The 133,482-nt window shown below is 41.4% G+C and overlaps 6 protein-coding genes and 1 pseudogene across 7 annotated transcripts in view; 3 read left to right on the top strand and 4 right to left on the bottom strand.

Moving 5' to 3' along the window:
- LOC139477762 (lysosomal proton-coupled steroid conjugate and bile acid symporter SLC46A3-like) overlaps positions 1 to 5,123 on the top strand; it is a 13,680-nt gene extending 8,557 nt beyond the window's left edge. For both annotated transcript variants that reach the window (XM_071260174.1, XM_071260172.1), the window contains exons 2-3: positions 2,043 to 2,073; positions 3,219 to 5,123. In XM_071260174.1, the coding sequence (XP_071116275.1) occupies positions 3,275 to 4,747 (1,473 nt within the window). In that variant the 5' untranslated portion in view covers positions 2,043 to 2,073; positions 3,219 to 3,274 and the 3' untranslated portion in view covers positions 4,748 to 5,123. The remainder of the gene's footprint in view (positions 1 to 2,042; positions 2,074 to 3,218) is intronic.
- Positions 5,124 to 11,970: 6,847 nt separating this feature from the next.
- On the top strand, positions 11,971 to 31,744 carry LOC139477764 (transmembrane emp24 domain-containing protein 5-like). Its single transcript, XM_071260176.1, has 4 exons — positions 11,971 to 12,215; positions 29,388 to 29,505; positions 30,699 to 30,844; positions 31,489 to 31,744. The coding sequence occupies exons 1-4, from the start codon at positions 11,991 to 11,993 to the stop codon at positions 31,720 to 31,722; spliced, it is 723 nt and encodes a 240-aa protein (XP_071116277.1). The 5' UTR covers positions 11,971 to 11,990; the 3' UTR covers positions 31,723 to 31,744.
- A 2,431-nt stretch (positions 31,745 to 34,175) lies between these two features.
- Positions 34,176 to 35,938, bottom strand: LOC139477715 (uncharacterized). Its single transcript, XM_071260111.1, is given in 5 exon segments — positions 34,176 to 34,217; positions 34,471 to 34,661; positions 34,802 to 35,457; positions 35,842 to 35,872; positions 35,875 to 35,938. Coding segments are annotated over 5 exon segments (984 nt in total).
- A 2,302-nt stretch (positions 35,939 to 38,240) lies between these two features.
- Positions 38,241 to 39,997, bottom strand: LOC139477714 (uncharacterized; annotated as a pseudogene).
- A 911-nt stretch (positions 39,998 to 40,908) lies between these two features.
- Positions 40,909 to 92,186, top strand: LOC139477734 (ATP-dependent DNA/RNA helicase DHX36-like). The gene is made up of 27 exons (XM_071260131.1): positions 40,909 to 41,022; positions 43,508 to 43,698; positions 45,075 to 45,205; positions 47,356 to 47,731; positions 48,907 to 49,052; positions 49,826 to 49,900; positions 55,789 to 55,884; positions 59,556 to 59,638; positions 60,985 to 61,059; positions 62,122 to 62,288; positions 62,672 to 62,753; positions 65,476 to 65,589; positions 65,967 to 66,069; positions 69,353 to 69,440; positions 70,542 to 70,662; positions 72,088 to 72,231; positions 72,788 to 72,905; positions 73,199 to 73,297; positions 74,148 to 74,321; positions 75,442 to 75,528; positions 76,237 to 76,314; positions 83,431 to 83,530; positions 85,513 to 85,609; positions 87,052 to 87,175; positions 87,569 to 87,643; positions 89,338 to 89,415; positions 90,383 to 92,186. The coding sequence occupies exons 1-27, from the start codon at positions 40,976 to 40,978 to the stop codon at positions 90,590 to 90,592; spliced, it is 3,279 nt and encodes a 1,092-aa protein (XP_071116232.1). The 5' UTR covers positions 40,909 to 40,975; the 3' UTR covers positions 90,593 to 92,186.
- A 15,613-nt stretch (positions 92,187 to 107,799) lies between these two features.
- LOC139477768 (2-phosphoxylose phosphatase 1-like) lies at positions 107,800 to 122,583 on the bottom strand. Its single transcript, XM_071260182.1, has 3 exons — positions 122,238 to 122,583; positions 114,637 to 114,843; positions 107,800 to 109,476 (listed from the first exon to the last, which is right to left on the bottom strand). Exons 1-3 carry the CDS (start codon positions 122,296 to 122,298, stop codon positions 108,293 to 108,295), a joined length of 1,452 nt encoding a protein of 483 aa, XP_071116283.1. The 5' UTR covers positions 122,299 to 122,583; the 3' UTR covers positions 107,800 to 108,292.
- Positions 122,584 to 128,171: 5,588 nt separating this feature from the next.
- On the bottom strand, positions 128,172 to 129,328 carry LOC139477731 (cyclin-T2-like). The gene is made up of 2 exons (XM_071260129.1): positions 129,292 to 129,328; positions 128,172 to 128,515 (listed from the first exon to the last, which is right to left on the bottom strand). Exons 1-2 carry the CDS (start codon positions 129,326 to 129,328, stop codon positions 128,172 to 128,174), a joined length of 381 nt encoding a protein of 126 aa, XP_071116230.1.
- Positions 129,329 to 133,482: the final 4,154 nt, after the last annotated feature.

The following is a 133,482-nucleotide window of genomic DNA, read 5'->3' as shown; positions in this document are numbered from 1 at the left end:
TGATTCGGGGCGGTCGGGTAGCCTAGTGGTTAAAGCGTTCGTTCGTCACGCCGAAGACCCGGGTTCGATTCTCGACATGGGTACTATGTGTGAAGCCCATTTCTGGTGTCCCCCGCCGTGATATTGCTGGAATGTTGCTAAAACCGGCGTAAAACCATACTCACTCACTCACTCCCAAACCTGATTCAGGCGCATCTGTTGAGATCATTTGTGTCAAAACACAAAAACTCCGTTGGGCTATTTAGTTATGTGATGATCGTGTGCAAGATATAATAGCAGACTTGGGCACCCGATATGCACACGGAATATCGATCGTCCTCGTTTGTTTTATTTTTCTCCCAAAGAACCGGAATTACCTTTCGACACATGGAATCCAAATTTGGCACGATTTTCATATCCCTTCAAATGACTACATCAAAGAAGAAGGAACAGTTTCGAAGAATTTCAATTCCATGTAAGTATCAACGTTGAAACATAGTGTCATAGGAGGGATACACATAATGTCATAGAAAGGGTACATATAATGTCATAATGTAACTTCAACTTACGACTTTATAAATCCACATACTGTTCAGGCTGTCAAGGTCTCACCTTCCACGTAAGGTTGTTTGTTTGTTTGTTGTCTAACGCCGCACTCAGCAATATTCCAGCTATATGACGGCGGTCCGTAAATAATCGAGTCTGGACCAGACAATCCAGTGATTGCCATCCTGAGCATTGATCCACGCAATTAGGATCGATGACATGCATCAACCAAGTCAGCGAGTCTGACCACCCGATCCCGTTAGTCGCCTCTTACGACAAGCATAGTCGCCTTTTACGGCAAGTATGGGTTGCTGAAGACCTGTTCACGGGTCTCCCACGTTAGGGACCTACCATTTGTATTTTTGTGGCAGAGAAATTCTTTACTTTTCAAGAGGAGGAAATATAATTGTCATATTTTTTTCAAGCGCTTTTACTGGGACAAAGGTTGTTAGTTAAACTCCCACCCGCATATTTGCTACGGATATTTCCAAATTACAATCAAACCATTCAGATACGATGTTAATTATCATTACGGTCTTTAAATAAGTATTTCCTCTTTAAGGATGAAACAGGGATAGAGGAAGACCCTGTACCGGATCCCTTACCTGTGTCTGTCACCATGACAACTTCCTCCAGTGAAAATCCTGTACAGGATCCCTTGCCCGTGTCTGTCACCATGACAACTACCTCCAGTGAAAACCCTGTTCCGGATCCCGTACCTGTGATTGTCACCATGACAACTACCTCCACTGAAGACCCTGTACCGGATCCCTTACCCGTGTCTGTCACCATGACAACTACCTCCTACGAAGACCCTGTACCGGATCCCTTACCTGTGTCTGTCACCATGGCAACTACATACCTCCAGTGAAGAGAAAGAGACAACGAAACATTTCCCACTTTGTTTCGCGAGGATTCTGCACTCTAAGGCTTTTAATTTGATACTGACTCTTGTTCGTGTGAAAGTAAGGGGCGCGAATAGCCCAGTCGTCTGAAGTGCCGCATTTCGCTGTGCAGAGTTGCGTCCCTTTGCTCGTCGGTTCGATTCCCAGATTTGTCCTGATCATGTATCAAGGGTTTGTCAGCACCAAACCCGAGCCCGTGCATCACCCCCCTACATCCAGCTGACACGCCGCGTTGTCCATTAAATTCTGTTCAAAGGGCAATAAACCAAACCAACTCAACCACTAAATTTATTTCTGAATTATGTATGAGCGCGCTTTATATACGCAGTCACCGGCAATTGTTCAGGGTGTCAATATTCAAACAGGCAGCACCTGTTTTGATAAAACCCCATGATATTAACGGTCCCGTGATAAAATTATTTCACGAAATCAAACTGAAGCTATTTTGCATTATAGGGTTGGCTATATGGTGTTTGTATCAGGGAAATATGTTGATATTAGATTAATATCATAGCACATGGTTCGCAATTGTATCATCGTAAATGGTCTGATTAACCATACTGCATTTTATCGCAAGCTGTTTCCTGAAATGTTCGCATGTTCTGTTTCTAGCTTGAAACTGGAAAACATCGGATGCTGTCAGGTAAGTCACATTATTTCCTGGTTAAGTCTGCCCAGGGACCCGGCACGTAGTTGGTCCATAACACGCCATGCTTGTCTCTAGAGACGACAGGTCCCTGCACAGGGTTGGTCCATAACACGCCATGCTTGTCTCTAGAGACGACAGATCCCTGCACAGGGTTGGTCCATAACACGCCATGCTTTTCTCTAGAGGACGACAGGTCCCTGTACAGGGTTGGTCCATAACACGCCATGCTTTTCTCTAGAGACGACAGGTCCCTGCACAGGATTGGTCCATGACATGCCATGCTTGTCTCTAGAGACGACAGGTCCCTGCACAGGGTTGGTCCATAACACTCCATGCTTGCTGCAAAATAGAAGCATGAAATGTTTTGTGGAGCACGATATCCCTAATGCATATGCCTGTTTGTGGAAAAAGACAATGCTTATCTAATGAGACGACAATCCTCGCCACAGATTTGGTCTTCAACGCTCCATGTTTGCACAGGGTTGGTCCATAATACGTCATGCTTGCTGGAAAAAGACGATGGTGATCTGGATTCGATTCCTTGTCTAGTTAGAAGTTAATTTGGGATAACACTTTTTTAGTAAAGTACAGATGTTCGTACTTTTTTGGGTTGAATCCCGTCCGGAATTCGAACCCACACCGCCAAAGTGAGGCACCGCCATAGTCAGCCATCTAACCCACTCAGCCATCGAGGCTTCCACAAAATGAAAGCCCGACAACTGGTTGTCTAGATCACGTACTTTGTGTAACCCTCTGACAACTGCAAACAGGCACGGCTCCCATGGCCGAAAGCTACACACGATGCAATTTAGAAAGTGGTCAAATGTATCAAATGTTAAATTTGGAAAAAAACTTTCTTAGTAAAGTACAGATGCTCGTACTTTTTGTGTGTTCATAGGCTTCGGGAATGGTAGCCGTGGCAGTTAACAGGTGTCTAGGGATACAGGATAGTTACACACTGAATTTCCTCTCCAAGGATGACGATAAACAACATTCATTGCAAATTGGAATATTGCTGAGTGCGGCGTTAAACAACAAACAAACAAACAAACAAACAAATTATACCTTGTATTATTGATTTTCAAACGATTTAGTCACGGGGTCACTTTCAATCTAATTTGCTTTTCAATTTCTTTCAGATATCGGTCTGCGTTACATGCTCAAAACATTACCAGTGTAAACTGCCTTTTTTAAAATGGACAGGAAGGAGAATTCCCCTCTTCTTCCAGAAAAACACGAGAACCGGAAGGTCAGATCCGTTCCTTTCCTCTGGTGCGCAACAGCATGCGCAGTGATCACTTTCCTCGTAGCCCTGGCCAATGCGTCGTCCACGCCGATCCTCAGCCAGTATGTCCACGCCCAAATCCTCAACGGCTACAACACAAGCACGTCCAACGACGGAAGCTCCGCCTGCGGGGTCAACACGACATCTACGACAGATGACCCTTTAGTGAGGGTGCAACAAGAGACGTCCGACTTCCTCCTTCTCCTCGCCGTCGTCAACAACGTCCCTGCGATCTTCATCAACGTCATACTGGGTTCTAGCTCCGACTACCTCGGCAGGAAGATGTTGTTCTTCATCCCTTGCTTCGGTTACTTTCTCCGATACGTTTTCTGTGTGGTTATCATGGCTTTAGAGCTGGATATCCAATATTTTTACGTAGCGTATTTTCTCGACGGCCTCGGGGGGTCAATGTGTGCCTTCCTTGTGGCGAGTTTCGCGTACACGGCTGACATCACGTCTAATGGACGGGAGAGGATCCTGGCAACGTCTGCCGTGGAGGTATGCCTGGCGTTAGCTGCCTGCACTGGCATGCTAGTTACGGGGTTCTTTATACCGTTAGTTGGATATCTAAATCTGAACATCATGATGACATGTACGATGTTCCTTGCCTGCATCATAATAATGTTCCTCCCTGAAACAATGGAGAGAGGACCTAACAAGCCGTGGTCTCCTCTGAAGCATTTCAAAAACGTTTTTGGATTCTACATCTTCAAGAGGGGAAACAGAAGAGGGGCTTACAGCTTAATGCTTTCAATATTTCTTTTCGGAATTTTAAGCGTCCTTGGTCGAATGGGCGTTGAAACGTTATACGCTTTAGATCGACCTTTTTGTTGGGATTCTGTTCAGGTTGGTTATTTCGGTGCGCTCAGAAGTGGGCTAACAAGTGTAGGATCTTTGTTAGCCATCAAATTCCTCCAAAGACACGTTCGTGATCAAACTATTGCTTTGGTTGGCACAGTAGACGCTGCCTTAGCATGTATTTTGGAAGGTTTAGCTACAACCGGATGGATGCTGTATCTAGTTCCGGTGGTCGGCGTGGTGAGTGTGACAACGATACCCATCATCCGGGGCAGTATGTCTCGTATGACGTCACCAACAGAACAAGGCGCCATCTTTGCCGGAATAGGAGTTGTTGAGACTGTCATGAACTTGATAGCGCAGGTTGTGTACACCTCTGTGTATTCAGCGACTGTTGGTTCAGTGAAGGGGGCGGTGTTCTTCCTTATGGCGGGGTTAAGTGGGGTTACAGCGGTTTTAATTATTATTTGGATGACCATTACGCCCCGCTTCGAGCACCTGTACACACTTCATGTCTCTCCGGCTGAATCGGCTTCGCAGTCGAATGAAAATAACGCCCATGCTGATAAAAACACAAAAATATAACTGTGAGTTAATATAAGACAGTGAGTATTTTAACAAATACTGTTTTTGGATTTATGACTGTATTTTAAAATCTGTCATGTAAATTATAATTGATTTATATATTTAAAAATTCCAACAACTCCACTGCATCTGCCAACTTTCACGAAACGATTCACTATATGGCTGAGATGGCAATGTCCAAATGGATAATGTGGTAGTTTGTTGGGGCGAAGTTCGTAAACGTTTCTCGGTTTTGTGAAACGCATGTGCACCGGTGAAACTATAGTGCTTGCGAATCTAGGATACGAACTCCTTGTCGGATCCAGGAACGTTTAAGGGAGGTAACTGTGCAAAGAGACATATGTGCCGATCACTGCCCTCATTCATTCTGAACATGTACAGCTAAAAATCATCGTTTTTGGGGGGGTCATTTAGTGAACAGAAGACGGTTTTAGGAATACAGATGTGGACACTATCTCTTGTCCAATGAGAAACCGCTATTTGGTGACATGGAGGACAGTTTTCTTCTCGTAAATGTAACGCGGACAGTTTGAATGGTTGCTTTCTTTTAAATTCTTGTGCAATACGATAATTTAGTACAGATGAGGAAGACACGCACTGAAACAAACCTTATGACAGAGTGGCCCTATGTACTGTCACACATCGTCTGTCGATTATTCAGCACCCGTGAAGCTCCGGGGTAGAATAGGTCTTCAGCAACCAATGCTTGTAAAAGGCGACTATGCTTGTCGTAAGAGGCGACTAACGGGATCGGGTGGTCATGTTCGCTGATTTAAGTGATGCAAACTTTCGTAGATCGATGCTCATGATATCAATCACTGGATTGTCTGGTCCAGACTCGATTATTTACAGACCGCCGTCATACAGCTGGAATATCGCTGAGTGCGGCGTTAAACAACAAACAAAAGGGATCCACTTCTAGTTTGAAAATTCATGTGAATCCCCATTTGCCAGATACAGTAAACTACGGTTATAACGAACACGCTTATAACGAACTGACGGATATAACGCACTAACTTTTTAGTCCCGACTATTTGCTGTAGTTATGCTGTATATATGCTTATAACGAACTACGGTTATAACGAACTAAAAAAAGTAGTCCCTTTGAGTTCGTTATAACCGTAGTTTACTGTAAGTTGTTTTAGTCTCTGTATAGAGTTAAAAAACCAATACATCTGTATTACCGAGTCAACACACTGTCTTTACAGGGTACAATTTGAGCTAATAACCGAAACAGTGTTATGCATTTTTATTGTACACCAGTGAAGATCCGGGTCAGAATAGGTCTTCAGCAGCCTCTGCTTGTGGTAAGAGGCGACTAACGGGATGGGGTGGTCATGCTCGCTGACCTGCTTGATGCGTGTCGTATCCCAATTGCGTAGATCGATGATCAAGATGTCTGGTCCAGACTTGATTATTTACAGACCGCCCTCATACAGCTGGAATATCGCCGTGTGTGGCGTTAAACAACAAACAAACAAACAGTTTTATACAATGAATCCATTTTACCCAAGTCGGATTCGTCACACGTATCGTCGGATAATAGGTTTTCGGACATCATACGTTTTCGGACGGTCATGTTTATCGCGATTACTCGTTCTATAACGGGGGATGTAGCATTACGGAGACATTGTAAATAATCAGATGAGGGCTCTTAAGAGACAGTTGTCTTTATAAGCGAATGAGATGTTTTACAGTTATTCATGTGATTAGAGTGAAAACTGCGAATGTTTCTTAAGCGTCCGAAAACCCATAACACGGGGATAAATTTTGTATGACGTCACTGTGATTACCATGACATTTTAATGATTTACCATTATGTATTATTAATTTATTGCTTATATATCTTTCTGTTTAGATGATGTTATGCCACCCACCAAGAAAATCTTGTTTCTATTAAAAGTTTTAAAATTGTTAACTTGTTGAACGAGAACAACATTATCAGAGGAACATTATCAGAGGGGCGCAACTGTCATCATGAGTGAGTGAGTGAGTGAGTTGGGTTTTACGCCGCTTTTAACAGTATTCCAGTCATATCGCGGCGTGTCAGCTTAATGTGGGAGGAAAGCCCGAAGTGATGCAGGTATCAGACGTTTACCACTTCGATGAAACCCACGAGCACGAGTATGGTGCTGACAAACCTAGAAACATAATCGGGGCGAACCGGGATTCGAACCCACAATCATAGGTTTCTGGCTTGGGAAAGGACGCAACTCTGCACAGCGAATCGCGGCGCCTTAGACGACTGGGCCACCAGTGCCCCCCAACTGTCATCAATATTCGACTCGGCGCGGCCTCTAACTAATTTGGGTCATACCAAGCAGTGGTTCAGACCACCAGCAACGGTGGCTATGCCGACATACTCCACCAGGCCACACAGCCACCCGATACTCGTCCTTCCGATAGACATGGAACACCGGGACTTGCTAGCACCCGGAATCCCCACGGAGAGAACCTCTGGAAAATTCATACTTATAAAAACAAAGTCATGAGAAACATGAAATTAATTTTTTTAAAGAATTCGCACACTGTGTAAATCTGCGGGTTTTTTTACGTTTGTACACACAGACAATTCATATCAATATCAGCGAATAAGGAACCCAAGCCCCGCCCACCCTATCACCAGCCAATCAACAAACAGTGGTCGGCTACTGGGCGTGGCCTGAAAATGTTTCGAGTGAGTCAGTTTGGTTTTACGCCGCTTTTAGCAATATTCCAGCAATATCACGGCGGGGGACACCAGAAATGGGCTTCACGCATTGTACCCATGTCGGGATTCGAACCCGGGTCTTCGGCGTGACGAGCGAACGCTTTAACCACTAGGCTACCCGACCGCCCGAAAATGTTTCGATATGTGCTTGGTAGGCCAATCAAAAGCCATGGAATGCAACGCTTGCAACATATTTAAATGGCGTTGTTTATATTTCACCATAACTACGCAAACATTTTCTATCGATATGACCAGTTTTCTTTCTCTAATATTATAGGCGAAACAGTGTTGCCCTGTTAAACTCTCTTGGTTTCCTGGGTTAAGGAGCGCCCACAGGGTACAACTACAGTAAACTACGGTAATAACGAATTCGAGGGGACCATTAATTTTAGTTCGTAATAACCGTAGTTCGTTATAAGCATACATACAGAATATATACAACAAATGGTCGGGACTAAAAATAAGTTCGCTATATCCGTCAGTTCGTTATAAGCGTGTTCGTTAAAACGTAGTTCACTGAAGTTGTATACAATTTCTTGCATGCAACACATTGCATCGTGTGAACAGGCCAAGTCGGGCCAACTTAGACGAATGCAACTTATTGGACGTGAGTTCTACGAAATAGAACGTGCTCTATTATCATGCGACAAGTCGTACGCAAGCAGCCAATCAAAACGCTGTGTAGAGCAAGCGCACCATTCCAGGAGAACCAGGCAATCTGTCTATTTAGGTTTATCGTCCCTTATGCACGTCTTTTACAGAACTAGCACACGTTGCTGATACTAACGCGGCTTTCTTATCTAGCTTTCACATGTCGGTATAGTGTTAGTAACTTGCACTGCAGAGTTGCGTCCCTCAAACACCTGACAGGATCCGAATCCCAGAATCCTCAAGTGTGTTTTCACCAAAGCGGTTAACGTCTTAGACCTGCATCACTTCGGGCTTTCTTCCCATAGTAAGCTGACGCGCTATGGTATGACTGAAATACTGTTTAAAGCGGCATTTGAAAAAAAGTGGTCTGAAATCATCATGAATGATTGTCATTTGATGGATGATTTCCCGATGCGGTTTTATCCCAGAAACACTGCTGATGGTTTGGTTGAGTTGCAAGCAGTGTAGTCATTGGTCAGTTTGACCAAGCTTCATCAAGATGGGTTTACTGTTCCATATCTATGTAGTTCTGTATATCATTGATTTTGAAAGGGGGTCGGTGGCCTGAAGGTAAAAGCGTTCGTTCGTCAAGCCTAAGACCCAGGTTCGATTCCATTTCTGGTGTCGCCCTCCGTGATATTGATGAAGATTGCTAAATGCGGCGTAAAACCAAATTCACTCACTCACTGATTTTGAACAATTTTTCATACATGATAATCTGCTTTTTTATTCAATGACTGTCATTCCCAAAGAATCCTGCATCATGTAATTTCACAGCTGAGACGATCCAATTCCAGGGAGGTAACTCTGCCAACCCTGCTGTCCCCGCCACACACCTGTGTTAACAGAATTAAACAGAACTTTATTCATCTGAAGCCGAGGACCTCGGAATGTGATGTTGTTGGTTTGTTGTTTAACGCCGCACTCAGCAATATTCCAGCTATATGACGGCGGTCTGTAAATAATCGTGTCTGGACCAGACCATCCAATGATTGATTTCATGAGCATCGATCCGAGCAATTGGGATGGATGACACGCATAAACCAAGTCAGCGAGCCTGACCAACCGATCCCTTTAGTCGCCTTTTACGACAAGCATAATCGCCTTTTACGGCAAGCATTGGTTGCTGAAGACCAATTCTACCCCGGATCTTTACGGGTCTCGGAATATGAGATTCAAAATACAATGACATTGAATTGGCAGACATTGTTTAGTCTGAGGCTTTTAATAGTGTTCATAACAATATCTGCAGATTTACATAATTCTTTAAAGTACTGACAGCTTGAGATAATTAAATAAAATCACGGTGAATCTGTTATGCATCAGGCCTATTCGTTTACGGTATTTTTATAATTTGCGTTGATAATTGAATACGGAAATTTGAAATTTAGCGATATTCGTCTGCAACATCATCAACATTCACAGTTCTGATCACGCAAGCCAAGCATTCGTTATCACTCGGATCTTTCCGTCATCTATTTTTGGCTTGTCTCGGAATGATACGAATGACAACGAATGCATCGATACAGTGATCTAACGCAACGCCCCAGGACATTGGCGCTCTACAACATAAATCACAATGTATTTTCTTTGGGCCAGAGGGGGTCATAGGACCATAAACTATTTTGAAACACGCTTAACGCTCACATGCTGAGGTCATGTCTGTTTAGGCATACCTGCCACAAAGGCGAACGTATTATGTCTCACTTTCGTACCTCTGTGTGGTATTTAGTAGCTGTGGTATTCAGTAGATGTGGTATTTAGCAGCGGTGGTGTTTAGTAGCTATATAAATGAAGAAAGAAGTAAATTTTGGATTTGAACTTATACTTCTCTTGCGACGTATCGTTTCAGCTGTACCGTTATCGGTCTTAATTGTGTTATAAACCGTTTTGGAATATTTAGTATCTGTGGTCATTAACTTTTAACATCCATAATTATATACATTTATTATTTTTAGCGAGTTGTTTTTGTTCATGAGTATTTATGTGTGTATTAAATATTATTTTTTATGATGTTTATCAGCGTTGAATTTAGTTAACGTCAAGGTATAGGGGTGACTGCTGAAGCTATCTTAACCACTGGCAGTAATTTGTTTAACGTCGCAATATATGACAGCGGCTTGTGAGAAATCCAGTCTTGATGAGACAAACCAGTGATTGGTATGAAGAGCAATGGTCCACAATAAACGCAATAAACCGAGAGCATGATCCCCCGATCAACTGAATCACCTCTCCTCATCGGCATACTGGATGTCTAACCCGGATTTCTCGCGAGGCAGCGTATTAGAATGATAGATGCCATTAACTTGCTACAGTTCAGATATCAAAGGTCTTCTTCTACATGGGGCGTTCGGGTAGCCTAGTGGTTAAAGCGTTCGCTCGTCACGCCGAAGACCCGGGTTCGATTCCCCACATGGGTACAATCATCTTCCCGAGGCAAGAGAGTTAACTGACTTAAAAGTCCAGTTTCCACCCATGCCGAACTAGGCTGGAATTTCTGGGCTCGATCGTAGCGCCACCAGTGGCTATTACCCCTTATGTCCTTTCTATGCCTCTCCCAAGGACCAATCAGATTCCAACTCTCGTATCACTTGCGTTTGCTTCACACAAAATGGTGGCGCCAAGTCAGGACGATCTGATCGATAATCAAGATCTATATTGTGATAAAACGGGTCTTACATCGCGAAATGCATCAAATCACGTGAGCGCCTTGATTAAAAACATGAAAAGATTTAGAATAATATCTGTTGACAACGAGTTGGCGGTGCACATGCTTTGAAAATACTGCAGTCGATCGAAATCTGCACGACAGTTTACGAACGGGATTTCGATTTCGGTGCGCGATTTTGATTGGACTATGCATAGACTCGTTAGTCCAGCCAAAATGTAACTCCATAATACCAGCCTAGTTCGGCAAGGTTGGAATCTTGACTTTTATAGTCAGTTAACGCCTTTGCCTCGGGAAGATGGGGGTACAATGTGTGGAGCCCATTTCTGGTGTCCCCCGCCATTATATTCTGGAATATTGCTAAAAGCGGCGTAAAACAACATAAACTCACTCTTCCTCTATATACCAAGCCAACGTCCAGTAAGTGCACTCCGAAAATATATGTATGTGCCTTTGTCCTCACAGTTTAGTCATGCAGCATCCGTAACACATCCCAATGATTCCATCCTACCGGGTACCCACTTACTGACCAGGACATACAGTTTAAGACGACGGGGTGTCGTACAAGCCGGTGGACTCACGAACTGACCCCTTTGGAGGAAACACTGCGCATATAGGCTTGCATGTATATGCAGCCCATGAGGCGCCTTGTCGTCACGACAACAGAGGTTTTACGGTGGTCAAAGACAGGCAGGCGTAGTCTGGTTACCATGGCATTTGCGTGGGAAGAGGGCAAAAAATATTTAATAGATATCATTTACGGTTCCACCATGTGTCATGGCAAAGCAGAAGTTCTGCCGTCTTCATGGCACTCATGTGCACAGTACAGCAAAACACTGATTAGTACTTTATAATACTTCTACACACCACACGTGTATAACAATGCATGCCACTGCACAATACTTCCAAACACCACACAGGAATACGAAAACGATGAACATATTGCTAATTCACAGAAAAAATACATCGATCTGAAACTCATGCAAATAATTTCCAATGAACCGACAACAAAACTTATATGATAAATCACGAACGCCCAACGCTCAAGGCGACATTCCGAACAGGACAATTAACAGTTTAACAACCGTTATCTTAGCCAATCTACAACAACCTGTCTCCCCTTGAACACACATGGAAGCGCCCATTTTTATCGACCGCTGTGTTGACATGAAATGTGACAACAGAGGACGGGCATATACAGTGGGTGAGTGAAAATGGCGGCCCGTTACTGTGTTCACTTTCTATCCACGCTTGTTATCACGAACAGATTGTTCCTGGTTTCTACTGAAACTGTACTCGGAGAAAAAGTGGACGATGAGTTTGACTTCGATGGCTTGCCAGGTGTTCAACACGAGTTTAAATTTGAAATTGCTGCTGGAAGAGAGGAGTGTTTTTTTCAACGGGCTGCGAAGGGAGCCAAACTCCACGTGTCTTATGAGGTAAGTTGACATATGGTGGGTCTCATTACCACGTGGTGATTGTTTACAATGACAGGAACTCTTCGTTTAATGATAGTGTTTATCTTTCCACGAACAAACTGTAATATGTTCCCAGAGTTGACGTTGAGGCATGATGTATTGAATATTTCTGTATTTTGTTTTTATGGAAAGTATTTATCTTAAACGGTTTAGCGATTAAACAAACGTTTTGGTATTCATATCCATGGACATTCTGTATCCTTTGATATCAGAAATGACGAATGCCTGCGTCCCAGTGTTTAATGACCCTATTAACTTTGTTTCGAGAGTGAAAAATGTTGTCCTTTTAAAGCAGGATGGTTGTAATTTATTTGACGCAAAGTACATTAAACTGAGGAAAATAAATCACGGAACGGATATAAATAGAAGCATGTGTTTGGAAGACCACTATGTTCACCGACTATCACAAAATGTAATTAGATTATGAATGAATATTCTTTAACGCCGCAGTCAGCAATACTCCATATATTGCAGTTATATCAGGCAGCCTGTTATTCGAGTTTCAAGTTATCTGTCCTCAGCATTGTATTTTATTGTTGTATTTCATTGTTGTTTATCGCCGCAATCAGCAATATTCCAGGTGTATGACGGCGGTCTGTAAATCGTCGAGTGTAACCAGTGATTGATATCATGAGCATCGATCCGCGCCCTCTAGGCTCGACGGCATGCAATCGGCCAAGTCGCAGACCCTGACCAACTGATGAAATGTATACGCTACAGAGTGCTGGGGAACGCGTGCTACTTTATTATATGTTTGTTTGTTTGTTGTTTGACGCCGTACAGCTATATGACGGCGATCTGTATATAATCGAGTCTGGACCAAAAAATCCAATGAGCATCGATCCACGCAATTGGGAAACAATGACATGCATCAACCAAGTCAGCGAGCCTGACAACCCGATCCCGTGACAAGCGCTGTCGCGTTTTATGTCAAGCATGGGTTGCTGAAGACCTATTCTATCCCGGATCTTCACGGGTCCTACTTTATTATAGGGCGGCATGATATAACTGGAATCTTGTTGACTGCGGCCTTAAGCCCCAAGCACATAAACTCGGACAAACCCACAAACGTCGACTGTGAAACACACGGCGATGAAGTGTTTCAGATTTAGTAGCCGCGAGACATCACTGTCCCAAAATGATTATTTTTATTCGTCATAAAACAACAGTTATCATTGATACCGTAGTGTTCACAAATAATATACCCCTAGAAGCGTTCAAGTTGAAGTCGCCAAATATTTAGGAACGCCACACACTTTTTTGTCACTCATAGCTTCATGTGCACGTCTTATCAGTTCTGACCAACATCTATTATAACACAATTTAAACAATAAAATCAAGTTAAATGTGGGGATTCCGGGATGGAAATTGTTTTTTCTCCACAGCAACATGTGTTGGTCATAAGAGGATCTTAATGGATCGGGTGGTCAGACTTGGTCAACGGACCCCGACGGCGTGAATTGTAGCTCAACAGCTACCTGAACATCACGCACGCACGCACGCACGCACGCACTTGTAATTAGCTAAATATGAAAACCTGTAATATGAAACTACAAATCAAAGACCTTTATCAACGTCATTCGTAATTGGCTGCGATGGTCCCAGAATGACCGATGGAGAATACCAATTGCCTACTGTTGTCTCATCGGAGAAAATAGGGCTTATTGTCAACTATCACATCTCTCCATGGCAACGTGTCTATGTTTATATTATGCCAGTATTGATGAGTGAGCGGCCGAAGACAGGTGCGTGTGTCATGATGGAGGGGCTATGACGTTGGGACGAACAAAAACGTTTTGGATACATGAATGTTATTGTTCAAAGACCCACTACAGTAGACTACGGTTATAACGAACACGCTTATAATGAACTGACCGATATAACGAACTTATCTTTTAGTCCCGACCTTTTGTTGTATATATTTTATATATCTGCTTATAACGAACTACGGTTATAACGAACTAAAATAAGTGGTCCCTTTGAGTTCGTTATAACCGTAGTTTACTGCATATTGTTTGTTATTGTTTAACGCCGCAGTATTCCAACTATATGACGGTGGTTTAAATAATTTAGTCTTGACCAGACAATCCAGTGATTGACATCATGAATACCGATCCATACAATTGGGATATGATGACATGCATCAACCATGTCAGCCTGACCACCCGATACCGTCAGACGCCTCTTACGACAAGCCAAGTTGCCTTTAACGGCAAGCTTGGGTTGCTGAAGACCTGTTCTACCCCGGATGTTCACGGGTATGACCCAGTATAGAATAGATGGCTGCCTAGTAGATACAGGGTCTGACCGGAGAGCGGAAAGTAGGTGGTACTTTTTTGGGTTGAGTCCCGTTAAAAGACTTTGTGTGCTGGCGATTAGGTACCTCACCCTGGCAGGTGTGGGTTCGAATCCCGGACGGGACTCAACCCAAAAAGTACTAGAATATGTACTTTACTAAGAAAGTGTTATCCCAAATATAACATTAGTTACATATGGTACTTGTTACCCTGCCTGGCGAAGTGAGCCAAAATAAATGTGTGGTGGTGAGGATGGGGGTGGTGGTAGTGGTTGGTATGGGATAACATTTTATTACGTGACCATCGTCGTGATCTCATTTTAGTGATACAGTTGGCATGTGTTCCGTTGAATAAATATGGTGTATATCACAAATTTCCCAGAAGTCATATACACTCAGTTTCACCAGAGTGAGATTTGGATTTGCGTTGACAATCAGTCCTAAAGACTTCAGGGAATATTATTCATAACCCAGGCCACAGAAACCATACATTGTCTATGATAAAAGAGTTATGTTTATTACAAATGTAATATGAAACTTCACTTACGCACATTGCCTGATGAACCCTCATTTAGAAGTTGTTCCACACTGAATGATACAAAAGTACTAACAGATTTCAACACGCATGGATTCTGCGTCTAGCGTTAGGAACTGAAAGGGAAGTGCGAAATTATGAACAGTGTGAGTCTAGACTGACGTCGATTTATGCGACATCTCAGCTGTAACACGGCGTCATGAACGTGAGTCTAGACTGACGTCGATATGTGCAATATCTCAGCTGTAACACGGCGTCATGAACGTGAGTCTAGACTATGACGTCGATTTATGCAATATCTTAGCTGTAACACGGCGTCATGAACGTTAGTCTAGACTGACCTCGATATGTGCAACATACCAGCTGTAACACGGCGTCATTAACGTGAGTCTAGACTGACTTCGATATGTGCAATATCTCAGCTGTATCTTTGTATATTGCCCAGTCACTGAGAGCCGAGAATGAAAATCCATTGATTGGGGGAGACTATTCACTTGGGTGGAATTTCGACACACAGGTCCGACATCCCACATTGGCCACGACAACGTTTTCTTGATGGAACCATTGCGAAATTACTGGAATATTTCTAAAAGCGGTGTAAAACCCATCTCACTTAAACTATTATGGCTGGTGTCGGTGCGTCGCATGCAATGATACGGCGCCGGGGTTCAATTCGACCCAACCTTTGACATTTGGAGAAGAAAGCTCTGATCGCTTCGCTATATGTCACCGTGTGATCACGAGACATCGTGGCCCCCAGAAGATTAAAAGACACCTTTATAGGTTTCATATGCACAAGGGCTGCATTTAAACGTCTTCCCGTCACTCGTTATAGACGATAGTCATGAGCCTGGAACACCTAACTGTCATGAAGACTCACCGATGTGAGGCGCTTTAAAGAGGCACCTGCGTTTGACAAATAATCGCCATCTTGTTTGATTGGCGTCTGAGTCAATAGGAAGTGAACTAGTCAAATCCTTCTTGGCGAACAAACTTCAAATCTTTCCAACAATTGTGAACATGGCCTTGTTGCGTAAGAATTATTTACTGAACACAAATGTCTTTCGTGCCAGAACTAAATATTCGGGACCTCACGCATTCATGAACGGCATCTGAACCCAATGCTGAATATCATAATAATTTATTGAATTGGATTGCGTTTTGAAAGAGTTATGGAATATTCAGTCGTATATATATTTTGTTTGTTTATGTCCGCCTTGAGGAAAATGTCTCGCTTTTCTATTAAATGTTGATGATGTAAATTCAAAGCACACATTACGTTTGCTTTTATATCGTAGATACAACGGTATATTGTAAACGTTTCTTGAATATAGGTGTCAGTTTTACTCGCTTCCCCTTAAACATGTTCATCACATGGCTTGTTCTGTTGTCTGCTCTGTTCCATGTCCTGTTGTCTGCTCTGATGGCTTGTCCTGTTGTCTGCTCTGATGGCTTGTCCCGTTGTCTGCTGTGATGGCTTGTTCTGTTGTCTGCTCTATTCCATGTCCTGTTGTCTGTTCTGGTGGCTTGTCCTGTTGTCTGTTCTGATGGCTTGTCCTGTTGTCTGCTCTGATGGCTTGTCCCGTTGTCTGCTCTGATGGCTTGTTCTGTTGTCTGCTCTGATGGCTTGTCCTGTTGTCATCTCGCTTCGTCAGACCTATGTTTACATGGTATGAACTGGTCAACCAATCTTGTAGTTGTTGCTAATCTTTAAAGATCCGCCAAATGAATATACACTGCAGTCCCAGGAAGCTGAAGTAATTTCATGAGCATTTCGGGAAAGCCGAACATCTAAATATATGTCCCTTTCATACATCTGTACATCGTTAATGGGAATTGAAACTACGCTGATAGGAACGAACAAGGAAACAAGGAAAAATATAGGGAATTAAGCTTTACTGTAAGTACATTTGAAATAGCGCATACACATTCAATACATGTCAGAATCAAAAGTTGAGATGTGTTTGCGTACATTGTTTCCAACGCGTATTTGGTAGGCTGGGAACCCATGATAGCATATCATTTTACTGTGTCTAAAACTAAGTGTTCCCGTATTTATTTCCGTCAGTATACTCTCGGTATGATCAAGAAGTTGATTAACAAGAAGTCAGTGTTAATTTAATTATACCCCCGACAAAATGTCGGGGGTATATAGTCATACCAAGGTTCCGTCGGTCCGTCCGTCTGTCTGTCCGTCCGAAAACTTTGTCCGCGCGATTTCTCTTAAACTATTCAGTGGATTCATCTCAAACTTAGTACAAATAATCTGTGTCATATGGAGGGGTGCAGTCAAAAGAAAAAAATTGTTTTTATAAAATTTCCCTCTTTTTTTAATGAATTTTTCAAACCCTAAAGGCTTACCCTATCCTAGCTATTTAATTTGTGACTACTGACACACTAGGCCGGTCGGGGGTATTAGTGGACCAGATTTATTTAAAATGGTTCATATGTTTATCAGACCCGTCTCAACTAAACTCAGTACAGTTTGAATCATTACAGAGCACAATAATGTGCTTCTTAAGAATCATACTGGAATAGATAATTCTTAATTTCTTTATTCCGCGAGAAAACACGCATGTGTTTGTCCAGATGCGTCTCCTGTCCCCATGTGGGTTTATGAGTACAGGTGGTCATATTGACATTCCCGACCCTGCGGCAGACGTTGCCACCACACGAGGGCAGTTGCTGTGTTATTTGTTTGTGAACACCTTGATAGCGTGTTGTTTACGATGCACACTTCTCCACTGTCTGCAGATGTGTAGGGTTAGGTCTGATATACAGCAACTATGTCGAACGAAACCGTCATCCAGTGGACTGTGACACTAAAATCCAGAGTGGTGGGGTGGGGCTTGTGGGAATATGGTGTGTGCGTCCGTGTGTGTGTGTGTGTGTGTGTGTGTGGGGGGGGGGGGGGGGGGGTACTTGTAAATCAGATATCGATATTTATTTGTACAAATGACATCATGTCCCTCTGACTGAAGACATGCTAGGTTGACGTTTTGTTTGTTTGTTTGTTGTTTAACGTCGCACTCAATATCCCAGCTATATGACGGTGTCTATAAATAGTCGCCTCTTACGGCAAGTATGGGTTCCTGAAGCCCTATCCTAAGCCAGATATTCACGGGTATTAGAATCAAAATGAGTCCCATACAGTTAACCCTTGTTAGTCCTGACACCTACATACCGTTTGCTAGGAACGTCTACGTGTATGTTTGAGATATTAGTCTTTATCTATAATTATTTCTTGAATTGTTTTTTATTAATCCGAAATAATTTGGAGGGAACATTGCCGGTATAATGGGGTCTCTCGCTGCAAACTAACAGTTTCTCGTGTGCGTGTCTTGTGTTTTACGTGACATGTTCGAAAAGAAAACAATAACCACCATTCTAATAGCACACTGTATGTGTTAATATGATATTCACAAAAGAAACGGTTGTTGCAGCCATGTTGAGCGGGGATTACATCGACCTATCGACCCGTGAAGATTCGGGGTAGGATAGGTCTTCATGCTTTCCGAACAAGGCGACTATGCTTGTCGTAAGAGGCGACTATCGGGATCGGGTGGTCAGACTCACTGACTTGGTTGATGCATGTCATCGTATCCCAATTGTATGGATCGGTGCTCATGGTGTCAATCACTTGATTGTGTGGTCCAGACTCGATTTTTATTAAAAATAATACCTAAGGTTTTAAATGCAACGTATCTGATAAGTGTCATATATGTGAGACTTATTAATATGTATACAAGCATTCACTTGTTGTTAGAAATAAACTTTTTATACATGTGTTCATGCGTCCCAGAAAGCTGATGATGTACAGAATGATGTATACTACTCAAAAGAAGTTAAGGATCACCTGATTCTTTCGTATTACAATAGTTAATCTCTCTTGCCACGACAGATTAACATTACCAATATGAAATAATCGGGCGATCCTTAACTTCTTTTGATTAGTATATTTCATAATAGCTCTCGAGATCTCGGTTCATCATCCGCAGGAAGTTACCATGACAATATTTATGCCGAACTCCGACTTAATACCCTAGTACATGTTGTGAAAGAATCGGATGGCGTCTGAGACAGTCTACCAGATTGGTAGGGTCTTTCACGGGAAGGTGCAATTTAGCGACATCCCCCTGGCAGCCATTACTGCTGCATTCATTCCCCCCTAACAGTCTAACAAGACATGGGTTTGATCCACGAAACTCGACAGCACTGCCTGTTATAATCCTGGCCTCGCCAAGGCCCAGTTCAAATATTTACCCACTTGTTTTGGTGAAGTGGGAACGATGCTTGGATAAAGCTGCAGCAATGCTGTCAGTCTGGAGACAAGGTCAAGGCCACATTCCAACGTCGTATCACGGAACTTGTCAACTCATGTCACTCTGGATAAAGCATTCGCTTTCATGTTCAGCGAAGGATGCAATACATGGGAAGTATTAATATCTTGTAATCATGCAAGGTTGAATTGGCAGTTTTGCAGCCGCAGAAAAACGATCAACTGATCAATCGCATGTACTTGAACACATTGTTTGTGAATTTGTTTCAACAGCAAACATACCAAGGTGAAATATTAGATAATGCAAATGTTCTTACACCGAGACTCAAATTGATATTTTTTTAATGAAAAAGTTAAAATTTTAAATTGAAATTATGTTATAACGATGAAAACAATATGACATTTCTACTGTTTCAAAGAGGACCTAGTCTATCTCAGTATGTTTGAGTAAACACCGCTTTACTTGTGTGCTGACTCATAGTGCGATGTAGATAATTCTGCAACCAATGCTTGTCGTATGTGGCGACTAACGGGATCGGGTAGTCAGGCTCGCAGACTTGGTTGATGCATGTCATCGTATCTCAAGTGCGTAGATTGATGCTCATGATGTCAATCACTGGATTGTCTGGTCCAGGCTCAGTTATTTACAGACCGCCGTCATACAGCTGGAATATTGCTGAGTTCGGCGTTAAACAACAAACAAACAGAGACAACAAATGGCATTGAGTTTGTCGAGACCTTGAGAAGCTCGAGTGCATTTTTTATGCTGAATAAAAGGTTCCAATCCCACTCTGATACTCATCATGAAATATAATACAGTCAACTACGGTTATAACGAAAACGCTTATAACGAACTTACGGATATAACGAACTTACTTTTTTGGTCCCGACTATTTGCTGTAGTTATGCTGTATATATGCTTATAACGAACTACGGTTATAATGAACTAAAATTAGTAGTCCCTTCGAGTTCGTTATAACCGTACTTTACTGTAGATGTTTGTTAATGGATGAACTGGGGAGAGTGGAGTAGGAAAATACATAATAATGTTACTTAAGTTCGTGACATGCAAAAAAGTCATCTTCGTGAGGCAAGGGCATTAACTGACTATAAACCTCTATGGTCAGTTAATGCCCTTGCCTCGAGAAGATGGCAAAGAAGTTTTACAGTGATGTTCTCCCGTCCCGTTGTGTTGCCTCGTGTGTCCTAAGGATGCAGGTTCGAGTGAGGGATTTAGTGCAGTTTTAAGCCATTCTCTCTATGCAAGGTCGCGACAGTTGCTCGATTACTCAATGTCAAGGCCGTAATGGTAGATAACTGTCAGTTCGCACACAAACACTGGGGTGGAGATAGGAGAAGTTATAAATGTCATTTCCGTTGTGATTTCCCGATATGTAATAGGCTGTCAAATGTGTTGATTTGACCTTCTGGTGACCTTTGAACAAAGGTTACACCGTCGAATAGCTATTAAAGTGGGTGATTAATGATAAAAACGGGGTTTGCCAAATGATTCCGTCAGCAGATGTTCACCGACCCTGATGATGAAAATAATTTACCGCAAATGGTGATGAGTTATTTTTATATACAAGGAAGTTCAAATTACTTTCTCCTCCATACTGAGTTGTCCAGTGTGTTATAGCCATTCTATGATAGTGTAGTGCTGTGAGCATCCACTTGTTTAATGAACTTTGGCGCTTTATAAACAGACAAAGTAGTAGTAGTAGTAGTAGTAGTAGTAGTAGTTGGTTTGGTTGGTTGGTTTGTTGTTTAACGCCGCACTCAGCAATATTCCAGCTATATGACGGCGGTCTGTAAATAATCGAGTCTGGACCAGACAATCCAGTGATAAATGTCATGAGCATCGATCCGCGCAATTGGGATCGATGACATGCATCAACCAAGTCAGCGAGTCTGACCACCCGATCCCGTTAGTCACCTTTTACGACAAGCATAGTCACCTTTTACGGATAGCATGGGTTGCTGAAGACCGATTCTACACGGTAGTGAGTGAGTGAGTGAGTGAGTATGGTTTTACGCCGCTTTTAGCAATATTCCAGCAATATCACGGCGGGGGACACCAGAAATGGGCTCCACACATTGTACCCATGTCGGGAATCGAACCCGGGTCTTCGGCGTGACGAGCGAACGCTTTAACCACTAGGCTACCCGACCGCCCCCTACCCGGTAGTAGTAGTAGTAGTAGTAGTAGTAGTAGTAGTAGTAGTAGTAGTAGTAGTAGTATAGATCCTGGGGTCCTGAGGGTCACGGGTGTTCCAGCACAGGAGTGCCTCCCATAACAGATCAATAGTGTAAGGATCCGCTTATCGTAACATACAATTTCCCGATTATGACCCTTGGTCTCTTAGTACCGTAACGGGGCGGTAGGGAACCCTAGTGGTTAAAGCGTTCGCTAGTCACGCAGAACGCCCCGGGTTCGATTCCCACATGGGTACAATGTGTGAAGCCCATTTCTGATGTCCCACGTCGTGATATATATGATGCATATTGCTAAAAGCGGCGTAAAACCTCACTCACTCACTCGGCATACTGGGGACCTTTTTAACCCGGATTTCTCGCGAGGCGGTGTATTCACTAAGTAGCATAATCATGGGTTCACCAAAGTGAAAAAAAACCATCACCAGACTGCGTCACTTTGGGCTTACTTATCACATTGAATGTTGCCATTAGACAGATGAGTGGAGTGTTGGTTTTGTGTAATGAGAACACAGGGCTGCTGAGAATTCAAATGTGACGTAATTAGGTCAGGTGTTGCTTCAGGTCCTCTAGCCTTTTAATATGACTCGATGAGTATCTTTAAGCTGACACGCAGTGATGTTACTGACATACCGTTCAAAGCGGCGTAAAACACAACTCTGTCGCTTGATTCAACTCATTGCTTCCTGTTTTCGTCTTCCCCTCGGTGGGGGCGGTCGGGTGGCCTGGTGGGTAAAGCGTTCGCCCGTCACGCCGAAGACCCGGGTTTGATTCCCGACATGGGTACAATGTGTGAAGCCCATTTCTGGTGTCCCTCGCCGTGATATTGCTGGAATATTGCTAAAAGCGGCGTAAAACCATACTCACTCACTCCTCTCGTTCGACCCAACCAATGGTATGCAGCACTGAGTTACGAGAAAGGTCAGCCTAACATTAACTGCATGGTGGACAATTAGGTGGTGTGTGATATTTGAGTAACGAGGCTATTATCTAGGAAGTAGAAGGTCGCTATAGTCCGTATTATAACATGTGCTGTTGGCAAGATGTCATGAATAATACATTAGTTGTTGAATAATATTGTGAGAGATCGATGACGATTGTATATATAATAAAAATAAATATTAATCAAAGGTAATGTTTGTTAAACGTAAAAAGAATTAATCAAAGGTAATGTTTGTTAAACGTAAAATTTCCAAAGTTAATTTTCTTTGAAATATTTGTATTTTTAAATGTTCATGTGGAGAAATATTTCTCTTGCTTGTTCAGTTTCGATTAGATATTTCTTGGACCGTAAAGCTAGGTTAATTCAACGCTATACACGGGCAATCGCGTCCATTTACGCGCCACTAATTGTGATGTCACAGAATTTCTGTTAACAAATTTGACCAAACTCAAAACATCGATCTCCCGATTCCTACCAGTGCGTAACACTGATTTGAACCATTCTTCATAAAGACAGGTTTCCGTATGCATTTGCGTTGCGTCGCTTTTAATACACATTGATGCGGAATTTTGGTATCGTTCTCTAATGAATCTGTTTGCATTAGCCGTCATGTGTTCAAATGGATGAAAAATATGTAAACAGTAAAGTACGGTTATAACGATCTCGAAGGGACTACTAATTTTAGTTCGTTATAACCGTAGTTCGTTATAAGCATATATACAGCATAACTACAGCAAATAGTCGGGACCAAAAAAGTAAGTTCGTTATATCCGTAAGTTCGTTATAAGCGTGTTCGTTATAACCGTAGTTTACTGTACCTTGCAATCGGATCTTTTGTCTATAGTGTGCTGCTTCAGTTCATTGACCCCGTGGAGATTAAGGTTGAGAATAGGTAATAAGTAAATAGAATGTCAAGCAAAACTAGATTTGTAAACACACATAAGGAGATTATAGGAACAGGAGATATTGAATACACTGCTGGAGGCGGGTCCGGTCGCCCAACCCGTGTAACGTGATACATCCCGTGAAGAAGCTGAGATGTAATGGGGTTTAACGCCGCGTTCATGATTATTTCACTTATAACGCGACGTGAGCTTGCACGTTGTGTGGGTGGCGGTATGTACCAGTCCAGACAAATGCCGGTTTTATTGTGCTGGCCCACTGAGATACCATGCCCAACTTAGACAATTTTTACTTACTCCAATCCCAATTGCGTGGATCGATGCTCATGATGTCAATCACTGGATTGCCCGGTCCAGACTCGATTCTTTACAGACCGCTGTCATATAGCTGGAATATTGCTAAGTGCGGCGTTAAACAACAAACAAACAAACTTACTCCAAGCCAACCATTCCTTGTTTTATCCCTTGCTTTAATTCCGAGCGGGGACAGGGAATCGAACCCCGATCTTCAGCACTCCGGGCAGACTCTCTATCCACAAGACCACCGCGGAGGCTGTCCAAAAAGGGGCCTGCATGGGGTGTTTACGTCTCTGTAGGCAGGAAGGTTGTGTACATAGGAGCCCGGTCCCGTCTATGTGTCACTTGTACAGGGGACACATCCGGGTTACAATAGGTCTTCACCAACCCATGCTTGCCGTAAGAGGCAACTATGCTTGTCGTAAGAGGCGACTATGCTTGTCGTAAGAGGCGACTATGCTTGTCGTAAGAGGCGACTAACGGGATCGGGTGGTCAAGACTCGCTGACTTGGTTGATGCATGTCATCGTATCCCAATTGCGTAGATCAATGCTTATGATGTCAATCACTGGATTGTCTGGTCCAGACTCGATTATTTTCCGACCGCCGTTACAGAGCTGGAATATTGATGAATGCGGCGTTAAACAACAAACACACGAAAAGGGGACACAGAAAATATCATTTTTTATTCTAGTATCCGTCGTTCCAGGGGTCTGAGACACTGCAATTCGTTGTGAGGAGTTGTTCCCCTTAGTCATGCCCGGATCATGTGGTACTATTAAAATTAAGCGGAACGCTTTTTTCGGCCCCACAAGACGCTTTCCTCTACGATGTCGATAGCTTTCAGCTGTGCATTACGCAAAGTCGTCTCATTATCAAGTGTATCAAAGTGTCAAACGTCATAGAGAGTATCCAGGGTTAGAATAGCACCTGGCATCCCATTGTTGGTCGCAAGGGGCGACTAAATTGTGTCCGTCTGTCAGGTTTTGTGACTTAGCTGTCATCATGCACGGTGCTTGTCGTAAGAGGCGACCAACGGGATCGGGTGATCAGTCTAGCTGTCTTGGTTGATGCATGTCATCGTAACCCAATTGCGTAGATTTATGTTCAAGATGTCAATGACTGGAATACCTGGTCCATACCCTCTTATTGATAGACTGTCGTCCTATAGCTGAAATATTGCTGCGTGCAGCGCTAAACAACACTCACTCACTGTAGTGTGATATGCTGACGTGTTTGTAAGACACGTCAGTGTTCGAAATTTGGGTGGGAAGTGACTTTGGGGTAAACTATCTGAATAAATGATGTTTTAGTTACATTGCACTTTCTGAATGAACCAGATTGAACGGTTAATAGCACACTGAATGCAATTACCATGACTTGGCAAATGAATTTAACATTTCATCACCGTTGAAACAACAGGCGCGCGGGTCCTAATTTTCAACGCGAGAGTGATGACAGCTTTTGCACAGACATGTCGACAGCTGTCTCAGTTCAACATGTACCGCGCTATTGACTAAATCCCACAAACCAAATTAAATACACACATGCAGACATTGACTGCGAATGCATACTGTTTTAATTATTTATTGATAAACAATTAAATTAATTTAGCTTTATTTGGCTATTTTAGTTTCAGGTCTATTTTTATCACTTATGCCGATCCGGAAATCAGATCCTGATTGCGGACGAAAAATTTAAATTATAGCACAGTAAACTACGGTTATAACGAACACGCTTATAGCGAACTGACGGATATAACGAACTTACTTTTTTGGTCCCGACTATTTGCTGTAGTTATGCTGTATATATGCTTATAACGAACTACGGTTGTAACGAAGTACACTTAGTAGTCCCTTTGAGTTCGTTATAACCGGACTTTACTGTATTATGTTTTCTCTCCAGATTGTGACTATTCACATTGGCATCTCTTAAGTTTGTTAAGCATTAAGATAAAAGGGATGCATGGATAATGGACCGTAATCTTTTTATAATTTATAGCTTCACCGGTACGTCTAGTGTGTGCTTTTGGTGCCAAGTAATCCTCTGTAATCAAATATTTAACATTCCTGTCATATTTCACAAAAAATGCCAAAAGGAATTTAAAATAGGAAATTCTTTCAAAAATAGACACACAATAAGTGTTAATTTATATTTTAATCTTTATTTCGATCACCGACCATTGATTTTGAAAAACCATAAACCAAACGCTTTATTACACTACCGGGCAAAAGAAAGCATACACTTGAAAATTGAATTTGACCAAACGACATCAAAACGTTTCTATGCTGGAAACAATTACAGAAGCATTGCCAACTTTAGGTAAATAACACCACTATGATACCCGTTTCAAATTCATCATCATCGAGTTGCCATTTCTTGTTTGTTTCATTTCTAGCCGCAGTCAAACATGGGGGTATACTCTCTTTTGCCCGGCAGTGTATATGATTCACCGCCTACCCGTGCGCACAGAAGGCTATTTACTCCATTAAACACAAATCTTTTACGTCTCTGAGGCTCGCTGACTTGGTTGATGCATGTCATCGTATCTCAATTGCGTGGATCGACGCTCATGATATCAATCACTGAATTGTCTGGTCCAGACTCGATTATTTACAGACCGCCGGCATATAGCTGGAATATGGCAGAGTGCGGCGTTAAACAACAAACAAACAAACAGAGAGGCATATAGAAGTTGGAGTACTAAGTAAGGATGAGATATGTGGATGAACAATTGTAATAAAGAAGTTACTTATCAACATATCTTATCCTTGCTTAAACATCTTTTACAGACCGTAATAGTAAGAGAGAAAAAAAGATACCACAATGTTTTCCAAACGTATTTAATTCATAAATTCACTAGGCTGATGTTTAAGCAATACAATGAATACATGTTAATCAAGATCGAATTCGTGCCATATTGTAAATTAATATGTAAATATGATAGTTGGTCAAGAAGTTCACAATATCGCGAGAACTTCAGTCTGAAAAAAGTGCACATATTTTAGGTGAAATAACATTACGTAACAAGACTGTTTCCTAGACAGCTTAATCTCAGCTCAACGCCCGAGGAGATATTTTTGGATGACATTTCAGCTTTGGAGAAAATACGGCTGTCATATACGTCAGATAAAAGCGATTATATGCACTACTTCTCATTTGGACATACTGCGTGGATGACAAAGATAAATGATGCAAATTACTGTACTGATGTTGGCTGACGGATGACACAGACGCACGCTACAGACTAGCATCTGAATCCAAAACTAATGACAAGTCTCGATACGCCAGATGTTCAAATGCACCTGTCTCGCAAACGGTATCGACCACACGCTATAAACCGACTACTCTGTACATTGATTTCGCGATTGTTGTCAACCACGCTGCATTTAATAGACATTTGACATGTAATTACTAATAGTTGCGAAATAATTAAACTTTAGAGTATATTTATCAATAGAGTTTGGCACCACCTTATTGTGCTGGAATCGTCCATTGTGGAAGAAGGGGGGTGTTTTCTTAATTGACATTTGTGGGCAGTATCGGAGTGTTTGTTACTGCGATTTACATTGCCACGTACATGATAGCCCGATCCGTCTTGTTGATTGTCCACATGTCACACTTTGCAACAAATATCACATGAATGGAGGATTATGCTTTGCGGGTCAAATATTTATTCATCCATCGTCAATCACGGTCTGCAAAGGCAGTCGTGTGCAACATCAGGATATTTTAATTTTAAAATGGGGCCTTGGTTGCTCAATCGTCACCATTTTCAACGAATGATGAATTCAAACCTGTTCTTTTAAGAATTATTTTATACATGTACTTTTCCTTTGAAAAAATGCGTTAAGCTAGGAAGAGATACTTAAATATGTGTAGTTTCAACCAATCGCATCATGTTTTATAATACGCTGACTCAGTGTACATACCGTATTCGACGTAATAAGCGCCCCACTCTAATAAGCGCCCACGGCGATATTTGCTAATACATGTATATTGGCAAGTGAACAATCCCAATTAGCACCCCTTCCGATTGATCAATATACACAAGACTTATTTATTAGTGTATAATACGCACTCGTGTGTTATATGCACCCTTAATTAAGGGCAATTAAATTCTAGAAAAATATATCTGTCGTATATAAACAGTCAGGCCGTGAGCATAAACCACGAAATATATCTTTCAACTCTGTTTTTTCCACCAAAATAATATTCAAATAAGAGCCCCCTATTTCTAATTTGAGAGCATCCTGGGCGCTTATTACGTCGAATACGGTATTAACATATGTGTTATGCTTAAGGTGAGTGAGTGCGCGAGTGTGGATTGAAGAAAAGTTACAGAAAAAATGTTACGGGAATCAAGTCTTTGGAAAAATGTTACATGAAATAATAATTTTAATTTTAATATTACAATATGTGTAACATTATCACACATTGTGAATGCATGGATGTTTATTTATATATTGTTGAGAGAAAGTATTCTTTCAATTTGTAATTAATCTTAAGGTTAATATGGGGATATGTGATGGGTTTGTGTGTTCGTTTCTTGTTTAACGCCGCCCTCAGCAATACTCCAGCTATATGACAGAGGTCAGTAAATAATCGAGTCTGGACCAGACAATCCAGTGACTGACACCCTGAGCATCGATTACGCAACTGGGAAACGATGACATGCATCACCTAAGTCAGTGAGCCTGACCACCCGATCCTGTTAGTTGCCTCTTACAACAAGCATAGTTGCATTTTATGTCAAGAATGGGTTGCTGACGACCTATTCTACCCCGGATCTTCACGGATCTATGATGGGACAATGTGGTCACAAGGGATAAAAATTACTTTAATTTACGTTATACTCAACTCAGGGTACATGTGACGCTATGTGACTTTTAGAACAATGTGGTGTCTATGGCATGACCACAAGGCCACGTTTGCCAGTGATTCGCGAACAAGGGTGGGGGAAAATATCAACCTTGTTGGCCACCACCATTCCACCATGGGCTAAGAAACAAAATGCAACCGTCGCCATTGTCCTAGCATAAAGTGCCTCCGGCAATCCTGCCAAAAATGGTTGTTGAGGAAGTTTGTCCGTCTTCAAAAACATTTTAAGAATCAGTGTCTGGACTTCGCTGAAGAAAATATGTAATTTGGGCAAGAGTTGGATGGATGGAAAATCAGACTCCTCTAGCAACTTTGGACTTTGAATTAAACACAGTGAATTATGCTGTGTAAATTTTGTGAATCCAATAAATGGTCATAGATGAGTTTGTAACTTTTTTTTTCCTGTAACTTATTTTCGTACCCAAATCTGTAACTCTTTTCCGGTAACATTTCTTCCGGCCATCCGAGTTTGAACCCGCTTTGAACAATATTTCAGTTATATTACAGCGTGTGGAGTTAAGCCCGGCTCTAACAACTTTGGAGAAAAACCTCGAGCACTTGCATGGTGGTAACAAACCAAGCCTGACAATCAAGTTAATTCTGGAACTGGAACCAACAAATATTGGATCCTTAAAAAAGCTTGCTCGCCTAAGGGACACAACTCTGTGGGAATTACGACGCCATAGACGACTGGGCCACTCGTTTCCCCTGCTGAAGATAATGTTGCTCCTTGTACATATATCCTGGTTGGCAAATATTTAACGGGCTACTATTTGTTTGTTTGCAGGTTTTACGAGGAGGAGATAGGAATATCGACTTTTTCTTGAAGGATCCCTATTTTAACGTAGTGGATGCGTATTATATGAAGACAGACGGAGCTGTAGAAAAAGATATAATTGAACCAGGTAATATATCTACGCATGTTACTGTATAATTGAACCAGGTAATATATCTACGCATGTTACTGTACATTAGAACCAAGTATATAATGTACGTATTTTACAGTATGATAGAATCAGGTAAGATCTATACGTATTTAATTTAAAAATAGAGCCAGCTGAAATATTTACGTATGTTACAGTATAATTGGACCAGGTAATATATCTACGTACATGTATTTGACTGTATAATTGGACCAGGTAATATATCTTCGTACATGTATTTGACTGTATAATTGGACCAGGTAATATATCTACGTACATGTATTTGACTGTATAATTGGACCAGGTAATATATCTACGTACATGTATTTGACTGTATAATTGGACCAGGTAATATATCTATGTATGTTACTATATAATTTTACAAAGGATTATATCTGCGTATTTTATTGCTTAATAGAGCCAGATAAAATGGCTACTTACATTGTACATGTTGAATAAGCAGATATGAGTGAGTCAGTTGGATTTTACACCTCTTGTAGCAATATTTCCGTTACACCATGGTCGGGACACCAGAAAAAGAAAGCTTATAGTGCACTCTTGTGGAAATAGAACCCGCGTCTTCAGCGAATCTCAGAGGACCTCGCGATATGGAATGTTAATATGGAGACACGGCTATATTCTCCAATTTTTATTTTGACATGATATGGAGCTATTGCAGTGATTATAATTCAGATTCGAGTAGGTCATTCTTTTAGTTTTGGAATTGTAGAATCAGCTAATTTATATTTTGTAACTAAGTTGACCCGGCATGTGTGTCATTGTATGTGATTCTCGTTAAAAGATGGTACTTGTTGTTACCCTGTCTGGCGCTCGGCATCAAGGGGCTGAAACAGGGAGTGGTCGGCTCGGAGTCAGTATACTGTGTCTGAGTGAGGTATTCATGTTAAACTGCGGCATGGTATCTCAGTGTGGTAGCACTATAAATCGGCATCAGTCCGGACTAGTACAAGCAGCCACACACACACACGTGCATGCACGTCGCTATATAAGTGCAATAATCTTGGACGCGACGTAAAACCCAATTTCACCTCACCTGTATGCGATTCTGCAGTTAGTTGAGCCTTTTACGGACGCTTCGATGACCTTTCATAAACCACTTGTCTCGGGTGCAGTGTCTTCTGATTTATCTGACCTCTTTGTCTTTTGTCTTCCAGGAATCTATCAAGTATGTTTTGACAACACACAGAGTCGATTCGGCTCTAAATTAGTATTTTTCTATCTTGTGACGTTTGTCATGGAACAATGGTCCAAGTACGTCATGGAAGTGACGGAGATACAAGGACTTGCATCCAATTTTTCGGTATGTACGGTAAAGGTGCCCGACTTTCAATATCCCAACCATGATACCACGACTTTTAACTTGATGGCACTTATGTAAAATTTATCCGACCTGGTTCAATCCTATTGCAGTGGGATTTATTTTATCCCAAATCTGTTTTCTTTTTAGATTCGATAACGACATTGAAATAATTCATGAATTAATTCAATTAGAGTTTTATGCAAATCCATTCATGAAATACAAATGTAATATATTATGGCTACTTAGTGAATTCCCCGTGATGATCCGGATTAGAATTGGTCTTCATCAACCCATGCTTGTCGAAAAGGGCGACTAACGGGATCGGGTGGTCAGTCTCGATGCATGTCATCTTATCCCAATTGCGTGGATCGATGCTCATGATGCAATGACTGGATTGTCTCGTCCAGGGCCCACTTGCACAAAGCGATCTTAGCCCTAAGACTATTGTAAGCCTATGTTAAAGTATGGGAGCTACGATCATCTTTGCGCTAAGATCGCTTTGTGCAAGTGGGTCCTGAATGGATTATTTACAGATCGCCGCCATTTAGCTGGAATATTGCTGAGTGTGGCGTTAAACAACAAACAAACAAGACCACATACAATATACATCTGTTATATGATATACGTGTATCTGATATACCCAGGCCTCGCTGTCGGATGTGGAGATCTCACTGAATGAAGTCAAGAAGCACCAGATGTCGAGCCGGCTCAACGTCATCCGAGACTGGTACCTCATCATGGGCAACAACCGCTACGTCGGCTACTGGTCCGTGGCGCAGTGTGCTGTCGTCGTTGTTGCTGCAGCGTGTCAAGTTTACTTTCTCAGACGCCTCTTTACAGTTCCCGTCGTCACATCCTCATCTAAACCTCGTGCCTAAATAAATCATGCTTTTTTTTATATAAAAACTGAGAAATAGTTGGTTGGTTGCCTTATTGCTTCAGAAAGATCTTTGAAACATTCGTCACCACTCGCCCTTTTCCGTAACCTTCAAGAAGCGGCTTGTGCCATTCGTCACCACTCGCCCCTTTCCGTAACCTGCAGGGAAGACTCGTCCCCTATCGATGAATGTTACGAGTATGTTCGAAAATACCACAAACCAATCAGACTGCGCGTTTGACTTCAAGTACTTCGGTCAAAGAATCCATCAGTAATTAGTTTTTACTTTACATATGCCTTGCATCTAAAAATATACCCAACATACAGTTAAATGTGTTCAAACATGCTGTATAATACCGTAGTTCACGATGTGTTTTAAATAGCATCTGGGAAATATATATATGGGAAATATATACGTGAATCAATACGCAACGAGTTGACAATTCTTTTCGCTATGCTCGTTTGCGCTCAGACGGAACCCAGTTGTAAACAAATGCCACGAGAGGGGCACGAGTCGCTATTCGGCTTGTCCCGGAATGACACGTGTTGGTCACGAATGGGAAGGAGTGGTCACGAATGTTGTTTTTCTCCAACTGACACGATTGGTATCGAACACGTGTCTTTCCGGGACAGTTCAAGTGGCATTCGTTACCAACTCGTGTCATTTCGAGACAAGCAGTATTGCGGCTCCGTATGAATTATATAGAGGCGCGAAAAGCAAAAGTCTCCATTCATCTTATTCCTGACCAGACAATCCAGTGATTGACATGAGCATTGATCTATGCAATCAACCAAGTCACCGGGCCTGACCACCCGTTACTTTTAGTCGGCTGACCCGTGAAGATCCGGGGTAGAATAGGTCTTCACCAACCCATGCTTGTCGTAAGAGGCGACGGACGGGATCGGGTGGTCAGACTCGCTGACTTGGTTGATGCATGTCCTCCTATCCCAATTGAATAGCTAGATGCTCATGATGTCAGTCGCTGGATTGTCTGGTCCAGATTCGATTATTTACAGACCGCCGTCATATAGCTGGATTACTGTGCGGCGTTAAACAACAACAACAACAACAACAACAACAACACACAAAAAAACTGCTGAAACGTTGGTACAAGATTCTGTATGTTTCTGCAGGTGGTGAGGCCACGGGTGGCCAAGTCGTCTGAGGCGCCGCCTTTCATGTGCAGAGTTGCGTCCCTTGAGCACGCCAGAAACCTATGATTGTGGGTTAGCCCAGGTTATGTTTCTATGTTTGTCAGCACCATACCCGTGCTCGTGGGTTTCACCGAAGTGGTAAACGTCTGACACCTGCATCACTTCGGGCTTTCCTCACACATAAGCTGACACGCCGTGATGTAACTGGAATACTGTTTAAATCGGCGTTAAACCCAACTCACTCACTCACTCCTCCGGGTGGTCGCAAGTACTGAGTCAAGTTAAAGGATACAAAGAAAGCGAGGATGATCTTGTATGGGTAGCGACTACTATTGTCATGGAACAATTACAGACAATGCCTTAAGATAATCGATATTGGTGTCTATATTCCAATATGAGTATGACACTCTCGTCAGCAAATCCATACATGATACGATGTTTAAGAATTGCTATTTTTCACAGAAAGTGAGGTAGAATATTTTTAAGAGTGATATGCCTGCACGCTTGTGTACGGCTGCTGTTCTTGTCCCTCTGTGTCGGTTTTATAAATCAAATACATGTAGTTTTACTCCGCAGTCATCAATAGTCCGTCAAAATCGAGGTGGTCTGAAAATATTGAATCTTGGTCAGGCAATCCAGTGGCATATCCCTATGAGTGAGTGAGTGGTATTTTACGCGGCTTTTAACAGTATTCCTGTTATATCACGGCGTGTCAGCTAAATGTGGGAGAAAAGCCCCAAATGATGCAGGACTCATACGTTTACCACTTCGGTGAAACCCCTGAACACGGGTATGGTGCTGACAAACCTAGAAACATGATCGGGGCGAACTGGGATTCGAACCCACAATCCTAGTTTCTGGTGTGCCTAAGGGACGCAACTCTGCACAGCAAATAGCGGCGCCTTAGACGACTGGGCAACCCTATAAAACGTTGATCATTATATAATACCTGCCATGAGTGATTGAGTGAGTGAGTATGGTTTTACGCCGCTTTTAGCAATATTCCAGCAATATCACGGCGGGGGACACCAGAAATGGGCCCCATACCGCCCCATACCTACCATGAAATGCAAAGACATGTCATGGTTTGAACAAATTCCACCAACAAATATAAGGTGCAGTAGCGACAGTTTAATTCAGTCTTGACAAAGATAATACATTGAAACGAAAAGCACTTAATGTACACTTTATAACAAATTTGAATAGACATACAAGAATTCTTTCTATAATACGAAAGTTTTGTTTCATTTCCTCATGATGACAAAGGTCATCCGGAATGAGGCAGTGATGGTTTCGCGTTCATCTTGGTCTGAGGAAGAAGCCAGCGAATCTATGGAGAACCTGAAATATAACATGCTTACATTTTATTAACGTCCAGCCATGGCAGCGGTAGATGCAGCCTTATTATTATCGACCACGTCTGCACGTAAAACATACATACTGTTCCAAAATAGGTTTGCCATTTTCGTCGAAAAAGAGATGTCTTAGGCAGTACAAATGGGCCTGTAGTAAAATAACCATTAAAAAGTTTAATTGTGAATTATGAAGGGGTAAAGGCAAGTGTTTCATTTTGTATGTGAAAATATTAACTTACCGAGGAAATTCGTTTCCGAAGAGATTTACTTTTCTGACACTTCACTCCAAGGGTTGTCTGTTCATCCGAGTGTTCATTGATATCACCGGTGTCAGGTGCTGGGCGGCCAAACAGGCAGTACATAATATTTACAGGCTTCACACCAAGGTCACGGCCGTCTGTGGGGTTGCTGGTGTAGCAATGATCTTGAACTAAAATGAAATAATGATTAAACCTTAAAATTCAACTTAAACCTCTTTAACAGTGTAACATTATTTCGACTTTATTAATAAAAGAAAGAATAGCTATCTGTCTGTGTCTATTTGGGAAACTTTCAAATTATTGGACATACCATTTAACTCGAAGTCCGGATCTTCAATGCAATAGCGTGAGATCGGCCATGGAGATACGATGTCAAATAGATCAACGTTCGTGTCCTTGTTGTTAATTAAAGCCTCCGAGCTGACCTCCTGGATATTGGTGGTCAACAGATTCTCAAGCTGAATTTTATCAATCCATTCCTTTACCTTCTCTCTGCATCCAACTCGCTCCACCTCAACAACAACTTTCTCCTTCCTCGAATCTTTATGTCTCCTAGTAAGATTCTTCCTTCCCAATTTTGACCTTCCAGTTTTGTCTGCGTCTTTCTCCAGAGCCAGTTTGTATCCATCTCCCAGCTGCCACCTCTTTCCTGCATCTCTTATATTATTACCCTTCTTCGCTACTTTCGGTCCATTCTTTCCGGGACCATCCGCCATTGTACTCCTCTTTCTATCCTCCGTCACCATCCTTTCTTTCCTCTTAATGCTCTCCTCATATCTCCTCGCTCTCTCTATCTCCTTCCTGTATCTACTTCCTTTTGTCTTCTGCTCTCTTCCCTTTTTCATCAGTCTCTCAGACTCTCCGCTTCCGCCTCCAACTTTTCTTGACTTGCAAAGTTTGGAATCATTCATCCATTCCGGCAATGGCTCAAAATCGTCAGGTGGTATATAGAATATACGTGGCATCCTTAAAAGAAGACATGGTTTAAATAATAAGAGGACTAAAGGGAAAATGGGACATTCGTGCTTTCAAATTCACATTTGATGGCATCTAAGTAAAATGAACGCATTAAGTATAATGTAACTTGCTTTGTCCGTTATGTACATGTTAACTTCAACTTGTAATGGCGCGGTTTAATACATAGCCTTATGGTTAATGCGTTGGCTCGTCACGCCGAAGACCCGGGTTCGATTCCCCAAATAGGTACACTGCGTGAAGTCCATTTTAGTTATGCATTAACTATTTCTAAAAACTTTACTCATTCACTAAGCAATAAAAAATGAAAACGTATTCTCTTGTGTGAATATTAGAAAATATCGATAAGAAAATAAACATATATGAAGTACTTACTTTGCTGAAGACGGTTATACAGTTTCTAGTTCAAACAAAACAGATAACTGGTGGATCTTGTCGTTTTATAGTCACAACTACTTTTCAAAGTCTGCATAGATCTGCATGAACAGAACAATAGGCCCACTCACCTAGCAACCACATCCCATCATGCTTACGTTGTGTTCTTGTGACGTCATTCGGATTGTGACGACAAAGACACTCTGACGTCATGAGCAGGACTAGGCTCGGCAATCTGCCAACAGAGGGCGCTGGCAACGCCAGTGACTTTTTTCCAGACTTGTGTTTATGACGAAACATAGTAGTAACGAAGGGGAGGTTGATTACTATGTTTATATATCCGGAATGAAACTTAAAACAAACAATATGTCCGAATTCCTTCTTATTGTTGTCAGTGTTATTATATTCGACACCAGACAGAAAACAGTTTTATTCTTTGATCTGGGGCGGTGGGGTAGCCGAGTGGCGAACGTACTGGCCAACTAATATGCCATGACGCTGTTTAACACGCATAACCCACTCAGGCACAGTATATTGTCTCGGGGCTGACAAGTCCTTGAATATTCCTTTATGCCGAGCGCCCGGCAGGGTAATAACAAGTGCCATCTTTTAACGCCTTTTGGTATGACGCGACCGGGGGCTCGGAGCACCGACATTCAGCTCTATCCACCAGACTATGGAGGTGGCCTTATTACAAAATCATAATAAGTGGTGCTTAACTTTTTTCCATATGTATATGTTGTTAAGATGCCTGCAACCTCCTTAAAATCAGATCTTAGTACGATGTGTAACGGTAGCGACCATTGTGATCTGATTTTAATGAAATCGAGATGTCTTGTCAAAGATTTACCGTTTTGGGTACCAGTGGAATCAGCGATGGTGCATCTATGACAAATATAAGATCTTATAAATCAAATACATGTAGTTTTACATCGCAGTCATCAATAGTCCATCAAACTCAAGGTGGTCTGTAAATATTGAATCTTGGTCAGGCAATCCAGTAGAGCACGAGTACGAGTAAAGATTAATACCGTCGCCACACAAACAACGAGCAGACACATAACAACCACTCATTTTAGTCTGCTTTTACAACCAATGCAGACCGAAGACCTTTCTGAATCCGAATGCCCACATGGTTCAATTGATGTATTGTAGAAATACTATAATAATAATGAGTTCATTTGTATGGCGCCAAACTTCATACCGGCTCGTGTGCTCATGGCGCCTACATTATTACCCCAGTCAATGGATCAGTGAGCACTCGACTTTCATTCTCAGCTCCCTGGGAGTATACAACCCAAGCTGCATGTGAGGCGTTAGAAGGTTACCATCTCATCCTACCGGGTACCCACTCACTGCTGGGTGAATAGAGGCACATTTCGAACAAAGTCACTTGCCGAAGGCGACACAACATGTGGTACATGTGCTTCAGTGTGGGGCAGGACCGAAGCCCTAGAAACTCTCAGGAGTCAAGCTGCGGTCACCCATCCATCTACTCTCCGAGACAAACGTTGTTAACTTCACCTGATTAGTGATTAGTGAGCTGTGGCCTGTGCACAGGATCACGCGCCACCACTACTCCACATTTTATAGGGACATTTTTTTTTAATCTTTCCACGATACATAAACATGATTCTCCTGATGTGTCAAAATATATGACATATCAGATTCACATATCCCTATGAGTGAGTGAGTGGTATTTTACGCCGCTTTTAACAGTATTCCTGTTATATCACGGCGCGTGTCAGCTAAATGTGGGAGGAAAGCCCCAAGTGATGCAGGACTCATACGTTTACCACTTCGGTGAAACCCCTGAACACGGGTATGGTGCTGACAAACCTAGAAACATGATCGGGGCGAACTGGGATTCGAACCCACAATCCTAGTTTCTTGTGTGCCTAACGGACGCAACTCTGCACAGCAAATCGCGGCGCCTTAGACGACTGGGCCACCTTATGAAACGTTGATCAGTATATAATACCTGCCATGAGTGAGTGAGTATGGTTTTACGCCGCTTTTAGCAATATTCCAGCAATATCACGGCGGGGGACACCAGAAATGGGCTTCCCAAATTGTACCCATGTCGGGAATCGAACCCGGGTCTTCGGCATGACGAGCGAACGCTTTAACCACTAGGCTACCCGACCGCCCCATACCTGCCATGAAATGCAAAGACATGTCATGGTTTGAACAAATTCCACCGACAAATATAAGGTGCAGTAGCGACAGTTTAATTCAGTCTGGACAAAGATAATACATTGCAATGACAATCACTTTATGTACACTTTATAAAAAATGTTGAATAGACATACAAGAATTCTTTCTATAATACAAAAGTTTTGTTTCATTTCCTCATGATGACAAGGGTCATCCGGGATGGGGCAGTGATGGTTTCGCGTTCATCTTGGTCTGAGGAAGAAGCCAGCAAATCTATGGAGAACCTGAAATACAACATGCTTACATTTTATTAACGTCCAGCCATGGCAGCGGTAGATGCAGCCATATTATTATCGACCACGTCTGCACGTAGAACATACATACTGTTCCAAAATAAGTTTGCTATATTCGTCGAAAACGAGATGTCTTAGGCAGTACAAATGGGCCTGTAGTACAATAACCCTTAAAAAGTTTAATTATGAATTATGAAGGGGTAAAGGCAAGTGTTTCATTTTGTATGTGAAAATATTAACTTACCGAGGAAATTCGTTTCCGAAGAGATTTACTTTTCTGACACTTCACTCCGAGGGTTGTCTGTTCATCCGAGTGTTCATTGATATCACCGGTGTCAGGTGCTGGGCGGCCAAACAGGCAGTACATAATATTTACAGGCTTCACACCAAGGTCACGGCCGTCTGTGGGGTTGCTGGTGTAGCAATGATCTTGAACTAAAATGAAATAATGATTAAACCTTAAAATTCAACTTAAACCTCTTTAATAGTGTAACATTATTTCGACTTTATTAATAAAAGAAAGAATAGCTATCTGTCTGTGTCTATTTGGGAAACTTTCAAATTATTGGACATACCATTTAACTTGAAGTCCGGATCTTCAATGCAATAGCGTGAGATCGGCCATGGAGATACGATGTCAAATAGATCAACGTTCGTGTCCTTGTTGTTAATTAAAGCCTCCGAGCTGACCTCCTGGATATTGGTGGTCAACAGATTCTCAAGCTGAATGTTATCAATCCATTCCTTCACCTTCTCTCTGCCTCCAACTCGCTCCACCTCAACAACAACTCTTTCCTTCCTCGAATCTTTATGTCTCCTGGTAAGATTCTTCCTTCCCAATTTTGATGTTCCAGTTTTGTCTGCGTCTTTCTCCAGAGCCAGTTTGTATCCATCTCCCAGCTGCCACCTCCTTCCTGCATCTCTTATATTATTACCCTTCTTCGCTACTTTCGGTCCATTCTTTCCGGAACCATCCGCCATTGTACGCCTCTTTCTATCCTCCGTCACCATCCTTTCTTTCCTCTTTATGCTCTCCTCATATCTCCTCGCTCTCTCTATCTCCTTCCTGTATCTACTTCCTTTTGTCTTCTGCTCTCTTCTCTTTTTCATCAGTCTCTCAGACTCTCCGCTTCCGCCTCCAACTTTTCTTGACTTGCAAAGTTTGGAATCATTCATCCATTCCGGCAATGGCTCAAAATCGTCAGGTGGTATATAGAATATACGTGGCATCCTTAAAAGAAGACATGGTTTAAATAATAAGAGGACTAGAAGGAAAATGGGACATTCGTGCTTTCACATTCACATTTGATGGCATCTAAGTAAAATGAACGCATTAAGTATAATGTAACTTGCTTTGTCCGTTATGTTAACTTCAACTTGTAATGGCGCGGTTTAATACATAGCCTTATGGTTAATGCGTTCGCTCGTCACGCCGAAGACCCGGGTTCGATTCCCCACATAGGTACACTGCGTGAAGTCCATTTTAGTTATGCATTAACTATTTCTAAAAACTTTACTCATTCACTAAGCAATAAAAAATGAAAACGTATTCTCTTGTGTGAATATTAGAAAATATCGATAAGAAAATAAACACATATGAAGTACTTACTTTGCTAAAGATGGTGATACAGTTTCTAGTTCAAACAAAACAGATAACTGGTGGATCTTGTCGTTTTATAGTCACTACTACTTTTCAAAGTCTGCATAGATCTGCATGCACAGAACAATAGGCCCACTCACCTAGCAACCACATCCCATCATGCTTACGTTGTGTTCTTGTGACGTCATTCGGATTGTGACGACAAAGACACTCTGACGTCATGAGCAAGACTAGGCTCGGCAATCTGCCAACAGAGGGCGCTGGCAACGCCAGTGACTTTTTTCCAGACTTGTGTTTATGACGAAACATAGTAGTAACGAAGGGGAGGTTGATTACTATGTTTATATATCCGGAATGAAACTTAAAACAAACAATATGTCCGAATTCCTTCTTATTGTTGTCAGTGTTATTATATTCGACACCAGACAGAAAACAATTTTATTCTCTGATCTGGGGCGTAGGGGTAGCCTAGTGGCTAAAGCGTTCGCTCGTCACGCCGAAGAAGCTTTCCAACATGGGTACAACGCGTGAAGCCCATTTTTGGTGTCCCCCGCCGTGATATTGCTGGAATTTTGCTAAAAGCGGCGTAAAACCATACTCACTCACCCATATGCTTAGATCAGACGTAACAAACTGTATGTTTTTAATATATTATTGGACAGAATGAAGGCACAAGAGCATAATATTTCATCATATATGACAGTAAATACAAATTAATGCAAGAAGAATGATTGATGGTGAATTAAGTTTAGTGATGTATACAAGAATGTCTCCATGTTCTTTCCGTGTTTAGAAACTGCGTGCTAATAACATGGGCCTCTGATAGAAAACCTTTTTAATATACGAAATGTTGAGAGGTCTCCATGAAAGCATAAAAAATAACTAGATGCATCGTACCAACTTCTTTTGAAGTCGATTTTGAAAAACAAGTAATTCGCCGTATAGTTAAATTTTCGTTTCGTTTACAACAGACTCCGCAATTTCATACATTATATGTCGCTTCCGGTGTTGGTTTCAACACCTAACAACGCTACATGTGATTCTAAGTGATGCTACTGACATTATACTTTTGTGAATCTGATATATGATCAGACGGCTGCTCTTTGCAGCTGACGCCTCAAACTTAACGAGGTATTATTTTCAAGTTCATTACCGATTTAAAATAAGACCGCTGTCATTAGGCGAGTGGTGCTGTTTGACCGTGGAGTGGTGTTTTTATTTGACGATTCACTGGTCAGACACAGTCGCTCTATTGGGCTCATTGTGTCTGTGGGATGAGATGGGGTTTCTGGATTCGATAACAGATTCACAGACACATCACAATCAATTACAATATTAATATCTATCTTGAGTTTAAATGCTGGTGTTATGTTGCAAGAAAACAGTAATCAGCATCTGCAATGGTATCCGTCGTGTCTTTTCCAAACAGATACATTCAATTACAGAACCGAGGATTTCTCAAGTAGAATCTGTACTCAATACAAACATATTGTTTCAAACATCGTTAGAAACTAACAGTTTTCGTCCATGAGTCCTTATAATGATCACATATAGCAAAACCCTTAAAAAGGGCAAATTTCTGCTAGTCCTTATGATACCTTAACCATTGGACAGTTTGGCAAGGACTTCAGGACTAGTGCCAATTTCTAACACTGATATTTAAAAAAACATATTTAATATTTTCGTGGCGGAAAAACCCAGGAGAGTTCTTTTCATGCTGAATAGCCATTGTCGTCACTTCTGATTTTAATAAGGTGTGTTTTCAGTGAACTGGGCCATCATACTCTAAAATGACAGGACGTCGACTGTTCTGAAGCACTGTTTTGTAAACATTAGCCGATAACCCCCAAGCTCACTGGGTTCTGCTGGCCTTATTTCGCGAGAGAATTTTCCAGTGACCACAACGCGGATGTAGGCTTATCATGTGACCAGACTTTTCTCTAACAAACTCACTTACTCTGAAATTGGAACAGACGGGCCTAATGCAAGCCGAAGTGTGAAGATTCCGGGGTACAATAGGTCTTCAGCAACCCATGCTTGCCGTAAAAGGTGACTATGCTTGTCGTAAAAGGCGACTAACGGGATTGGGTGGTCAGGCTCACTGACTTGGTTGATGCATGTCATCGATCCCAATTGCGCGGATCGATGCTCAGGATATTAATCTCTGGATTGTCTGGTCCAGATTCGATTATTTACAGACCGCCGTCATATAGCTGGAATATTGCTGAGTGCGGCGTTAAACAACAAACAAACCAAAAAACCTAATGCAAGCCTTTTGGTGCGCTTTACATATTGTTTTGAATAATTATATAGACATACTACTACAACCGTGACACTGAGGTATATCACAGTATAGCTTTACACATCAAAGTGACTGTATCGCTAGCTTTCCATGGGGCTTTGATATCAACACATGGAGGACAAATACGCAAATGAAAATAATTTTTCACGTTTTAAAATGTTTTCTGAATAAAAGTAATGTTTTTCTAAATGTGTAGACTCGTACAAACTTAAACAGATGAAAAACACATGACTTCATAAGATGTGATGATACAATAGGTACAAGGCAGGCTGCAAGGAACTCTGGGTAGGAGAGTGATTGGCTTCATACAACCGAGGCACGTTTATATTGTAATCTTGGCTTTGATAAACACTGGCTTCTAATCTAATCGAGCTGATAATTATTTTTTTGTAACTCATCTGCTTGCTGCAATTTGCCTCTAATAAAAAACATGACTGAAGCCAGTGTGCCTAACGCAGACCTTGTGTTGTCGGCTTCACTGTGCGGAGCTAATTTGTTTTGGTTTGAGAATTGAATAGGTCATGTGACATCACTCTCGGAAATTATTTCATGCATGATTTAAGAACACACTGAACCGTCGACGTACTGTCCTTTTGAAAACAAAAGAAGTTTTAGTTATTTCTGGGTAGATTTCTTGGCTCTAATCCTGACTCAGTCAGGGTGTTTACATGGTTTCAAACTTGTATCATTCTTATAGCTGTCGTCAAGAACACCAAAAAGGTTTACACTTACACGATCATGATATAAAGCCAACAATATTGTCATGTTTCTCCTGAGAGGGGGGGCACGGGTGTCCCAGTCGTCTAAGGAGCCGCGATTCGCTTTGCAGAGTTGCGTCCCTTGGGCACGCCAGAAAGCTATGATTGTGGGTTCGAATCCCGATTCGCCCCGATTATGTTTTAGGTTTGTCAGCACCATACCCATGCTCGTGGGTTTCACCGAAGTGGTAAACGTCTGTGACCTGCACCAGTCCGGGCTTTCCTCCCACATTAAGCTGACACACCGTAATATAACTGGAATAATGTTAAAAGCGGCGTAAAACCCAAATCACTCACTCACTCACTCTCCTGAGAGGCAACTATACTTGTCGTAAGAGGCAACGAACGGGAAAGGGTGGTCAAACTCGCTGACTTGGTTGTTGCATGTCATTGTATCCCAAATGCTCATAATATCAATCACTGGATTGTCTGGTCCAGACTCAGTTATTTACAGACCGACGTCATACAGCTAGAATATTGCTGTGTGCAGTGTTAAACAACAACAAACAAACAAAGTGTCGTTCAAATGTTCTTTACTGCTGATATTTTCTTTCAGATTCCTGTCAACTGCAGATATGTATGGTCGGGGAAGGGGACAGAGAAGTGACTCCTGGGGAGGACGCTCAGGCAGAGGGGGTCGAAGTTATGGAGGCAGGAGGCACGAAGATGATGGGGACAGGCATGGCAGGAGGGACCGAGGTCACCAGAGACATGGCGGCAGAGGCTGGAGGGACAGCAATGTGGATGGTAACCATGGTAATTTGTCAATACTGTAACAGCCCGACCGCCTCCGTGGTCTTGTGGTAGAGCCTCTGCCCGGAGAGCGGAAGGTCCGGGGTTCAATCCCCGGCCGCGTCATACCAAAAGACGTTAAAGATGGTACTTGTTGTTACCCTATCTGGCACTCAAAATTAAGGGGCTAGAATAAGGACTGGTAGTACAAGCAGCCACACACACACACACACACACACACACACACACGTGCATGCACACCACTATATAAGTGCAATAATCTTGGACCCCATTTCACCTCACCTCACTGTAACAGCCCTCAAGGCTCGGTGACTGGGGTGAATACGAGTCATTATATCCCAATGCCTTGGGGATCTTTGCTCTTAATATCAATCACCGGTTTGTCAGGTCCAGACTGGATTATTTACATCCGCTTGTCATACTGATGGAATATTGCTGAGCGCAGCGTTGAACATCAAATATAAGATAGCTATGTGATAAATTGCAAAGAACAATGAAGAATGAAGCCTGGTTTATATCACAGTAAAATTGTTCTGTGATGACGTCATTTCTGGAGATTTGAACATGTGCTCGCAATTTGATGATGTCGTAAAGTGGACAGCATTATTTTTGAGAGGGAAGTGTCTTGTGTCTAGTTGTTCCGCATAGATGTTGCTAGGCAACGCAGATAAAACGCAATGGCCAAACGATAGCATCATAAAATGGGCGAGAAATTACTATCGGTATTGGGAGAAAAGGTACAGATAATCTCCAATTGACAATTGCGAGAATATCTGGGAAGTACCAAACTTAACTCCCTTTTCATAAAATGGACTTGTCTGACATTGCCAAGATTGAATTGTATTTTGGGAGTCATCGTTATTTAAATACGGGTAAATATCTTTTTTAAATATCATACATTTTTGTAACATCCTTGAAGAGGCTGTACATAATGTTGATTTCTCATATATATCATGCGCCCGTCATGGTTTATTCTCCATGTAGTTGTTTATTGTACGATAAACATCTCCCACTCATCTTTTTTTTCTTTAATAAACAAACTACAGGCGGAATAAATCGCTTCTGGTCAATTAGTCCCAGGAAGATTTGGAATAATTTGAAAGAACTTACTCAGTTAACATATACCCTTGTGGGGAGCTGGGTTATAATTGCTACTCTGCAACCTGTGCTGGTTGTAAGTGTCTACGTAATGGATCGGAGGGTCAGATGACTTGGATGATGGTTGTTGCTCACAATATCGACCACTGGATTGTCTGGTCCAGGCTCAATTATTTACTGACTGTACAATAAAGATGCACAGTTAACAAGAGTCAAGTATGACGCTACATACCAATATTTCCCTGATGATGCTTATGACTCTGTACATACAGGCAGCAATGATGGTGATAGTCGCGGTGACGGCGGCCGTGGTCGGCCCCCTCCTGGTCTTCGAGGTCGAGACATTGGAATGTGGTACGCAAGACGGAGCAAGGACAAGAAGGAGAGGCAGGACAGAGAACAGGTGGGTGGCGCTGGTGTCAGTAGCAGGTGGGTGGCGCTGGTGTCAGTAGCAGGTGGGTGGTGCTGGTGTCAGTAGTAGGTGGGTGGTGCTGGTGTCAGTAGCAGGTGGGTGGTGCTGGTGTCAGTAGCAGGTGGGTGGTGCTAGTGTCAGTAGCAGGTGGGTGGTTCTAGTGTCAGTAGTAGGTGGGTGGTGCTGGTGTCAGTAGGTGGGTGATGCTATTGTCAGTAGCAGGTGGGTGGCGCTGGTGTCAGTAGCAGGTGGGTGGCGCTGGTGTCAGTAGTAGGTGGGTGGCGCTGGTGTCAGTAGTAGGTGGGTGGTGCTGGTGTCAGTAGTAGGTGGGTGGTGCTGGTGTCAGTAGCAGGTGGGTGGCGCTGGTGTCAGTAGCAGGTGGGTGGTGCTAGTCATTGTAGCAGGTGGGTGGCGCTAGTCATTGTAGCAGATGGGTGGCGCTGGTGTCAGTAGCAGGTGGGTGGTGCTTGTGGTTGTAGCAGGTTGGTGGTGCTAGTGTCAGTAGTAGGTGGGTGGCGCTGGTGTCAGTAGCAGGTGGGTGGTGCTGGTGTCAGTAGCAGGTGGGTGGCGCTGGTGTCAGTAGCAGGTGGGTGGTGCTGGTGTCAGTAGTAGGTGGGTGGCGCTGGTGTCAGTAGTAGGTGGGTGGTGCTGGTGTCAGTAGCAGGTGGGTGGCGCTGGTGTCAGTAGTAGGTGGGTGGCGCTGGTGTCAGTAGTAGGTCGGTGGTGCTAGTCATTGTAGCAGGTGGGTGGCGCTAGTCATTGTAGCAGGTGGGTGGCGCTGGTGTCAGTAGCAGGTGGGTGGTGCTAGTGTCAGTAGTAGGTGGGTGGTGCTGGTGACAGTAGTAGGTGGGTGGTGCTAGTGTCAGTAGTAGGTGGGTGGTGCTAGTGACAGTAGTAGGTGGGTGGTGCTTGTGACAGTAGCAGGTGGGTGGTGCTTGTGACAGTAGCAGGTTGGTGGTGCTGGTGACAGTAGCAGGTGGGTGGTGCTGGTGTCAGTAGCAGAGGGGTGGTGCTGGTGTCAGTAGCAGGTGGGTAGTGCTAGTGACAGTAGCAGGTAGATGGTGCTAGTGTCAGTAGCAGGTGGGTGGTGCTAGTGTCAGTAGTAGGTGGGTGGTGCTAGTGTCAGTAGTAGGTGGGTGGTGCTGGTGTCAGTAGCAGGTGGGTGGTGCTGGTGTCAGTAGTAGGTGGGTGGTGCTAGTGTCAGTAGCAGGTGGTTGGTGCTGGTGACAGTAGTAGGTGGGTGGCGCTGGTGACAGTAGTAGGTGGGTGGTGCTGGTGTCAGTAGTAGGTGGGTGGTGCTAGTGTCAGTAGTAGGTGGGTGGTGCTAGTGTCAGTAGCAGGTGGGTGGTGCTAGTGACAGTAGTAGGTGGGTGGTGCTAGTGTCAGTAGTAGGTGGGTGGTGCTAGTGTCAGTAGTAGGTGGGTGGTGCTAGTGTCAGTAGTAGGTGGGTGGTGCTGGTGACAGTAGCAGGTGGGTGGTGCTAGTGTCAGTAGTGTCAGTAGCAGGTGGGTGGTGCTGGTGTCAGTAGTAGGTGGGTGGTGCTGGAGTCAGTAGTAGGTGGGTGGCGCTGGTGTCAGTAGCAGGTGGGTGGTGCTAGTGTCAGTAGGAGGTGGGTGGTGCTGGTGTCAGTAGTAGGTGGGTGGTGCTGGTGTCAGTAGCAGGTGGGTGGCGCTGGTGTCAGTAGTAGGTGGGTGGTGCTGGTGTCAGTAGTAGGTGGGTGGTGCTGGTGTCAGTAGCAGGTGGGTGGTGCTAGTGACAGTAGCAGGTGGGTGGTGCTAGTGTCAGTAGTAGGTGGGTGGTGCTGGTGTCAGTAGTAGGTGGGTGGCGCTGGAGTCAGTAGTAGGTGGGTGGTGCTGGTGTCAGTAGTAGGTGGGTGGTGCTGGTGTCAGTAGCAGGTGGGTGGTGCTAGTGACAGTAGCAGGTGGGTAGTGCTAATGTCAGTAGCAGGTAGGTGATAACACCAGCTTGTTGTTGGGCCTAGTGACAACTTTTTATTTTGTTACATCAAATTAATATATTGTATATCAATGCATATTTACCATGTTTACATTTTATATTTTCATACATGCATCTTTGAATACAGTTTGCACATTTACATGTTTATTCATGTACTATACTGAACTAAATATGACTGCTTTCAGAGGCCAACAGTGGCCATGGACTCAAGCAGAGAAAATCACATTCGTGACCTCCTTGACAAAATCAACTCTTCAGAACCACGTGTAGACATGTTCGACAACCAACACGCAGGGCCAGCTTCACAATCCGACTCGCTTGACAACAAAGCCTGGGCATCCAGCGCTCCTCCAGACATGTTCGACAACCCGTACGGCGAGGCCAGCAGTCGGCCGCAGACTGCAGGGAAAGGAGCGAGTGCGTTCCCCAAAACTAGAGACTTGAGAGACGACAAGGAGGAAGAAGACACAGAAGAGGAAGTGCCGTCCATGTCGGCCATTATAGAATATTCAAAGGCAGAGGATGAATACCCGCTGGCAGAGAGTTCCGTGGATTTTGAAGGTTCGTCTTGTCATGATTTTGGTACTAGAATCGAAAAATTCATTTGGCACATTGCTATACTTTGGGCCATGCATTGGTGAGTAAGTGAGTTGGGTTTAAAGCCGCTTTTAACAGTATTCCAGTTATATCACAGCGTGTCAGCTTAATGTGGGAGGAAAAGTAGAAGTGATGCAGGTCTCAGACGTTTGCCACTTTGGTGAAAGCCACGAGCACGGGTATGGTGCAGACAATTCTAGAAACAAAATGAGGGAGAACCCACGTTCATGCCCATATATGTATCATGAGGCTATGTATTGATACTTATTAAGCCTCAAAGTGAGATTGACCAATCAGAGAGCAGAACTACTGACCCCACATGACCCTGTATACCGGTAATTTTTGTTTCATTTTTGCATATTAACGTAATAAATGGTGCGCAGCAGATTTACTCCATGTGTGCACCCTGGGTTTACATTAATACAAATAATGTTGAAGTCAGTTCTTATAAATGAGGGCGGTCGGGTAGCCTAGTGGTTAAAGCGTTTGCTCGTCACGCTGAAGACCCGGGTTCGATTCCCGACATGGGTACAACGTGTGAAGCCCATTTCTGGTGTCCCCCGCCATGATATTGCTGGAATATTGCTTAAAGCGGTGTAAAAGCATACTCACGCACTCACTCTTATAAATGAATATGTGAAAAATAACTTCACAGACCTCTTATTTTACCATTAACACTCAAAATACTGTGGAGAACAATACGAAATCAGTGATATTAATCAGTTCAATAATGCAATAGAAGCCCCACCTATTCTTTTCGCAGCCAACCAGGAAAGTAGTCTGCTAGTGGGCGTGGCCTATTTGCTTGGTTAGCTAACAAAATGCCTTGGAAACACTTGCAATCTATTCATTGGTCGACCCGTGAAGATTCTGGGTAGAATAGGTCTTCAGCAATCCATGCTTGCCGTAAAAGGTGACTATGCTTGTCGTAAAAGGCAACTAACGGGATCGGGTGGTTAGGCTCGCTGACTTGGTTGATGCATGTCATCGATCCCAATGGCGTGGATCGATGCTCATGACATTAATCACTGGATTGTCTGGTTCAGACTCGATTATTTACAGACCGCCGTCATATAGCTGGAATATTGCTGAGTGCGGCGTAAAACAACAAACCAACTATTCATTGGTCATTGTTCTAGGTGCCAAGTATGCCGATGAGCCGTGGGATCAGTTGGGTCATCTGAGTGACAGTCTCCTGAAGGAGTACAACGAGAAACAGCTGCAGCCTGACTTCCGGAAGATGATGGCGTTCAGGGAGAAGCTGCCATCATTTGAAATGAGGGAGGTGAGAGCTTTCAAACTAAACTCTGTGCACAGTCAATGCTAATGAGAGCTCTAAGCTAAACTCTATCTATATCATTGATACATAGGTGCACACAATACTTGAATCGGCGATGTGAGATCGCGCTAAACAATAAATAGAGACCTCCTCTGTGGTCTAGTTGAAGTGCGTTCGCCCGGAGAGCGGAAGGTCCGGGGTTCGATACCCGGACGTGTCATACCAAAAGACGTTACTTGATTGTACTTGTTGTTACCCTGTCTGCTGCTCAACATTAAGGGGCTAAAACAAGGACTGGTCGGCTCGGAGTCAGTATACTGTGTCTTAATGTGGTAATCATGTTAAACTGCAGTATGGTATCGGAGCTAGCACTAAAAATCGGCATCAATCCTGACTGGTACAATCAGACACACACACACACACACACACACACACACACACACACACACACATGTACATGCATGTCACTATATCAGTGCAAAAATCTTGGGACACGACATTAAAGCCAATTTCACCTCACCTACAAATAGAACAGGAACTCAAAGAGTTACCTCCCATAGTGGCAGAAGTAGCATAGCGCCACATGTAAGCATGGCAGAACATAAAACATGGTGGCTGAGGCACGCCAACTAACTGTCACATTTAATAACCATCCCTTCATTTAAGACTACTTTTTGTTGTTTGTTTTGTTAAAGTTTTTGAGATGACAATAAATAAATGTATGAAGAAAAGGTGTGTTTATGTGTCAATGTCAAAAAGACGTTGTGATTGCATTTCAGAAACTGATGGATGACATAAACAACAACCAGGTTGTTGTGATCAGCGGTGAAACTGGCTGTGGTAAAACAACACAGGTAGGTTGTTTGTTGTTATCATTAGCTATGATGCAACCACTGACATAAAATCTGTGGTGATTTTTCACGTTTTCAATAGGTCCGCAGCAACTTATGCTGGTCGTAGAGGCGACTAAAATGTCAAAGAAACTAACATTTTAGTCCCCTTGTCCTTATAATGATAATATACAGCAAAACCTTAAAAAATGACAAGTTTCTACTTGTCCTTATGATACCTTAACTATTGGGCAGTTTGGCAAGGACTACAGGACTAGTGCCAATTTCTAACCCTGCTAAACAGATGGGGGCGGTCGGGTAGCCTAGTGGTCAAAGCTTTCGCTCGTCCCGCCGAAGACCCGGGTTCGATTCCCGACATGGGTACATTATGTGAAGCCCATTTCTGGTGTCCCCCGCCGTGATGGAATATTGCTAAAAGCGGTGTGTCGTCCCCCCGATGATGTGGGACATGTTCATACTATCAATCACTAGTTTATCTGCTCCAGATTTGCCTGTTACAGGGCATTGTCATATAGCTAGAATATTGAGTGTGGCGTAAGAACACAAGACAAAGAACTACATTCACTATATTCCTCCATTTCATAAGAGGCGATTGGGTTGTCAGGCTCGCTGACTTGGTTGATGCATGTCATCGTATCCCAACTGTATAGATCTCATGATGTCAGTCTCTGGATTGTCTGGTCCAGACTATTATTTACAGACAGACGTCATACAAACAAAAATCATGTTGGTTGGTTTTTTGGTTTTTGGTTTAACGCCGTACTCAGTAATATTCCAGCTATATGATGGCGGTCTGTAAATAATCAAGTCTGGACCAGACAATCCAGTGATTAATATCATGAGCATGAATCCACACAATTGGGGTCGATGACATGCATCAACCAAGTCTGACCACCCGATCCCGTTTGTCGCCTCTTTTACGGCAAGCATGGGTTGCTTAAGACCTATTCTACGCCGGATCTTCATGGGTCCAAAAATCATGTAGGTAGGGGTGTCCAAAAAGGGAATTAGGTGGACTTTGTGTGAGTGATGTCTATCGTAATATGACTGTAATAACGTTAAATGTGTATCAAACATGTATGAAGACATAGAACATCCGAATGTGTTTGTGACTTGTACAGCTGTGTGTTATCTGTTGTAATATGACTGTAATAACGTTCAATGTGTATCAAACATGTATGAAGACATAGAACATCCGAATGTGTTTGTGACTTGTACAGCTGTGTGTTATCTGTTGTAATATGACTGTAATAACGTTAAATGTGTATCAAACATGTATGAAGACATAGAACATCCGAATGTGTTTGTGACTTGTACAGCTGTGTGTTGTCTGTTGTAATATGACTGTAATAACGTTAAATGTGTATCAAACATGTATGAAGACATAGAACATCAGAATGTGTTTGTGACTTGTACAGCTGTGTGTTATCTGTTGTAATATGACTGTAATAACGTTAAATGTGTATCAAACATGTATGAAGACATTGATCATCAGAATGTGTTTGTGACTTGTACAAGGGTGTGTTGTCTGTTGTAATATGACTGTAATAACATTAAATGTGTATCAAACATGTATGAAGACATTGAACATCAGAATGTGTTTGTGACTTGTACAGCTGTGTGTTGTCTATTGTAATATGACTCTAATAACATTAAATGTGTATCAAACATCTATGAAGACATTGAACATCCGAATATGTGTTTGTGACTTGTACAGCTGTGTGTTGTCTGTTGTAATATGACTGTAATAACGTTAAATGTGTATCAAACATGTATGAAGACATTGAACATCAGAATGTGTTTGTGACTTGTACAGCTGTGTGTTGTCTATTGTAATATGACTGTAATAACGTTAAATGTGTATCAAACATCTATGAAGACATTGAACATCAGAATGTGTTTGTGACTTGTACAGCTGTGTGTTGTCTGTTGTAATATGACTGTAATAACATTAAATGTGTATCAAACATCTATGAAGACATTGAACATGAGAATGTGTTTGTGACTTGTACAGCTGTGTGTTGTCTATTGTAATATGACTGTAATAACATTAAATGTGTATCAAACATGTATGAAGACATTGAACATCAGAATGTGTTTGCCACTTGTACAGCTGTGTGTTATCTATTGTAATATGACTGTAATAACGTTAAATGTGTATCAAACATCTATGAAGACATGGAACATCAGAATGTGTTTGCCACTTGTACAGCTGTGTGTTGTCTGTTGTAATATGACTGTAATAACATTAAATGTGTATCAAACATCTATGAAGACATTGAACATCAGAATGTGTTTGCCACTTGTACAGCTGTGTGTTATCTATTGTAATATGACTGTAATAACGTTAAATGTGTATCAAACATGTATGAAGACATTGAACATCAGAATGTGTTTGTGACTTGTACAGCTGTGTGTTGTCTATTGTAATATGACTGTAATACGATAAATGTGTATCAAACATGTATGAAGACATTGAACATCCGAATGTGTTTGTGACTTGTACAGCTGTGTGTTGTCTGTTGTAATATGACTGTAATAACGTTAAATGTGTATCAAACATGTATGAAGACATTGAACATCCGAATGTGTTTGTGACTTGTACAGCTGTGTGTTATCTCTTGTAATATGACTGTAATAACGTTAAATGTGTATCAAACATGTATGAAGACATTGAACATCAGAATGTGTTTGTGACTTGTACAGCTGTGTGTTGTCTGTTGTAATATGACTGTAATGACGTTAAATATGTATCAAACATGTATGAAGACATTGAACATCAGAATATGTTTGTGACTTGTACAACTGTGTGTTGTCTGTTGTAATATGACTGTAATGACGTTAAATGTGTATCAAACATGTATGAAGACATTGAACATCAGAATATGTTTGTGACTTGTACAGCTGTGTGTTATCTATTGTAATATGACTGTAATAACGTTAAATGTGTATCAAACATCTATGAAGACATTGAACATCAGAATGTGTTTGTGACTTGAACAGCTGTGTGTTGTCTGTTGTAATATGACTGTAATAACGTTAATGTGTATCAAACATCTATGAAGGCATAGAACATCAGAATGTGTTTGTGACTTGTACAGCTGTGTGTTGTCTGTTGTAATATGACTATAATAACGTTAAATGTGTATCAAACATGTATGAAGACATTGAACATCCGAATGTGTTTGTGACTTGTACAGCTGTGTGTTATCTCTTGTAATATGACTGTAATAACGTTAAATGTGTATCAAACATGTATGAAGACATTGAACATCAGAATGTGTTTGTGACTTGTACAGCTGTGTGTTATCTATTGTAATATGACTGTAATAACGTTAAATGTGTATCAAACATATATGAAGACATTGAACATCTGAATGTGTTTGTGACTTGTACAGCTGTGTGTTGTCTGTTGTAATATGACTGTAATAACATTAAATGTGTATCAAAAATGTATGAAGACATTGAACATCCGAATGTGTTTGTGACTTGTACAGCTGTGTGTTGTCTGTTGTAATATGACTGTAATAACGTTAAATGTGTACAAAACATGTATGAAGACATTGAACATCAGAATGTGTTTGTGACTTGTACAGCTGTGTTTTATCTCTTGTAATATGACTGTAATAACGTTAAATGTGTATCAAACATGTATGAAGACATTGAACATCAGAATGTGTTTGTGACTTGTACAGCTGTGTGTTGTCTGTTGTAATATGACTGTAATAACGTTAAATGTGTATCAAACATGTATGAAGACATTGAACATCAGAATGTGTTTGTGACTTGTACAGCTGTGTGTTGTCTGTTGTAATATGACTGTAATACGATAAATGTATATCAAACATGTATGAAGACATTGAACATCAGAATGTGTTTGTGACTTGTACAGCTGTGTGTTGTCTGTTGTAATATGACTGTAATAACGTTAAATGTGTATCAAACATGTATGAAGACATTGAACATCAGAATGTGTTTGTGACTTGTACAGCTGTGTGTTGTCTGTTGTAATATGACTGTAATGACGTTAAATGTATATCAAACATCTATGAAGACATTGAACATCAGAATGTGTTTGTGACTTGTACAGCTGTGTGTTATCTGTTGTAATATGACTGTAATGACGTTAAATGTGTATCAAACATCTATGAAGACATTGAACATCAGAATGTGTTTGTGACTTGTACAGCTGTGTGTTGTCTGTTGTAATATGACTGTAATGACGTTAAATGTATATCAAACATCTATGAAGGCATAGAACATCTGAATGTGTTTGTGACTTGTACAGCTGTGTGTTGTCTATTGTAATATGACTGTAATAACGTTAAATGTGTATCAAACATGTATGAAGACATTGAACATCAGAATGTGTTTGCCACTTGTACAGCTGTGTGTTGTCTGTTGTAATATGACTGTAATAACGTTAAATGTGTATCAAACATGTATGAAGACATTGAACATGAGAATGTGTTTGTGACTTGTACAGCTGTGTGTTGTCTGTTGTAATATGACTGTAATAACGTTAAATGTGTATCAAACATGTATGAAGACATTGAACATCCGAATGTGTTTGTGACTTGTACAGCTGTGTGTTGCCTGTTGTAATATGACTGTAATAACGTTAAATGTGTATCAAACATGTATGAAGACATTGAACATCAGAATGTGTTTGTGACTTGTACAGCTGTGTGTTGTCTGTTGTAATATGACTGTAATAACATTAAATGTGTATCAAACATCTATGAAGACATTGAACATGAGAATGTGTTTGTGACTTGTATAGTTGTGTGTTGTCTATTGTAATATGACTGTAATACGATAAATGTGTATCAAACATCTATGAAGACATTGAACATCAGAATGTGTTTGTGACTTGTACAGCTGTGTGTTGTCTGTTGTAATATGACTGTAATAACGTTAAATGTGTGTCAAACATCTATGAAGACATTGAACATCAGAATGTGTTTGTGATTTGTACAGCTGTGTGTTGTCTGTTGTAATATGACTGTAATAACGTTAAATGTGTATCAAACATCTATGAAGACATTGAACATGAGAATGTGTTTGTGACTTGTACAGCTGTGTGTTGTCTGTTGTAATATGACTGTAATAACGTTAAATGTGTATCAAACATGTATGAAGACATTGAACATCAGAATGTGTTTGTGACTTGTACAGCTGTGTGTTGTCTGTTGTAATATGACTGTAATAACATTAAATGTGTATCAAACATGTATGAAGACATTGAACATGAGAATGTGTTTGTGACTTGTACAGCTGTGTGTTGTCTGTTGTAATATGACTGTAATAATGTTAAATGTGTATCAAACATGTATGAAGACATTGAACATCAGAATGTGTTCGTGACTTGTACTGCTGTGTGTTGTCTGTTGTAATATGACTGTAATAACGTTAAATGTGTATCAAACATGTATGAAGACATTGAACATCAGAATGTGTTTGTGACTTGTACAGCTGTGTGTTGTCTGTTGTAATATGACTGTAATAACATTAAATGTGTATCAAACATCTATGAAGACATTGAACATCAGAATGTGTTTGTGACTTGTACAGCTGTGTGTTGTCTGTTGTAATATGACTGTAATAACGTTAAATGTGTATCAAACATGTATGAAGACATAGAACATCAGAATGTGTTTGTGACTTGTACAGCTGTGTGTTGTCTATTGTAATATGACTGTAATAACGTTAAATGTGTATCAAACATGTATGAAGACATTGAACATCCGAATGTGTTTGTGACTTGTACAGCTGTGTGTTGTAGAATGTGTTTGTGACTTGTACAGCTGTGTGTTGTAGAATGTGTTTGTGACTTGTACAGCTGTGTGATGTAGAATGTGTTTGTGACTTGTACAGCTGTGTGTTGTCAGGTCCCCCAGTTTATCCTGGACGACTACATCCAGAATGGGATCGGGTCTCAGTGCCGAGTCATCTGTACACAACCCAGGAGGATCAGTGCAATATCCGTGAGTCACACGTCAACATAGTCACACGTTAACATAGTCACACGTTAACATAGTCACACTTTAACATAGTCACACGTTAACATAGTCACACTTTAACATAGTCACACATTAACATAGTCACACGTTAACATTGTCACACTTTAACATAGTCACACGTTAACATAGTCACACATTAACATAGTCACGCGTTAACATAGTCACACGTAAGCATAGTCATGCCTTAACAGTCACACGTTAACATAGTCACAAGTTAACAAAGTCACACTTTAACATAGTCACATGTTGACATAGTCGCGCGTTAACATAGTCACACGTTAACATAGTCACACGTTAACATAGTCACACTTTAACATAGTCACACGTAAACATAGTCACACGTTAACATAGTCACACGTAAGCATAGTCATGCCTTAACATAGTCATGCCTTAAGATAGTCATGCCTTAACATAGTCACACGTTAACATAGTCACACGTTAACATAGTCACTTGTTAACATAGTCACACGTTAACATTGTTACTTGTTAACATAGTCACACGTTAACATAGTCACACGTAAGCATAGTCATGCCTTAACATAGTCACACATTAACATAGTCACACGTTAACATAGTCACACGTTAACATTATCACACGTTAACATTATCACATGTTAACATTGTCATTTGTTAACATAGTCACACGTTAACTTTATCACACGTTAACATAGTCACACGTTTACATAGTCACACGTTAACATAATCACATGTTAACATAGTCACACGTTAACATGGTCACATGTGATCATAGTCTCACATCACTTTGACATAGTCACATGTCATGTTAGTCAGCCGATCACTGTCACACACCACATGTTTACATAGTCTCACGTTAACATAGTCACACGTTAATGTTCTCACACGTAAGCATAGTCACACGTTAACATGGTGACACATTAACATAGTCACATGTGATTGTAGTCACATGTTATGTCCTTACAAACTAACTTGTCACTTATCATTAACATTGTCTCATATGAAGATTAGTATATAATTTGAAGTTTTCTGCTATATTCATTGGCCAAGAAGTGTACACGCTATGGTTATGACTTGAGTTTCTGAAAACAAAATGGGAAATACCTGGAATTGTTAATAACAAAGCCAATCAAATGTCTCAGTTTTTTGGAACCTCCTAATGTTATTGTAGCTGATTTGTTGAATCTGCTTTTGTCTCTTGATTATTTAATATAAGAATGTTGTATTGTTTATTTCATGATAAAACATTTTTCTATCAAGACATCATTTCTGGAGATTTGAACATGCACTTGCAACTTGATGACGTCATATATTGGAAGACGTTATGTTGGAGAGGGAGATGTCTAGTGAGTTATTCCCCACAGATGTAGCTGTGCAACGCAGATAAGCGCTGTGCCCCTCATGGTTTATTTTCCCTGCAGTGTTTTATTGTATGTTAAACAATGCCCACTTGTCGTTTATTTCTTAAATAAAACAATCATAGACTTTATATGAGGTTGATACCTTTTTTTAGTGACCCGAAAACAGCTATATCAAGAAATAAAGAAATGTACTCACATGATAAGACACACGTGATTAATTCCTTACATAAACAAAGTCATGTGATAATACAGTGCATAATAACAGTCACGTGATAATACAGTACACAATTACAGTCATGTGATAATACAGTACACAATTACAGTCATGTGATAATACAGTGCACAATAACAGTCACGTGATAATACAGTGCACAATAATTCACGTGATAATACAGTACACAATAACAGTCATATGATATCACAGTACACAATAACAGTCACGTGATAATACAGTACACAATAAGTCACGTGATAATACAGTAGACAATAACAGTCACGTGATAATACAGTACACAATAACAATCACGTGATAACACAGTACACAATAACAGTCACATGATAGTACAGTGCACAATAACAGTCACGTGATAATACAGTGCACAATAACAGTCACTTGATAATACAGTACACAATAACAGTCACGTGATAATACAGTGCACAATAACAGTCACTTGATAATACAGTACACAATAACAGTCACGTGATAATACAGTGCACAATAACAGTCAAGTGATAATACAGTTCACAATAACAGTCACGTGATAATACAGTACACAATAACAGTCACGTGATAATACAGTACACAATAACAGTCACGTGATAATACAGTACACAACAACAGTCATGTGATAATACAGTACACAGTAACAGTCACGTGATAATACAGTTCACAATAAGAGTCACGTGATAGTACAGTTCACAATAAGAGTCACTTGATAATACAGTGCACAATAACAGTCACGTGATACTACAGTGCACAATAACAGTCACGTGATACTACAGTGCACAATAACAGTCACGTGATAATACAGTGCAGAATAACAGTCACGTGATAATACAGTACACAATAAGAGTCACGTGATAGTACAGTGCACAATAACAGTCACATGACAATACAGTGCACAATAACAGTCACGTGATACTACAGTGCACAATAACAGTCACGTGATACTACAGTGCACAATAACAGTCACGTGATTATACAGTGCACAATAACAGTCATGTGATAATACAGTACACAGTAACAGTCACGTGATAATACAGTGCACAATAACAGTCACGTGATAATACAGTTCACAATAAGAGTCACGTGATAGTACAGTGCACAATAACAGTCACATGACAATACAGTGCACAATAACAGTCACGTGATACTACAGTGCACAATAACAGTCACGTGATACTACAGTGCACAATAAGTCTGGGATAATACAGTACAGAATAACAGTCACATGATAATACAGTACACAATAACAGTCACGTGATAATAGCCACAATAAAAAGGTTGCATGATAACAAAGTCATACAATAACACATTTGCACAATAACACAGACACATAATAATAATATTGTCAATCCAGAGCTCTAGATAAGCTTTTCATTATTTTGGGTTTGATTTTTATTGGGTATTCAAATTTTTTACCCACATGATTCTTTACATTTGGAATTTTAACTTGTCATGATCATTTAACCAAATGAATAGTAGTTTACATGAATGTTATTGTCTGTAAATGAATTTCGTGATCGGCTGACAGTTGTTCTAGGTGCCGAGGTATGCATGTGGTCAGCTTGAGCTGGCTTGCCGTGCACGGAGCATTTAATTGACCTAGCTGCTAAACGTAACCATCGAGATGTTGTGGGTGTTCGGGTGAATTTTTTTATTTTGGAAGCTGGGAACATGGTTCAAGCACATTTCCACATAGGATCGAAGAAGGAGAAATGCAAAGTGTGGGATAGGATAAGGATATGAATATACAATTTTTACTAAAATTTCCAATAACATAGTTTGACAACAGTCACAATATCACCATGATACTGGCAATTTCTGAAGACTTAGGGGTCAGATATTGGCTGATGAGCAGGTCGGATATTCGCTGATAAGCAGGCCAGATATTGGCCGAGGAGCAGGTCAGATATTGGACGAGGAGCAGGTCAGATATTGGCCGATGGGGTCTAGATAATTCCCTGAAGTGGTAAATAAGTTCTTTAACATTAATAATTTCTTTACTCTCTTTGTCCTGAACTTAAGTATTTCCATTATTTCGATGTAACCCTGACAACCATTATTATCTTTTCCAGGTGGCAGAGAGAGTGGCGGCGGAGCGGTGTGAGAGGTGTGGGGGGACAGACAGCAGTGTGGGGTACCAGATACGTCTTGAATAGTAAGTTACACTCAACAATTACTTCCTAAACACTATACATGAGATCTGCTCTTTGAAGTTTATTCATGCTTGAAGAGTTGATGACATGCACGATTATAAATAGAAAGTTGTGGTACATTGGAATCTGTCGAATCCGGACTACTTTGGAGCCACACATGCATTCCACTTTAGGCAGAAGTCCAGATTAGTGAGGTCAAGGCAGGAGATGAGAAACGGTTGCCAAAAGTATTTATTTTCGTAGTTAATTCAGAACCTTAACATGGTAAGTGTAGTTTAGTTTTATTGGATTCTGGTGTATGGAAATACTGTAAATTATGGTGATGACGAACTCAAAGGAACCACTAATTTTAGTTTGTTATAACCGTAGTACGTTATTGGCACATATACAGCATATGGCTGGGTCCAAAATAACAATTTTGTACTTATCCTGCCTTACTCTTAAATGCAAACACTGCTTACCTTACGACAACAAGAAGTCAGCGCAACGGTGATGGTCTTGGGTGAAGAAATAAAGATGTTGATACCAAGTCCCACTTTTATACGGACCACTTACCACCACAGAGTGTTTGAAATCAACACCCGAACAAAATGCCTCTCCTGAATGTGACTTCGACATAGTGAGTGAGTGAGTGAGTGAGTATGGTTTTACGCCGCTTTTAGCAATATTCCAGTAATATCACGGCGGGGGACACCAGAAATAGGCTTCACACATTGTACCCATGTCGGGAATCGAACCCGGGTCTTCGGCGTGACGAGCGAACGCTTTAACCACAAGGCTACCCAACCGCCCCGACTTCGACATAGACCATACAAAGTTTTAGTTAAAAAAACTGTTTCCCAAAGTAGTAGGAGGAGGGAAGTCCTTACACAAAAAGACGTCCTGGTTGTGTTGAGTACTGGTGCTATTGCCATTTGCTTCAGTCATGAAAGAAGACTGATTGGACACCTATTTTTAGGACTGCTTCATTCCAACAGGAATTCAAACTGTGGTGTTATTGTGATCGGGTTCAGGGTATTTATGATAATAGGATGGAAATACAGTCCCTTAGATGATCAAGGATGGGAATGGTGATGATGATGGTGATAAATAGGGTGTGTGAGTGAGTATGGTTTTACGAGGCTTTTAGCAATATTTCAGCAAAATCCCGGCAGGGGGACACCGGAAAATGGGCTTTACACATTGTACCCATGTGGTAAATTGAACCAAATCGCCCGATAAATAAGATGATGATGATGATGATGATGATGATGATGATGATGATGGTGGTGATGGTGGTGATTACGATTATGACGATGGTAGTCATGATTGATGGTGATGATTATGAAGATGATGTCTTATTTTACAGCAAGTTACCACGATTGAATGGCTCCATTCTCTACTGCACAACTGGGATTGTCCTCAAGTTTCTTGAATCTGATCCGTGAGTATATAGTGATTTGACACACTATTTTTGGTTCATCTAACATTTTGTTTAACATGTTCAATTCAATTTGGAATTGCACTGGTCTCTTAAGCAAAGTTGTCAATGTACATTATGGGTATCTTTAAGATATGCGATGTGATAAATTGCAAAGAACAATGAAGAATGAAACATGGTTTATTTCACGATAAAACATTTTTCTATCATGACGTCATTTCTGTAGATCGAACATGCCCTCGCAACTTGATGATGTGTTTTGGACGACTTTATTTTTGAGAGGGGAGTGTCTAGCTAGTTGTTCCCCATAGATGTAGCTAGGCAATTCAGATAGACGCATCCCAAAGAAGGGGAGATATGACAATCGGTATTGGTAGAAAAGATACAGGTAATCAATAAGGATTGTGAGAATATGCAGGAAATACCCACCTGTGCATAAAATAGACTCGTCCGACATTTCCAAGGTAGGATTCTATTGAGGGAGTCTTCATTTTTTAATATGGGTAAATATTTTTCAAACAATTAAATTTTTTTGTCATCTCTAGAGAGGCTGTCTATAAGACTAAAAAACATAATAGTCTTGGTTCTCAGGTACCACCATAAAGTGATAAAGTCTGCTGCACGTTTTGTTTTTATTTCCATTTTCAAAATAATATTAAAATCCTTATACTTAAACACAATGCACAAAATAAATGGAAAATGGAAACAAAAACAAAACATGCAATGAACTTTATGATGATGTGGGCAGTGCCTGAAAACCAAGACTATTATATTTTAAGCCTAATGGTTTTATCTTCCTGCAGTGTTTTATTGGACAATAAACAACTCCCACTCGTCGTTTATTTCTAAAACAATTGCACTTCACATGACGCAAATAATGAACACCCATTGAAATAGAGCCTTCAAAAGTACACATGTATATTTCTGTTTAATACCGGCACAGGGACAGTATTCTGACCTTGGATCTCCAGCTGGTTATCCCACCATGTGTAAGACCATGTTTCAGGTCCAAAGTAAACATAAAAGTGTATGTTTCATAAAGCTTGTTCTTTCTCTTGTCTCCAGGCTGCTACAGAGAGCGACCCACATTGTCCTAGATGAGATCCATGAGCGTGACCTTCAGTCTGACTTCCTCATGATCATTCTCAAGGACATTCTACCTCGCCGACCTTTACTCAAGGTCATACTGATGAGTGCCACGCTAAATGCAGCGATGTTCTCCAAATATTTCAGTGAGTATTACTTGATAATACGATAATATCCTTCACAGAATTTGAATGACACAGTGTTGTTGCCGATGAATAACTCCTTCAAAAATGAACTCACTGTCCAAATACTCTTCTGTTGCCAAGCAAAACATTGATGACATGTTTAATTGTGAATTATAATCGTGATAACTTTCATTCACAACTATCAATACACATAATATTTGTCATATTTTGACCAAGAAATGCAAACATTGCTGAAGGAGTAAAAATAAGCAGCACCCCTCAAATAAAGGTTGAAGACAGAATGAACCTCCATCATCAGTAACAGAGGTTGACACGTTGTCCACAGATAGCAATTTTCATGGATGCCCATATCTTTACTGGGAGCTGATCTGCTTTGTCTACAGATGACTGCCCTCAGCTGAACATCCCCGGCTACACATTCCCTGTGGAGGAGTTCCTGTTGGAGGACGTCATCGAAATGCTGAAGTAGGAACCTTAATCTTGCTATAGGGAGCCTGTCTTTCCTCTGCACTCACCATAGGGAGCCTCACTTTACTCTACGCTCACTATATGGAGCCTCACTTTATACCACATTCACTGTTGGGAGCCTCACTTTACTCCAAACTCACTATAGGAAGCCTCACTTTACATTCACCATAGGGAACCTCACTTTACTCTACGCCCACTATAGGGAGCCTAACTTTACTCCACACTCACTATAGGGAGCCTGTCTTTTCTCTGCACTCACCATAGGGAGCCTCACTTTACTCCACATTCACTGTAGGGAGCCTCACTTTACTCCACACTCACTATAGGGAGCCTCACTTTACTCCACACTCACTATAGGGAGCCTCACTTTACTCCACACTAACTATAGGGAGCCTCACTTTACTCTACGCTCACTATAGGGAGCCTTACTTTACTCTACGCTCACTATAGGGAGCCTCACTTTACTCTACGCCCACTATAGAGAGCCTAACTTTACTCCACACTCACTATAGGGAGCCTGTCTTTTCTCTGCACTCACCATAGGGAGCCTCACTTTACTCCACATTCACTGTAGGGAGCCTCACTTTACTCCACACTCACTATAGGGAGCCTCACTTTACTCTACGCTCACTATATGAAGCCTCACTTTACACCACATTCACTGTTGGGAGCCTCACTTTACTCCACATTCACTATAGGGAGCCTCACTTTACTCTACACTCACTATAGGGAGCCTCACTTTACTCCAAACTCACTATAGGGAGCCTCACTTTTCTCCACACTCACTATAGGGAGCCTCACTTTACTCTGCACTCACCGTAGGGAGCCTCACTTTACTCCACACTCACTATAGGGAGCCTCACTTTACATTCACCATAGGGAACCTCACTTTACTCTACGCCCACTATAGGGAGCCTAACTTTACTCCACACTCACTATAGGGAGCCTGTCTTTTCTCTGTACTCACCATAGGGAGCCTCACTTTACTCCACATTCACTGTAGGGAGCCTCACTTTACTCCACACTCACTATAGGGAGCCTCACTTTACTCTACGCTCACTATATGGAGCCTCACTTTACACCACATTCACTGTTGGGAGCCTCACTTTACTCTACGCTCACTATAGGGAGCCTCACTTTACTCTACACTCACTATAGGGAGCCTCACTTTACTCCAAACTCACTATAGGGAGCCTCACTTTTCTCCACACTCACTATAGGGAGCCTCACTTTACTCCAAACTCACCGTAGGGAGCCTCACTTTACTCCACACTCACTATAGGGAGCCTCACTTTACATTCACCATAGGGAACCTCACTTTACTCTACGCCCACTATAGGGAGCCTGTCTTTTCTCTGCACTCACCATAGGGAGCCTCACTTTACTCCACATTCACTGTAGGGAGCCTCACTTTACTCCACACTCACTATAGGGAGCCTCACTTTACTCCACACTAACTATAGGGAGCCTCACTTTACTCAACGCTCACTTTAGGGAGCCTCACTTTACTCCACACTCACCATAGGGAGCCTCACTTTACTCTACGCTCACTATAGGGAGCCTCACTTTACTCCCCATTCACTGTAGGGAGCCTCACTTTACTCTACACTCACTACAGGGAGCCTCACTTTACTCTGCACTCACCATAGGGAGCCTCACTTTACTCTACGCTCACCATAGGGAGCCTCACTTTACTCCACACTCACTATAGGGAACCTCACTTTACTCTACACTCACTATAGGGAGCCTCACTTTACTCTGCACTCACCATAGGGAGCCTCACTTTACTCTACACTCACCACAGGGAGCCTTACTTTACTTCACACTAACCACAGAGAGCCTCACTTTACTCCACACTCACCATAGGGAGCCTCACTTTACTCTACGCTCACTATAGGGAGCCTCACTTTACTCCCCATTCACTGTAGGGAGCCTCACTTTACTCTACACTCACTATAGGGAGCTTCACTTTACTCTGCACTCACCATAGGGAGCCTCACTTTACTCTACGCTCACCATAGGGAGCCTCACTTTACTCCACACTCACTATAGGGAACCTCACTTTACTCTACACTCACTATAGGGAGCCTCACTTTACTCTGCACTCACCATAGGGAGCCTCACTTTACTTCACACTAACCACAGAGAGCCTCACTTTACACCACAATCACCACAGCGAGCCTCACTTTACTCTACACTCACCATAGGGAGCCTCACTTTACTCCACACTCACCATAGGGAGCCTCACTTTACTCTACACTCACCATAGGGAGCCTCACTTTGCTCTACACTCACCATAGGGAGCCTCACTTTACTCCACACTCACTATAGGGAACCTCACTTTACTCTACACTCACTATAGGGAGCCTCACTTTACTCTACACTCACCACAGGGAGCCTCACTTTACTCCACACTCCCTTTACTCCACACTCACCATAGGGAGCCTCACTTTACTCCACACTCACCATGGGGAGCCTCACTTTACTCCACACTCACCATAGGGAACCACACTTTACAATCAACCATGGCATTGTTAGATTTAACCATCCTAAATTTCATTTTGAACCAAACACAAAGCTGTTTCAAGGTAGTTGGACCCATCAGAATTGAGTATGTTTGAATTCATGGTAGACTCTGGTATAATGAGTGTAATGTATAATATCAGAGGTTGATGCAGACAAGATTCCACAGTTAACGCTTGGTCTTACATCCTGTCAGGTATCAGCCGGACTCAAGTCAGCCACAGCGACGGCGACCTCGGGGGAAGCGCAGCCGTGAGGCGGATGAAGAGAGATGGAACTTTGAGGCCTGGTGCAGAAACCTGGAGGGGAGGTAACTCTACTATTGCATGTCATCTCCAAGTATTGCTATGCAAGTCAGGCTAATGTTAAGAAAGCGTCACACTGGCAACTTAAGTTTGCAAACACAGGTTGTTAAACGCACAATAAGTTTGACAACTTGTGTTTTCACATGACAGATATGTGTTGTTAGTTAGTTTTGCTTCAATTCTCTCATGACCACCTCTGCGGTCTAGTGGATAGAGCGTCTGACTGGAGAGCTGAGGGTCAGGGCGTAGATGTGTGGCCATGTCATAAGATGTTAAAAGCTGATACTTGTTGTTGCCCTGCCTGGCACTCTGCATTAAGTATCATAAACAAGGACTGGTGAGTACACTGAGAACACTATGCAGTTTTGGTGTTCTGTTACAGCTACTCCCGCTCCACCATCACAGCCTTGCAGAACATGGACTTCGACAAGATCGACCTGGACCTGATTGTCTCCCTTATCAGGCACATTGCTTTAAAAAAGTCGGTGAGTTGAAAGGTAGTACTTGTTGTTACCCTGCTCGTCATAAGGGAATATAAAACACAGTCTGGTCATCTGAGAGTCAGTTTACTGTGTCTGGATGGGGTATCCATGTTACGCTGCGGCATGGCATTTGAGTGGGGTCGCACTACAAAACTGGCTTTAGTGGTGGCAGTTGGTCCTGTGCACAGCACACAGATCACAAATCAGGTGAAGTTAAGCAACGTTTGTCTCAGAGAGTAGTTGGATGGGTGACCACGTTCAGCAGCTTGACTCCTTAGATTTTCTACAGCTTCAGTCCTGCCCCACACTGAGCGATCCTGGTGTTTGTCCCTGGCTGGGGGGACAACAGAGGCTGTGTTCATGTCTACCTGTATGTTGTAGGAGGGAGCGATCCTGGTGTTTGTCCCTGGCTGGGGGGGACAACACTGGTTATATTCATGTCTACCTGTATGTTGTAGGAGGGAGCGATCCTGGTGTTTGTCCCTGGCTGGGGGGACAACACTGGTTATGTTCATGTCTACCTGTATGTTATAGGAGGGAGCGATCCTGGTGTTTGTCCCTGATTGGGGGACAACACTGGTTATATTCATGTCTACCTGTATGTTGTAGGAGGGAGCGATCCTGGTGTTTGTCCCTGGCTGGGGGACAACAGTGGTTATGTTCATGTCTACCTGTATGTTGTAGGAGGGAGCGATCCTGGTGTTTGTCCCTGATTGGGGGACAACACTGGTTATATTCATGTCTACCTGTATGTTGTAGGAGGGAGCGATCCTGGTGTTTGTCCCTGGCTGGGGGGACAACACTGGTTATGTTCATGGCTACCTGTATGTTATAGGAGGGAGCGATCCTGGTGTTTGTCCCTGGCTGGGGGGACAACACTGGTTATGTTCATGTCTACCTGTATGTTGTAGGAGGGAGCGATCCTGGTGTTTGTCCCTGATTGGGGGACAACACTGGTTATATTCATGTCTACCTGTATGTTGTAGGAGGGAGCGATCCTGGTGTTTGTCCCTGGCTGGGGGACAACAGTGGTTATATTCATGTCTACCTGTATGTTGTAGGAGGGAGCGATCCTGGTGATTGTCCCTGGCTGGGGGGACAACAGTGGTTATATTCATGTCTACCTGTATGTTGTAGGAGGAAGCGATCCTGGTGTTTGTCACTGATTGGGGGACAACAGTGGTTATATTCATGTCTACCTGTATGTTGTAGGAGGGAGCGATCCTGGTGTTTGTCCCTGATTGGGGGGGGGGACAACAGTGGTTATATTCATGTCTACCTGTATGTTGTAGGAGGGAGCGATCCTGGTGTTTGTCCCTGGCTGGGGGGACAACAGTGGTTATATTCATGTCTACCTGTATGTTGTAGGAGGGAGCGATCCTGGTGTTTGTCCCTGGCTGGGGGGACAACAGTGGTTATGTTCATGTCTACCTGTATGTTGTAGGAGGGAGCGATCCTGGTGTTTGTCCCTGATTGGGGGACAACACTGGTTATATTCATGTCTACCTGTATGTTGTAGGAGGGAGCGATCCTGGTGTTTGTCCCTGGCTGGGGGGACAACACTGGTTATGTTCATGTCTACCTGTATGTTGTAGGAGGGAGCGATCCTGGTGTTTGTCCCTGATTGGGGGACAACACTGGTTATATTCATGTCTACCTGTATGTTGTAGGAGGGAGCGATCCTGGTGTTTGTCCCTGGCTGGGGGACAACAGTGGTTATATTCATGTCTACCTGTATGTTGTAGGAGGGAGCGATCCTGGTGATTGTCCCTGGCTGGGGGGACAACAGTGGTTATATTCATGTCTACCTGTATGTTGTAGGAGGAAGCGATCCTGGTGTTTGTCACTGATTGGGGGACAACAGTGGTTATATTCATGTCTACCTGTATGTTGTAGGAGGGAGCGATCCTGGTGTTTGTCCCTGATTGGGGGGGGGGACAACAGTGGTTATATTCATGTCTACCTGTATGTTGTAGGAGGGAGCGATCCTGGTGTTTGTCCCTGGCTGGGGGGACAACAGTGGTTATATTCATGTCTACCTGTATGTTGTAGGAGGGAGCGATCCTGGTGTTTGTCCCTGGCTGGGGGGACAACAGTGGTTATGTTCATGTCTACCTGTATGTTGTAGGAGGGAGCGATCCTGGTGTTTGTCCCTGGCTGGGGGGACAACAGTGGTTATGTTCATGTCTACCTGTATGTTGTAGGAGGGAGCGATCCTGGTGTTTGTCCCTGATTGGGGGGGGGGGGGACAACAGTGGTTATATTCATGTCTACCTGTATGTTGTAGGAGGGAGCGATCCTGGTGTTTGTCCCTGGCTGGGGGGACAACAGTGGTTATGTTCATGTCTACCTGTATGTTGTAGGAGGGAGCGATCCTGGTGTTTGTCCCTGGCTGGGGGGACAACAGTGGTTATGTTCATGTCTACCTGTATGTTGTAGGAGGGAGCGATCCTGGTGTTTGTCCCTGATTGGGGGGGGGGGGACAACAGTGGTTATATTCATGTCTACCTGTATGTTGTAGGAGGGAGCGATCCTGGTGTTTGTCCCTGATTGGGGGGGGGGGACAACAGTGGTTATATTCATGTCTACCTGTATGTTGTAGGAGGGAGTGATCCTGGTGTTTGTCCCTGGCTGGGGGGACAACAGTGGTTATATTCATGTCTACCTGTATGTTGTAGGAGGGAGTGATCCTGGTGATTGTCCCTGGCTGGGGGGACAACAGTGGTTATATTCATGTCTACCTGTATGTTGTAGGAGGAAGCGATCCTGGTGTTTGTCCCTGGCTGGGGGGGACAACACTGGTTATGTTCATGTCTACCTGTATGTTGTAGGAGGGAGTGATCCTGGTGTTTGTCCCTGATTGGGGGGACAACAGAGGCTGTGTTCATGTCTACCTGTATGTTGTAGGAGGGAGCGGTCCTGGTGTTTGTCCCTGATTGGGGGGACAGCAGTGGTTATGTTCATGTCTACCTGTATGTTGTAGGAGGGAGTGATCCTGGTATTTGTCCCTGGCTGGGGGGACAACAAAGGTTATATTCATGTCTACCTGTATGTTGTAGGAGGGAGTGATCCTGGTGTTTCTCCGTGGCTGGGGGGACAACAGTGGTTATATTCATGTCTACCTGTATGTTGTAGGAGGGAGTGATCCTGGTGTTTGTCCCTGGCTGGGGGGACAACAGTGGTTATATTCATGTCTACCTGTATGTTGTAGGAGGGAGTGATCCTGGTGTTTCTCCCTGGCTGGGGGACAAGAGTGGTTATGTTCATGTCTACCTGTATGTTGTAGGAGGGAGCGATCCTGGTGTTTGTCCCTGGCTGGGAGGAGATCAGCAAAATCCACAAGATGATGCAGGCAGACAGGATGTTCACCTCAGGTGAGTTGCCTCCCCCTACTGACAAAAACAACCACAAGAGGGACTGGACACAAGCAGAGTAGTAATTGATATGGCTGTGGCCAGGGATTCCTGTATCTTTCTATCAGTGAGGCCTTGGGAACCTCAGTCATGCTTTGTGTGGATCCATGGCATGGTTATTTGGGGTCCATACACCAAACTACAAATAATAAATCTGGTATTTGAGAAGCCGACCTGTGAAGATAAGATAAGAGGCGACTTATGGTATCGGGTTGTCAGGCTCACTGACTTGGTTGATGCATGTCATCGAACTCAATTGCATGGATCGATGCTCATGATATCAATCACTGGATTGTCTGGTCCAGACTTCATTATTTACAGACCGCCGTCATATAGCTGGAATATTGCTGAGTGGACTAGTGGATGCTCTTGCCGGGGAAAGATGCAACTAGAGAGAGTGGGTCAAAATGGCCTCATGTCTGAAATGCCACAAAAAAAGTCTTCGCGGCCACACAGAAAATAATGAAGACAAACTCAAACTCAAGTGTCACATTAAGTGTATTATATACACGGATGAGAATCTTCCTCAGATCTGCGATTATCGGCGAATGTTAGTGACCACATGTGTTAAAATCTGATGGCTTCCCCCAGAAACACCCCAATATAATGGCCGAATCTCCATTGCAAAGATGTTTCAGTTGAAAAGGAAAATATCCCCTCTCATCTCATCACTGCATAACAGTTCAAAACATCATCACACAGATCTTAATTCACCACGAACTCAGCACTACACAAGTGATTACACAGTTCTATATCACATATTTAATCCTTGGTCAATGGATTGAAGCACATATGGATATATATCATGGACATTTTGACTTTTTCGTTGTGGCCGTTATGACTTTTTGTGGCCGTTATACCTTGTTTGTTGTTGGTATTTTGACTCTAGGTTCGTGGCCATTTTGACTTTTTTTTGGCCATTTTGACTTTTTTGAGGCCATTCTGACATGAGGCTGTTTCGACTACAACCCCACCAGGCGGGTAGCTCAGTTGAGGAAGCATGTGTCAAAGGTCGTGGTTCAGTTCTGGCCATGTTTGATTTCACCGTGTCACTTGTTTCAGATAAGTTTCGTATCATCCCACTTCACTCACTCATGCCAACCGTCAATCAGAGGGAGGTGTTTGATAGGCCGGCACCTGGGGTCAGGAAGGTTGTCATAGCAACCAATATAGCTGAAACAAGGTTTGTTGATTTCATTGTTAGAATTTTGTAGATGTAATGGAAATGAACAGAATTTATTTAATGATTAGGACACATGATAGGACTTTGAATTGTGTCTGTGTGCCACACTTTTTCGATCTTAAGACAGTTGTCCAACCCACATAGCACTTAAAAAGTCTGTGACAGTGAACAAGTTGATTTTCTTTTCCTAGCTTTCTATTTAGTTTTCTCACTTTATCTGTGGCGGTCGGGTAGCCTAGTGGTTTAAGCGTTCGTTCGTCACGCCGAAGACCTAGGTTCAATTCCCGACATGGGTAATGTGTGAAGCCCATTTCTGGGGTCCTCCGCCGTGACATTGCTGGAATATTGCTAAAAGTGGCGTAAAGCCCTACTCACTCACTCACTCACTTTATCTGCCCCAATGTGAGACTGAAAGTTAATTACTGTCAATAAGACCCAAAACCTTGAAGTTTGAGGCCTGTCATGAATTATCGTTAAATACAGATTATTCCTTGAAGATCGATAATCCTTAAATACAGATTATTCCTTGAAGATCGATATAGTGCCTTGAAACAACTTTGAATTTACTTGACTAGTCACCACATAAAAGAAATTTAAATACCTAACAATAAATATGTCTTTTAATAGTTTCAAGTTAAAATTGCAATCTGTTATAAATTCGAAAAAATTTTTTTTGTGTCTAATCTATTTGGTGTGAGTAACCGTAGAGTTATGGCCTTTCCAATGGCTGCTTCAGTTTGAGTTGAATATGCCCCAAATCCACAACAAATTGAACGGATGGATACAAAGTGAATAATTTTGTCTCTTACAAATGTGACAGCCTCCGTGGTCTAGTGGTAGAGCGTCCGCCCGGAGAGCGGAAGGTCCGGGGTTCGATTCACAGCCTCGTCATACCAGAAGACATTAAAAGATGGTACTTGTTACCCTGTCTGGTGCTCGGCATTAAGGGGCTAAAACAAGGACTGGTCGGCTCGGAGTCAGTCTACTGTGTCTGCGTGGGGTATTCATGTTAAACTGCGGCATGGTATCTCAGTGAGCTAGCACTATAAATCGGCATCAGTCCGGACTAGTACAAGCAGCCACACACACACACATTCATGTGCATGCACATCGCTATATGAGTGCAATAATCTTGGACGCGACGTTAAACCCAATTTCACCTCACCTCCCCTCTTCCAAATGTCAGGATGCCAGTTCAATTGCGACATGGTTTAGTCAACCATCATGGCCTTAAATTTAGGGGAACGATGCCTTGAATAGGCCTGAATTTTGTGACTGAAAATGCGTACTTACGCTATGGTTAGGAAAGATCACCAGCACTTAACTGCTTCTTGTAACAGATGACTAACTTGGATTGGGTAATCTGTCTTGGTGACTTGGCTGATTGGTGTCATTGTACCCTGACTCTGACGTTGTGTGTTTCAGCATTACTATCGACGACATCGTGTACGTTATCGATGGCGGCAAGATCAAGGTGAAGGACTTCCAGCCAGAGAACAACCTCAGCACCCTGGAGGCCAAGTGGGTCTCCAAGGCCAACTCGAAACAGAGGCGTGGCCGAGCGGGCAGGTGGGTGTCTGGAGTCGTTGGTCAAATTCAGAGACATTTGATTGTGGGTTTGATTCTCCGTTTTGTCTTAATTATGTTTCTTGGTTTGTGAGCACAATACACTTTTTCATGGGTTTCATCAAGGTAGTAAACATCTACGAGCTGCATTAGTTCAGACTTCCTCCCACATGAAGCTGACACACTGTGTAACTTAAATACTGTTAAAAAGGTGTTAACCCAATCCATCCATCCATCCATCCATCCACCCATCCATTCTTCCATGCACGCAACCAAGCTATCACCCATCCATCCATCACGTCATCCATCCAACCATTCTTCCACGCACGCAACCAACCTATCACCCATCCATCCATCCATCCATCCATCCACGCACACAGCAAACTAATCACCCGACTACCCAAAGAACAAAACCCCCAAGAAACCATCCATCTATCCATCCATCTGTCCGTCCATCTGTCCGTCCATCCAACCAGCCTACCGCCCGAGTAATACTTCTAGACAAATGGCATTCAACATCCAAAATTTGCAAATGGTCTTTTGGAATGGTCTGTTCCAGAGTGCAGCCCGGTGTGTGCTACCATCTGTACACGGGACTCAAGTGGACGGAGGTCGATGATTACCTCCCCCCAGAGATTCTGCGGACTCGACTGGAGGAACTTTGCCTGCACATCAAGGTCAGACATACTCTTGGACTGTTGCAATTCCATATCACATAAAAGTAAATGAAACGTAGGAGCAACACTAATTAAGAAAAAATTGATTTGATGATTTTTTTTGTGCAAAGATTTTCTCTGATCTTTTACCATGTTGATTTTGAAAAATCAAATAAATCATTTTCTTGTTATGAATTGTAACTATATTATTCTCTTTTGATAATTGAAGAATTTAATGAATTTACTGACTGTACTATTGTAATGCATTATTCGTCCGCATGATAGTTCTGGAATTGTGGTCTTGGTGTTTTCAGCTGTTAAAGTTGGGGAAGATTGAACCGTTTATAGCTAAGGCTATCCAACAGCCATCTATGGAGGCGCTACACAGGGCCATCATCACACTGCAGAATTTGGTGAGTTGCTGACCGTCATGTGAAAATCAATGGGGGAACAGTTGTACAGTGATAGTCAAGGGGAGATAATTCAGTCAGCCAATTTTTCAAATTATCTCCCCTTCACCATTGACATTTGAAATGATGCAGTTAAATACTTATGATGCGAAGTGTAATTTATATGAAGTCCTTTTGTTTTCATGGAGACATGTGTGACATTACTATCACAGTAGGGATCCTTTTACTCTAATGTAGACATGTTTCTCAGAGCTCCAGATAAGCTGCGTATCTGCGTAAAATACGCATCAGAAATGCAGAAATATGCAGTAAAATAAAATCTAAGCGTATCAAATATGCAACAAACATTACAGATACGCTACATAAATAAAACTTGTGTGTATCATCAAAATACTGTGAAGTAACCCTGCGTATTTGATTAGCAAATCAGCAACTTATTTTGAAATTATAAACGGGCATTCCGTCAACCTTGCCAAACTCCACGATGACAGTTACATCATGATCATTTGCCATCACACTTTCTTGTGGAAGTATCGTGGTATTTTTGAGTCCTATCAAGCTCTCGAACCCACACGACACCAGTTTGCAGGGACTAGATGAAATAGTGTTTTGAGATATTTAACTTAAATACCCACATATGTGTAACTAGTGGGTAACAGAAAGTTGAATACCCAGATAGAATTACTGATACCCAATGATTTTTAAAATGCATGGGTAAAATACCCACAACACCAAAAGCTTATCTGGAGCTCTGTTTCTGAGGCAGAATCCCTTCAAACACAGACATAGTCAAGAGGATTGTAAGCTGGTGATTGTGATGTTATGGCCACTATAATTAATCTACGTGTCTCAGAATGCATTGGACAAGGATGAGAACCTGCTTCCTCTCGGCTATCATCTGGCCCGTATGCCGGTCGACCCTCACACGGGGAAGATGATCCTGTTCGGCGCCATGTTCTGCTGTCTGGACCCCATCCTCACTGTTGCTGCCAGCCTCAGCTTCAAGGACGCCTTCTTTATACCTCTGGTAAGACTCAGCATTGTAGTGCATGACTTGTGAATAACCATCAACAACAATAAGTGCATTTATAATGCGCCAGATTCCATTCGTTAAGTGGATGCTCATAGCGCTACACTATTATTACCCCGGTCAATGGATCAGTATGCACTCGATTTTCATTCTCAGCTCCCTGGGGAGTATACAACCCAAACTGCCTGTGAGGCTCTAGAGGGTTAACAGCCACATTACCATCTCATCCTACCGGGTACCCACTCACTGCTGGGTGAACAGAGGCACATTGTGAACAAAGTCACTTGATTAAGGAGACACCACATGTGGTACATGTGCTTCAGTGTGGGGCAGGACCGAAGTCCTAGAAACTCTCAGGAGTCAAGCTGCTTAACGTGGTCACCCATCCAACTACTCTCTGAGACCGACGTTGCTTATTTTCACCTGATTTGTGATCCGTGCACTGTGCACAGGACCACATGCCACCAATATAAGTGGAATAAGTGGAGATGTCGTTTTGTTTCAATTAGTTCCCTTCCAATGGAGCAAACATTTGAGTTACACTGGATGTGTGGGGTGGTGGGGGTGGTAGGGTGTACTGAAAAAAATAATCCCTTGTTTTACTGAAAACATTTCATATGCTTTGTGTAGTAGGAACAGGGGCGGTCGGGTAGCCTAGTGGTTAAAGCGTTCGCTCGTCACGCCGAAGACCCGGGTTCGATTCCCGACATGGTACAATGTGTGAAGCCCATTTCTGGTATCCCCTGCCGTGATATTGCTGGAATATTGCTAAAAGCGGCGTGAAACCAAACTAACTCACTCACTCACTGATGGGATTAGCCACACAAGGAGTTGGAACAACTTCTTTTTCAGCTGGTCCTCTCACAGTTTTGTCTTTCTGTCAAATACAGCAGTAAATGCATTAAGGAGTATTGCAGGATAAGAATACATAGCGGCATAAAACCATACTCACTCACTCACCCAAATGCATGGATCGATGCTCATGTTGTTGATCACTGGTCCACACTCGATTATCTACCGCTGTCATATAGCTTGAATATTTCTGAATGTGGCTATCAACAACAAACAAATAAACATTTGCCCGAATGTGTTTGTAAATTACCTGGCTATTCCACAGGGCAAGGAGGAGGAAGCTGACCGGGCGCGGAAGGCGTTGTCCGAGGATTCCAAGAGTGACCACATCATGCTCATCAAGGCGTACGAGGTGAGGACAACATGTCGCTTGTAATGCAGCTTCAGCAGAAACAGTTAAAGTGTGGAATGAGAGAGAAATGTGTGGAGTCCCTACTTTCATCCATGCGGAATGAAATTTAAAAAATATCAGTTGGTCAGTGGTCAAAATGTAAATAAACATTACAAGAACAGTTACAAAAGTGTATTCTCAATTTGTTGAATTTTGGGTCAGTGGATTTGTCTTACTTGAAATAATTGTAATGAGCCCGGTATCAATAATGTCTTTTCTGTAAAAAAATAAAATTATTTCTCCGACAATGACTTAAAATATGGTGCGGTCGGGCGGGTGGTTATATTTTATTGCTTGTTTAAACTAGTATGTAACCAAATAAACAGTTGTGTACCATCAACCTGGGAAAGGACCTCCCTACAAAAACAAGCACACAAACTCCTATTGCCGCCATTACCATACACGAGATGCGCAGTAAAGCAGTGCGCATGTAAAGGGAAGTAACTGCGTCCTATGTTGGATCATTTTTTTTATTTGTATTATCTTTTTTAATTATTTTTTTTTTGAAAATAGAAACAAAAATGTAACATGCAGCAGACTTTATGATGATGCGGGTGGTGCCTGAGAACCAAGACTAGTAATTTCTTTTAGCCTTAAGTGGTTAATTTGGTAAAAGAACCCATTGCTGAAACTAATCATTGCTTTTTAAAAGTTATCTTTCCTTATCAGGGCTGGGAGAGGGCAAAGTCCCGAGGAAATGATCGAGACTATTGCTGGCAGAACTTCCTGTCTCCGAGCACATTGCGGGTAAGTGCATCTTGGGAGCCAGTTATGTTGTTGTGAGTCCTTCTGGATCAGATGAATGTTGTATTCACCAAAGAAATACAAACCATAGAAACATATAGAGAAGTATGTACATTAAGAAAAGATGTTTCCAATGAGTACTGCTTCTTTGCACGAGACAAATGGTGCATCTCAAGTCATGGATCTATGACGTCACATGTGATGCGTTCATGAGCGTCGGTTCACACAACATACCAGTATGTTCCTTTGTGCATCGAACCAATCTAATACCTCTTGAATATGAATATTACATTAAGTAATACGTTACCACTGTTATACCGAGGCTGTTGTCTCCCACAACTGCTGCTATAGCGAAATCTACCACAGAGATCTCAATTACCTCATGCAGCACGTGCGTAGCCAGCTAGCTGCCATGTGACACCCTTCACTCGTCTCCTTCGTCTGCGTTGCAAGACGTGTACAGTCGTGCCCCGCTTATACGGACTTCAGATATCCGGAAACCTTGGTTCCCGGACGATTTTCATTCAAAACGAAATAATTACTATATAAATTTACCCGTATATCCGGAAATTCAGTTTCCGGAACCGGACGGTCATTTTCATACACAAAACACTGAAATGCACTCAAAATTGTCTCACTTATGCGGACAGTACACTTCCGCTGGTGGTAATATCTTTGATTCGTGAGAAGTCAATTAACCAGTGACACTGAGTTACGTTTGAGACGAGCTTGTTTATTGTACATGTAATCCCCTTCGATAAATATGGCGTCTGTGGAGGTCAGAGGTCAAAGTTGAACTTCATTACGTATTACGAGAACATTACGAGGCATTGTTTTATAACTAGGGATTAAGATTACCTTGTGTATTTTCTCGTAAACTAAGCCGGAAACAGCAATCAGCTGTACACACGTTTTCTTGGAATCGACCGGTGATTCGGTAAAGACACACCCAATGATATAACTTTATAGGATTTTTAATGCAAGGATCGACAACAATTGTATCTGAAACTACTTTTTTTTATCAGGAATAATATATTCCATTATTTTCTTAATTATATGCAGCCTTTACTAAACATATTTAAAATAATAATAACCCTAAGCGAAGCAGCTGATCGCTATTCTCGGGTATTATTTTTTACATGGAACCAGTCTGACCAGTCACCGTCAAGGCTCACGCGCACGTGATCGCGTGATCGCGAGAATTTCATGTTGACATAGAATCGTCAAACAAAAACAAATATGACTTTTAACGAGTCAAAGTATGTCATTTATGATATATGTATCCATTCTCTGTCAACTAAAGTTCGTTTCAAGGCGTCAATAGCGGTATTCTGACCGTGGTTCCTGTTAATAACGGTGAGTTGTGCGATCTTCCGATCGCTTCACACACGATTTCGCCGAAATTAATAAAAACAATATGTATAAGGAATTTTGTCATGAGTTGCATAATTGAAGGGAAGTAACTCTTCCAGTAAGAAGCTGGTTTCAGTTATACGGAAATTCGTTTATACGGACGAATTGTGAAATGACGCAAGTGTCCGTATAAACGAGGCACGACTGTATCCCTCCTGCTGAAGCGTTCCTTGAATATTTGGTGATATTTATTATAGTTTATTCTCTAATAAACTGTACTTTTATGGGGCGTTGCGGTAGCTACGCTTGGTTATAATTTTCCCGCCAAACGGAAAATTTTTCCTGCCCTTTTTTCTATATACTTGCGGGGTTTCGCGTATGCACGTTGTGTTTTACGTTTGCCCTGTTCTTGTATGTTTTGGGGGTTAACATCACTTATTTCTTTATATAAAAGTTATATGTGTTTGTTATATGTTCACATTGCTCGTTTATTTTCTTGTGAAAATGCTCGTTTGTGAATCATTGTGGATGCTGCGTCCGGCAGGCCTAAGGGGTCGGGTTCTTCTTCCTCTGGGAAGAAGCCCCGCTCTGAGGGCTCCGGTAAGGGTTCTCAGCAGCCCTTTCGCGGGAAGACAGGGAACTAGGGGAAGCCCAAGTCGTCTAAGGACGGCAAGGGGCCCTCCAGGTGACTCTCATTGGAGGGGTTCGTATGCCGACAGCGCCAACTTTGGTTGGCCCGTAGGCGAACCCGAGTCACTTGGCCCAGTTGCGCCTGCCGCAGCCCGTCGGGGCCCCCCTCTCCTTCCCCAGTGGGAGCCAGACTCCAGACTTACTGGGAGAATTGGGAACAAGTGTTCGACGGCCCGTGGTGGTCAACACGAATCGGTACGGCTATCGGCTCGATCTCAAAGCGAATCTTCCGCTCACCGTTGCCCCGTCGGCAGGTTTCTATTCGCAAACCGATCTTCCCTTCCTCGCCGATGCCATTGGCAGGTTGGTGGAGAAGAGGGCAGTTCGGGAGTTAGCTCTACCAGAAATAACACCGGGGTTTTACTCCAGGATATTTCTCGTTCCCAAGAAGGACAGTGCCGAACTCAGAATGATTCACAACTTGAAATCGTTCAACGAGTTCTACCTTTGCACGCCGCCCAAGTTCAGAATGTTGAGCTTGGCGGACCTGAAAGCATTGATCATGCCGGCCGACTGGCTCGCTTCGATCGACCTGAAGGATGCTTATCTGCATGTTCCGATTCACCTGGATCATCACAAGTATCTCAGGTTTGTCTTTCAAGGCAGGCACTACGAATGGGTTGTACTCCCATTCGGTCTTTCATCTGCTCCCTGGCTGTTCACCCGGTTAACCACCCCCATAGTGGGGTTCCTCCACCGGAGGGGTGTCCGGTACTTCGCGTACCTAGACGACTCGCTAGTCGCAAATCAAATGACGGACACCCTGTCACGCCATCTCGTTTTCGCACGTTGGCTCTTGGAGCAATTGGGGTGGATTATCAATCTCCCCAAGAGCGAGTTAACCCATGCTCAGAACTTGCAGTTCATCAGAGGTCGGTTCAACACGGTGTCCCATCGCCTCTTTGTCCCCCCAGACCGGTGGAACAAGATTCAGGCGATGATTGCCAAAGTCTTAGCCATGCAACAGACTGTTCACTTTTGGGAACAGCTGTTAGGACTACTTGTATCAGCCCAGGACCGCACCGAACGGGGTCGTCTCCAACTCCGCCCGCTCCCGAGGGCCATCGATCACGATGCTCTCGCGTTAGACTGGACGGGCTTGGACGCTTATGCTTACCCGCCGACAACGTTGATACCACACATTCTAAGCCGGCTCCGAGGAGTTTGCTGTCGAATGTTACTGATCGCGCCCATGTGGCCGAACAGATCGTGGTACCCCGACTTGCTGACCCAGGTCACGCAGTCGCCACTTCCACTGCCTGTGAGACCGGATCTCTTGATCCACCCTCACACCCGTCAGCTTCATCCAAACGCAGGGCAGTTCAATCTGCACACGTGGATGTTGTCACCGAGCGTCTGAGGAGTAAAGGTTTTTCTCGTCGGGCGTCTCGGGCATACGTTAGTATGCATCGTGATTCTACCCAGAAGGTGTATAATGCACGTTGGGTTATTTTCACGAAGTGGTGTTGTAAACATCACATTCATTCGCCAGATAAGGTATCTGTGCAGGATATTGCTTGTTTCATGTCTCACTTGCGAGAGACCCGGAACTCTCCGGGGGTTCCATTGCCAACTATGTCTCGTCCGTTGCTACGGTACGGGACGTTGCTATGGGTACCAGTCTCTCCAAACAGCCGGTGATACGGGGTATTATCAAGGGTTTCAAACAGCACGATCTTAAGAAGGGCCGCCTTCGGGCACCGGCCTGGGATCTTTCCCTAGTGTTGCAATCACTTACGGAAGCTCCGTATGAACCCTTGCATAGTGCTTCGTTCCGGCATGTGACTTGGAAAACAGCATTTCTCCTCTCCTTTGCCACGGCGGCACGTGTATCCGAAAGTCATGCACTCGATGTTGCCAAGGTACGATTCGATAGGGGTGACGAAGGAGCGGTCCGCCTGGGCCTGCTCATGGGCTTCGTCGCCAAGAATCAGAGAATCATGCAAACGGAGAGAGAATTCACTGTAAGATCACTCAAAGAAATCTTACATCCTGCTGATACTGAGGACAGAGCGCTGTGTCCGGTTAGGGCCCTTCTGTTCATATCGTGTAACCCTAATCGCACGGTTGACATAACTCGCAACTCGATTGCGTTGTGGCTCGTTCTGTCATCAATCTGGCGTACCGGTAGCGGGGTCAAACCCGCACGAGATCAGGGCGCTAGCGGCAACATTTGCCCTACACTCGAATATCTCTGTTCACAGAATATTACGAGGTTGTTACTGGCGTTCTGACTTGGTTTTTGCCAATCATTACCTCAGAAAGATTTCTGATGAAGACGTGGAGGGGGTGCACCGTCTTGGGCCGCTGATCGCGGCACAAGCGGTCATCTAGGGGGGGTGTCCAGCGCAATTCCAAACTCCGCAGTCGTCAGTCCTTGCACGGTGGTCAATCTGGGTCGTCTCCAATGTTCCCATGCCTTGGGTACAGGAGTGGGGGTCCTGCAAACCAGCGCACTCACACCACAGGTGAGGCGGCTTTTTGTGTGTTTTGTCCTTATTTGTATTTTGACAATTATGCGTTTAATTGTCTGTCGTATATTCCAACCTTGTGATACATGCTTATGAAAACTGGAATTAGGTCACGCGCCTAATGCATACATTTAATAGGCTTGCTTTGGGATATACGGTCTGAATGAAATTAATTTCCCTCTTTCGACTGTTTAACCTGATCTAAGATTTAGCTCACGCGGATACAGTGTTGTTATCCGCTGCGGCGATGAAATACCTATCCAGTGGGGCCGTTTGGAGTCACCAATCGTTTTGGCAATGACGATTGAGCCTTACGGTATGCGCATGACAGTGCTTTGGTATTCCTATAGAGTAACGCCTAGCTAGGTGCATGCGCATCGAGTGCTTCCGCCTTGGTGTTTACTTCCGCTGGTCGGAAGGAACGCTAGCAGTCAGGATTCGGTTTGTAGGTGCTCCCCACCGCCTACTGTGGTAGTCAGCCTTGGTATAACAGTGGTAACGTATTACTTAATGTAATTTGTAGAATTTTCCTATTCGGAATATTCTATAAGTAATACGTTACCACTGGGCTGCTGCCCGCCCGTCCGTCCCCAGAGCACTTGCTCTTGCAGGAGACAAGAGTGAAGGGTGTCACATGGCAGCTAGGTGGCTACGCACGTGCTGCATGAGGTAATTGAGATCTCTGTGGTAGATTTCGCTATAGCAGCAGTTGTGGGAGACAACAGCCTCGGTATAACAGTGGTAACGTATTACTTATAGAATATTCCGAATAGGAAAATTCTACAAAATTCTTCATATATTTATGAACATGTATGGTATACATGTTTCTTTTGTCGGTGGGGGGCACGGGTAGCCCAGTCGTCTAAGGCGCCGAGATTCGCTGTGCAGAGTTGCGTGCCTGTGATTGTGGGTTCGAAACCCGGTTCGCCCTGATTATGTTTCTAGGTTTGTCAGCTCCATACCCGTGCTCTTGGGTTTCACCGAAGTGGTAAACGTCTGAAACCTGCATCACTTCGGGCTTTCCTCCCACATTAAGCTGACATGGCGCGATATAACTGGAATACTGTTAAAAGCGGCATTAAACCAAACTCACTCACTCACTCACTCACTACAGTTCACCATATGTACAATATAGCATATGTACACAACACCCCAAACTTGTCTTTATGCATCAATTTCAGAAAAGTTTAGCCTTGGTTGTCCAATAGAAATTGTACTAGACTAAGTCTTCCGTCATCTTCCTGAGGCAAGAGAGTTAACTGGCTATAAAAGTCCAGATTCCACCCTTGCCGATCTAGGCTGGAATTCCGGAGTTACATTTTGGCTGGACTTACGAGTCCAATCAAAATCGAATAACGAAGAAGACATCCAGTTTGAAAACAACATGGATTTCAATGTGCAAATTTCTGTTGACTGCAGGATTTGCAAAACATGTGTACCATCAATTGGGCGCGACATATTTTGCAAATATTTTCATGTTTTTAATCAAGGTGCTGAAGTGATTTGATGCACTCAACAGTGTAAGACCCGTTTTATCACAATATAGATCTTGATTATCGATCAGATCGTCCTGACTGGGCTCAGCCATTTTGTTTGAAGCAAATACAAGTGACATTGGAGATGGAATCTGATTGGTCAATAGAAGGGGCATAGATGGGACATAACTCATAATAGTCACTGGTGGCACTACGATCGAGCGCAGAAATTCCATCCTATAGGTTTGAAACTGGACCTTTATAGCCAGTTGGCTCCCTTGGCCCTGGAAGATGGGCTTCTGTCAACATGGCCTGGGACCAAACTTTGCAGACTGATATATTCAATGTAGTGTGTAATCGTACAGTTTGCCTTTACAGCTGTTGACAGACAATATGGTGTGTAATCGTATAGCTTGCTGTTACAGCTGTTGACAGACACTATGGTGTGTAATCGTACAGTTTGCCGTTACAGCTGTTGACAGACACTATGGTGTGTAATCGTACAGCTTGCCATTACAGCTGTTGACAGACAATATGGTGTGTAATCGTACAGCTTGCCATTACAGCTGTTGACAGACAATAAGGTGTGTAATCGTACAGTTTGCCTTTACAGCTGTTGACAGACAATAAGGTGTGTAATTGTACAGTTTGCCTTTAAAGCTGTTGACAGACAATAAGGTGTGTAATTGTACAGTTTGCCTTTAAAGCTGTTGACAGACAATAAGGTGTGTAATTGTACAGTTTGCCTTTAAAGCTGTTGACAGACAATAAGGTGTGTAATCGTACAGTTTGCCTTTACAGCTGTTGACAGACAATAAGGTGTGTAATTGTACAGTTTGCCTTTACAGCTGTTGACAGACAATAAGGTGTGTAATCGTACAGTTTGCCTTTACAGCTGTTGACAGACAATAAGGTGTGTAATTGTACAGTTTACCTTTACAGCTGTTGACAGACAATAAGGTATGTAATTGTACAGTTTGCCTTTACAGCTGTTGACAGACAATATAGTGTGTAATCGTACAGCTTGCTGTTACAGCTGTTGACAGACAATATAGTGTGTAATCGTACAGCTTTCTGTTACAGCTGTTGACAGACAATAAGGTGTGTAATCATACAGCTTGCTGTTACAGCTGTTGAAGGACATGAAGGGTCAGCTGGCCCAGCTGTTACTGGAACTGGGGTTCATCAAAAACAAGAATCCAAAAGACCTGGCTGCCAACGTCAACTCTAGTAAGTCAAATCTCCAAGACCTGGGAACCTTCTGAATATATTTGTGAAATTCGACGTAATAAGCGCCCAGGACGCTGTCAAAATTAGAAATAGGGGGCTCTTATCAGAATATTATTTTGGTGTTAAAAGATCGTAGATTTCGTGGTTTATGCTGACTGCCTGAAATGTTTATATACGACAGATATATTTTTCCAGGACTTAAATGCCCATAATTAAGGGTACATATAACACACGATTGCGTATTATACACAAATAAATAAGTCTTGTGTACATTGAACAATCGGAAGGGGTGCTAATTGAGATTGTTCACTTGCCAATATATTAGCAAATAACGCCGTGGGCGCTTATTAGAGCGGGTCGCTTATTACATCGAATACGGTAACAGTTGTTCATATTGTGCTGATAAAGACCTGTTGCTGTAGACAGAGTAAGTTGCAGTCCCTGTTGCTCTACTGTTTGTTTTGTTTGTTTGTTGTTCAACGCTGCACTCAGCAATATTCCAGCTATATATGACAGCGGTCTGTTTTAATCAAGGCTGGACCAGACACTCCAGTGATTGACATCATGAGCATCAATCTACGCAACTGGGTTACGATGACATGCATCAACCAAGTCAGCGAGCCTGACCACCTGATCTCGTTAGACGCCTCTTACGACAAGCCTTTAATAGAAAGTCACTGCTGTCAGAAAAGTTTTTAAGCCTGTAAAGTTTATATCAGGATAAGATTGTTTTCTGTGACTGCGGGCTGTTCCAAGTTCTATCATTGAACAAGGCCTTAGCCATGACAGTTGGGGTTTAATAAAGAAAATAATTAAATACACTACTGCTCAGAAGTATTTACCTCTTCTTATTGTGAAATTTTTGTGATTGTTTTACCACAGCAGCATAAATACAGTAATTCTGCAAAGTAAGCCCATTCTGCAAAGTTTCAACAGTAATTCTGCAAACATCCCACAGTAAATTCACAAAAGTTTTCAGAACTATACCATCATAAACATTTTTGTTTGTTTGTTGTGTAACACCGCACCCAGCATTATTCCAGTAGAGATGTAAGTATATTTGAACAGTAGTGTATTTCTATGCATTTTGTATTTCTTGTAGACATTAAGGACAGCTAAATTGATAAGTTCCATATTAATTTGTTTACGCAACTGTTATGGTAAAGTTTACATTTTTTAAAGACAAATATAGATGTTACTGATACAGATGTCTTGCAAAATCTTTGAAATCATTTCTTTCCTGGAACTAAAATGTTCTTTTTGGATTTTCTGGCTAAACAAATATCTTATTCCTTTGTGTTTTCGTATCATCCTTTGTGCAACACTTAAGGACTGACTTGTCTTTTTTTGCTGTTTCATTCCTTTTCGGCTTCCAGTCTCAAAAGGATTATTTGGACAATAAATATGTCTTAATGTCCTGTGCATGATGATACACATGAGCAGAAAGGGAATTCCCTCGACTGTAATAGTGGGATTCCCCAACATTCCGCAGTAATAAAAGTAGTCCGCCTCGGTGGACGTGGCTTAGTTTTTTAAATTCATTGGGAAATGAATGCAATAACAGGTTACCAATTCAGCTAATCAGAATGCAGGAATTTCAATGAACACAACAAAATTTTAATTATTGTGATATACCGTATTCGACGTAATAAGCGCCCAGGGCGCTCTCAAAATTAGAAAAAGGGGCTCTTATTAAAATATTAATTTGGTGAAAAAATCAGAGTTAAAAGATAAATTTGGTGTTTTTTGCTGATGTTTATATCCGACCGATGTATTTTTCCAGAATTTAATTGCCCATAATTAAGGGTGCATAAATCCGTCTTGTGTACATTGATCAATCGGAAGGGGTGCTAATTGGGATTGTTCACTAGCCAATACCACTATATTAATAATATCACCGTGGGTGCTTATTATGTCGAATACGGTAACTGAAATACTGTTCAAAGCAGCGTTAAAAGCAACTCACTCTCTCCTTTGTGCAGATAACTACGGGCTGGTGAAGGCAGTGCTTTGTGCTGGACTTTATCCCAATGTAGCCAAAGTGGCTAAATGTCCGAGACCAGGGGCACCGCCGTACAAGTAAGTGACGTGATCATCACCATGTTTAACTCAGCAAATCCACCGAGGAAGCCCTCAACTGCAGTAAGGGGTGGTCGGGTAGCCTAGTGGTTAAAGCGTTCGCTTGTCACGCTGAAGACCCGGGTTCGATTCCCGACATGGGTACAATGTGTGAAGCCTATTTCTGGTGTTCCCGCCGGGATATTGCTGGAATATTGCTAAAAGCGGCGTAAAACTATACTCACTCACTAAGATGGAGAGAGTTTGTAGCTAATCCCACTATCAAAAAACAAACAGCTGCATTAGTTTTGTGGCTGTTTAGAAAACATCACAATGGAGGTCACTGATCTACAAATAGCACTCACTCAACTTCAGTGAACTAGGCTCATGTGTTATAATTTGGGGGAAACTCCTGAATTTGGCTTATGAGGACGACTTTAACACAATGAAACTATTGACAAATCAAATCAAGATACCTGGGAACAATTAATGATGAATAAAGAAGAAATCAACCCGAAACCAGACATTTCACATTCAGGCAACTGTAAATTTATCTGGTGAAAGTGAGGTAGTCGTATTAATCACACTGATGTGGAAAACTTTTAATAATGCTGCAAAAATAATCATACCTCTACACAAGAATGGCTAAAATGAGAGAAATTGGAGAGAGTCATACTATGGGCCAAGACCCAGCAGGAATTATTTACCATGATATTAATTTTCACTGCTTTTGTCCACATCCTAATGACTTGCTCATGTTCAAAAACACGCTTCCTGAAAACATCAACTTTTCAGATGTTTTGGGGGCACAGGTGGCCCAGTCGTCTAAGGCGCCACGATTCGCTATGCAGAGTTGCATCCCTTAGCACTCCAGAAACCTATGATTGTAGGTTCGTATCCGGGTTCGTCCCAATGATGTTACTAGGTTTGTCAGCACTATACCCGTGCTCATGGGTTTCACTGAAGTAGTAAACGTCTGAGACCTGCATCACTTCGGGCTTTCCTCCCACATTAAGCTGACAAGCCGTGATATAACTGTAAATTTTAAACTTATCCTATCTCACACTATGCATTTTTTCTTATTCTTCGATCTTGGTGTGGAAACAAAACAAACAAAAATTCTCTGTTCAAGAATAACGTCCGAACACCATAGCGATGGAATTGAGAATGAGGGTGCTGGATATGTCAGGTGATCAGGTCACTGGGGTCGTGTTGCACGGGATTTTAGTGGTGCGTGAACCATGATCACAGTGGTGATTTGGTGATGTATGGGATGTGTTTGGGTGAGTGGTGTATTTTGAAGCTGGAAACTTTGTTCTAGGACGTTTCCACACCAAGATTGAAGAATAAGAAGAAATGCATAGTGTGAGATAGGATAAGTATATAAATATACAATTTATTAGAAAATTGACAATACTGTTCAAAGGGGTGTTAACACCCAACTCACTCTTCGTTATTTTCAGAATGGTGTCACTCTACACTCGACATGAAGGCAAAGCCGATGTACATCCTAAGTCTGTCAACTCCAGAGAGAATTTCTTTGAGTCCAAGTGGATGGTGTTCTACCACAAGTTAAAGACGACAAAGGTGCTTTTGCAGTGGGACCCGTGAAGATCCGGGGTAGAACAGGTCTTCAGCAACCCATGCTTGCCATAAAAGGCGGCTGTGCTTGTCATAAGAGGCTTGATTGATGCATGTCATTGTATCCCAATTACGTGGATCGATGCTCATGATGTCAATCACTGGATTGTCTGGTCCAGGCTCGATTTTATACAAACCCCATCATATAGCTGGAATATTGCTGAGTCCGGCGTTAAATAACAAGCAAACAAACTAAATTTTTGCAGTTGACGAGAACTTCCACTCTCAAAGGCAGACGCTCTACCTCTAGACCGCGGAGGCTGTCGTGAAATATAAGTTCTGGAAGCCTGTCGTATGAATCAAGTGTTGGGTATATTCCTGGCATGTTGTTTGTTGTAGGTGTACGTCCACGACTGCACGATGGTGTCGCCGTATCCACTGCTGTTCTTCGGAGGAGACATTGGTTATGGGAAGGTGAGATTTCTCCATGACTTTTTAATAAGTGCCATCATGATAGTAATCCTTTGACAATACTGCCATGAATAACCGCATATCTACTCGCGTGCTGTCAATCACTACTTTTACACTGTCAGTTTCAAATAAAATTTCATGACAACAGACTTTTGCTCTTTAAACATGTCTTCATGCAATGTTGTCTTTGGCTATTTCTACAGATGCACACAATTTCACATATTTCTTTTTAAAGTGGTGGGGCGGTCGGGTAGCTTTAAAGTGGTGGGGCGGTCGGGTAGCCTCGTGGTTCGCTCGTCACGCTGAAGACCTGGGTTCAAATCCCGACATGGGTACAATGTGTGAAGCCCATTTCTGGTCTCCCCTGCCATGATATTGCTGGAATATTGGCGTAAAATAGCAGCGTAAAACCAAACTCACTCACTCACTTTTAAAGTGGTGATCCTTAGCAAACTTTGAGTAGTATGCCTCAAATGAGTGAAAAGGGCAGATTTTTCAAACTTCAAATGGAAATTTCAGTATGAGCGAGCCCTTGACCCAAGATGAAGTGTTACCGTACGTTTGTTTATAGCAACATCTCTTATAAAAATCAGCTGGCGTCAAAGATTTGCTCATGTTCAAGTATTAGTAAAGTCTTTACAAAACCTCTCAAATCTGCCGACCCATGAATATCCAGTAGGAATAGGTCTTCAGCAACCTATGCTTGCCATAAAAGGTGACTATGCTTGTCATAAGAGGCGACTTTGGGGATCTGGTGGTCAGGCTCTCTGACTTGGTTGATGCATGTCATCATATCCCAATTGCATAGATCGATGCTCAAATCAATGTCTGATTCAGACTCGATAATTTACAAACCGTCGTCATATTGCTGGAATATTGCAGAGTGTGTCATTAAACAACAAACAAACTCAAATCTGCCTTTTTGATACTTTTTATCTTTGTCTTGGTATTTAGCATCATCATAATTTCCGAAATGAACAGTGTTTTGTGCTCATTCATCTGAACATATCTCTGATAACTTTCAAAAATTCTCAAATATATTGCTCAGTTTCTAAATTATGCAGATCTTGTGGGCCAGAAAGGGCCTTTATCCTACCTCTCCCTTTGTCATCTTCCAAGATGAAGAATGTTGTTTGTATTGTGATTCGATCTCCCACAATGTAGATTCTGGCCCAAATAAGTCCCAGTACCCCAGGGGGTAACTGATTTCTCATTACTTGTACCTCTATTGCATTTGGATAGTTAACCCTTGTGAAGATCCGGGGTAGAATAGGTCTTTAGCAACCCATGTTTGCTGTAAAAGACGACTATGCATGTCGTAAGAGGCGACTAACGGGATCGGGTGGTCAGGCTCGGTGACTCGGTTGATGCATTTCATCGTATCCCAATTGCGTGGATCTATGCTCATGATATTAATCACTGGATTGTCGGGTCCAGACTGAAATATCAACAGACTGCCGTCATATAGCTGGAATATTGCTGAGTGTGGCGTCAAACAATAAACAGATAGCCCATGTAACAATCTCATTAAAGTCTGGTCTTTATTCCACTTTGATACCTCTCTGCGTGAAGATCCCCAAAAACTCCCCTCCTTGAAGTAACACAGAGGAATTGATAGAGCCTGAGTAGAAGATCCAATATTGGTGAGATTGCCCACATATGGAAGATGTCTAACTGTCTGTTGTTTTGTTGATGAGGATGGGGACCAGGACACTGTGTCTGTAGATGACTGGATTGTCTTCAAAGCCTCGCCCACCACAGCACAACTAGTCAAGGTATGTATTCTCTACGGTGGGGAATCACTGCCATGATCTTTCATAGCCCAGTGGAGATTCTGTGTTCCCAGCAACCTATGCAGGTCGTTAAAGACTAACAGGATTGGGTGCAGTGACTTAGTTGATTGTATGTCCACGTTCTCCAATGGAGTGGATCGATGCTCATGATATTAATCACTGGATTGTCAGGTCCAGAATAGATTATCTACAGGCTGCTGCCATATAGCTGGAATATTGCTGAGTGCAGCGATAAGCACATACACATGCAGGTATGCTTGAAGACACACACACACACAAAGTAAAGTTCATGATAAAGGTTTAAACAGATTCACCACAGCACAACTAGTCAAGGTAAGTTCTGTGAGGAATCACTGCCATGATTCTGTGTTTGAATTGGTTTCCAACAACCTATGCTGGTTGGGAAAGGCAACGAACAGGATCAGGAGCAGTGACTAGGTTGGATGTATGTCAATGTACTCCAACGGAGTGGATTGTTGCTAATGATATCAGTCACTGGATTGTCGGGTCCAGACTAGATTATCTACAGGCCACCGTCGTTTTGTTGGAGTATTGCTGAGTGTGGCGTTAAGCACATACACATGCAGGCTTTCATAAAGACACACACACACACATAAAGTAAAGTTCATGAAGGTTTTTACAGATGTATCTTTGAATATAGAGAATCTCACCCTCGTGTCTTTTGATATCAACACGAGTTGATAAAAGTGGAAAAATTCCGAGGCTTGCCGAGGATTTTTGCCACTTTTATCAATGAGTGTTGATATATTTGATATCAAAAGACACGAGGGTGAGATTTTATTAATCAGTGTAGATATCGCTTGATCACATCCAAGCGATATCTCCTGTGGGAGCCAGTTTTGGATGATAAAAGGTTCTCTCAATTATTGACAGACAACTGTCACAACTGTTTTTCCCGCCCTCATGATGAGCTCACGTTTCCTTACAGGACCTGCGCCGTGAGTTGGACAAGTTACTGGAGCACAAGATCACCCACCCAGGACCCACCAGCTGGAGTGAGGCAGAGAAGGAGGGGGCTCTCATGCGGGCCATATCAGACCTCATCACTACAGATGAAGATCAGTTCCAGTCCGGGGCACTGCCAGCACATTCTACAGACTCTCAGCATCACAGAAGGAACAGACATAAACGTTGGTGACGCTTGTTTCAGTTTGTGGAGCTCAAGATCTTCATGCTAGGATGATTAGGGGCACTGCCAGCACATTCTACAGACTCTCAGCATCACAGAAGGAACAGACATAAACGTTGGTGACGCTTGTTTCAGTTTGTGGAGCTCAAGATCTTCATGCTAGGATGATTAGGGGCACTGCCAGCACATTCTACAGACTCTCAGCATCACAGAAGGAACAGACATAAACGTTGGTGACGCTTGTTTCAGTTTGTGGAGCTCAAGGTCTTCATGCTAGGATGGGGGCACGGGTGGCCCAGTCGTCTAAGGCGCTGTGATTCACTGTGCAGAGTAGCATCACTTAGGTTCGCCAGAAACCTATTATTGTGGGTTCGAATCCCGGTTCACCCCGATTACGTTTCTAGGTTTGTCAGCACCATGCCCGTGCTCGTGGGTTTCACTAAAGTGGTAAACGTCTGAGACCTGCATCACTTCAGGCTTTCCTCCCACATTAAGCTGACACGTCGTGATATAACTGGAATAATGTTAAAAACGGTGTTAAACCCGCAAAGATGACTAGGGGCACTGATAGCACATTCTACAGACTCTCAGCATCACAGGAGGAACAGACATAATTGTTGACGGTAGTGGTGTTTCATTTTGTGAACTGTGGCTGTTCTTGATACAGTAAAGAAATAGAGGCACAGGCAGCTCATTCTACAGACTCTCCGCTTCGCAGGATGAAGGAGGATGGGGTAGCCCAGTGGATAAAACATTCACCCGTCACGATGAAGGTCCGGGTTCGATTCCCCACATGGGTACAATGTGTGAAGCCCATTTCTGGTGTCCCCCGCCATGATAGTACTGGAATATTGCTAAAGGCGGCATAAAACCATACTGACTCACTAACTCACAGGATGAATAGACATTGATTGTGAGGTTGATAATGGAATCACCATCAGTTGTGGACTGTAGCTGTTGATGTTGCTCTCAAAATCAGAGGAGTGGGAAAGTTTATTCTTGTTAGTCACTACGAGATCTTCATCCAAGGTACGGATGGTGATTGTGTGGTCAGATCATAGCTCATGGCCAACCCTGCTACGCTGTCTTGACTACATAACTGGCGTAACTATGGTTATGCACCTCCTCCTGAGGTTTCATGGATGAGGAGTGTTTTGTGGGTGAGGAATGTCAAAGGACCTGCACAAGAAGATGGGAAGCTCACGCTTGTGTTTTGAAATCTTGCTGGAGTGTCCTGGAATGGGTGCACATAGAGTTATACTTAACTGACTGTAAACCTGCGGGGTTTGAACCCTGTGTGGACTTGGATTAACAGTGGTCCCAAAATGCACTTTATTCACATCAAGTGATTGAAGTTAAGTTGGGAGATTGGGAATATGTATTGACAATTGCTTCTGACTTGGGGCTGAATATCAGCCTCTGAGCAGATATAGATAAATCCCTAGCCACTGTTTCAAGACTTTTTGTCCCTTAAAAGAGACAAATAAAAATTGTAACACATTTTGGTCAGCATGTCCAACAAGCAATATCCTTTTGGGGGTGTAAATGATTGAGGCAAAATTTCATTTCTTCCAGTAATTTCCATGTTTCATGAAACATGATTATTTATTCTTGAATTCTAAAAACCTTTGTTTACATCTTGACTCTGGGCAGACTATTTGTTAGCCCTGCTGAATTTTCCAAAAATACATGTCTTACAAAAAGCTGATGGTCCATTTTGACACTAGGGGGCGCTGAAGTCTTGACTCGGCACTTTTTATGCAATATACTATATATAAGTAATTGGATGATTTCATCAAAACTTATCAATTACTCTTTTAATATTTGGTGCCAAAATAAGGGGAATACAACAGGCTACACAGTCATCCTCAAGAGGTAAGTGTTCTGATATATTTCCTGTGCAATAGTACTTGTTGGGCATACAAAATCACAAAAAAATAATCAATATTTACACTTTCATTTATTCCCTTATTTCACATTTAAAATATTTTTTTTCATGAAACATATTTTGTGCAACAGAAATGTATTGAAAATTAAGATTATCATTTTATACCATTCCTTGTAATTAAAAGGTTTGAGTGATATATGTGACCTGGGTTATTTCTTTAATGACACAAGGTAGATGGTGTTTATCAAATTTATGTCAAATTTTTAATAAGAATAAAAGCACCTTGACAAGCTCTGTAAAGAGGTTATCAGTTAAAATACAAAAACATTTCTCAACAAATTGATGTCCAAGGTGGTATTTTACGGCAGCATTAATTTACAATAATTACCCATTAGGGTAACTTATAGCACTTGCAATGAGGATCTCTGCATAAGAAGGTTAATTTTTTATTTGGCCTAAAAAATACATATTCATTACATATGTAACTATTATAATTAATTTTTTCTTCATAATATTTTGAATTTCTTCTTGCCAATCAAAATGACCACATGATTGTTAGAAGTTAAGATAGATTTCCGCTTTTCGAATTTGCACGTCAAGAATTACACAGTTACTGACCATTTGATTGTTGCCTGCTGTAAAAGTTGCTGTCTTCAGTTTCTCTAGATGCTTAGTGACATCCGTCCAGCTCACATCATCAAGGCCCGACAATAATACAACATTGATCTTGGACAGTGAAAGTGACGCAGACACTGATGAAGACCTGTCACTAATCCTTATGTGGTCGACATCTGAGTCATCAGGGATGGTCATCAGTTGCTCAGTGATGCGGCTTGCCATTTGATCACCATCACACCAAACAATTTGGTAGGTTTTATCTTCCAACATTGCAGCCATGTCCTTCTGGTGCAGATAGAACAGGAGTTGGTTTGTGAGCATTTCTTAATACACTTGATACAAAGTCTGTTCGTTGAACCATCAAAGCCTACAAAGAGGGGCTTGTCGTCTGACCATGAAGAACAGTTACTGTCCAGGTACTGGCTGGATCAACACGAGACGTAAATACTGTTGGCTTCTGTACCATGGGCTTTTGAGAAAGTGTCCAGTGTCAGCAACCATCACCAGAGAAGACGTTTCTACCCAAGCCATGGCTCACTGGTGTCCAGAGGACTGCATGTCAGGGGCTCCTGGGGGTCAATGACGAGAACAACATTGAGATGGATGAACGTGAATCTCCGTCACTGGACAACCAGGTCATCCCTTCTCAGAGTTGATTAACCAGGGGATGCCAGATCTACAACCCAAGGTTGAACCTACATCCCAGAGGCTAGAAATTCCAGGATTCTATGGTCCATCAACCACTTCCAAATGTCATGTCCTTCCATGGCCGACTTTCACGAAGCAAATTATCAATCAGGCTAATGATAGCCTTTATATATTAGGCAATGACAGGTTGCAGCGACCCTAATTGAAGAGTGAGTGAGTCAAAATTTAACGAACTTACCAGACTCATAATAATCTGATCCCCGACCTCATTTTAAGGGGGGGCCCAGGTGGCCCAGGTGGCCCAGTCAACTAAGTCGCTGCAATTAACTGGACAAAAACCTATGATCAAGGGTTCGAATCCCAGTTCACCCGATTATGTTTCTAGGTTTGTCAGCACCATATCCGTGGTGGGTTTCACCAAAGTAGTAAACGTCTGACACCTGCATCACTTTCCTGAGCTGTGATATAGCTAGGAACATTGTTAAAAGCAGCTCACTCACTCGCTCACTTTAGGCTGGTGAAGCAACAGGATGTCGCTGCCTTTGTCTGGAATCCAAACACACATGATGGAGATCGGCTCTCACATCAACTGGTTTGTGGCAGGAGTTCGCCTTGTAATACCTCCAATGCAATCATACAGCGACATGCTAGGAGATATACCCATTCCAGGGGCAAAAAAACACAAGATGCTACATCAACATCAATGCAATTGCGTTTGTAATTGACGAGGACATGAGTCAAGTACCTCATCTGTACACACAGTCCCAGGATGTGTCTACTCATCTGCAGCCCCGTGAAGATCCGGGTTAGAAACGGTCTTCTGCAACCCATGCTTGTACCCCGTGAAGATCCGGGTTAGAAACGGTCTTCTGCAACCCATGCTTGTGCCCCGTGAAGATCCGGGTTAGAAACGGTCTTCTGCAACCCATGCTTGTGCCCCGTGAAGATCCGGGTTAGAAACGGTCTTCTGCAACCCATGCTTGTGCCCCGTGAAGATCCGGGTTAGAAACGGTCTTCTGCAACCCATGCTTGTGCCCCGTGAAGATCCGGGTTAGAAACGGTCTTCTGCAACCCATGCTTGTGCCCCGTGAAGATCCGGGTTAGAAAAGGTCTTCTGCAACCCATGCTTGTACCCCGTGAAGATCCGGGTTAGAAACGGTCTTCTGCAACCCATGCTTGTACCCCGTGAAGATCCGGGTTAGAAACGGTCTTCTGCTACCCATGCTTGTACCCCGTGAAGATCCCGGTTAGAAACGGTCTTCTGCAACCCATGCTTGTGCCCCGTGAAGATCCGGGTTAGAAACGGTCTTCTGCAACCCATGCTTGTGCCCCATGAAGATCCGGGTTAGAAACGGTCTTCTGCAACCCATGCTTGTACCCCGTGAAGATCCGGGTTAGAATAAGTTTTCAGCATGCTGAAAGTGGTGACTATGCTTGTCATAAGAGGCTACTAACGGGATTGGGTGGTATCGTATCCCAATTGCGTGGAACGATGCTCATGTCAATCACCTTGATTGTTTGGTCCAGATTCGATTATTTACAGACCAAACCATCATACAGCTGGTATATTGCTGAATGCGGAGTTAAACAACAAACAAACAAAACAAAACAGCTGCATCCATCAGAAAGGGAAAGTGTCAACCTTGCAAATGGTCCAGTCACGGGATGCCTTCTATTCAACGTTTAAGTTTATGGAATTGAGAATTGGATTTGAATTTGTGTGCACCTTATATTCCAGACCGGAGATGTCAGACATACATGACATTGAATTAGTATTAATCTAAAGAAGTATGACTTGACAGGATTCGATGGTGTGACCCAAGGAAACATTGGTGGAAAGCCAATCAAACAAACTTTGTATCAAGTGTTTTATCTGTTCTATCTGCACCAGAAGGACATGGCTGTAATGTTAGAAGACAAAACCTACCAAATTGTTTGGTGTGATGGTGATGGTGAAGCCGCATCACTGAGCAACTGACGACCATCCCTGATGACTCAGATGTAGACAAAGTAAGGATTAGTGACAAGTCTTCATCAGTGTCTACATCACTTTCACTGTCCGAGATTGATGTGGTATGGTTTTCAGGCCTGGATGATGTCTAGAGAACCTAAAGACAGTAAATAGCTTAAACGGCAATTTGTGTCATACTAAATCAATGGGTAACTGATTCATGGCTTCTAGGTATGCAAATTTGGATAGTGAAATATATCTGAAGTACTTCAAACATGTGGTTATTTTGATTCACAAGAAGAAACTCAAAATGTTACGAAGAAGAAATTATTTACCAAGTTATATATGTAATGAATATGTATTTTGTAGACCAAATAGGATATGAAACTTATGCAGACTTCACTGCATGTGCGATATGATACCGCCTTGGCTATAAAGTTGAGAAATCGTGAAAGTATTTATCAAAACCTCTACAAAGAGTTATCTCCCTTGTGTCAACAAACAAAATATGACCCTGGTCACTAATTTCTATACCAAAACATAAATATTTTATGCAACATTTTGTTTTTAATGTGAAGTAAGGGAAGTGAATGAAAAGTGTCAATATTGACTGTGATTTTGTGTGCCTGCAAGTACTACAGCACCGGAAATATATCCAAACACTTACCTCTTGAGGATGACTGTGTAGTTTGTTTTCTCTGTTTTGAAACCAAATAGTGAAAGAAAAAATCATAAGTTTTGATGAAAACATTCATTTTCTGATAAGAAGTACATTGCATAAAAGGTATCGAGTCAAGACTTCAGCAGCCCCTAGTGTGAAATGGACCATCAGCTTTTTGTAAGACATGTAGTTTTGGAAAATTCAGCAGGGCTAACAAATAGTCTGCCCTGAGTCAACATGTAAACAAGGGGTTTTTGATTTCAAGAATAAATAATGTTTCAGGAAACATGGAAATTACTGGAAGAAATGAAATTTTGCCTCAATATCCATTTGGGGGTGACCAAAATATTCAGCCCCAAGTCAGAAGCAATTGTCACCTGATGTAAATAAGTTGCATTTTGGGACCACTGTTAATCCACATCTCACAGGGTTCAAACCCATTCCAGGACACCCCAGCGAGATTTCAAAACACAAGCGTGAGCTTCCCATCTTGTGCAGGTCCTTTGACATTCCTCATCCACAAAACACTCCTCATCCATGATCTGACCACACAACCAGCACCCGTGCCTTGGATGAAGATCTCGCAGTGACTAACAAGAATTCCCTCCGATTTTGAGATCAGTGAGGTAGTCAAAAACAACACAATCATTGTATAGCAGAAACAGGTCTTTATTAAAAATATTAATTTCAACTGGTTACATCCCTTGTAGACTCAGAAGAAATAACATATAAAAAATGCTAAAATTGGCATATAAAATATATGGTGTAAATAGTCCTATTAATTGTATATCTCGTACAGATCAGTAGGAGTAAAGCCATATCGTCTGCACCCTGTCTCACATGTTGCAATCTCTCCTGCAGAAATGTGAGGTCCGTGCAAGGAAATTATCAATACTAATCAACGTTGTCCTGCTAAAAGCGCACCTCCATGCAGAGAATATGGGCATCAATATTACAAGTTAGTCAAACACCGCTGTGTCGAAGTTACGCTCGTCTCGAAATATGAGCTTGGTCACTGCATATTCTGCATAACTTGAAGAATTTACCCTTAAACCTCGACACAACAGTGTTTGACAGTATTTAATGGAGTACAGGCCATGACAAATGATTAGATTTTCATTCCTGCCTGCTCGCCTGCCTCACAACACTTGCATGTTATTGTTCCAAAGTATCTACAGGTGAGCGAGTTGGGTTTAATGCCACTTTGAACAGTATTCATTATATCATGGAGTGAAAGGTTCATGGTGGAGGAAAGACCTACACCTACCTCACATTCTAGCAATTAAATCTAAGATTCCAAACTTAGTGCCCTTGGCATTATCATTTTATTTTATTCTTATTTTCCACACTTCAGAATCATTTTAACATTGAACTTAAATAATGCAATAACTAAGCATTTAAGGCTCTTCCTCAAAATTGGTGCAGTTATTAGTGAAATACAAGTCCCCTTACAAAGCCATTATCAGTTATAATAGCCTGGGAAATATTTCATTCTAATTGGGGAATTTGCTGCAGACTTTGTCAACAGATGCCATTCTTAAGAAAACTGGATGAAAATAATTGAATGTGGCCTGACATGAAGGGGTACAGGAATACATATCCTGACTATCTACTGGTTAACCTACCAACCCAAGCTCTGCATGGAGGTGAGAAGTCCCTGTTTTAAGCATACAAACAAAAACAAAATCAAAATGCTCACATCAGGAAACAGATCCATCTAACAACAATCTCACAGGTTACAAACTCTCTTGTAGAAGAATGAGATTGTCCTAGTGATAACAACAATTGTCATAAAATTGGTAAAAGTGGCACTAAGCAACAAAAACCCTCCATGCACCTTTAACTGCAAGATGATATACATGTCATTGATCACGTTACAAGCATTTACACCAAAAAAAAGCCGTTTTTGTACAGAGAAAAACTGTTAATCCATACAGTACCTTTCTCAGTGGCATCATCCAACACGTTTCTGGAATCACGTTCATACACGTGTAATGTCCCTTCAAACTTGTATACTACTCAAAAGAAGTTAAGGATCACCTGATTCTTTCAAATTACAATAGTTAATCGCTCATGCCATGACAGATTAACATTATCAATATGAAAGAATCGGGTGATCCTTAACTTCTTTTGAGTAGTATATATGGTAAAGGTCTTGATAGTCATAGAATAATGAGGTACCGGATTAACAAGGAAACTCCTATTTAGATTGACATTCTAACACACCAACCCATCACATTCTCTGTGCAGAGGGATCCAACACAGAGCCAAATGTGTTTATGGGTACCTCATGATTTATTGCACTGTCGCACACCTGTAAGGACTCTTTTGGAAGAGTTCTGCCGTTAAGAAGGGCTGGCATCTCTGAGGAAAAGAATTCTTACATGTTAAACTGGTTCTGGTACCAGGGTTCAAACAGGCAGAGATATGGTGAAAATGTGCATATTGCTCAGAACCTTTGACAGTTCTTCAAATTTTCACAAATAGCAAAGCATCATTTCTTTCGTTTCAAAAGTCTTAAAAACAACCTTAACCTCTCACAAAAACATTTGATTAAGCATGGCATAACAAAAGTTTTGATTATCTCACAGCTTACAATTTCTCTTGTAGAAAAGTGAGAAACTGAAAATATAAGTCATAGCACTGACATGCTAAAAAACAAACAGAAAAATAAACATATACAACAGTACCCTAAATAACAATACACAACATTACACATCGAATCAGATCGCATCCCGTCTCTACACAGAACAACTCCTATTATGTCAGTAACCAGTTGATAATGGGGGAAGTACACTTCATATACATGTATACTCACCGTCAAAAGAAACGCGAATCATAGAAACATGGAGAAGTACTTTAAGAAGAGATGTTTCCAGTGTGTACCAAGTGATGACAAATTTAACAATCAGACAAGTGTCTATTCTCATCACGATATGCTGCACGTTATTTCCAAACTTTACACGCTAATCCTGCACGAGACAAATGGTGCATCTCAAGTCATGGATAAATGACATCACATTTGATGCGTTCATGAGCGTCGGTTCATACACAACAGTATATTCGTTTCTGCATCAAACCAATCTAATATCCCGCGTTTCTTTTGTCGGTCAGTATACTTATTGAGATGCCACTCAACGATGAGTTTCACAGCAGCCATAGCATGTCCTCATAACCGGATGGAACGGAAAATCCAGTTTACACAAATGATAAATGATAACAGCATCTTTAAATTCAAGTATGATGTACGAGACCTGGACATTCATGTCTTTCGTTAACATACAGCAATGTTTTTGAATGTTTTTGATATCACTATTTTTTCTGCCGAGTCTTTTTTTTCCTCCAAGGAATCGACACAATATGATTGTTTGGAGAAGTTGTCATACTAACAGTACAGTACTACATAATACCAGATGCTTCATTTTTAAATACATCTTATATAAATAAGTCCCTTTTCCATAAACTGTCCCTGAAGCTTTAATGGTATGTCTCCCAAACAAAAGTTGAGTTATCGTATTCGACGTAAAAAGCACCCCACTCTAATAAGCGACCACGATAAATGCTAACATATTGGCAAGTGAACAATACCAATTAGCACCCCTTCCGATTGATCAATGTACACAACACTTATTTATTCGCGTATAATATGCACTCATGTGTTTTATGCACCCTTAATTATGGGCAATTAAATTCTGGAAAAATATATTGGTCATATATAAACATTTGAGGCTATCAGCATAAACCACAACTTTTTTTTCACCAAAATAATATTCTAATAAGAGCCCCCTATTTCTAATTTTGAAAGCGCCCTGGGCGCTTATTACGTCGAATACGGCATATATATTCAACATGCCAACAAACTCAATTTCCTGACTTTTCAATAACATCGAGATAACATCATTATCCTGGTCTGTTAAAACTACTCTACCCTGTTCATTGAAACATCTTTCGTATCATACTCCGCAGCTGCTGCCATCATAATAAATCACACGTAATTTAAGCTGCAATCGTAACAAAAAAGTAGCAGAGTCCGTATTCAGAATTTGACAAAATGAAACAATGGCTTACACAAGTTACAGCAATCAGTCTTCATGCTTGAACAGTTATTGATCTCACACAACGCGATAAGTCACACAACAGTATCATGTTCAACCACATGTTACAGTGTCGCATCAAAGGTGTATTCAAATACCATCACCGACTTACACCTGGATACAACATACGTGTCAGTCGTGTTTACACCATTCTACATACCATTAGAGGTGAAACGATACATCGATGCACCGTGACTTTTCATACGATACACAATACATTTTTTCTGTATCAATACAAGATACACTTGCTAAAATACATTACCGCTTGTATAATGATGCCCTGGCATTTTTGTCAAGAATTGCAAAACGTGTCGTTGTGAACTTCAACCTAAAAACAGCCGTAACAAACATTATCTACAGCTATCTTTTCCTTTAGAACCTGCTCTGAAATATAAGAGTCAAGATATTTCCACGTTATTTGACGTAAATTTGCGTATTGCGATACGTATGTTGACCTTTGTATCGTGATGTGTATCGTATCGTGACCTTGCCGTATCGTTTCACCCCAACATATTTTACATGATAAAAGACATCAAAGTGGAATCCATGAGAATTACATTGAATAAAACAGAACATCCAATGAAACAAAACAAACATTTTCATTAAAACGTCTCAGCTGATAGTTTCTTATTGTAATATATTTGGTCTCAGTAATGCCACTCGTGAATTAATCCGAGACTAGTGGAATTTTTAAAAGGACTAGTAGTTTTCTGAGAACAGAAAAGTAAATAAACTAGTTTGATATGTCAAGGATTTGTTCATTTGCACAGTGGCAAGCATGAAGACTAGGCCACAATAAATTACTAGATTTCCATCCACATTTTTAGAAAATATTTAGGGAAGCATTTCATTTGTTGCTGAATCAGAACAGTAGTTGTCAATGGATGTGATTTGCATGAACACTGGGTAGCACTATGGATATGCTGCATTTCAACACAAGGAAACAAGGAAGAAACAAGGAAAAAACGATTTTCTTCATCTGGAGGTACTTAAGGACAATAACGTGATGTAAAGTGGGGTGTTTGGTATTGAGGCCGGCAGGGGTTTGGCAGTGTAGCATGTGGATACAAAAATCTAATTATTTATTATTTCTTAAATTGTATTACATCATTGATATGTTTCATACCATACATGCTATCTCACAATTCAATGCATCAGTCAAAATAAAACCTCTTTAACATGACCTCCAAATGTAGCATTTAAATAACAACAAACAATGGTGACACACAATGAGACAAAATCAGATGATAAGTAAATTTACACTCAAAATTTGGCACTCTCACATGTTACAACTTCTCTTGTAGAAATGCAAGAAAATTGCACAAATAAATAAACAATATTGTCATTAACATTATCACATCCTCAAACATTATGGCAGTAAGTAAAACTTAGAACTACATAAACAAAACAAAGTCATCCATATGTCCCCCTCCTCGTGTGCTTACTACTGTAAACCAACCAGGGGAAGGGGGTAATTAAAAAACCAAATAAAAACAAGGATCATAACAGAAAATGATTAATTCTCGATGGCAGTTTTCAACATTTTAAAAACCTCCATTCATGGCACTGTGCACTATGTATCGAGACCCGTGAAGATCCGGGTAGAGAATAGGTCTTCAACAACCCATGCTTGCCGTGAGAGCCAACTATGCTTGTTCTAAGATGCGACCAACGGGATCAGGTGGTCACGCTTGCATGATGTCAATCACTGGATTGTCTGGTCCAGATTTGATTATTTACAGATTACCGTCATATAGATGGAATATTGCTGAATGCAACTTTAAACAACAAACAAACAAACTATGCATATCTTCTGCCTTGATGCAGCTCATCAGGCCAAGCCGTTATATTTTTGGGTCACAGATTTGACAAACTGGAGCCAAAAGCCATAAACCAAAAACCAACAAAAAGAATATTTCATTTACCCAACAACTCAGTCTCATGGATTTCTTTTCAAAGAAATGGCTACTAAAATCTAACAAAGGGTAACTAAACTTTCCAAAAAGTTTGACACCAAATAATAACAAACTAATCGAACAAAAGAAAATCCTTGTACAAGTAAAATTATGAAAAATGTGTGTTTACTTAAAACAGAATTAACATATATCAATTCCCAACTGACCCAAACAATGTTATACCAAATAAAAGAAAACCAAATTGATCTACACAAAAAAAATTGAAAATTATTGGTTTGCAAAAAATCCAAAAAGCATTATGTAAAATAAAGTGGCCTTATTCTTCAAAAAATGCACACAAATAAGCATGTTTGGCTGAAAAGAACCTGGGAAAAATACTTCAAAGCAACCATCCTACATCGTCACGTCATTAATTCAATCATGTTCTCCAGCTTCCAAGAACAAACAAATAATTGTCTTAGCACTTGTTCCCCAAAAAGATATCACACTGGTACACTTTGAAAAACAACATTGGTCTTCTCTGACCATGATCACAGAGCTTTAACTTGGTGCCGATTACTTCATGAGTGAATAACCATAATTTCTTTCCACACTCTAGTTTTCGAAGTATGACTAACAATTCTGTTGACCTTTCTGTTTGATGCAAGATAAACCATGTAAATTAGATAAAAACATTATTACTTTTTTTCAGATGATATACCATTTTTTAAAATATTATTGCATTTGGATTTTTGGGGCAGTCTATCAACACTGACATTATAAAAATTACTCCACTCCTGACTTGTATTTTTCATTCTGGTGGCCCTTTTCTTCACTTTTTAATTTATTCTATATTTCTTTCTTGATTATATATTATCTCACACTAGTCAGATATGCTTTAACGTTTTATACACAGTTCTCAGCCTGCTCGCACAGTGCACTTAGTTGCGAGCACGTTGGTTCAGTCTGGTGACAGACAGACCCAAATATTGACCATTCCCAGCGTCACTGTCAAATATACAGGCCAACATTCGTGACATACTGTATCCGCTATAACAAGCTGGGTCATGTGCATTACACTGTTGTTAGGACGAGGCCACAACCTTAAGAGATACCTTATCTCAGCCAAGTCCAATCTCATTATTCATGCTGATATATATAGAATGAGGTGCAAAATTCTTTTAAAAAATAATATCACTTTGTTCAGCCACGAGAGAAATTGGTTTAAAGAATTATGTAAAATGAAAAGTCTTTTTTCTTGAGGAATTAAAATATGTTATGTTATGTTAATTTTGCAAGCTTTTATTATCTAAATTCTTATTAAAGTCAAAAGGCTTTTGTCTAAAACAGCACATCATTTTCAATTTTATATAATGATGCTCTTTAGGAAATCCCTGAAACATGTCCTGGACTTTGACCACCTGTTAAACACAAAAAACTCGTGTCCCGTGTACTGTTTTGGGCCCACATGCACAAAGCAATCTCAGCGCTAAGATGATGGTAACTCCCATACTTTAACGTAGGCTTACGATAGTCTTAGCGCTAAGATCACTTTGTGCAAGTGGGCCCTGGTGTACAGAGGAACATATCTTTTGACAAGTGACAGTGATGGCCAGTTTGGATTGGGTCATCAAAACAATGCTGTACTCATCCGTGAACAAGTGTTGCATTGTCACATGTGGTGTCCCCTTAGGCTAGTGTCTTTGTTCTGAGTAGGCCTCTGTTCACCCAGCAGTCAATGGGTACCCGGTAGTTTGAATGTGACTGTTAACTCAGAGACAGCTTGGCTAGTATACTCCCAAAGAAGCTGAGAATGAAAGCTGAGCATTCACTTGGTGAATGGCATCTGACACATAATAAATGAAATTATTATTTTATTATTATTATTATTTTTATTTTTATTATTTTATTATTATTATTGTAAATGCATTTCAATAATATAGAACAATTACCCTGTACTCCTGTTTTCACATTACATTGCAGCTTTTAAAATTTATTTTTATTTTTATTATTTTATTATTATTATTGTAAATGCATTTCAATAATATAGAACAATTACCCTGTACTCCTGTTTTTAACATTACATTGCACTGCAGCTTTTAAAATTTGTGTAGATTAACATGTCACTGTTGAGGGGGGGGGGGGGGGGGGGGGCATCTCCATGTATGACGTCTAACATTTAACTATCAAGTAATCATGACACAATAAATAGCTGTATATCAGTCACGTAAATTGACCACGCCCTGATTTACCCCACCCCTTGATTTATATCTCCCCCAGACACCCTTGACCCCAGAAAGCTGACGTCAGGTAGGATCGCAGTAACCCTGTTTTCTTGTAAGATAAATTATCAATTCTGTCATGAGATTACAACTGACAACAATTACCGTATTTGACGTAATAAGCGCTCTGCTCATATAAACACCCACGCTGATATTTGCTAATATATTGGCTAGTGAACAATCCCAATTAGCACCCCTTTCGATTGATCAATGTACACAAGACTTATTTATTCGTACATAATACGCACTTGTGTGTTTTCGCACCCTATATTATGGGTAATTAAATTCTGGAAAAATATATTGGTCATATATAAACATTTCAGGCTATCAGCATAAACCGCGAAAATTTACAATCTTTCAACTATTTTTTTCCACCACTACATAATATTCTAATAAAAGCCCCCTATTTCTAATTTTGAGAGTGCCCTTGGCGCTTATTATGTTGAACACGGTAGTCATGAGAGCTGTTTGCAAAGTTAGGTTTTATAAAAGATGAGTCACATTTCAATGTCATCAAGGATGTAGGCGTTTGTTGGATTTGGACTATTTAAACACTTAATCACTTCCTTCACTTATCCTTTGACAAGTCATGCGATTCTCATTCATGCAATATGATGAAAAATGTCCTTGTCACAATAAATACATCATGGTAAATCCCACATCTGATCTGCCTACACATCTGGCTTTTAGAAATGAGCATCCCTCCAGGGTGATATTACAAATTCAAGTTCAAGAAGTGGACTTGGGCCCTGTTCACAAAGCAATCTCCAGCACTACGTCTTCCATAAATCTATGTTAACATGTGGAGTTATGATGGTTATTGTGATACGAGCACCTTGCAATTTTGAAATTTGTTATTTTATTCAAAATGGGGATTTTTTATAAAGATTTATTTCTTAAATTCAGAGTTTTTTTAACACTGTATTCGGAGATTGCATTCAGTGCAATAACATAAAACCCCTTCAAATTTACTGGTACTGTAAAATATAGGTTACATCTACCAAGCCAAAAAATAAATTTTCAAATTCATAATTTAAATTTAGGAATTTTTATTGACATTTGTTGCAGACTTGGGTCAAACATCGACCTCTGACCAGGTCCAGATAAATTCCTGGCAATCCTCTGGAAAATGGATTAAGAACAAAACTGTAATGATTTTCTTTCCTCCCATAAATTTCTTACATGTTTTGGAGATGGGTGTGACTGGTAAATTATAATGGGCGACTTTACATTGGTAAGGCTACATTTTTTAAATTTTAAGTTTCATGGATTTATTCCAGCTTTTCCAAAAAAGGTTGGTCGAAATAAAAATAAAAATAAATAGTTATGTCAATCATTTACTTATTTATATGAAAGTCATTCTGCCGTGGAGTCAAAACTGCAGCTGGCTTCTTGATTCAATGATAGTGACAGACATAGAATTTATATACAACATTTTATATTGTATACAAGGGTCTCTTATAATTATTACCCGCGGGAGACATAATGAAAATAATTTTTATATTTTATTTATATCTTTTCCAGCTGCTTTTCAGTAGGTTTGACGGGTCCGTGAAACAAAAAATAAATAATGTGTTGCCTGAAGTAGGAGTAAGCACTGTTCATATTATTTTCCTTGCTCTTTATTGCGGGTCAATCACAAGGAAATAGTGTCTGTGATATTCCAATTTCCTCTACACATATCGAACTTTTCCTACTGAAATTTCGTAAAGAGCAGTGCGAAATTTTGAGAGTTCAATTGATTTTTTACTTATTCACTTCAGATTTACATAAACCAATCTAAGAGGCCCTAGCTTCAAATCAATTATGATGAAATCGTTTTGTCAATGTAGAACCTGTTAAATTTAATAATTAACCAATGGCTGCCTTACTCGCAAAAGCACAACACCAACTATTTCATTTTTAACAAAAAACAAACAAGAAGATTTTTTTTCACATAGATCACCTTATTTTCTTGTTCTAGGTCTAAAATTTAAATGTTTCTAAACTTATTTAATAAGACTGCAAACAAATCCTATTTGTCATGTTTATATGCTTTGGTTTTTTTTATCTTTTAAAATGATCAACACAAATAACAGTTTAATATAAAGATCTGTCCATGAAAAATAGAAAGGTCAATAAAATCTGTCAGCCTGAATCTAGATAACAATATTGGGCTGAACCCAAGTGACAATAACTTCCAAGAAAAACCCGTTTGAGGGACACACAATGCTCGGATGTACACAGCTGGGAAAAACTGACTTGCAGGAATGATTTCTGTCTTACATAGGCTTACAATGCTTAAAACACATTTCAACAATTTGGTTCGTTTGTTTATGCCGCAATCTGTAATATTCCAGCTGTATGACGGCAGCCTCTCAGTAATCAAGTTTGGTCCAGACAATCTGTGTGAACAATTCTGCAAACCTTGTTACAAATTAGAAAGTCACAAAATGACCACCTCACAATGTGTATCATGATACCTAATCATGTCAGCTTGCACTGTTTTTGTTTGAAATCCTCCATTACAATTGGCCAGGGCTCACTTGCTCAAAGCAACCTTAGCGCTAAGATGATCGTAACTCCCATACTTTCACATAGGCTTATGGTAGTCTTAGCGCTAAGATGATCGTTACTCCCATACTTTCACATAGGCTTATTGGTAGTCTTAGCGCTAAGATGATCGTAGCTCCCCTAATTTAACATAGGCTTACGATAGTCTTAGCGCTAAGATCACTTTGTGCAAGATGGCCCAGATCTAGATAAATCCCTGAAGCATGTCTGCTTTATTTTAGAGGTAACCAAAGAGACACAGATATTACCAGTTTGTTGGAATCAATGAGCACATACTCTACCATAATCAGGTGAAGTCTGGGATTCCTACCCACGAAATGCATTTGTTCACTAAGAGGTTCAATGGTGTTCATGGTGTTGGGTGCAAAGGTTTTGTTTCTGGGAGTTGACTATCAGGCTGAAGGACTCTGATTCCAGGATTTGAGGGCCATTGCTGAAATGCCCCTCTTCCGGAAGCAAATATTGACCAACGCAATTTACAGTTATTGGACAACTGCAGAAGCCTGCAGTCAAGCTCAAAATGGATATACAAATTGTGAAACAAATTAAACTTCACAACAGCTATGAAGTTTTTTTTGCAAAGAATTCAGTTTTATATGATTTATGCTGTTATTGGTTTTATGGGGTATTTTTACCCCAAACATGCAGAACTCATTCATGGCTTCTCAGATTTCAAAGATATTTGAAGTTGAATCCTCCAGACTTTTAAGTGTGAGTGAGTGAGTTGGGTTTAACGCCGCTTTGAACAGTATTCCAGTTATATCACGGCGTGTCAGCTTAATCAGGGAGGAAAGCCCAAAGTGATGCAGGTCTCGGACGCTTACCACTTCGGTGAAACCCACGAGCACGGGTATGGTGCTGACAAACCTAGAAACATAATCGGGGCGAAACGGAATTCAAACCACAATCATAGGCTTCTGGGGTGGCCAAGGGACACAACTCTACAAAGCGAATCGCGGCGCCTTAGACGACTGGGCCACCTGGGCCACCTGTGCCCCCTCCAGATTTATTAGCTCCTTAAAACCTGTCAGCAACTCATAAATAGATGTCGTGTGTTATAGCAAGCAGGAAAATAGTCATATTCTTGACAATTGTTTCCTGCTGAAAATGATCAAAGGATTATGATATGCATTCAGTGTAATAATCCCGGTCTTTGAAACTACTTAACAGTGACCCTGTATAATATTCACTCACCACTTCAAGACCAAGCATTGAGGCATTCAGATCTGTACTCACAGCGAGTCTGTCAGATACATCAATTCCATTAAAAAATATTTTAACAATCAGATCTTTTGATAGGGGAGATTCGTGAATCTCAAACACAAGCCTCGAAGCTAACGGAAGAATTTGTTCCACAGGCAATCCAAGGACTGTCATCACCATGACAACAAAGTCTTCCTCAGCCGCCATAACTGAAAACCTCTCGTCCCCACTTCCACCCAGCCATTTGAACAATCTCTCAAAAAATGGATAAACGTTCAGATGTGCATAGCTTTTGAAAGTAGTTGTGGACGTTATGTGATTGAGATAATCATTAGCTGACTGGAAAACATCATCTAAATTTGAAATGCTAATGTTGAAACAGGTGCCATCTTTGCATGGATGTTGCCTCCTATCACATACCCATGACGAAAGGAAGGACACGATTTCACGTGGGGCAATGTCCGTATCATAAGGAATGCTTATTTTTTCATTGATGCTCCGCTCGATTTTGGCCGTTTCCTTAAATATATGAAACCCTCTTCGGACTACTTTTGCAATCTGGTGTTGGAGGAAATCAGATTTTGGGCAGGAGCATCTATGACTGGGATATATTTGACAAAAATTATTCAAAGACTTTTGGACAGTTGTCGAAGCAAAGTCTTTCTCATGAAGCAGGCCGTGCAGAAACGCAAAAATGCTTTGATAGGCAGCTTCGTCTTGTATGCAGTGCGCTGTCAACATCCCCTCCATGGAATACGGTTCATCAAACCTAAGTTTGGAATACTGTCTTCCTATGTATTCTCCTAAAAGTATATGCTGGGTTGTCCCAAGGGGAGACAACTCCTCATACTCACAGAACGGCGAATCGGGGTATGGTCGAAATATTTTGAATCCATCTTTCTTTGATCTCACATGACGATAAATATCAGCAACTTCGGGGAAACTTTGAACTTTGCGATGGCTTGCGAGGTTGGCGTGGTGCTCAAAGTCACAGCTAATATCGGGACTGGTCATGTTTTCGAAATCAATCTTTGTGGCTCGCTGCCCTGGCGAGATCAGGATAAGAACCTTCTTCAAGTGATGGCCAGGAACTGAAGAACCTGGGAAGACAAGAAATAAAGCATCAGGTCAAACCTGGGGGTTCAATCGGTGAACGTAATACAATGTTTCATCATTTTGTAGTGACCTTTCCCAATATGTGAACGTTTGGGTGAATCCTCTCCTTCCCTGACAGAGAGTGAGTGAGTGAGTACGTTTTTACGCCGTTTTCAGCAATATTCCAGCAATATCACGGCGGGGGACACCAGAAATGGGCTTCACACATTGTACCCATGTCGAACCCGGGTCTTCGGCGTGACGAGCGAACGCTTTAACCACCAGGCTACCCGACCGCCCCAGCCATACATTAAACTATGGATGGAATTTCCCTTGTTTGAGTGAAACAGAACACACAAGGACGGTTATTTGGGTGTTTTACCCAGATGTTTGATTTTGATTGGGTATCCACAATTTTGAGAGCGTATTCAAAACAATTTTACCCACCCTTTTCTTGACATTTGGGTATTTAACTAAAAACACACATTCATACACACGAACACATTAAATCGAGTCTGGACCAGACAATTCAGTGACAGATGCTGTCAGCACTGATCCACGCAACTTATCTCGAGCTTTGCATCTGGAAATATTTTGCCCTAGTTCTTACTACTACCAGTGAAGATTTACAAGTCAAGGTTACTGGTTCACCATTCCAAGGTTGCAACTTGGCACTGGCCTGCTAGCCCTGAGTGACTGTGTCAGTCTGTCTGATGTGAGAGGGATCCTAATGGCCAGTGGAACAGAGTTTCTGACTTTTAATTTGTTTTGTCACTATTCAGGTAGTAAATCTTTCAGGTTAATTTGCATCCCTAATTACAAGTTTGTGCTGACCAACGAGTTTGGGCAAGTCAATACGATACGTATAGCAATACCAATATTCATGTCAAATCACGTGGAAACTTCACGACTATAAAAATTTCAGAGCAGGTTGAAAATGAAAAGCTTGCTGTAGACATGTGTTTGGAGTGGGAACTTTTAGTAGGAAACTAAATACAATACTTCACTGACAAATAAACCGAGTTGTAGGCAATTGTTTTTTAGGAAGCATATCATCTTATATCGATAAAGAAATAAACGCATCGTGCATCGCAATTCTCCCGAGTTTCACATCTAGATGAACACAGGAATGAACAGGGGTGGAAATTTGCCATTTCCCGACTCCCGGGGCAATTAGAAATATGAGGTCGGGCAACAAAATCACTTACTTTAACTTGTCCGGAGGCAAGTAATATTGGAAATTTCTATCACTGTCTACATGTCTAACTACTGGTAAAATGGTACAATAAATTAGCTGAGAGAAATTTTGTAATCACGCTTTTCGCGAAACGCTGACACTTTTAAAGAACACACGAGACTTAGAGCTACGTCCCTTTTCTATTTTCGTTTTAATATTCAATGAAACAACTTTCTACACTCGGTTTGAATGCTTTTCTCTCATTGCAGCCTAGAGGGATCTGATAATTGATAGACGATCAATACTGCCTAGAGGGGTCTCGTAATTGAAACACGTCGTGGCCTGTGATTGTCTCCAATGTAAATAGTTACGACCCGGTTATGGCGACACACAAGCAGGCGTCGATTAAAAGTTTTTTCGGTGGGGAAAGTGAAAATAAATATGAAAATGCCGATGATAGCGAATCATGTAAAAGAAAACGACCAAATGAGGACACACGTTCTAAGAACAAGCAGTATGATGCCGAAGAACAGGACAGAAAATTCGTTCAGAGTTGGTGCGATGAGTTTCCATGGGTAGTGTATGACGAAAAAACAAAATGTCATGAAGTGCAGAATTTGTTGTCAGTATCCAACTGTAACATCCAGAAATAAGAAACATGTTTTTTGTTGACGGTTGAACACAATTTCGAAAAAACATTATTTGACAAGTCATGAGGTTTCCGATGTTCATTAAGAATTTACCCGAGTCCTTATGTAGATATAACAGTGCTGGTGTAGTGTAATTTTGTTCAACGGTAAATAAACACATATTGATGATTTGAAGTTTTATTTTGAAATTATTTGGGCAAGTGAAAATGAAATCAGGGCAAGTGAAAATTGTCTTTAAACTTGACCGATGGCAAGTGAAGTTTTTTTTTAAATTTCCACCCCTGATGAAACCTGGGTGTGACAAGCAAGTACTCAGTCACCTGGGCTAACACTTTTCCCTTCATGACAAATGACAGGTCAGTATCCAACATGCCTGCACATCTCATTGTAACTACCGGTACAGGAAATGCCTAGACCTACACTGTGACTAGGTCTAGCAAAATAAAATCAATAATCGGAATTATCGCCGATGGAAAAATACTAATGACTATTGATATGATTTGTTTATGTTTGTTGTTTTACTCCGCACTCAGCAATATTCCAGCTATATGACGGCGGTCTGTAAATAATGAAGTCTGGGCCAGACAATCCAGTGATTGACATCATGAGCATCGTTCAACATAATTGGGATCTATGACAAGCATAAACCAAGTCAGCGTGTCTGACCACCCGATACCGTTGGTCGACTCTTACGACAAGCATAGTCGCCTCTCACGACAAGCATAGTCGCCTCTTACGGCAAGCATAGTCACCTCTTACGGCAAGCATTATTGATATGAAAATTGTGTCATCAACAATATCTTACACGTTTGTAAACTTTTGCCATGAAATAAAGTTTAGATTTACCAAAAACAGACTTATTATTTTCTATAATGTCCATTGCTAAAGATGGAAAGTAACGGTTTTTGTTATATCTTGAATGTCCCCAAAGTAATCCCTGCATAAATGTGCTACCATTCTCCAGAGGAGTTAAAAAAGTTTATTTCTTTAGGACTTTTTTTGGGCGCATTTGCTCAAAGTTACTTCTCAGATTTATATATTAGTTAACAATTATTGATCTCTATGATCTGTAACCACAGCCAGCCCTTACTGTGATCCAATCTCATTAAAATAAGATCATTTTCATCATTCGGGGGATGGCAAGATAATAGTCAGTGAGTGAGCGAGTGAGTTGGGTTTAACGCTGCTTTTAACAGTATTCCAGTTATATCACGGCGTGTCAGCTTAATGTGGGAGGAAAGCCCGAAGTGATGCAGGTCTCAGACGTTTACCACTTCGGTGAAACCCACGAGCACGGGTATGGTGCTGACAAACCTAGAAACATAATTGGGGGGAACCGGGATTCGAACCCACAATCATAGGTTTCTGGTGTGCCCAAGGGGCGCAACTCTGCACAGCGAATCGCGGCGCCTCAGACGACTGGGCCACCCGTGCCCCCAGATCTGATTATAATGAAAATGCATTGCAACTCAAATCAATATGAATTAAGTTGCTATCTAAACCTTTGCTTGGTGCCCGCGTTTAATAAACACATTTCTGAAGATCTACGAACATCTCAATCTGTCCTTACCAGCACACTTGACTTTTGATTTATGCTCTCATATATTTAAAAACATTAAAAACAATAAGCAAACAAGACACTAACTTCAAGAAAAACAAGATACAAAAAACAACATTTGATGCCTGAGTCTTGTCACGTAATGTTTCTCTTATCAGTAGCTTGCAAAGTAAAGTATTTGCAGTGTTCTACCAAGAAACTAGACATTAAGTGCTTTTTTATTTGTGTTTTGCATCGCACATCGCACTCAGCAATATTCCAGCTATATGACGGCGGTCTGTAAATAATCGAGTCTGGACCAGACAATCCAGTGAATGACATCATGAGCATCGATTTACGCAACTGGGATCAGTGACATGCATCAACCAAGTCAGCAAGCCTGACCACCCGATCCTGTTAGCTGCCTCTTATGACAAGCTTAGTTGCCTTTTACGGCAAGCATGTTTTCTGAAGATCTATTCTACCCCGGATCTTCACGGGTGTAATATTAATTGAGGACAGGGACCCCTTCAGCATAAATACACGGGGTCATTTTCAAAACTTATGGGGCCACACTTTGAGAGACCATGTAAAACTTGAAACCCAATTAGCTGGTTATTGATACAGAATCACCGTCCACACAAAACACAAGTGACATACAGCAGGTTTCGCACGGCATCTTTCTAAGATGTAAATTACGGCAGCTACAACATCCGAAGTCAAATATTTCGCCTCAACAGCTAGTCTGTCATCACTGCCATTAGCATGTCTCTTTAAGGTACTCGTTCTAAAATCAGAATTTACTTTGACATTGAATAAGTTTTCACATGATTTCAACAAAGCCGACATGTCGTAGTATTTTTTTGAGCTTTGCAGCAACCACATGTCGTCTCAAAGCCATGTTCACTGAAAATTTCTACATTTCTCGGTTTTTCCACCTTTCCTCAGACTGTCACCATGGTTACTGTCAGGTCTGGCATGAGAAACCTTCTGGTATCGCTAACACAACTTGTGGTCAGTGATTCTGAAATCCTGGGGTCATTTGAGCAGAAACATCTTTGGCATTATCAAAACCATGACTACAATATTTGCACAAATGTGAAAGCTTGATGATGATTGGACCACTTGTAACTTTCAGCCAATTTAAGGTACTGAGAGTAAATTGAGACGCAAAAGGCAATGACGTTTACATTCAATAATCGTATTAGCTGTCTTGCTGATGTGAACTGTTTTTAAGACAATCAGCGACAACCATAATTAAAAAAAATAAAACCCATCTACATGAAAGCACCTGATGTCCCACTGAGCGTAAATATTAAGTGCCAATCAGTAACCTATTGCGAGAATCCCGCAAGGCCGCTGCCTCTGCAGCGCACGGTTTTTGTGAAGCTATACATTAGTGAGTGAGTGAGTATGGTTTTAAGACGCTTTTAGCAATATTCCAGCAATATCACGGCGGGGGACACCAGAAATGGGCTTCACACATTGTACCCATGTCGGGAATGGAACCCGGGTCTTCGGCATGACGAGCGAACACTTTAACCATTAGGCTACCCGACTGCCCCAGCCATACATTAAACTATGGATGGAATTTCCCTTATTTGAGTGAAACAGAACACACAGGGACAGTAAATTCATGTCTATGCAACAATGGCTAAAACTGAAATGGTCTTAAAGATTCAAACAGACATATTCTTTTCGCACCCTATGGACTTGCTATACAACTTATAAGCATCCATTCTTTAACTATACGAGTTGTGGATGCAATTTTTGGTGTCCGGCAAAACCATTCATTATCTACCTTCACTCCCTGAGAAAGCATTTTCTGACAGACGACAGTAGTCCATAAACCCGGGATGAAACAAGGGATCTGATTGGTTGTCCACGGTGAATCTCATCGCATCTCCTCCATTATTCTCTTCTGGGGTCCATAACAACCTCTGGTCGTCACCGGACACATGAAGAGATGGATCGTCACCATGGATACACAGGAAGCACAAGCAAAACACTGAAAACAACAAGTACATAAAATCAACTTTTATCGTCATAAATAAAAAAGGAAGAGAAAGGAACTTGTATTGAGTGGTCAGATTTAGATTCAACATGTATTTGTTTTACAACCACACAATCCTGTCTACTCTGTTATACAACCACACAATCCTCCCCACTCTGCTAGACAACCACACAATCCTGTCTACTCTGCTATACAACCACACAATCCTCTCTACTGCTATACAAACACACAATCCTGTCTACTCTGCTATACAACCACTCAATCCTGTCTACTCTGCTATACAACCACACAATCCTCTCTACTCTGCTACACAACCACACAATCCTCTCTACTCTGCTATACAACCACACAATCCTCTCCACTCTGCTAGACAACCACACAATCCTGTCTACTCTGCTATACAACCACACAATCCTCTCTACTCTGCTATACCACCACACAATCCTCTCTACTGCTATACAAACACACAATCCTCTCTACTCTGCTATACAACCACACAATCCTGTCTACTCTGCTATACAACCACACAATCCTCTCTACTGCTATACAAACACACAATCCTCTCTACTCTGCTATACAACCACACAATCCTCTCTACTCTGCTACACAACCACACAATCCTCTCTACTCTGCTACACAACCACACAATCCTGTCTACTCTGCTATACAACCACACAATCCTGTCTACTCTGCTATACAACCACACAATCCTCTCTACTGCTATACAAACACACAATCCTCTCTACTCTGCTACACAACCACACAATCCTCTCTACTGCTATACAAACACACAATCCTGTCTACTCTGCTATACAAACACACAATCCTGTCTACTCTGCTATACAACCACACAATCCTGTCTACTCTGCTATACAACCACACAATCCTCTCTACTCTGCTATACAACCACACAATCCTCTCTACTGCTATACAAACACACAATCCTGTCTACTCTGCTATACAACCACTCAATCCTGTCTACTCTGCTATACAACCACACAATCCTGTCTACTCTGCTATACAACCACACAATCCTGTCTACTCTGCTATACAACCACACAATCCTCTCTACTCTGCTATACAACCACACAATCCTGTCTACTCTGCTATACAACCACACAATCCTGTCTATTCTGCCATACAACCACACAATCCTGTCTACTCTGCTATACAACCACACAATCCTCTCTACTCTGCTATACAAACACACAATCCTCTCTACTGCTATACAAACACACAATCCTGTCTACTCTGCTACACAACCACACAATCCTCTCTACTCTGCTACAAAACCACACAATCCTGTCTAGACTGCTATACAACCACACAATCCTGTCTACTCTGCTATACAACCACACAATCCTGTCTACTCTGCTATACAACCACTCAATCCTGTCTACTCTGCTATACAACCACACAATCCTCTCTACTCTGCTATACAACCACACAATCCTGTCTACTCTGCTATACAAACACACAATCCTCTCTACTCTGCTATACAACCACACAATCCTCTCTACTCTGCTATACAACCACACAATCCTGTCTACTCTGCTACACAAACACACAATCCTCTCTACTCTGCTATACAACCACACAATCCTCTCTACTCTGCTATACAACCACACAATCCTCTACTCTGCTATACAAACACACAATCCTCTCTACTCTGCTATACAACCACACAATCCTGTCTACTCTGCTATACAACCACACAATCCTCTCTACTCTGCTATACAACCACACAATCCTCTCTACTCTGCTATACAACCACACAATCCTGTCTACTCTGCTATACAAACACACAATCCTCTCTACTCTGCTATACAACCACACAATCCTCTCTACTCAACTATGCAATCAGCCTCAAGAGAGACCAAGCGAATAAAACTAAAAGCATACTGAAAACCCCCAAACCCAATCAATACCCAATGTGACTGACAACATGCTAATAAATACTCAACGGCCCAAACAATTATCTGGAGGACCGCTGAAATAAAAACAAATAAAACAGCTACAAGTGAACCTCCTCTCCCCTTACCTGTAAGGACTGCCATGATTGAAATAAATCTGTCACCAGTGGTGTGACAATGATAGCCTATGAATGTCATCATGGACAAGCGACGTGATCATCTGCACATAATTTTACTGGTCTAGCCCCTAACCCAGCAGTCTCTACACTTATATGGACATCACCAACAAGCATCCAGCTGCTAAATATTAGCCTGTGGATCTACATCAACAGATGTGGAAGCATTTAATGAGACGAGACAATGAACATCTGATGATGTAGATGTTTTGACATGACAATTGTACTCGTTATTCTCCCAGCAAGCTTATTTTAGTTAATAAAGACGATAATCAAAATTGTTTTATCTATCCCGTAAATGTTTCTTTTGATATTTTATCATGCATTGTGCTTCTATTTCAATAGTTCTGGTTACAACAAAATGAAAGAAAATATTAATGTTCTCATTTGATTAATAGGATAATTATTATTCATAAGGAAAGTTTAGAATGTAGTCATAACTGTATCAAAAATACCAAAAGATATCTATTAACAGAAAATGGATTTTGTGGAGTTGTCCAAGTTCATTCCCATAAACGGAACTGCAACATTCTGAAGTTTTCTAATTGTCCACATTAGGACCACAGATGTGCCATGGTGACTCTCATATTGAAAATACTTTCCTCAATGAAAATGTACAAAGCGAAACAGCAGTACAGCATATTTTCTACAAAATCACAGCGAAATATGTGATGGGTTAGTTTCAAATCACACACCTGAGAAGCCTTGTATCTCGGTTAAATTAGTATATATATTAAAAATTGATTGAAACATTGATCCATGTTATTACAAGTGCCCTTGGTCCAGATGTCAGTCATTAGTATATTTCTCAATCTCATTAAAATCAGATCTTAGATCTCGCTCCCGCCCAAACAAGGTGAGGTGAGGTGAAATGGGGTTTAATGTCGCGTCCAAGATTATTCCACTTATATAGCGATGTGCATGTACGTGTGTGTGTTTGTGTGGCTGCTTGTACTAGTCAGGACTGATTTATAGTGCTAGCTCACTAAGATACCATGCCGCAGTTTAACATGAATACCCCACTCAGACACAGTATACTGACTCCGAGCCGACCAGTCCTTGTTTTAGCCCCTTAATGCCGAGCGCCACACAGGGTAACAACAAGTACCATCTTTTAACGTCTTCTGGTATGATGCGGTCGGGGATCGAACCCCGGACCTTCCGCACTCCGGGCGGACGCTCTACCACTAGACCATGGAGGCGGTCACCGCCAAACAAAGATCTGAGGACATCCCATTACAGGTCACGTTCCAACTGTCACTTTCATGATCTGTAAGATTGGTCTTTTCAAAGGAAACTTGAGTCGAACATGATAGATTAAAATGGGCCAGACCGCTACCTACACATAAACAATAGTTTTCATGTCATTTTGTCGTTGATCCCCTCTTGCCGTAAAAGGTGACTATGCTTGTCGTAAGAGGCGACTAACGGGATAGGGTGGTCAGGCTCACCAACTTGGTTGATGCATGTCATCGTATCCCAAATGCGTGGATCGATGCTCATTATATTAATCACTGGATTGTCTGCCCAGACTCGATTATTTACAGAGCGCCGTCATATAGCTGGAGTATTGCTGATTGCGGCATTAAACAACAAGAAAAAAAAAGAAAGAAAAAAAAAGAATGGATGGTCAGGCTTGGTGATTTGGTTGACATCACGTCATGGTACCTCTTCAGCATGGACCTGTGCTCATAATACCAATCACTGGATTGTCTGGCCCAGATTTGATTACATACAGGCCGCTGCCATATAGCATGGTTATTGCAGTGTGATGTTCACGTTAAACCACAAACATCCACATAAAAGGTCATAAAAATATAAATGGGTAAAATGTCAGCTGCCACAAAGACTGTCATAATGCAAGTGGGCAAGACGTCATTCCGTTCACATTTATATTTGCCAGTCTTATTACTTGTCTTCATTTTCTCGTTTTTTATGTGAATCAGCAATAGAAACTAACAGTTTTAGTCAACTAGTCCTTATAATGATAACATGGAGCAAAGCTGATAAAAAGGGAAAATTTGTACTCGTCCTTATGGTACCTTAACCGCCTGGATGCCACAGGGACATACATGTCCCTCCTCTACAACCCTCACATTGAAGAATAATAAAATTCAAATTGCATCACCCTAACAAATATACTTCACAGTTTTGAATAAGGTGGGAAATTCCCTGTTCTGTGATATCATCCACTGGCATTTTAGGCCAAGTAAAAGTACTGAAAATGACCTCTGAAAATTAGGTACCTCGTAAATGTCACCATTTTTTACACATTACTAAATCACCACTCAGGGCGTTATTTACAGCATGTTTTGACATCTAAATTTCGGATATTTACTCGGAGAAATGTATTTAAAAAATAGCATATTAGTGATCACGGGTATCTGTCTTTTATGAAATCACCAATGATCATTCCAAAACGTCTCCGATAACCCTACAATCGTTTCGAATGTTTTGGAAAATATGCAAACACGAACGCCGAAGTGAACTTTCTGCCATATTGGATAGTGTTTACAAAATTCCGTTTCAGGTACACCGGTTTTGAGACGCCTGTAACATTACGTATATTTCAAACTTAGCTTACATACATTCATCCTTGAATTCCTCATACATTTTAGAATCAAATGACCAATGGTCTTTGTCACCAATACAAAGTGGCTTGATGAAATCAAGCAAAATAAGTTTGGTGTGAAAACAAATGCTGCGCTCGAAAAACTGTTCTTGTTTGAAATGTAAACAAAGCAAAATTCAGATTTAACACAGTGTAGCATTTTTCTCCTACTTTGAGCTATCCATTCGTCAATTCGTTCAAGATAATATTATATTGGCTCAACATTTTCAGAGTATGCAAGGTTTAGGGAATTTGAAATAGATACATTGCAATGATTTGATATTTTCAACAGAAATTGTCAAAGTCACCGTCCTGTGTGACGCCATGACTGACGCAAAATCACGCACGACGACAACGGTATTTATCGGAATTTCTGACTATTTCCGTTGGTTTCAATGAAAATTATTACAACAAATAACAGTTCATAGATTGTCAGAATGTTTCTGATTACTTACATGTCACGTTTATGTATATACGATCTCTGAATCAACAAAAGTCCCCTCGTAAAATGATGACAGTGAACACGCCATTTTGTAAAAGTCTGTCACCGGTAGTGATTGTTGTACATATTTGGTAATTTCTCTGAGGTGAAGGTCCTTGAATGAGAGTGCACATGATCATTGTATCACGCTGTTTACAGTTTCAGTTATGATGTAGATTTTGCATATCTTTTATACATTTTTTCACACAAATAATTTCACTTTGGATATTTGTCAATGTTCAAAATGATATCAAACGTAAATATAGGCCACAACATGTATGAACGAACCTTTGATAATCTCCTGTTTATTTGAACATTGATTACATAAGAATTAATAGGTTTATATTGTCAAATACAATATTTCTTTCCTTTGGACAAGTGTTACAAGATGAAGTGTAAATGTAACCGCAGTATGTACATATTTCTTTGGATGTGTAATAGTCAATATTATAAGTTCATATAACCAATGTCCACGAATAGCCGTTTCATTTTATTTTATAACTAAAACTAAATATATTACTTTTACAAAATGGATAATAATTTAAGTAAAAATATATGCACACATTTCTGAAAGAATTGTCTTGGTCTTGGAATTGTCTTTTATGTCGTTCGATACACAGAACAGTGATATCTAACGATTCGCCAGGTGCGTGTTGTCACCAACAATTTACTAATTATTCCTCTCGTTTTGCATTATATAAATCAATGGGTTCTTTCTTTTTTCAATATTGTGATCACAGGATATTAAACTGTTTACTTTATTTCTCCAAGAGTTGTAAAAAGCATAAAAAACATCCATGCCAGGTTCCCCGTTGGTTCAACCTTATACAATTATCCTGATAATTCTATACCAATAGAGCTTTCTTCGCACCTTTTATTGTGTAATTCTGAGACGAGACGAGATGAGACTAAGAGAAGTAATAACATATAATGAACAAATATATGTCCAATATTGAGTATAATTTTGGTTGTTTTGAAATATTCTGTTGGGTATTTCATTATGTAAATTGATGCCAAACAGGTGCATGTCTTGTCCAATTTAGATGAACAATAAACTATCAAATTGTTTACATATTCAAGACATTATTTACTTGGTGAAAGCAGTCATTTTATGTTGTGTCGAAAAAGCATCGAATTCCGTTTTCCACATCGAGATTTTCCATACCATGAACGGAAATTAGCAGAGATATATTTTTATCAAAATACCAGAGTTCTCTTTCACCGACATTATCAAAGACACAAAACCAGCCATGACGTCAAAAGGAATGGTGTTATTTTTTTGGTATTTCATAACATTTTATTATAAGGCTAGTGCTCCATTAATAACGGTGCAACATTGGTGAAATTACACTTACACAATCAGGAGAATGTTGGAATCTAAGGACTAAGTTATAGGTTAGATAGGGCCATCCATTTCTCTATTACCTCTTTTTTATGAAGTATGATTTCATCATTTCTTATGGGTTTTTTTTTAACTAAACATATACAGTTTCAATATAGATATTTGTGTTGGAATAGTTTGGTTCCTAGTTTGGCACTGACTATAGGACTAGTGCCAATTTCTTGTGAGAGGTAGAAAATTTAAGAATACAAGACACTTTAGATTTGTACTTGTTTTTAATTTCATTTATTAGAATGTTGTCATGCGCATAGTTGATAGGCTGACCACAAATTGGTCTTGCAGATAAAAATATTGTATGCACATTTTATTAAATTATCATTAAAGATGATTAATTGTACCTTTAACTTACAGAGACAATTTGACATACATCAAATAAACACATTGACCATGTTATATTTACCTTCTGAATCACATTGTTCATTTGAGTCTTATATTCATATTCCACAGATCATATTTTAGCACAGGGGCTTGTAACGCTAAAAATAGCAGCTAAAGGGTATATGGTCACACCCAGTGTCAGAGTACTATATAAAAGGTAACTTTATATAGCATACTGACACTGGGTGTGACCATATATCTTGTAGCTACTATATTTTTGCATTACAATTAAGCCCCTGTGCATTTAAGTACTGCATGTTTTTATTAAACTTCTTCTACCTCATTAAATAATTTCCAGATGTCAATAAAATCTCAACAACCAAGCGATGGACGGGTGATTGATCGTACTGAGATGCTCCGAGGTCAAGGTGACCTACTCACCGAGATCTAATAGATTATTTTTTGTAAATATAGGCCTAACACCTACCTGGCAGACCAAGGACACACAGTCGCAGGATGAAAAACTCCACATGCAACCAAGACACCATTTTCCTGCACCGAAACTGGCTCTTGGGTTCGAAAAATGTTTTCACGTTTCAAAGTCATTTAGTCTATAAGTGCACATTCACAAACCATAAAAAAATCTATATTTCCCGGCGAATGTTCTCGCCTACTCGTCAAAACCACGTGTTTTTCAATCGCACCATCAGGATCGTTTCTAGCATTACACCAATCGCAGCGGACTGTTTTGAAGTCCAATGACAATGTATATATGACACGTGTAAACTCATGACACGGAAACAAGACTGGAGATCAGGTAGTGATGCTGTCTCTTTCAACACAGCCCGACTTCCATAACGACGACCTGAAACTGCACGTTGTCGTACGAGGGAGCAGTCATTTACTTCCGTACATCATATAGACTTGCTGGGGTGCGTGTTTATATTATTTTCTTCGGGAGACAGGTACTTAAACGGCCTTCCCATTAATAATTACCATTGCTGTCCGATGTTTTTTTGTTTTGTTTTTTTGGGTTTTTTTTTTATGGGTACGTGGAAAACAGATCTTAGACTCCTCCGTTTTAAAACAGATAAATAATTGTCAACTGCAAAATAATAGGCCCACATCAGCTGTTCACAGAAACTATATACCGATATATGATCACTGCCCTATATAATTCCACAGAGACAAAATAATAAAAATATTTTGTCTAAAGGTAGGGGCAGGTAAAACGCATTCTACCCCACATATCAATCTTAAATGAGTATGAATAACAATTTAAATGCGCAAGTGGGATTGAAATCTCGCAAGCGGGGTTAAAGGTGATAAGCTTGTTATAAGAGCATATACTTAATAACGGGATATATCCATATGTTAAATGATACCATTGAACGTCACCATTACGTCACTGAACATTAACGTCATAGTATTCAACTGGATGACGTCTCATAAGACGATCGGCAGACACAGTGAATGACTTTCTCAATTTAACGTTTCATCGGCAATGTTTCAGACAATATAGCGACGAGCACAAGTTATGAGTTTACAAAAAAACACATACAATATGTTACCAATTCATCAAAGTTGTATAATACTCCCAAAACAAACATATTTAACATTTTCAGTTTGTCAAGACCACGGAAAATTGGCAGAATGGGTTCAATTTGTAAAGAACTTAAAATAACCGACTTTGGTTGTCTGTCAACTCAATTTTCATGCACTGCTTCAGATCAAGATAACAGTTAATGTTTTGCCTCATTTCACAGAGACAATATGTCAGTCTAGGTACAACGCCTTGGCCTGATGGCGTTGGTCATTGCTCAAAATATCAATCACTTGAGTGACTCGATTATTCACATATGCTTTTGGCTTCCGTGATGCTGTTGTTTGTTTGTTTGTTGTTTAACGCCGCACTCAGCAAAGTACCAGCTATATGACGGCGGTCTGTAAATAATCGAGTCTGGACTAGACAATCCAGTCATTAATATCATGAGCATGGATCCACGCAATTGGGATCGATGACATGCATCAACCAAGTCAGCGAGCCTGACCACCCGATCCCGTTAGTCGCCTTTCACGACAAGCATAGTCGCCTTTTACGGCAAGCATGGGTTGCTATAGACCTATTCTACCCAGGATATTCACGGGTCGGTCTGTAAATAATCGAGTCTGGACCAGACGACCCAGTGATTGACATCATGAACATCAGTCGGGATACGATGACATGCATGAATGAACCAAGTCAGCGAGTCTGAACACCCGATCCCGTTAGTCGCCTCTTACGACAAGCATGGGTTGGTGAAGACCTATTCTACCCCGGATCTTCACGGATAGGCTTCATTGATGGAACTACCGGCCTTCCGTATGGAGGAGTTTTGTTCGACGCCACACCCAACACTATTACGACTGAGTATAACTCTGCGGACAAACCGGTGGTCAGTGGTATGAGCAGACACCCACGACATCCGGGTACAAGGACGTGCAATCGGCCATATCGCATCCTCGATTACCCAGTGCATTAACTTTCATAATATTATGATAAACCACAGGAGTCCGTATCTAAAAATAGACGCCCTCATGCATATTCATGACCATCTCCACACGCGGGCTCGCCATAGTTTCATTTCGAAAGTGACGTCACCAGGGGGTAGAGTCCTGGGGGTCCGGACACACACAGACCACTCTTTTTTTGAAAACCAAATGTAATATGTAGGCAGTAAATGTATCTGAGAGAGGATATGGTATTTTGGAGCCCTCCTTTTTAAAAATGTTGATCCGCCTTTGAAGCCAGTCACTGGAATATTACAGGCCACCGTCGTACAGCTGGACTGTTGCTGATTGCGGCATTAAACAAACAAACAAACAAACAATTTACGAACAGAAACCCTACCGTATCCTTACAGCTTCACACCTCAAAATCTCTGTACTAGCAAGAACACTAATGATTCTAGAACGTACGCACGCGCGCACGAAACAGGATGCAACTAAGACATATACATATATCTATTATATTCATAACCTTACAGGTGCAATGTCCCTATTTATAAACACTTAAAATAAATTCAAATCGCTTCCTTCTTTACCCATGTAATCAAACCCCATCTACGCTGATGTACCCTGCAAATTGATTCAACGCACATTGCATTAAGGTGAAGTGGAATTTCAAGTGTAGCGTTGCATGCATATCCTCATATTATATTGAACTTATTTAGGGACTGGTCATTTATTATAGGAAGGGGGGCAAAAAAATGGAAAAATGGTTTGTTTTGTTTTATTTTATTTATTTATTTATTTATTTATTTATTTATTTATTTATTTGGTATTTATTATTTAATTATTTTATATTATTTTTTTATTATTTTTATTTTGTATTATTTATTTGTTCATTTATTTATTTATTTTGTATTTATTATTTAATTATTTTATATTATTTTTTTATTATTTTTATTTTGTATTATTATTTATTTATTTGTTATTATGGGGTTTGTGATTTGTCAGCAAATTATGATTCAGTCTAAGACCAATCGAACCAGCCTCATATAGTAAATTACCAATCCTGATATACAGTGAATGTTGTTGAACGTCGCCCCTCAGTTCCAACAACATCTCTGAAGGTACATCACAAACAAGTTTCACACAATGCATGGGTCTTCGCCTCGACGATCAAACATTTTAAACATAGGCCCCCCTCCGTCCCTGTGCATGCATTTCTTTAGAGAACTAAGATCAAAGGTGAACGTTTATACCTTACAAATAAACTGCCGGGCAAAAGAAAGTATACACCCATGTTTGAAGGTGTCTAAAAATGACAAAAAATGTAATTCGATGTTGATGTATTTGATACGGGTGTCACGAACAGTCATGAAACACGTGCTTAAATTTGTTATATGATGAGTAACATGAAATACGCACTGTTTACCAGCTTTAGCTCCGTGATCACAATAAGCCCCCGGGCCTAAAATTAGTATCACCATGTCAGGCGATAAAGAAATTCTTGTGCAACATATTCCCACCAATAGAAACTTTTTTCAAATTAAAGCAGAAAGTCCACTGGAAACAAACGTCCTTTCATTTCGTTTGTAAGTCAGTTTGTTACATTATTTAACATAGGGTTGTTATTAAAGACCAAAACGCCTCTTTTAATAGGTTTTATAACCTGCCCGTGATTCTACAGTCGACGGGATATTGAAAATCAATAACAACGTGCTGAGAAAAGAGAGTATATTATAGTATACATGTTTGATGGTGGCTAAAAACAAAGAAGAAATTGGGGGGGGGGGGGGGGGGGGGGGGGGGGGATCTTGATACATATATAAACCAAAGTGAGCTTCAAGATAATCTTATTTGTTTAAGTGTTTGAAGTCATTCTGTATAGACTATATGACGCTCTACATGAATTCGACGCCAAATCAAGTGGTGAGGTTGTGTGTAGGGACCCGCCCGGGATTCACCAATCGAGAAGTAGACAAAGTACAAACTACAACACTAACTTATTAACTGGTCTTGAACACTGTAACAAGCATAAACGAAATAAATATTCTTTGCTGCTATTGCTGTGGTTACTACTACTACTACTACTACTACTACTACTACTACTACTACTACTACTACTAGTACTACTACTACTACTACTACTACTACTACCACTACGGTACTATATTATGGAACCGAGGACTATTATAGTTCATGATCACGACCATGTGCGGAACACAAGGCTATTATAATTCATGATCACGACCATGTGTGGAACCCAGGGCTATTATAGTTCATGATCACGACCATGCATGTGTGGAAGCCAGGGCTATTATAGTTCATGATCACGACCATGTGTGGAACCCAGGGCTATTATAGTTCATGATCACGACCATGTGTGGAACCCAGGGCTATTATAGTTCATGATCACGACCATGTGTGGAACCCAGGGCTATTATAATTCATGATCGCGACTATGTGTGGAACCCAGGGCAATTATAGTTCATGATCACGTCCATGTGTGGAACCCAGGGCTATTATAGATCATGATCACGACCATGTGTGGAACCCAGGGCTATTATAGTTCATGATCACGACCATGTGTGGAACCCAGGGCTATTATAGTTCATGATCACGACCATGCATGTGTGGAAGCCAGGGCTATTATAGTTCATGATCACGACCATGTGTGGAACCCACGGCTATTATAGTTCATGATGATCATCACACATGGAACATGTCTGGAATAGTTCATGCATGGTTAAACTCATCCTCGGCACCCAGGGCTAAAAGTGGTCACCCAAGGCTAATCCATGCAATGCCACCCAAACATTAAAGATGGTCTATACTTATCATTCAATTGTTATTTTCAATTTCTAGTATGTATAGCACTCCATTTAGTATAAATAACACCAGACTGTATCATGGACACGAGAAACAGCTGTGTTCTGTAAAACATGCAGAGGACCACACATTTCAACTGTAACCCATCCGGTTCATTTACAATAATAGCAGCCCTGTCCTTACGACTTGAAGCAATAATAAATCAAACTGTACATGAAAGGATTTTGTTTAATATCGATGGATATACAACAACATAACAATAACAACAGATTCGATATCCGTGAACAAATGCGATTGACGCAACAGCTGTCTCTCCCTGAAAAATAACGAAGCAGTGTTATCATATGATAGTGAGTGAGGACTATTGTCACAGAAGTGTTGACCTGTACTATTTTCTAGAAATCTAATAACATATTTAATATGTGGTTGAAATAACTTAAATACCACAATCAGACAGGCTTTTATTATAATTTTGAAGCATGGACATATTTAACGGAATATTGATGACTTCGATATGAATTTGCCTTTGGGACAGAAACCAACTATGTGTCAAATTACATAATTACTGTGTATTAGGAACGTATAATACTCAATGTGGATCTTTTCATTATACAGAGACGTATCGAAAATGAAATTAAACTAAATTTTAAGGTTGCGTGGATGGTGTTTAAAAAACTTATGGCGGACCACCTAGAGAAATAACAACATAGCTATATGGCCTTTTAACTTATAATTGGTTGCGGAAGTCATGGATCGACGCTCACACTATCAACCACTGGTTTGTCTACTCCTAGCATAAAACACAGAATTGTGCTAATGGTGACTACGGCTGAAAGTCTCCCAGTATCCACATAATGTACGAGATTCGTTTGCTGTTTAACGTCGCACTCAGTATCACCCCAGCTACACGACAAGGACAGGTAGATAATCGAGTCTGGACCAGATAAAACCAGTGATTGATATTATGAGCTCCAGGGTATGACGACATGCGATGAACCAAGTCACCAAACCTGCCAATCCGATAAATTGAATCGTCTCTTACGAGAAGCATAGGTTAGAGAGGACCTATTCTAACCAGGAATCCCACGGGGTAACTTACGATAGTTTATTTTCCGCCTGTAGTGAGGACGATGGGGAGGTAGTTGGTGTGGCTGTGACCGCCGCCGCCGCCGTGGGAGATGGGCACGGGGATGGGGATGGGGTAGTCCTCGGAGGACGAGTCAGAGGACTCGGAACTTCCCCCACATCCGCATCCGGAACTTGAGGAGGACCCGGAGGAGCTGTAGGAAGGAGACGAGTGATGGTGGTGGTGGACAATCGTCTCCTCGCTGCTGCTGTAGCTGCTGTCGCCGCTGCTGCTGCTGCTACTGCTGTGACGGTGGTGTCGGTGACGATGGTGACGGTGACGGTGTCGGTGTCGGTGGCCATTTGTGGACATCACCAAAACGACTGAAAGATCAAAGAATGTGAAGATTGATGTGTTTATCAATGATAACGTTCATTGTAGTCGCGTTTCTCGAGTGTGGAAAGAATGTGGAAATGCGTTTGTGTGTGTGCGTGGCGTTGTGCGTGCGTGTGTGTGCGTGTGGTGGGATTTGTGGGGTGGTGGGAGGCACAGTAGTACACCCTAGTAGCAGCATAGAAATCATGTTTCTACAACTTATTTCCCGATTGAAATGTCAGATTTCCTCTGTAACATTAATATATTTTATTTCCCCTCTTTCCAAAAAGTCAGCTGATTCTGAAAGCTTTTTTTGTTTGTTTGTTGTTTAACGCCGCACTCATCTTCCTTTATTATGCAGTATAGATCTGAACATGTACGTGTTTGAAACAGAAACATGTCTCCATGTAACTGGGATAAAAAAAGAACCCATTACTGTTAGATTGAGATACATATACAAAGTAGAGACATCTTATGGATAACAACTTCTATATTTACTGTAAAGGCGACGTTTCGGTATAGATCCTTAAGCGTCATCCGTCAACTTCTAAGTAAGGCCTATCAAACAATTCATATACACAATTGAGTTAGCAGATAAATGTTGGACATTTACGCGTATTCATACAGTTTGTACATCGTTTTGCATTAAACATTATTTGCTGTCAGTTTTTATATATTCAAAGTGGAACTCGATCAACTTGAGTTAAACTTGCTGGGACTGACTATTAGTTCAAGCCGGGTCCTCCTTTAAGCTCTACCTCTGAATCGAGTCTGATCTACTTACCGAGAGTCACAAGGAGTAGAGCTGATATTCTCTGCATGGTAGTGCTGATCTTGTTGTTGTGTAGACAGAAGATGAAAGTTGAATGAATCGTTTGTTTTTTTGAACGTATTTATACCGCTTGATAACGGAAACCTGGCCGCAAGCGACATTCTATGCTCCGGGCACCTGCTGGTCAATGTGGTCACTATGTACGATGTTTTAAGGTCCAGAGAAGATTAGCAGGCTAATCCTGCGGACAATATTACCGCGGCCCAGCATGGGTGTGGCCACTGCCGCATTGCTCACAAAATAGAAATACCGTACGTTATACAACATTGTTATATTAATCAAGATTGATTTGTTTGAAGGATTAGATGAGTTAGTTTGACATGACTTCGGGTTATTCAAAAGTCTAACTTTGAAGGGAAATTCATAAATCGTTTTTTCTTTTTATAAAAGATCTGATCATGTCATACAGATATATCATATGAATCATGTTATATATTTTGTCAAAACAGACTTGCAGATATTTCAAGTATTTTCTTATTCATATTGTGGTTTCATATAGATTCAGCCGATTATTATCACATTCTCAGACAAGAAAAATTCTCTGACCGAATAAGATTTTTCTTTCTTTTCGTGATCAAAATGGTATTGAATGGAATATGTGTCGACTCCCTGCGTATATACAGATTAACATTGTTCATTACTTGTCCGTGAAGAGATCACCCATTTAATAAACATACAGCTGTATTACACATTGTGTAATACCAAAACGCGTGTTTATGTACTATCGGAACACGTTTTACGAACAAATATTGAAAGCTCTCGACATCCCTTGGCTTATTCAACGACATTGCGGGTGGCGATGATAGATCACTGAGAGGACCTTATGCACACTCGATGACCCCAGCAACCTTGTGGCTAGGCTGACGTCACATGGCATTGTTTCGCCGATGGATCTTGCACCAACATTCCACAAATTACGTCATCGGGTACTGTGACGTGATTGTAAACTTTGAGGTGCAAGGCCCCGTTCCACAAGGCGACCGTACTGTAGCGCAACAACAGTCGTTGGTCTAAGTTAAAGTATGTGACTTTGGTAATAACCTTAACTCTACGAGAGTTTTGTGGAACGGACGCCTGAATTCTGACGTGTTTGAAGTATGATTATGTTGAACTCAATTGGATTATGCTGTGGGCCGTGTAGGTGTCAGCCTATTCACACTCAACAGCATAATTCTAAAAAACGTTATAAATGGCAAGTAATAAATAAAATACTAAACTCGTTCCTGTGTAAAACAAATTTTATGAAACGAGTGAATAGTTGTGGTATCTGACGAGCGAAAGCGGGATGTTTTAAGACATGTTTCCTTTTATTACCTACGAGGGGCAACATATCGGGGTTCATGAAAATCACATGTGCGCTTGGGTCATGTCACGTCACGAGACAACAGTGTATTGTTTCCGTCATCCGGACGGCATTGGTGACGTCATTCCAATCATATTGTGACGTAAGGTCGGAATGACGTCACGCTAGAAACGACGTCATAGCTGACGACGTCATAGCTGACGATTGTTGACGTCATTCGACAAATTGTGGTTCCGCTGCTGTTGTGACTTGCAACAAAACGCTAAAATTCGTCTCTATATGTGGACATCTTCTTTGGTAATAAATAGAACATTATATTCGTGTTCATTTCATTACTGTGTTTACGACACTCGTGCCTACATTCCGGTATTGTCCTCGCTATGGCTCGGGAAATACCGGAATTTAGACACACGCGTCGTCTTTGTCTTTGTGTTTAACGTCGCACTCAGCTATATGACGGCGGTCTGTAAATAATGGAGTATGGACCAGACAATCCAGTGATTGATGTCATGCGCATCGATCCACGCAATTGGGATACGAGGACATGCATCAACCAAGTCCGCGAGCCTGACCGACCGATCCCGTTAGTCGCCTCTTTCGACAAGCACAGTCGCCATTTACGGCAAGCATGGGTTGCTGTTAGATCTATTTTACCTCGGATCTTCACGGGTCGTATGCAATGAACACTCAAAAAATAGCCTCCATGTATTCACGGGGAGTTAAGAACATGTTTCAGCTGGGCCCATTCAATAACTCATAGCACACGGGCTGTAGCTTGATTGCGTTCAACAGTCAGGCAGTTGCCCTTTTTCGATCCAAGCTTTACATGACACATTTGAGTGCTTAAAATGCGTGGAACATATTTTAGTGTGATTACTTATCATTTAAAAAAACAACCTGCATATATTGGCAATAACAAAATGTATTCCAGAAGCAGTGTGCTCTCGAACCTTCCATCGTGTAGATAGAATCGATTTTCCACGTTCATTAAGTACCTATGTTCAATAACAGGTGATTCGGGGAGTCAATGAGTTCAGCCAGCCGTGACAATCTACGAAACACATGATAATGTTGGATAGATTGTCATAGTATAACGTATATGGCATCATATCCACGTGTTTTGTAACGGAGCCCGCCCACTCACATCCTTCTCACCATATGTGAGTTTAGCATCCAACAGTCTAACCGAAAATGTGACTGTATAAAAATGGTATCCCAGAAGGGACAATGTCGCGTTGTCGGGTTGTTGCGCTTTGTTAAATTTTGTAACGTTTAGGTTGGTATTGGGGGTCGAAACAGATTTCTGGCGTGCCCAAAGGACGCAACTCTAAGATTTGTTGTTTTGTTGTGTTTTGTTGTTTTTTTTTGTTTTTTTGTTGTTGTTTTTTTTTGGGGGGGGGGTTGGGGGGGGGGTTAACTCCGCACTCAGCAATATTCCAGCATATGACGGCGGTCTGTAAGTAATCGAGTCTGGACCAGGCAATCCAGTGATTGATATCATGAGCATCGATACACGCAATTTGGATTGATGACATGCATCAACCAAGTCAGCGAGCCTGACCACCCGATCCCGTTAGTCGCCTCTTTCGACAAGCATAGTCGTCTCTTTTACGGCAAACATGGGTTGCTGGAGACCTATTCTACCCCGACTTCGATAGATGTAATACAAAGAACAAGATAGTGAGTGAGTGAGTATGGTTTTACGCCACTTTTAGCAATATTCCAGCAATATCACGGCGGGGGACACCAGAAATGGGCTTCACACATTGTACCCATGTGGGGAATCGAACCCGGGTCTTCGGCGTGACGAGCGAACGCTTTAACCACTAGACTACCCGACCGCCCCTAGGAACAGGATAGGTATAAACCTAGTTTGAAGCAACCTTTATAGACATTCCGACAACGATCTAACTGTATTTACTACACACCTGTTGGTCAGAAACGATTTTGAAACACATCTTAGTAAAATTGTTTTAAACACAGATGTTACTAAGGGGATTGCCATAAAACCTAATCTACACAAAAGTTACCAAGTCTCACATTTAATCTAATAGATGCGTGTAATTTTGTGTTAAAGTGAAGTCAGTGAGTGAGTGAGTTTGGTTTTACGGCCGCTTTTAGCAATAGTCCAGCAATATCACGGCGGGGGGACACCAGAAATGGGCTTCACACATTGTACCCATGTCGGGATTCGAACCCGTGTCTTCGGCATGACGAGCGAACGCTTTAACCACTAGGTGAAACTAATTTGAGATAATTGGTATCAAACATATGTATGAGATCGAATTCCAGGCCCGATTGGGCTACTCCGTGGTGATGACGGATTATGACGGACTACTATTTTCGTTGGCAGATAGAATTGACACAACTCAAACAATGATCGGGTATATTTCAACAATTTTGTGAAATAACTTGCATAAAACTCATCTGAATATATTAAACCGTGAACATTGAAGCTTACGTAAAATATAAGAAGAGGGGCCCGTTCCATGAGATGGGTGATCAGCCATCTTCATCCAAAACTGCAAGTTTCCTGACATCGTCAGTCACTTTGAATTTTTGCTGCAGTCAGCTTTCTTCAGCCACGTAGCGGTGACGTCTTTGTTTGAATCAACGCAACACAACTGTCTAATTATAAACAGAAATCTCCACGCACCAGTACCGAGTGTCACGTTTAACGATGAAGCAATCTATTTTAATCTTTATGTCACATAGTTCTTATTAATGCGATAAAACTATTTCTGTAATCATAAGAAATCTCTGCTAAAAAATAAAGTCCTTCTATGTCTTACGCACTGAATCACATATCAATTGACTTTCCTTTGCATGTGTTTGTGACG

Source organism: Haliotis cracherodii, unplaced genomic scaffold (assembly GCF_022045235.1).
Source record: "Haliotis cracherodii isolate W230 unplaced genomic scaffold, xgHalCrac1.p SCAF_35, whole genome shotgun sequence".
Taxonomy (NCBI): domain Eukaryota; kingdom Metazoa; phylum Mollusca; class Gastropoda; order Lepetellida; family Haliotidae; genus Haliotis; species Haliotis cracherodii.
The sequence above is the reverse complement of the archived record's forward strand: the minus strand, read 5'-3'. Positions and strand labels throughout refer to the sequence as shown.

Excerpts from the sequence above, each read along its gene's own strand:
- LOC139477768 (XM_071260182.1), bottom strand. The coding sequence starts at position 122,298 with ATGGTGTCTTGGTTGCATGTGGAGTTTTTCATCCTGCGACTGTGTGTC. Across the intron at positions 114,844-122,237 it reads GTGTGTCCTTGGTCTGCCAG|TGTTTTGCTTGTGCTTCCTG; the intron begins GTAGGTGTTAGG and ends TGTTGTTTTCAG. Across the intron at positions 109,477-114,636 it reads TGCTTTCTCAGGGAGTGAAG|GTTCTTCAGTTCCTGGCCAT; the intron begins GTAGATAATGAA and ends TTGTCTTCCCAG.
- LOC139477731 (XM_071260129.1), bottom strand. The coding sequence starts at position 129,328 with ATGCAGAGAATATCAGCTCTACTCCTTGTGACTCTCG. Across the intron at positions 128,516-129,291 it reads TCTACTCCTTGTGACTCTCG|TCGTTTTGGTGATGTCCACA; the intron begins GTAAGTAGATCA and ends TTGATCTTTCAG.
- LOC139477764 (XM_071260176.1), top strand. The coding sequence starts at position 11,991 with ATGGCGGCCCGTTACTGTGTTCACTTTCTATCCACGCTTGTTATCACG. Across the intron at positions 12,216-29,387 it reads AACTCCACGTGTCTTATGAG|GTTTTACGAGGAGGAGATAG; the intron begins GTAAGTTGACAT and ends GTTTGTTTGCAG. Across the intron at positions 29,506-30,698 it reads AAAAGATATAATTGAACCAG|GAATCTATCAAGTATGTTTT; the intron begins GTAATATATCTA and ends TTTGTCTTCCAG.
- LOC139477734 (XM_071260131.1), top strand. The coding sequence starts at position 40,976 with ATGATCAGACGGCTGCTCTTTGCAGCTGACGCCTCAAACTTAACGAG. Across the intron at positions 73,298-74,147 it reads TCATCACACTGCAGAATTTG|AATGCATTGGACAAGGATGA; the intron begins GTGAGTTGCTGA and ends TACGTGTCTCAG. Across the intron at positions 83,531-85,512 it reads GGCTGCCAACGTCAACTCTA|ATAACTACGGGCTGGTGAAG; the intron begins GTAAGTCAAATC and ends TCCTTTGTGCAG.